General features: G+C 37.1%; 3 protein-coding genes, 1 long non-coding RNA gene and 1 other non-coding gene across 7 annotated transcripts; 2 read left to right on the top strand and 3 right to left on the bottom strand.

Moving 5' to 3' along the window:
- Window positions 1-2,991: 2,991 nt before the first annotated feature.
- On the top strand, window positions 2,992-4,010 carry LOC114355620 (uncharacterized). The gene is made up of 2 exons (XR_003656122.1): window positions 2,992-3,151; window positions 3,878-4,010. It is a non-coding gene; the product is annotated as an uncharacterized LOC114355620 (long non-coding RNA).
- A 9,172-nt stretch (window positions 4,011-13,182) lies between these two features.
- On the bottom strand, window positions 13,183-15,343 carry LOC114355617 (uncharacterized protein K02A2.6-like). Its single transcript, XM_028308560.1, has 2 exons — window positions 15,094-15,343; window positions 13,183-14,717 (listed from the first exon to the last, which is right to left on the bottom strand). Exon 2 carries the CDS (start codon window positions 14,692-14,694, stop codon window positions 13,291-13,293), a length of 1,404 nt encoding a protein of 467 aa, XP_028164361.1. The 5' UTR covers window positions 14,695-14,717; window positions 15,094-15,343; the 3' UTR covers window positions 13,183-13,290.
- Window positions 15,344-37,220: 21,877 nt separating this feature from the next.
- Smyd4-2 (SET and MYND domain containing, class 4, member 2) lies at window positions 37,221-83,385 on the top strand. The gene is made up of 13 exons (XM_028308556.1): window positions 37,221-37,328; window positions 41,441-41,641; window positions 45,130-45,301; window positions 60,825-61,007; window positions 62,812-62,958; window positions 63,640-63,719; window positions 70,583-70,704; window positions 71,943-72,079; window positions 72,851-73,291; window positions 73,714-73,897; window positions 78,117-78,338; window positions 79,188-79,329; window positions 82,805-83,385. The coding sequence occupies exons 2-13, from the start codon at window positions 41,444-41,446 to the stop codon at window positions 83,015-83,017; spliced, it is 2,241 nt and encodes a 746-aa protein (XP_028164357.1). The 5' UTR covers window positions 37,221-37,328; window positions 41,441-41,443; the 3' UTR covers window positions 83,018-83,385.
- A 584-nt stretch (window positions 83,386-83,969) lies between these two features.
- On the bottom strand, window positions 83,970-115,565 carry LOC114355611 (paramyosin). Of its 3 annotated transcripts, XM_028308553.1 has the most exons (22): window positions 115,471-115,565; window positions 109,004-109,192; window positions 105,793-106,032; window positions 105,329-105,341; window positions 103,648-103,772; window positions 101,666-101,849; window positions 98,684-98,799; window positions 98,496-98,581; window positions 97,976-98,120; window positions 97,504-97,566; window positions 97,342-97,413; window positions 96,934-97,056; window positions 95,922-95,957; window positions 94,768-94,818; window positions 94,600-94,680; window positions 93,933-94,214; window positions 93,608-93,718; window positions 93,342-93,494; window positions 91,534-91,682; window positions 90,736-90,897; window positions 85,034-85,121; window positions 83,970-84,937 (listed from the first exon to the last, which is right to left on the bottom strand). In XM_028308553.1, exons 1-22 carry the CDS (start codon window positions 115,474-115,476, stop codon window positions 84,752-84,754), a joined length of 2,661 nt encoding a protein of 886 aa, XP_028164354.1. In that variant the 5' UTR covers window positions 115,477-115,565; the 3' UTR covers window positions 83,970-84,751. The 3 variants fall into 3 exon arrangements, with proteins under 3 accessions (XP_028164354.1, XP_028164355.1, XP_028164356.1); XM_028308554.1 differs by lacking the exons at window positions 103,648-103,772; window positions 115,471-115,565 and adding an exon at window positions 111,378-111,404; XM_028308555.1 differs by lacking the exons at window positions 109,004-109,192; window positions 115,471-115,565 and adding an exon at window positions 106,790-106,815.
- On the bottom strand, window positions 100,559-100,632 carry TRNAI-AAU (transfer RNA isoleucine (anticodon AAU)). The gene has a single exon. It is a non-coding gene; the product is annotated as a tRNA-Ile (tRNA).
- Window positions 115,566-128,733: the final 13,168 nt, after the last annotated feature.

The following is a 128,733-nucleotide window of genomic DNA, read 5'->3' as shown; positions in this document are numbered from 1 at the left end:
CATTTACCAGAAAATATATTATAATTAAAATAAAGGAAATCTGTCTCACCCTCGTTGATGTACCCTCCGACTCTAAAAAAGACTAGATAAGGTAATATCGTAAATTGTGAAGTAAATATTTGTAATCAACGGAATTTAGAACCAAGGAATAAACAATGTAGTTTACAACATATTGGTACCAGTAGAACGTGGGTTTCGAGACCAATTATGCGTTTTAATAAAACCGTCACAGCAATGTTGCTACAGAGTTGAGATTTTTATCCCGTCGCATTATTTATGTGAACGGCTGTTTTATTTATACAAGTGGGCGTAGAAATCCAGTCGATTTCAAGGTCATACTTATTGTAGAGCAATAAATAAGATTGTTTCTTTATAAGAAACAATAAATAAAACGGTTTACAGAGGTGATTAAGAAAATGAAATTATAAAATCTACACATTCAATGCATCAAAATAATATATCAGGTTTTTAACTGCACTGTTATTTTTAATATCAATAATAATAATCATTATTTTTAATATCAATAACTACAAGTCGCACTCAAGTTTGAATTACACGATTTACGTAATAAGATATTATGATACCTAATAGTTGATTGAAACATATTCAGCATCGGTCCCTGATATCAAAAATGTTAAGGTACTTCGGCGTAAATTTTAGTTCCTGGAATATACTTCATTGTACACCACACAAAAACAGACACATAACATAAATAAATATCAAATTGAAAGGGCACCATATAGGAGGTCTTATCCTTAGAAAGAGAGATCTCTTCCAGACAACCCAGAGAAAGGACATTTGTTTCAAATAACATAAATGGGGAAGGCGGTGATCACATTGGTTTTTGAGATTGTCTAAGTCTATAGATTAGAATCCAGCCTGCCAAGCGTGGAGATTATGCTAAAATCCTCCACTAAAGTGGAGGAGGCTTATACTCCAGCAGTGGACTGTAAAAGGCTGTTGATGATGATAATGATAATGATATATTAGAATTAATGTATGTAAACTAACTACTTAATCGTATTGATTAAATATTGTCATAATTCCATATTAACATTATTGATATACATTAAAAAAAAAGATCCGAACATCGGAAGACGTAATCTATTGTCTATTCATAACTATTTATTGTTTTTTGATAAAATTAATTTCGTAAATTCGTTGACCAAATAAAATTATATACAGGCTTAAGAGTTGAGGCCGAACAAGATAAAATACAAGAGATTTTGAAACTTGTTAAACACACTTCACAATATTGGCTGTATAGCTGCTAGTTAAACAATATCTATGTTTTCCTGTATGGGTACGTGTGTTTTTAGGTAGAGCTTCCCCTTGAAAAATATTTACTCATTGTCACTACTGTAAACTCCTGTGTATGGCTGCTATGCGCTTTTAGTCTATGGTCACTACGCACATACCGACAAAATTCCATATCTACAATTCTTTTCAAATTTTAAGGGTTTTATTATGCTAGATACCACTTATGCAAAAAATACTGGTATTCAGTATAACAAATATTTGGGTTGGAAATGCAACAACTAAATGAAATACTAATTAGAATGATTTCACAAGCAGTAATATTTTATTCAACACTGATGTAAAAGTTAAGTGCAAACTGAACAGTTCACCTATAAAATAATAGTTGTTTATGGGACAAGAGGCAAACTAAAATATCAAACAAATCACCTGATGATAGGTGATTACCTGTGATTACCGCCATACGACACCCGCAGCCCCAGGGGCTACATACTTATCGCTGACAAACATATTCAAAATCGACTTTTAATTATTACTATAAATATTTCAATGAATATTCCCCACGCACCTCTCAACCTGTGACGTGCCCTCAGATTCAGTAGAGGGGTGAAGGTGCTTAAAAAGCAGCGGGAGGCGAATACTATTTAATACGCATTATCACTGCTATGTTGTAGGTTGTAACCTTCTTATAATGGGAATTAAAAGATAATGACAGCTTAAAAAGGAACTCACGAATACAAATTAATTGAACATTAAAAAATAATAATGAAACACACGCTTGAAAAGGAATTGAATGTGACGATAGATAAATATTCAATGTTACCATATTTCTGGTTGACCCCGATCGCCGAGCAAATAAACATGCCGTTTGTTTGCATTAAATATACTTTATTAAAATACGTTAATTGAACTTTTCAATTAACAGTTTATTTTATTACAATATCTCTAAATATTAGAACAAATAGAGAATTACGTTATAGAACTTACCTATGCGATTGTTTGTTATTCTGTAAAGCTATTAAATTTCAATTATCCGAGTGTGATAAAAAGTACGTAGGCGTAAATCGTATACGGCACGAATGTAATTGATTAGAAACCATATTGTGCATTCCTCGCATACGGATGTAATTAGGTACGTACGGTATATTACACACTTTTATTTTTGTCGTTACTTTACACGAAAAGGAACAGACACAGAATACGCGAGTATCAATTACTGTGCGCGCCACGCATGACCACTGGCCGGCCATGATGTATGATCTAAATATTATACTTTTTTATTCAAATAACAAAGAATATTTCAAAAAATCTTATCGACTCTCTGACTATTATGACAGCACAAGCTATGATTATTGTGTAAAAAAGAATATAAGGGTCAAAATCAAAGAGGTGAGCATTATGCTTCTGACAAAGTTTTCCTGATTAAAATAACACGATATTACTAAAATATTTATTTCAAAATAAAGGTTCTGTGCATAATTACACGGCACATAGCTTATTTATCTTTCTATACTTATGTTTTATTTGATTTTAAACAAAAAAGGTCGAAATAGTCATTCCGGGAACGCATCCTTATACCATGTTTCATAGTTCAAACAAGTCAAAATGTAAAATAATTAAGACTTAAAATTGTCATATTTTAATATTAATATTGAACATCATCAAATTAAGAATTCAAGTATTTAATACATTAATAGCAGTTTAATTTCTTTATATTTTGACTATTCAAATGGTGTCTGACGTTTATTAAATCTTTCCGTGAACGCGGTCGATGTTGATCGATGTAAATAAAAGAACACACGCTACGTGGCGTTAGCGAGCATCAGCGTGAAGTTCACTAGTCAAAGCAAAAGGCGTGTTTCTTGTTTACGGAAAAAAATAATTGATTTTGTTGGTAAGTACCTTTTAAATTGATATGTGTGAAGCGTACTTTAATTCCCTGTAACTACGGGAACTCTGTTTGATGATTAGTTTTTCGAAAATTTGCATACATTTTGCTAAATTCTTATAAATATTACAGCTCACTTGTTGGCAGGTCTTCGTCAACCGCTGCCTTCGCCGAATTCTCGGCATATACTGGCCTGAGAAAATCTCCAACGTCGAGCTATTGGAACGCTGCCACGAAATTCCGATCGACCAGCAGATCAAGCGCCGCAAGTGGAACTGGATTGGCCACACTCTCCGAAGGGATCCCGATCACATCCCCAAGCAGGCTCTGGATTGGAACCCCCAAGGAAAACGCAAACGTGGTCGCCCCAAGCAAACTTGGCGGCGTACTGTGGCAGACGAGGCGAAGAAGATCGGCAAGACTTGGAACGAGATCAAACGCGTAGCTCAAGACCGAACGCGATGGAGGACTGTTGTGGACGCCCTCTGTCCCATCTAGGGGACATAGGACCATAAGTAAAGTAAGTCAAGTCACTTGTTCATAAGCTCTAAAACCAAAATCTAATATAGCGGCGTCAAGCGCGACATGAAAATATTTATCAAAAAGTCATTCCGGGAACGGTCATTTCGGGAACGTTCTCGTATATGACAGGCGTTCCCGAGATGACAATCTTTGGGCAAAATGATGCTCTAATGCTTTTAAAAGCTTAACCATGCAAAATTTTGCTTTTAGGTATTCATTTAATACGATCAACATGGAAAACTATAAAAGTGAAAAGAAGAGGAAGTCGAAAAACAAATTAAAAGAGGATAGTATAACTTATAAAAATATAATGAAAAGGCTAATGCAAGGAAGCGCAAGTTTTTATATGTATAAAATGACACCTGAACAAAGAGATATGAAGAGACTGAAAGATAATGTTAACATAATTCCTAATATCTGTTTATTTTAAAACAAAGTGTATATTTTGATTTTTAAGCATTAATATGCAAGAAAATCTCAATGATACTGCAATTAGCATTTGCTCCTGATATTTAATGTTTGTTGATTGACAAAATTTATTGTTATTAGATTTTAAGTCTAATTTTTGAGACTCATGTTCCTCATTCCTTGTAAAAATAAAGGTATAATACTGTAACTGTATATTATTGCTATAATGACAAAAAGTGGGTGTTGCGTTCATTTAGGGAACGTTAACGACATTTAAGGTACTTCATTGTCATTTTGGAAACACTCCCATCATTTCGGGAACATCACAAAAACGGCAAATAAATCACTAATAAGTAATGCTACACTTTAATCTTGCATATTTAATATGATATGGCCTTTAAACTTTTATATTATATTTATATTATAAATTATAACGTAGTGCAATACAATAAATTGAAATTTCGGAACGAAATTTACACCAATTGAAAATTTATGGAGAGTATTTTGAAAAATAAATGTTTTCAATCAATAAATATACAGAACTAACAACATTATCCGATCCGAAAACTTATGCTCTGATTGATATTCTTTCAAAAAATATTTTTATTTCAGTGTTCTTGGATCTAGAACTGAGAAGACGAAAGAGTCCTGGAAATGGTGCACGTTAATAGGTATGGCCCGATGGAGACTAAGTCCATTGGATTGTCACGATACTAATACAGCAGAATGTTCATGAAGAACAAAAGTGTTCTTGTGGCAGAAAGTCTGGTGCTGGCAGAACCAGAACTGAGAAGACGAAGTCTTAAAAATGAAACAAATAGTTGTTCGCGCCACACGCCACACTGCTAGTGCGGGGTGCGCGCGCAGTTGAATCCGAATCGTCTCTCACTCCAACCACGCCGAGCTGAACAGACGACAGCTGTTATACGAGGGCTGCACTAAAAGTATCGGGAATGGAATATTTCCACTGTTCCAGTCATATTAAAATCTATTTAATTGCAAAGTCCAGGGTTTTAAAAATCGTATACCATTTATTTATTTAAAAAAAGATTCTCGGTCGTATCACAAGGTCTTGTCAAACTTGTTTAGTCGTTGAGAAAATGGAATTGACTCGAGAAAATTCAAGAGCGATGATTTATTATGACTTTTGAAGTGGTTTAACACAAAAACAGTGTGTTGACCGGATGATTTCTGCATTTGGTAATGAAGCCCCATCCAAAACCACAATTTATCGCTAGTTTCCTGAATTTCAACGTGGACGTGTCAAGCTCAGTGATGATCCCCGTCAAGGTCGTCCAAAAACTGCAGTCACCTAAGAAAACGTTGATGCTGTGCGTAAGCTGATTGAAGAAGATCGACATGTGATATACCGCGAAATTCAGGCAACTTTAGACATTGGCATGAGTCAAATACAAATAATCTTGCATGAACAATTAGGTGTAAAAAAGTTGTTTTCCCGATGGATACCGCATTCGCTCTGTGAAGAGCAAAAAGCAGCTCGCGTTACTTGGTGCGTCAGAACTCTCGGGAGATTACATGCAGGATCCTCAAATGCTGTATACAACATCGTATCAGGTGACGAATCATGGATATACGCGTACGAACCCGAAACAAAAAACCAGTCACGAGTTTGGGTGTTCGAAAATGAATTAAAGCCAACAAAAATTGTTCGTTCACGGAGTGTTGCAAAAAAAATGGTGGCCACGTTTGTCTCCAAAACCGGCCATGTTGCGACTATTCCTCTTGGGGGACAAAGAACGGTTAATGCAGATTAGTATGCTAGCATTTGTTTGCCACAGGTCGTTTCTGAACTCCGTAAAGAGAACTGCAACCGCCGCATCATCCTCCATCACGACAATGCGAGTTCTCACACCGCGCACTGAACAAAGGAGTTTTTAGAGCAAGAAAACATAGAATTATTAGTCCATCCGCCGTACAGCCTCGACCTAAGCCCTAATGATTTCTATACTTTCCCTTAAATAAAGAATAAATTGCGTGGTCAGAGATTTTCATCACCTGAAGAAGCTGTGGAAGCCTACAAAACGGCCATTTTGGAGACCCAAACTTCCGAATGCAATGGTTGCTTCAATGATTGGTTTCGTGTATGGAAAAATGTGTCAAATTTCGCGGAGAATACTTTAAAAAGCAATAAATACATTTTTAAATAGTAATGTTGTTTCACTTCCTTGATTCCCGAAATTTTCAGTGCCGCCCTCGTATTTTTTCCTTTTATTTTATTACATTATTGTAAAAATCAGAAAGAAGGCATATTATTATTAGCCAGCTCCCGAACAATAGTATTGTGCTGCTGTAATCATGGCTATAATTATCTTGCCCGGAGTTTGCGGCTTTGAATGTGTCAAAAATTCAGTTTGCATGAAGTTACGCAAAAGCAAGCACAACTACAAAAACTGCAATGCAAAATCATGAGGGGTCCAGGGTGTCGAGAAAATTCAATAAATTCAGCAAATAACTTCAAGAAGACCGTGGTTCTTCAATAAATTGGGAGACAGTAGTCTCAAAAAGGTCCTTAACTTTGGGGCACGCAAGATTTTCCGCTCACTTGAAATGGTCGACTCAGAAACATGCAAATTTTTTCAAACATGTGGCTGATGAAGACCATCTATCTTACACTGAATTATGCTTAACATTAAGCAGCTTTGTTAGTGGGTGGACCACAGATCACAGAAACTAAAGGGTGATGTGACATGGGAGCGGGTCCGGTGTCACAGCAACGAAAAACGAATAGTCGCACTGAATGCAATGTGTGCATGACATACACTCTTCGTGACGTATTGTTTTTATTTTGATTACTTTGCGTGTGTGGATTTCAAATGCGACACTGGGTTTCGAACTCAGCGCATTAGTTGGCATCTCTCTAGATCTCTATGGGGTGGACTTAATCCGGATTTACGAAGTACAGGACATACATAAAGATCATCAACTTTTTAACGAATGAAGAGGTAGAAAACATATCAAATCCGTTTAGCGACACTTTAATTTGTAAATCGTCTGATGAAATAATCAGATCTGAAGCGATTGTGACGTAAATATGACATTACAAAAATCAATAAAGGTGTGAAGAAATTTATAAAGAACAAATTACACCAACAACTGATTTTAATTAATAAATATTCGAAAGTGAAATTTTCTCAACATCATTATGACAACCGTACATAACTGATTTCTGGTCTCGTTCGATTTATCTCACTAAAGCGTCGTCATGCTCATTAGTGAAATTGCTCGAATGATGCAACAGCTCCAGAATACACAATGCAACAAGTATAATTTTGATTAATGATAGTTCAGATGATGGAACTGATCCATATTTGTCATCTTAGATACTATTATGGCAATTTCGTTGGGGTAGTCAAATGTTTGTAGGAAAGTTTGTTGTTTAATAGTAGCTTCTATGACAATTCGACTGTGGACTACCAGGCTCTCGAACTCACGCTCGGTTTTCGGTGGTCAGTGTCTGTATGTATGTTACAGTTAAATCGATTTTTTTTCCATTTATCTCACATCCCTAGTGTATATCCCTAGATATAACTCATTTCACTAAGCAAAAAATGTTTATCGCACAACCCACTGATGAGTTAACACCATGAAACCTGTCTAAAAACCATCGCTGATTAATCACAAACCCTTCACAGCCCGTATCTAAATAGGTCAAACCGTTTTGGAGATTAATGGGAACATTCGTTTGCACACAATGAAACAAGCTCTCGCCCTAAACGCACACACCTTTCCGCAGAAGGTAAATAGCCCGCATTTGTCTTTCGTCGCGGCACGGCAAGCTTGACCGGATGATTAATAAAGAAAGATGTTACGAAAAGCCCTCTTTTACAGTACTCATACCTACTGTTTAGTATTTTCATACTAAATTATAACGATAGAGGTCGCCACTGAGCGAACCGCCCTGTTTCGGCCCAACTCGACACGCGCCTCAGCGTGCTCCGTTTTTTTTTATCAAAGTATACGTTTTAACAAATCCTGTATAACCAAACCGTTCTCAAAGTAACAATATAATAAGTGGTGTTTATATAAAGTGTATCATTTACGAGATCCTGCACGAGCCTCACATCAAAAACACAACACCTACTTCTCATTTTTCTTTATGAAATATGACGCTCAGAAAATCAATGCTAGCTATCATTTTAGTAAACACAATTATCACAACAAGAAAATATAATAGTCCCATGAAGCTTCAGGTTTGTCTGGCTACCGCCCGATTTAGGTGAAGGTGTAGAGTGGATTTTTTAAGCTAAAAAATCAGAAGGGGATTATCATGGAGAAATGGATGCGCATAATTTTGAGAAATGGCCTAAAACATAAACATGAAGAGAAAAAAGTGTTACTGATAGGCTATAATATACTAATATTATAGTTTTATTTCTGGTTTCAAAATGTTATACCTACATAAAATTCAGCCTGGGTCAGTTGTGGTGATGGACAATGACCTATACCATTCTCGACAGCTAAATTATAATGAAAAAATAAACAAATAAATTATAATGAGAAAAATATAAAATCGGAACTATTAAAATAATTTGACAAAGACCGTTTGTTCCAAATAGAAATATGTCGATACTCTTGCAGAATCCAAAGGAATTACAGTGCTTTGTCATCCCCCATACCACTGCGAGTTAAATCGCATCAAACTCATTTGGTCACAAGTGAAATCGTACGTAGGAAGACGAAACAAAACTTTTAAAATGTCCGAATAAATTAAAAAAGGATAAGAAAAAATTGGCAAAGAACAATGGGCTAAATGTGTTAGACATATAATTAAAGAAAAACATAAAATGAAAGATCTGGACGGCTTTTGGATACTGTAAGTGACACTATATCAGCAGAACCGTTTCTTATTAATGTCACCCGCGACACATCGGACAGTATGAGTGACGACTCATAGTGTCATACTCCGACTCCGAGTAATGTTGCCTCGGTAAGTACCACGACACTGCGACCTTCAGAGATCCGCCGTAGCAGTCTTTTCCGAGAAAGTCGCCATGTTACTTCAATACGTACTGCAGAGCTCATGTAGTGAAGGGTTGGAACTACAGCGTAAATTACTTACCGCTTCAAATTTTGGAAAAGTAATTAGGAGGCGCAATGATTTATGCTGCCATAATAATTGTCAAACATATTATTTACAAAGACTCTGTATCGCACATTAAAAATCCATAAAACATGAGAATGATAACAAACAGAAGGCGGTAAGACAATTAGAGGTCCGAGAAAATGTAAAAATAAACCCATGTGGCATTTATATGTATAGACGAGGAATATCATTACCTTGGAGGTAGACCTGATGGCATGATTGATAATGAGACAATTGTAGAAATGAAATGTCCACTAATTGCTTTTCATAAAAGGACAATAAAGAGGTTGTCAAAAATAAAAAGCTCCCGTTTTATTCATTAGAAAAAGACCAAGACGAATAATGATAAATAAAACTCAGAATTGGTTTTATCAAATCCAAGGTCAAATATACGTTAGCCAGAAAGAAAAATGCCTGTTTGCCATATGGACAGGTGATTGTAATAAGATAAACATAATAACAAAATATACAAACTACAATAAAAGGGAAATAATACTTTCGGCTTAACATGTCCAAGGTGTGAAATAAATAAAATTTGAAGATCATAAGAGCCACAACATCAAAGCTCGTGTAATAAATATGGCAAATTTAAGTAACATCTACGCGAACGACATAAAAGACGAAATATTAAAATAATTTGACAGACTGTTTCAAATAGAAATATGTCGATACCCTTGCAGCATCCAAAGGAATTACAGTGTTTCGTCTTCCCCCAAACCACTGCGAGTTAAATCCCATCAAACTCATTTGGTCACAAGTGAAATCGTACGTAGGAAGACGAAACAAAAATTTTAAAATGTCCGAATTAATTAAAAAAAGATAAGAAAAAATTGGCAAAGAACAATGGGCTAAATGTGTTAGACATATAATTAAAGAAAAACATAAAATGAAAGATCTGGACGGCTTTTGGATACTGTAAGTGACACTATATTAGCAGAACCGTTTCTTATTAATGTCACCGGCGCCACATCGGACAGTATGAGTGACGACTCATAGTCTTATACTCCGACTCCCGAGTAATGTTGCCTCGGTAAGTACCACGACACTGCGACTGTACGATATCTACATAATAATAACGGAAGGCGTTGAGACAATTAGAGGTCCAAGAAAATATAAAAATAAATCCTTATGGCCTTTATTTAGACGAGGAATATCATCACCTGCACCTGATGGCGTTATTGATAATGAGACAATTATTGTATAAATGAAATGTCCACTAATTGCTTTTCATAAAAGGACAATAAAGAGGTTGTCAGAAATAAAAAGCTCCCGTTTTATCCATTAGAAAAAGACCAAGACGAATTTTAATCTATACTTATAATAAATCTATAGAAAGGTCAATTCTGTACCTACATGAAATACATTTTCAAAATAACTATCAGGGGGTTATTAGTGATCGATACTGATGCCAAAAATGCAATCAGTAAAATTTTTGTCTGTCTGTAGACAGACGTATGTTCCTTATAGAAACAAAAACTACTCGACGGATTTTAACGAAACTTGGTACAATTATTATTTAAATATTGCTTCTACTCCTTTTCGATGGGCCATCGTACATTCATCCCATATGATTAAATTACACTCACGTAATACCTTAGCTTTGTCGCTATTTCTTGAAATACTACAGGTTGGACTTTCCATGCGATCTAAATCAATTGGTATTTTAAACATAGTATGAGCAGTTCTTCCTCCTGGTAGCAATGTTGCAGCTATACCTGATGAAGCCACGGCAAGAGCAATTTTACGCTGATTTCGAACATAAGCTAATATTAATTTAGTCAAAAAGGTTTTCCCAGTTCCTTCAGCTGCATCTAAAAACCATATTGTTCCCAAATTATTCTGAACACACTCGCACACGCGATCATAGACTGAACGTTGTTCTGCAGTCATCATTGGGACACCGTTTTCTAATGTTGCTAACAGTTCCTTTCTCAACCAATCTCTGCAGAATATTCCCTATTGGTAACCTCTCCGACTGAGGTTGGTGTTGGCATTTGGCAAACTATATTCACAGACTGATTTACCGCCTACTGCTGTTAAGTCTTCCTGAAGAGCTAATAAGCACTGATTTATGGCAAGATCGCCTATTAGATATATTAGAGATATATTCCGAAGAAAGTCTTCTGCAAATTTTTCTTTATATTTTTCCCATAATTGGACAGGATCTGACAAATGACAAAATGTGAGCAATGTTTATTTGTAATAAATGACGTAACCGTCGTGGATTATCACTAACACAGGATTCTGCTAAAGCGTCATCCCAATGCTGATCATTTTCAAGCAAACGACGCGCTTGGCAAGCTGCATGATAAGTTGGATGAACAACATCGTCTACTTTTCTCAAATCTACAAATGATGTTGGCCCTCGCACTGTATGTAATAATAATCTCAAATATAATTTTCCATTCCAATTTAAAAGAACGCAATTCCCAGTATCGGTGTGTTATGCAATGACAATAAATAAGGCTCAAAGGCAGACTTTTCGTGTTGCTGGAGTAGATCTCGGTGTCAGTTGTTTTTCACATGGTCAGTTAAATGTCGCTCTTTCCCGGGTTAGCAGTTCTAGAAATCTTTATGTTCACGTGCCGGACGGGTCAACTTTCAACGTAGTTTACCCGGAAGCTTTGCGCTGAAGTATTTTCATTCTATATGTACCTTAAGCCTCATGTGAAAGTGATCTAAACACAGCTATTAATAATAATATTCTGTGGTTCCTTATTGCGATATTTTTTAACAGTATTGTGGATTGACATATTATAATATTTCCCTACTTAAAATACGAAAGTTAATCTGTCTGTCACATCAAAACCACTGAACCCTGAGGAAGGACATAATATGCTACTTTTTTACGAAAAACGACGAAAACGCGGACGAAGTCGCGGGCAAAAGCTAGTGATAAATAAAACTCAGAATTGGTTTTATCAAGTCCAAGGTCAACTACACGTTACCCAGAAAGCAAAATGCCTGTTTGCCATATGGACAGGTGATTGTAATAAGATAACAAACTACACATTAATAAATACAAACTACAATAAAAGGGAAATAATACTTTCGGCTCAACATGCCAAAGGTGTAAAATAAATAAAATTTAAAGGTCATAAGAGCCACAACATTAAAGCTCGTGTTATAATGCAAATTTAAGAAACATCTACGCGAAAGACATAAAAGTCGAACTATTAAAATAATTTGACAAAGACTGTTTCAAACAGAAATATGTCGTTACTCTTGCAGCATCCAAAGGAATTACAGTGCTTCGTCTTTCCCCATACCACTGAGAGTTAAATCCCATCGAACTCATTTGGGTTGGGCAAAAGTAAAATCGTACGTAGGAAGACGAAACAAAACTTTTAAAAAGGTCCGATTTAATTAAAAAAACGATTAGGAAAAATTGGCAAAGAACAATGGGCTCACAATTGGTTTATCAAGCCCAGGGTCAACTACTCGTTACCCAGAAGACAAAATGCCTGTTTGCAATATGGACAGGTGATTTTAATAAGATAAAAACTGAAATCATCTTAAAAGATGATGAATTTTGGGAGCATGTCATCGTCATGAAACAAAAATTATTAAGATTTTATACAGAATGTATGCGGCCTGAATTAATAGACCAAAGGATTCCCAGATATATGAAAATCAGAGATCCAGTGTATTATACAGGAAGCAATCGACATCAGATTAATTATTGCTTCTCTTGAAAAAGAAAATGAAGAGAATGAGAGAAGTAAAAATAATAAAAAAACAGAACAAGGTGGAGACNAATAGACCACAGATGTAATGTAATGGCTCTCGATGTTTTCAATTTATTTGCATCAAGAACATCATTAGCAACACAGATATGTGGGTCTAGACAAAGTGCAAAATATAATCGCAAACCAGTCGAAAAGTGGTCGAAAAGCCCCTTTTTTGTATGGAGTTTTGACGGATTCGATTTTCGATTCGATCAAAAAGTGCGTTTTGTCTAGGGGGGATGGATTAGTGTTTTAATATTGAAAACTCTCAGAAATTAACAACACATTTTTATTGTAAAAAAATCAAACATGAACAAACATGAATGACAGATGACATTGACATTCAGTTCCGAAACCATAAATAAAACACCTTCCCCCCGAAATTACAAATCTAATCGGTTAGGTGGTTTTACTACCCTGCCACTTCTAGTACAATAATTATTATCATAGACAACATCTCTTGGTGGAGATACCCGAGCAGGGGATGAAATCATTGGATCAGAATTCAGTGTAGTATTGTCTTCTGTAGCCCTGGAATCATCATTATAATAACTTGTCTTAAATTGCTTAGTGTTTGAAAAAGATTTTTTTAAATGATTTGTAGTTCTACGGATTGGAAAGCTCCCATCTCTTTCCACCCAGTATGACCTAGGCTCTTTACATTTCTTTACAATTTTACCCTTTTTCCAATATTCATCCTTTCCTGTACGATATACCACTTCATCACCAATATTAAATTTAACCTCTTTTTTTCTGACTGACCTATCAAATTTAGATTTATTTATAGACTGCTTCAAGATTAACAATTTGTGTATATTTTTAATAACAACAGGCTCCAATGCTTTTTCAGTAATTGGTACAAGTGTTCTCATGGTTCGACTATTTAATATTTGTGATGGAGATACTACCATTCCAGCCAAAGGTGCATTGTTATATGACATTACATATTCTCTATAGTCCACACTATCCTCTGCAGCTTTCTTTAAGATATTCTTGCTAATGTCTACTGCTTTTTCAGCCATACCATTGCTTCTAGGATAATGAGGACTACTTGTAGTTAAACATATGTCCTTACTTTTAAAATAATCTAAACATTCTTTTGAGTTAAACGGATTATTGTCAGACACAATTTCAACAGGAAAACCAAATCGAGAAAAAATTTCAATGAATCCTGATATTACAGATTTTGCTGACTTGTCAGGCAAAGGAATAAGTTCAAGCCAGTGTGAAAAATAGTCGACAACAACAAGATAAGGTTTCTTAGCAAATTCCAATATATCAGCACCTATTTTACTAAATCTTAATTTAGGTATTTTGTGTGGTAACAATGGTTCATGACAATTTCTAGATCTAAACTTTTCACATGTGTGACATTGCATAACATATTGATATATTTCTTGGGACATTTTTGGCCAATAAAACAGTTTCCTACTCCTGTTCAAGCATTTTCCAATACCAATATGGCCTTCATGTATTAATTTTACTACATCAGATCTGAGATTTTTAGGTACAATGATTTTGTCCTCAAGAAACGCAAACCCTGATTGAAAGTATATGCTATTCCTCAATTTATAGTATGGTTGACAATCAGCAGGAACTTTGTTTTCCTCTGGCCATCCCTCATGATAATATTTACATAGTAATGAAAGTGTTTCATCATTATTAGTTTCTTTTCTAAACAATAATTTTCTTTCAGGCGACATGGGCAAGTGTATGGACACAGAGTGCACAATTTGCAACATTTCTTTATCATGTTCAGTAACACTTAAATTATTTCTAGATAACATATCTGCAAAATGTATAAATTTACCTGGAACATAATAAACATTTAAATTGTAATTTAACAACTTTAATCGCAACCTCTTTAATCTAGGGGATCCAATTTTGGAAATATATTTAGACATAATTGAAACAATTGGTTTGTGATCTGTTTGTACATCTACATTTAGGCCATATATGTATCTATGAAACTTTTTTACAGCAAATGTAATAGCTAATAGCTCTTTCTCCGTTTGACTATAGTTAACTTCTGATTGGTTCATTGATCTTGAGGCACATGCTACTAGTTTTAATACATCTTTATCACTTTGGAATAAGCAGCATCCGAGGCCATCTTTAGAAGCATCACATTGTAAAATTATTTTTTTATTAGGTTCAAATGGACAAAGAGCAGGGGCACTACTTACTTTTAACTTAAGTTCTTCAAAAGCTTTCTTGTGATTAGGTAACCATATGAATTCACAATCCTTTTTCAATAATTTGCATAAAGGTGACATCAGACTGGCCATCTCAGGAACATATCTACGAACATAATTAAATGATCCTAAAATTTGCCGCAACTCATCTTTATTAGTGGGTTCTTTTAAATTTACTAGAGATTCTACCCTATCCCTATCCATAGACATACCATGTTTATTAAAAATTTGTCCAACATATTTGACTTGTTGGGTCTAATTCTCGTCACTACACTGCACAACTTAAAATAATTACGTTTTTTGTCGGTAAAAACGTCCTGGTGACGTCACTTAAGCATTTTTCTTATACTGCGTGCGGTCGTTGCGCGTGCGCACAAAGGAATGAGACCGCTCGGACACCGAGCCCACAGCGTGGTAGGGGTGGGGTTGCCCGCTCTTTTGTTTTTTACTACTACTACGCTGAATATTGTGTGCGGATTGGGTTGTCGTACAGGGGTACTACTACATGGTAAAATAAATCTCGGAGGCGAAAGCAGGATAATTTAAGTCAAACAGAGAAAAATATAATATCATATCAATCTGTGAAAATGATTTTGCTAATAGAGCGAAATTCGAATGATTCGTGAAAAGATGTGAAAAAGATTCCTAGTGTTGTTAAAAAGTTATTATCACTTATGCCATAGGTATTAAACTAACTTACTTGGAGGTAAATACACAATGCTAAAAAATCTACCAATGTACTGAATTTATTCGGAATTGCAAAGCAGTAGATTTACCCATATCACGGAAAATTTTCGCGACATTAAAAAACAGATTCGAACATAAACTAATGGTATTGTCCAGCTGAATACTGATTTATTGTGCTGCTTTTGTATTGGGATCTGTACCTATACCAAAGGCTTATAAATGTACCTACTCGTACTGCGCACTAGATTTCGCGATCCGAACACTCGCTCTGTTCAACTGAACTGCGACTTTGACGCCCGTATTCACAAACATTACTATGAGGTCTCACAGTGCGCGGGGATTCACAGGGTGACACGCGAACCAATCACAGAGCTCTATTCAACGCTGTGCGTTCGATTTGCTGCTGCACTTAATAAGCATCGTTTGTGAATGTTTGGTTAGACGACAGAACTAATGCAACAGCTTTAGCGAACCAAAATGGAGCATGAATTATTTTGCTTACGATAGCTCTCTATCCTTTAAAACTATGTACGAGTTTAATAGTCAAGTATACGAAATAATAATTTTATAAATCAAACTAGCGGCCGCCCGCGACTTCGTACGCGTGGATCCTGTTTTACACCCTTAGGGGTGGAGTTTCGTAAAATCCATTCTTAGCGGATGCCTACGTCATAACATCTACCAGCATGCCTTTCAACCCGATCCATCCAGTGGTTTGGGCTGTGCGTTGATATATCACAATGTCAGTCACTCAGTCACTTTTGAGTTTTATAGATTCTCTAATCTCTATTCTCTAATTAAGAAAAGTCTAGCTAGAACCTACAACAACTTCACTACTTCACCGTTTAACTTTTTGCCAGCCTGTCCCGTACAGCTTGTATATAACGCGTTAGATTGTAAACTAACAGTGGGTTAGGTTAGGTTAGATTGTAATTCAACTACGTCAGATTATAATCTGAAGGAATTCACAATTTTACGGTGACATATTAAATTAGAGCTCGCGCTCCTTCATGCAACAAGTCCCTTTGCTAACCGAGCTTGTGGTTCGCAAACAATAAACTCGGGTCTCGTTGCATAATAAGACGACAGTGCTGCTATCATCGTGTTTTCTTTATTTTTAAAACGGTAGACAGAGCAATTAGGTATGTCTGGCAGTATTCACATCTTTGGCTGACAATGGTGACTGAGTTTCTTGCGCTGCTTCTTCTCAGCACTGGCCCATTTATTGTCCTTAAGCAGTGGTAGGGTTAACGTGACGTGTGAAGAAAGTGCTTTTAAAAGCCTATTTGCAAAAATAAATGAGTTTTTTTTACTAAAAAGATTACCTTCTGAGCAGATGTGGATGGAGGTTTCAGTGAGACGTCTTCTTAGTCTTCAGGTTCATGTGGTAAACTTTATACTATCAAATTATTCTTATGAAATAATAACTGTTGTTATTTATTTGTTCATTATTAAACCGGTTGTCAATATTATGCAATAAGTGTAACACATTATTATTCTGTGATGGTAACTTATTTCACCATACGGTAAATTATGAGTAAGTAAATGCTATAGCACTATGCCATAACTATTATGCTTATTTCCTTTACAAAAATCCATCGTTTGTATCATCACTATCATAGCTAGAGCTGAAGAATGTAAGTAAGTATGATAATCATAACTCTCTGTATTTTTAGCAGCAAAGTAAGTAGCATTATCACTTATTAAAATCATAACGAGACCTGGTACGTAATAAAATAACCTCTCTCTAGAAGCTTTCAGGGAGAGCGAAATTAAATGAACATTTATTTGCACAACACAGGTCGCCGGCGAATTTATTAAACATTATTCTGAAACGTAGTCAAAGACTCATAACAGGATTATAGTATATTTATGAGAATCTTTGAATTTAAAAACAAACACACACTCTACAAAATTAAATCTGAATTAGAGAATGATGAATCACACACACACACACACTTCAAATCTCAATTAGTGAATGATGATTTCGATACGAACTCAACGATTATTGACAAATGAACTGAAAATTGGAACCTAACCACGGCCTTGTGTCATGAGCATGACCTTACTCAACGAATCCTAAAAAGTTGGAAGTGCTTTACTTTTGAAAATATACCTTAAATGAAGACAATAAGACGTAAAGTTTGACTGAACAGAATGAGGGCAGGTACTTTTGATGTTGTTACAGCAGTATACGATATTATAACAGTAACACCAATTCGAACAAAATATCTTTTGATAAAGGTATTTATATACAAATATTGTATGTGTGAGAACACGTCTGTATTGTGTTGTTTCACTCATATACCACTTAGGCTGAGTTGCACTACTTTACTTTAACGGTAACTATAACGATAACCGGTGTGTTTTGTATGGAGTTTGACATATTTTTGACCTTTGTCAAAGTTAAAGTAAGCTGGTGCAACTCAGCCTTAATAAATTATCACGGGCTGAAATAGAGATGAAACTTAGAATAATAATAATAAGAATCCCATACTGTGTCAAGTTAAGGAAAAGTGATGGGATCAAAGAATGGATAAAGTATTGCATTTAATATTGAAATTATCATTATTATTAATCGCATAAATCAGCTGTGATACATTTATTTATTTATTTTTTACTTTAAAGTCGCTTGTTATTATATCATTATCACCCGAATTAAATGCTATAACAACAAGCATTAAAGAATAAAAGAACAATATTCCACCACTACTGGACAAATACTCACGCTGTTTAATTTATTCACAAGACAAATGACTGCATTAAAAAATAAGTCGCTGCTCATTCATAACGCATATTTAACTGTCTTCTCTTACACTGTGGTAAAGTAACGACCGACTTGTGTGATCAGTTAACATAGAGAGATGCACTTCCTTCAGGAACTATTTTCGTATCGACATAAGAGCGCCTTATCTGTTAGTAGATCCATTTAGTTAAAGCTGAATGGATGCCCTTTCCCCCCAGCTCCCCTCTATATTTCTAGTAGTACTTCACGTGAGCGGCTACGATAAGTTTAAAACAAGTGAATAACTCGCGTGCTTTCATGTAGTTAAGGTATAGATTGGTAGGAACATACTAACAGTATATCATGATAAACACCAGGGCATCTTATTCAGCTGTAAATAAGGGGCTATTTTGCAAGAAAAATGTGTAGTCTGATGTGCTGTACACATGAGCTGGCATCGCGATCGTAGGTAAGTGCAAATGTGTTAGGACTACAGTGATCATGATAATGATGATTGCTACTACAATTTATTTGCCTCACTACATCAGCCAATGACGGTTTCGAAAATGGCATGGTATAAATTAGGTATTATCTAGGACAAACACGAATAACATTGAGATCCTGCGTGTGGATGTATTTTTTCCGTAGTAACCCGGGACTATACATATTAGTATACATATTTATGTTTGTCTGAAGTTTTCAGTCCAATGATATACCTGCTCACGTCCATTCTTGACGGCTCTATTCGGCCTAGGCTTAAACATCTAACTTAATTAAACATCTAAATGTCAGACCAGAAAGAATTTTTGGACAAAATTCTAATATTTTAAAAATACTTCTCTTGGCTAATGGCATCGGATGAATGTCGGTAGAGATCGCATTCCAACGCAGACAGCGGGTACACAAATCTTATAAAATCACTCTAGAACGCTGCGTTTTCTAACATGTCTTTACTAATCGGGTTAGTTTTTATGCAGAACATGCAAACGTTTTAAAAATATATTTTGCGTAGAGCTTCGAGTTATAGCACCTAATCTGTCACCGGCTGAATGTATACTCCAATATACCGGTCAAAATGGTGGATCAAACCAAATGGATAGAGCAGTTACAGAGGGCGTAGGCACCGCCATTGCAGAAAGGAAATGTTTTTTTTTACAATAGAGTACCGAATAGTATGATTTTTGCAGTCAAAAGTACGCAAAGTGCAATTAACAGAGATTTATACCAGACAACCTTTCAAAAATATAGCTTGAAAAAACTGCTGAACGAATTTATAAAAATTACCTCACAAGAAATTTGGACTCAGCTTAAGCGAACTTCTAAATTCTTATTATCCGAAAATACTTTTGCACACAATGTTCTAAATTTTTGTTGATTTTTTTTTGACGTAATGGTTGCGTGATATCATTTTACGTTTAACTTTTACTATGCCGTCAGTATACCGACACCGGCCGATAACAGATTAGGTGAACTTGAGCCGTGTATGTCCGCACTCGAATTTATTACCTTCAGTCTTTACCACAAGACAACCTTTCGTACACTAATTCGTCAATATAATATTCAATGAACCGGTTAATCAAATCAATTCATTTGCTGCACATTGGTCTTCATTCAGTACTTACTTACCTACGCGTACATACAAATACGCAATAGTCTCAAAAGCAATCCTTGCAGTGGTGGCTTAATTGATCCTGCAATAATTGCTACCTACATAAGTAGGGACCCACCCGCCTCTGCTTTCATCATTTCAGCCACAGGACGTCCACTGCTGAACATAAGCCTCCCCCAATGACTTCCACATCGCACGGTTGGTAGCGGCCTGCATCCAGCGCCTTCCCGCTACCTTTATCAGGTCGTCGGTCCACCTTGTGGGTGGACGTCCCACGCTGCGTTTTCCGGTACGTGGCCTCCATTCCAGAACCTTGCTGCCCCATCGGCCGTCAGTTCTGCGTACTATGTGCCCTGCCCACTGCCACTTCAGCTTGCTGATCCGTTGGGCTATGTCAGCGACTTTAGTTCGTTTACGGATCTCCTCATTTCTTATTCGATCTCTCTCTGCCCGCCTCTGCTTTGCACGGGTGAAATGTGCGTGTATACAATTCTACAAGTATACGAGCTCGCACTAAGCGTTTCGCTAACTCTTTTATAATGCGAACAGCTAGGGAATGGAACTAGATGCCTTGCTGGTGTCTTTTCTGAATCCAAGCCTCTTCAAGGTGAGAGTATAGAGTGCTCTTACAGGGCAGGTATAAAGGCTGTTTGGCGGAAGGTTAGACAAACTTCGTGGGTGTATAGGTAAGGTCTTTTTAAGAATACAAGTTCGCCCATTTGACACTAAGTGAGCTACTTTTTTTTAATTGATATTTTTGTTTTTAGTTAATTTTTTCCGAAAGTTGACCTAAAAACGGCTTCAATTTTTTTACTCGTGTGATTTCAACCAATTTTTTTTAATTGATATTAATATCTAATATATTTTTAAGGATAGTACATTACTTAGTAGAACTACCTCCCCTAGCAGTTGGATTCACCCATTGTGGGACACCCTGTATACCATCCTAGGCTGCATCTCACTTGATTGCGTTGACCGCAATACCTGCCTTGTTCTGCATAAAACATACCCTCCACTTGAATCACCCTGTCTATTGTTGGAAACCTCATCAAAATACGTTGCGCGTAAAAGATCAACGTACAGACAGACAAAGCTACTCTGTTTTATTATATGTAGAGATGTGAACCATCATTTGCACTGAAACAATAGATCCATTAACTGCAGTATGAATTACCGCTGAACGTTTAATAGAAAAACTCACATTACTACTAGGAAAGTCATTACTTTAAAAATAACCGCGCTTGTAAGCAGCTGTCGTTTAATGATAAATACTCATTATTATTATGTATAAATAGATATTTATGCAAATGTATGACGACAGAAGCGAGCCTCTTAGTCCCGTATTCACAAACCATGCTTGCTTAAGTGAAGCAGCAAATCGAACGCACAGCGTTGAATAGAACTCTGTGATTGGTTCGTATATCACCCTGTGCGACCGACCACGCGCACTGTGAAACCTCATAGTAATGTTTGTGAATACGGGCGTTAGTCTCCATCAAATTACTTTCTGCATTCAGTATGTATCTATTTAATAGTTATAATATTTTGTAACAAGCTAACCTAATAACTTCGTATTTCAAATAGTAGCATGGGAAAATGAAAAATTGATAGGTAACATGTTAGACTACAATTCCTTTACTTAGTTTTATTCATGAAATCTTACGATTTCAGAGTTAATTTTATATTGATAACCTTAATCAAATTCATCTAGCCTCAAGTTTTGACATTTTAATATTGGGTAGCACCATCTTACTTTAAATTTAACAAACGTCAAAAATCTGTCACCAAAACACCGGTTTGATCATAGTTACGGTTAAAGTTAGGTGGTGCAACTCAGCTTTAAAATAAAAATTACATATTATATTATGAAAAATACTTCCGGCTAATTTTAGTTCGTTCTATGTCCACTTAAGAAAAATTTGAATCAATCAGGCACCACCCCATCTTTCCGCACTTCCACCCTTGTTTAATTTGAATACGCTCATCCCTCTTTGCCTGCAAATAATTTTATAATGTTTCTATTATCCTCACGGTTTTCACAAGCTTCTGTACTGTACTTTGATCCAAGAATCCAAGTTTATTTAGTTCATCACATTCGATAACATGTTCAGTACCCCTATTATAAAAAACTTCCTAAAAAAATCTTGTAAAATACTCTATGAATCTCTCGATGGGCGATGCGAATACGCAAACCATATAATACGAACTTTTTCGTAATAGGGGTACATATGCTAATCGTAGCTCATAGCTATAGCTATTGCGTGATAGTTAATTTGTTGATTTTCCTATCCGTGTACCCTTCAAAACTAACTTGATGTTTAACACATTTTTAATAGTTTTACGATACGACGTGGACATGACTTTATACGTAGGTTTATTATCCACTACTAATTTGTTTTCATATAGGTGAACTACACTGAACCGTCCCACCAAACTCATTGACAGGGGGGCGCCACCATCTTTCAGCTCTATAGTTTCCAACATGGCAAAAATCGGAACCAGCGATCCGCTATTGACGGTGGCGCCCCCTGTCAATGACACAGGTGAGACAGTTCAGTGTATTGGGTCTATACGATTTTTGCTACGTTGGAAACTACTAGTGGCGCCCCCTGTCAATGTGAAGTTCATCGAAAGGGATGGATAGACAAGTTGTGAATTAATTTACAGCATTATCTTTATGTCCACTAGATCCGATAAAATGGATAGCTAACAAACAAAATCCAAACCGTAGCACAATAGCCCCTGGCTCTTTTCAGTAAGAGTACCATTTCAATGTAATTGTTCGGTTATTTTTCCAACTCCATCTAGTTGTACGTATCGGGTGACCTCTTCATTCATATGTATGCTCTTGTTCCTATGTGCAGTGTTCAATGCTGATACGGTATTGTTGTCGCTAAATAAAGGGCTATACAGCATGTTGTAACACAGAGGTAATTTAATTTGCAGTTCAATTGTAACTGTCAAGAAAGATTCTAAGCTAGACTGAGTTGCACCAACCGTAACTTTAACAATAACTGGTGCTTTTTGTCTTAATTTGACTGTAACAAACGTCAAAAATCTGTCTAACTCCATATAAAAATCATCGGTTATCGATATAGTTACGGTCAAAGTTTGGTGGTGCAACTCAGCCTTAATGTAACAAGAAAAGAGTAGATAAAGGAAAATTTGTCAAAACATTAGCACGGAGATGCAACAAAATCTAGCTAACTTTACTCAGTCTGCGTACTCGATTGTGACCCACAGCCGCTGCTTAGGTAACCGCCATTTTCCGCCTTTGTTTCAAAGTGAAGGCCCGCGTAATTGCTGAGACAAATCCGTTCGATCCATCGCGCCTGCTTTTAAGATTGTGATACAGTGATGAAATACTAAGTGAACAACACCACTAAACATCATAAAAGATGTTTTTATTTGAGAGGAGACAAGCGAGCATTGTTTCTTTTACAGTAACCACTACAGTGGCGTGATGTCAGTTGTTTCACAAGAATACATCTATGCTAGTTATTAGTTGATTAGAGAAGCTATTAGTTCTGGAAAAAGATTTTTCTAGTATTTTTTCTGTAAATGAAAACAAGGATAAACGGATTGAGCCAAACAACAGCTGCCAATTCGTAGGTTATTGTGTGATATTTTATTTGTATTTGTATGTTTGTAGAACTTGGAATGTAAAATAATTTGAATTATAGTCGACCATTATAATCTTAATTTAATGAATTTCCTGCTGTTATTGTCTAGTGAGGAAACACCAATTTACTATTGGTCAGTAATGAAGAAGAATGTTTCAAAAATATGTGTACCACATCAAACACTGTCGTTCCAGGTTCATTTAATCCAACAAATAATATAAAGTCGAAAATGGACACGGTCGACATGGTAACATTTCAGCAGTTAGGTCAATGACCCAGTGCGTAAAATCATAAACTATGACGAGAATTTAAAAAAATCAGAGATCACTTCGCTACTAAACAGTTTTTAGAGTAATAATAAAATAGCCAATGACTGAGTTGTTAATGAAAACATTGATGCATACTGACGACAAGGTCTCAGACGCGCAATGTCATTGTATTATTCAAGTAAAGAGTAACTAGCGGATTAAAACTAACACTACACGATTAAACACGCTTTACACATTTTTATTATTAAAAATGAGTTACACCCAAAATATTAAGGAAACCACGTTAGCAACGCTTAATTTCATAGAAAACAATGCTCTAAGTAAACAATGATCAATATCATATCTTGTGGGCATAATGCTGTCTGTTCAAATAAATCTTCGTTTACTAAGCACAGGTAGGCACGCCGTTCACCTAATTCACAGTCCCAGCTGACAATTATTAGGTAACACTTCAACAATTTTCAAGTAATGTAAAAATTGATCGTCACAGATTTCACAATGAAACGGACTGTTAGCTGGCACACCGTGTCGAAACCCATACTTTTTGAAGGATGGCTGATAATACGGCGCCCGAGTTGCGGGAGCTCATGATCTCGCTCTGATAAGCATATCCCAAATGATACATTAAGACTGCGAGGACAAATTTACATTAGGATGAGTCGGCCTTGATATCTTTCCACCATGAGTCACGTAATGTTTGAAATCCGAAAAGAGTTTCTTAAGCCCTAACGTAGAAGTCACGAAGAGAGACGTAGCAATGTAAATAGTGTGAGGAGATCCGTATGTCGTGAGTTGAATGATCGTCGCGTGCGCAGGTTTGCGCGGCGTTTCTGTACTTACGGTAGGACGGGGGTTGCCGCGTTCGGGAAGGGTCGGGCGCGCTCGGGTGCGGCCGTGCGCGAACGTCAGAACGGTGCGAGCGAGGCCGCGCTACTGGTGCCGCGGAGACACGAGGTTCGCGGGGTGATAACACTGATAACGCGACGCGTCATAAGCAAGATGGTGCGCGGCTAAAACAGCGCTGAAGGCCTGCTGTCAGAATCACACTGAAAATGCCGTGCTTGAAGCTAGTTTCAGTAGTATTTATAATAGGAATCAGATAATTTAACTTTTACGGAAAAATAACACTTCTTAGTCCTAGCTAAATACATTTATTGGTTTTAAAAAACAAAATAACCAAATTACTTTGAGATAAGTTTTCGCTACGTTTTATTATATTTTATGGTACAGTAACGTACTCGTAACTAGAGTCATATTTAATAATAATAAGCCCCGCAGGGCAGCTTTGTGGCGAGCTGTTGGTGAGTAGCGACACCACGGGGCCAGTTGTTAATCCGAGTGCTCCCGAGAGTCGGTCAAGACCCTCGTCTTCGGCTTGCCGAAGTGGAATCCGAGAGGGTCTGCAGGACTTTCACCTCTGGCTTGCCTTAACCGGCCGGCCAGAGTGGAGTCGCTAGAGCTATATGCTCCAGGGGTGGAAGTGTTAAAGGGCATAACGCCGCGAGTAACTTCGGAGAAAGCGCAGCACACCTCTCTACACCCCTGAGCTGGCAGACGCCAATGTTGCCCCTCAGTCCGGTCTATACGACCCATGACGCCAGGGGGGGCCCATTTAGTCGCTGGCTAGTCACCGCCTGCCATTTTTTCAGTCCGAGACTATGAACCAGGCAGGTGTCCCGTAGTCTCCATCCATAGCCCAGTAACCAGTCCATCCATCCTTCATCCATAACCCTAGTCCATTCTCCAATAACTGCAATAGCTCCTGTGCACAGGCTGGGGATGGTCTCTGGCTACATCCCATGATATAGTCAGAGACTAGATCCAGCATGTGCACCACTTTCACTTTTGTCGATTATTTTGCGCTTAAAACGGCCTCTACGTGTTGGATCTGTATCCCCACGCAAGCCTTATAAAGGACCGGGCCACTTTTGACCCGTGAGCTCCAAAGCGTACAAACATAATAATAATAAATCTTTGGACAATTTCACACAGCGCCAGCTAGCCCCAAAGTAAGCAACTTAATGCTTGTGTTGTGGGTGCTAGCTTATATTTGCCGTGAATTATGTTGAATGCTATTAAATAACTCAATAAAAATGTTTAGTCTCATCATTTTTTTTCATAATCTATGATCTATCAGATAGGTATAGAATACAACACAACAGAAAACAAAACATACCTATTTAGTTTAGATATTTTTTTTCTGAAACAGAATATTAATGATGATGATGATTTAGGCAGATAAATAATAAATTAAGTAGTTAACAATAATTACCAAAAGATAAATAATTTCAAATATTATACTTATTTTAAATGTGCATATAACGCATGAACGTATTTTAAGGATACAACATCTCAGTCATAATCACATCACAATCCACTATAACCAAAAACTTGAATATTATTTATTTATTGCAATAAAATGCATTGTTCACATAGAAAGTTAAAACTTATTGTTATTTGGTCATTCAGCAGCATTTTAGTGCTCTAATGACGATGTCTGTAGTTTAACGTACGTAGCCAACCGTGGTTACTCAACCCACAAATTGTTGCCGTGATGCGACTGTGCACCGAAATGCCTCCTGCACTTCCTTCTTTCTGAAGAATTTGTTTTCTCAAAATTGCTTGGACTGGTCTTGGTCTTATGCCCGTATTCACAAACATTACTATGCGATCTCACAGTGAGCGTGGACGCACAGAGTGACACATGAACCAATCACAGAGCTCTATTCAACGCTGTGCGTTCAATTTGCTATCGTTTGTGAATACGGACGTTAATCTCGCTCGAAAGATGGCAGCTGTGATCTTTGATAGATTGACCTGTGACTACTTATGTCATTTATTTTTACCTTGGGGCTTTATCGATTCAGGAACAATGACGAAGCATTACCACATACTTAAGTAAAAGACAAATAAAAATTAATATAAAACATTTATTTATAGTTCACATACTAATTAACAATAATCAATGTTCATCCTTGACAATATCACCAGTCATTTAGTATACACTTCTATGACTCTAATTTCCTATCGTCCAATGGGGGATTTGACCTACACCCCACGCTAGACAAACGTAAAATTAAACAATTAAAATAATGAACATATTAATATCATATTAACAATAACTTCAACATTCGCATCTTAATAACTATAAAGCCTTGCAAACGTTTTTCGCTATGCAATTAAGATTGTGGAATAGTCGTGAAAATGTCTGCATTTAATTTAAATAATATTAAAATACCTAATCTTAAAAATAATAAATACAATTCGCTGTCGCCATTCGTATCTACTGCATTTAGACTTCAGAGGCACACGCTCCGCGAGTTTTCACAAAACTGAAATATTTTTAAGGAATAAGGAAACACGTAAGTAATTAATGTTTATTTAGTTCGTTCGTTTCAGCCGAATGACGTCCACTGCTGGACAAAGACCTTCTCTAAGGATTTCCACAAAGTCCAGTCCTGCACCGCCCGTATCCAGGCACCTCCCGCAACCTTCACCAGATCGTCGGTCCACCTAGTGGGAGGCCTGCCCGCACTACGTCTTCCGGCTCGTGGTCACCACTCGAGAACTTTTCTGCCCCAACGGCCATCAGCTCTGCGAGCTAAGTACCCCGCCCATTGCCACTTGATTTTAGCGATCATATTACTGTGTAATACTAATTATTGTACTATGGTAGTAGTACCAATGGTATCAGGTATATAATATGCATATTACATAGTGGTAGTAGGTAGGTATGTAATACGCATTCTCATAAAATTTGTGATTATACTTTTTCTCATCTACTTTGCAAAAACTGAAAGCTTTACGCCCGTATTCACAAACATTACTATGAGATCTCACAGTGCGCGTGGACGCACAGGGTGACACACGACAATCACAGAGCTTTATTCAACGCTGTGCGTTCGATTTGTTGCTTCACTTAAGAAAGCATCGTTTGTGAATACGGGCGTTAAACTTTTACAGACGCACTCAGGGGTGATTACGCAGCAATTAATAAAAAAACACGTCATATACCTAAATTTTTTTACATTTATTCTTATTCTTATTGTGAAGAAGCCATGTTTGGAATTGGGAAAGTAGCAAAATGTTTTCAGGACAAAAGCAACAACCCTTATTTTTTATACTTACAAAACTTTCACTTACTACTTTTTAAGGTTTCGTACTTAGTCCTGTACAGTCGACAGCGTGTCAACCTACTACAAAATGATTTCTCCGTTTTTAACCTTACTTTCACATTCTGCTGACTGTACAATCCATAAAAACTATCTATGCTTGTCAGTTTAATACAGCTAAAAGTCTTGTTTTACAAAAAATTACGAATCTGCAACGAACAGATTAAAAATACGGTTACAAATGTGATAATTATGGGGAACACAAAAAAATTAACTAAAGTATTTAAGTCGGTTATTTCCAGGATGGCTTGCATCTGCATTTTTACAGAGTTACAAACACTTGGAATTGTAAACTAGTTTGTGCGACAGTTAAAACCAAAGTTTCGCTTGCTGGGAGTCAGACTTGCACCGGCCGAAAGCTGGTTGCCTAAATGTATTTTGTATTGCATACTTAAAACTACAGAGTCCATTCAGCATACAGAATTTTGTTTAAAAGAACTTTAGTGGGGTAGATAAGTACCTATTCAATTTTGTAATACCTACCTAGATTCACGGTGAAAGTAGTAGAAAAAAAAACGTTATGAAGCAATCAAGGTTACAAATGTTACTTTGTCAAAAGAGGTCTGGTTTTGTCGCGTACTGTATAGTCAAAAATATAAAATTCTAATCTAAAACATCTAATTCTGACGCAGGCTAGTTTTCCAAAACAATATTTTAGTCCTTCAATTATTTATCAAAAAGTATTGGACACGTCAATCAAGTTAAAGTGCGTTGAAGTTTCGCGTGACGTCACAAAGTGCTACACTTGTAAGCACTTCTTGACGTCACGAATGTCTTCTTTTTAGCTTTGGTGCGCTTTATCACTTTTATTATTGTGTCGAGTTTTGATAAGTTAACAGACTTATTATATTGCATATACATACGGGGTGGAAACGATAAGTGATCTCACTCAATTATTTCAAAACTATACAAGATATCCAAACACTGGTTGCTGATCCTTAAAGTCCTACACGAGCTCTATCCAACAGTACCAATAATAGGTTACACAATAAACTGTATCTTTCCGAAAATTCAACGTTTCCAGCTTCCATACATTTAGTAAAGCCACATAATATCAAAATCTATTCAAGGTATTCAAAAACTGGTTACTGGTCCTGAAAGTGCTTCACGAGCTCTATCCAACGGTACCAATAATAAGTTACAAAATAAACTGGATCTATCCGAAAATTCAATGTTTCCAACTTCCATACATTTAGTACTGCCACAGTCATGGCACTCACATGTCTTGATAAAATTATAGCAAGTAAAGGCTAAAACCAATGTTTTCCATGAATAATTTTAATTTTATTAAATAAGAATGCAATTTACGAGTTCATTTTAAGTGGATTCAAATCCGCAACCGTGTTTTATACCAGAATAAATATTACTGGCACTATTTAAACAAACATTATCACCACTGACAAAGCCTTCAATTTACCCGTAAGAAATACAAGTTTTCAAATATAAACTACATTTGGATCCATTAGAAAACAATTCCTATTATCTCCGGATAGCTATTCCATCGTTAATGATGTCGCTTTTAACACTTCAATAGACATTTCCATTGTTTTGTGTCGCTACATTACTACCTTTACTTTATAATGAGGAGCGACTTTTTAGTTTGTATTTTATCTAAATATATCAAAGGTGACTGACTGACTGACTGACATAGTGTTTAGCATGCAGGTAGATGTTATGACGTAGGCTAAGAAAGGATTTTACGAAACCCCTAAGGGGGTAAAACGGGATCCACACGTACGAAGTCGCGGGCGGCCGCTAGTTTTTCATAAAAAAACCGGCCAAGTGCGTGTCGGACTCACGCACAAATATGATTTTTTTTTATTTAAGTTATTTGTATGAAAGATTACGCGGTAATAAGCGGTTTAGGATTTACGAGGTATTAAAAAAACTACTTACTAGATCTCGTTCAAAACAATTTTCGTTGGTCGTTTTTATAGTAATGTACATCACATGTTTTTTTAGATTTTACATTTTCTTATTTTAGAAGTTAGAGGTTTTTTCCACTTTGAAAGCGTCTGTCACGCAAACTATTCGGTTTAGAAAAAAAATATTTTAGAAACCTCGATATAATTTTTAAAGACCTATCCATAGATACCCATGTGTTTGATGAAAAAAAAATTGAGTTTCAGTTCTAAGAATGGGGAGCCCCCAATATTTGTTATTATTGCATCAAAATCTTAATGCGGTTCACAGAATACAATACTACTTACCAAGTTTCAACAGTATAGCTCTTATAGTTTCGGAAAAAATAGCTGTGACATACGGACGGACAGACGGACGGACGGACAGACAGACATGACGAATCTATAAGGGTTCCGTTTTTTGCCATTTGGCTACGGAACCCTAAAAATGAGTGGTTAAAAACGTGACGATGACACAAAGAGTGTAATTTTACCTTTAGATGAAAATTAAACGTAAACAGTGATTAAGATATCAAAGAAATATCGTTAGAATCGGCAAATACTTTCAGGTCTCGCAGGTAAACCTGAACATAAAATTTCCAAAGGGGATTGCATAAAAAAGTATTTTTTTTATTGGAAAAAGCTCTCCCAGAGAATTAATACCTACATTATTCATGTTTATGTACTCTGAAGACCTGCGATCTTACATTGAATATTTAAAAGAAATTAACACCGAAATTAGTATCATATCAATCATAATGAGGGCTATCGTTTTAGCGCTCACCAGTTTGCGCCACTGTAGAGTAAGGTCCTGTCACTTGCTAGTAGCGAAGACAGTGGCACCATCTAGTGAGTGCTAAAGTGGTAGGAGGACTATCGCATATGCACTCATCAAGATGGCGCCACTGTAGAGTAAGGTCCTGTCAATCGCCAGGGGTGCCAACTGTTAAGTATAAAAACGATAGCCCTCATTACCTATTATCCTACTAATCCTGTCTGGATGTTACTCTTTCACGCAAAAGCTACTGAACGGATATTGATGAAACTTTACAATATTATTGTTCATAACTCAGAATAACATTTAGTTTGTCACAGAGCTAGTGGTTCATTAGCTATTGAAAAATCTTCCAACATTATGTTCGAAACAAACTCGAGTAAATCCTCTTATAGAGAGGCTTAAATCGATCTTTACTATCTTCACAAGCAACTCAGATTTAGTTTTAACAACTCATAAGCAGACTTCTCGTGTAAAACAATAACTAAAGTGCGGTTATTATGCAACTTCTAACATTTTGAAAGTTTCAATACCTGCATTCAGCAAGGGGTGAGCTTAGCGTGCGAGCTCGACGTAACATTTTCATCCTATTTGACAGCTGTCATTTCTACGTCGAGCTACTTTACCTGCTGCACGCTCTTGCTCACGGCTCTGTCTGAAGTTTATAATATCTTCCAGAGTATATCAGAACATTCTGGTGTAAGACTTTAGGTAACGCGTTTTGCTTTTAAATATTCCTGAAACTGTAATTGTGCCAGTATACCTACCAGGAGTTATTCTCGGATAAAAGTTTGGTCATGTTCCTCAGGTGAATCAGGCCTAAGTGAGAAAACAGGCTCACGATCCTTACATTAAGAACTAGGCTGAATACTGCACTTCCTACCGCTGCAACTCCATTACAGCTTTGACATTGGCGGTGACCCAACCCAACTAGTGAAGCCCAAGGAACTGGCTAGAGAAAACGACGATAACCAACTAATAATTTACTCTGAAGTGAAGCCTTGACCTACCGATGGCGCTCCAGTATGGAAGTCACGCGGTACTCGAACGTTTCGGCGACTAGGTGCTAATTTGTCCGCGCACACAGCTCAAATATATGAGCAGGAATTATTTACTTAATACACTAATCTACTTTTGTAAATACTTTAAAGATCCAAGCAATTTAAATGACGTTCACTGCTGACACAAAGTGTTGAGGACAGTGAGGGATCAGAGGTAAAGGAGTGAAAAATATAAGAAAATATCCAAGTAAATTATTCGCGTTTAATTTCGAGACGTTGCTTACAAGACAGCTATCAAAAAACAGGTTTATTCTTAAAAAAAATAAAAAAAAAGTATAAAAGGCAAAGAGGTTCGGTTTGCCACATTCTCCCCCCTCGTATGGCAATACGCAATATGAGGAAAATGTGACAAACCGTTATGAGCTAATTACAACAATCTTCTTGACTGGCCTACGCAGAACCCCCCCTTTCGTGACAACGTCAACAACCCTGACAATACCATCCCGTCCGGGGTAAACGTGTGAGACTCGGCCCTTCGGCCATACCCCTCGCGGTAAGGCATTGTCAGCGATGATGACTATGTCACCGACGCTCACCTCACTCGTCGTGTTTGGGGCAGGTGGTCTTGTGTGGAGCAGCGGCAGCGCTTCCCGGACCCAGCGGGACCAAAAGTGATCTGCCAGTCGTGACGCTTTTTTCCACTCATCTCTGCCTATCAAGGCGTAATCGTCGAGCGCAGGGTTAGGGCAATTTGTGGGCGACGAACTGCCAATCAAGAAATGGAAAGGCGTGAGTGCCTCCTGGTCCTCAGCACATACGCTGACATGCGCCAATGGCCGAGAATTAATTATGGCCTCGACCTCCGCAAGCAACGTTTGAAACGTCTCTTCCTTTGGCGCCTTCTGTTGTAGGACTACACGCAGGGCGGTTTTGGTCGAGCGTACCAAACGCTCCCAGCATCCTCCAAAAAACGGTGCAGCAGGAGGGATAAATTTCCATTTTATACCATTGGTTGCTGTAAACTCTTCAACGTTGTTTTCAAAGAACGCTTTAAGCTCTTTACTCGCACCGACGAACGCTGTGCCGTTGTCTGAGATGATCGTCGAAGGTGACCCTCTCCGCGCGATAAAACGTCGTAAGCTCATGATCGCCGAGTCGGAAGAAAGGCTGTGTACAACTTCGAGATGGATCGCTCTCACCGTCAGACATGTATATAAGGCGACGTATCGTTTTTCCCTTCGTCGGCCAATAGTTACTTCGAGAGGGCCGAAGTAGTCAAGGCCAACATGTGTGAAAGGCCTTTGATGGTGTGCGAGACTCCACAGAAAGCGTAAGGCGTCGCGGTCCTGGTTTCTTATTCTGACTTGGGGAAACATCTCTTTAATGTCCGCGGTCATAGCTATGCGACCTTCCCTAAATCTGAATAGGATCCCTAAAAGTGATTGTAAGAGATCAGGCCCCGGAAGTAACAAAGTGTTCAGGCTGACTCCACATGTTTTAGCGGCCGCGTCATGCACTACACGGAGCTTTTTCTTCTGTGGGTGATAAACTCCAAAATGTGGAAGGTACCACCGAGGTGAGGACTCCGAAGTATACACGACACCCCTAGAAGTGTTGCTAGTATGGTACGTGACGGCGGCGCACTCTTCTGCGTAGCCTTTACTAATTATGTCCGCTATGTAATTTTTATACGACTCTGCGAAAGCGTTGTCCTTAGTCATGCGCTTCTCTAGGCCCTTTAAACGAGATTCCGCTTGATAGTAGCTGTCGGGCACGGTAATGCTTTCGTCGCGCCATGGCAAACCTACAGTGAATCGACCCTCTGGTGAACGTTCAGCAGTGGCTTTAAGTATGTCTACCGCGCGTTGTTCGTCTAAGCTATACGTATTGTCGTGCCTTGTTATACCTACAGAGTCAAGTTTATACTGTTCCTTGATAAGTTCTTCTAAAGCGTTATGTTGTGCAAACTCGTTATTAGGGTTGGTGCACAATGTATGGTTAATAAAGGTTGTAGGTTTTGTTCGACTACCTATGGAACCATATAATGTCCAACCTAGAGCTGTTAAGCAAGCAACCGGTTCCGAGCGGTGGCCCTTACGGACCTCGCGAGTGATAGACAAGTACCAATCTTCTGCACCTATAAGAATAGTAGGCATCGCATCAGTATGCGTGATCATGTCGGCAAGCTCTGACAGGTGATGGAATTTTGTGATATCTGACGGCTCTATAGTTTGCGTATGTAACGTCAAAGAATCAATTGCTCGAGCGTTTTTGATTTTAAAAGATTCAGTTGTGTACCTGCCCTTAATATAGAAATCTACATATGATATAGTACTAGTCCTGTTTAAACCACCTACAGCGTTAATTTTAATTGTGTCAGAAGGGCCAGTACTCCCAAAAAATGTTGAGGACAGTGAGGGATCAGAGGTAAAGGAGTGAAAAATATAAGAAAATATCCAAGTAAATTATTCGCGTTTAATTTCGAGACGTTGCTTACAAGACAGCTATCAAAAAACAGGTTTATTCTTAAAAAAAATATAAAAAAAGTATAAAAGGCAAAGAGGTTCGGTTTGCCACACAAAGAACTCTCCCACGGATTCCACAAGGTCCTCACAAGGAGGTCCTGCGTGGCCCGATTCCAGGTCGATCCACCTTGTCTTGCATACTACTAATTTTCTTTCATGTCCCTGATTAATCGTAGGATATAATAAGGCAGCCTAGAAAGTACAGTGCAACTATACACAAACGTCATAATTATTACTGTTAAGAAAATAATACGCCAGCATGCTGCGTCTCGTCTGTTGGTGTACCTAAGTATATAATTTTACATATATCTTACTTATTCAATTATACATATACCTATGTTGGTTTACTCGTAATCCTAGTATTAGGTACACAACCCACTCGGCTATAATTTCCATTTTAAATTATAAGCTGACCAACCAATAAAGTAGGTAAACATTAAAAAACAAAACCATGTGTTTCAAATAATTACGTTATTACTTTGCACGCACAACAATAAATGTCAATCGTGATGGTTGTTTAATTTTCTGTAGTCGGAGCTGCTTACCTAGCTGAAAAAGAAATTCAGCACATTAATTTAAAAGCAAGTGTATGTTAGGGTATTTATATAAATATACTTCTAAATATACCTTTGAATTGTTACAGAGTATAATAACTACACAAAATCTTAATTCAGATACTTTTCTCCGAACCAAGATAAATATAAAGCGCCTGAAAATTTTCCTTGGCAAATATTTTCCGACGGCTTTCGGTAAGTTTGCTGTACTTATTATTAAAGTGAAACCGAAAACATTTCATTTTATCAGTTTAAGAAATGTTATTTCTTATAAGTATTGTTGAAAATTCGTACTTATTTCTTATTTATTTACTTAAAAGATCACCAACAAGATTAGATACACCACAAACTAGATTACGAGTATGTACAGTCGCAGAATGAAAAGGTTCGTCACCTTAGGCCTAATTCACACGAGAGCTTTTTTAACGTCCGTTAAAAAAGCGTTCAAATAGAACATATGCATACCCAAGTACGTGTTCACACGTCGGCGCTTTTAAAACGCGACGCTTTTTTATCGAGCAGTGTTGCATTTTCAACGCAGAGCGTTGGGAATAGNACATATGCATACCCAAGTACGTGTTCACACGTCGGCGCTTTTAAAACGCGACGCTTTTTTATCGAGCAGTGTTGCATTTTCAACGCAGAGCGTTGGGAATAGGCTTGGGTATGCATATTATGTTCTATTTGAACGCTTTTTTAACGGACGTTAAAAAAGCTCTCGTGTGAATTAGGCCTTAGTGTCGGTTTTCGCTTGCACTAGGTACTGTGAGAGTCAAACCTGCCAACATAACAGTGCAAGAAACAGTGCTGCTAACATTAAATAAATATGACGTTTGCTAACGAATAAGGTTTTGCTTGTTTATTTTTTTATCCCATCGTGCAATGCAATGATGACATTGACCAATTGACAATAGTTTTTTTTTATTAAAAAAAAAAAAAATGGCATTTTGAACCAACAAGAAGGTTTTAGTTTATCAATTATAATAATCTTCTTGACAAGATTAATCTTCAAACAACTTTGATCTGAATAATTTTGAACTTTACTGACGAACAGATAAAGATTATTTTCTCTAACTCGAGATTATTCTGTAACATAGTTTCAAAAGGTAATATGTGCTCGCGATTCGTTGAAGGAATCAATTTGAAAACTGACGAACCTTTTCATTCCGTGACTGTACAATAACATTTAGTTACATGCTAAGAGCAAACTTAATTATTGTTAACCCGTAAACAAACAAGGTTTTGCTAAGATAGTTTTCAATCAATACGTTTAACTGTAATTGGATCGTACCTAGTCACATAAAATTACGTTCACATGTCGTTTTCCCCATTGTTTTGTTATCTTCAAACTGTATATTACAGTTCAAAGCAAACCTATTTTAAGCATCTACACTGATTGTAATACTTAGGGCTGATTTTTCAATCGTCGGATAACTTTTAACTGAAGAATAAGTTTAGCACATGACAGTTTCAGTATGGGAAATATGTCAATATGACAAGTTTATTCTTCAGATAAAAGATAACTGACGATTGAAAAATCAGCCCTTAGATGAGGTAAGTGTTTTAGCCTAGTGCACTGGTTTCCACGCTGTCACAGCTAGGCAAATAAATAACAAAACAATAACGTGTCATTTACACGTTATGACAAACATATCAAACCTTTTAATGATGAATGATTGATGAAGCAGGGAACGGCACCGAATCTATACCGTGCTACATCAGTCATCCTGTTATTTGACGTTAGGTCAAACACCATCCGTCTTCTTAATTGTGGCTTTGGAATCTGTTGAACCACCATAACTTTGAAAATATCGATATAGATTCAAACACGAATATATAAGAATTATTAAATTTGAAACTAATATGTATACGAACTGCTTTTCATCACATTATTATTGCGAACTTCTCCCCCACCTGCGTTTCTATAGAAACGAGATAGTCCGCTTATTGTGTGTTGATACTTATTTCTTTAATTGGGTATATGAATCAATATTACAATATGTATTCTTACAGTAAAGTTTTTTTTTGTAATAATGATACATTTGTGCGTTTATGTTAAGTTAATAACAATGTAATTAGGCCTTCACAAAAAACATACAATACATAATTACACCACATGTTTTTTAAAAATCTAGCAATATTTTTTTCTCTTTAATTATTTTCCTGGCGCATAAAAAACAATTGCCAAACGTAGCTCTGCCATGTTGTGTATAGATGGCAGCAGATTCGAATCATGAAATCTTTCTTTACACTATGGCGGCAGTTCGCGCCACAGATTTGGTTTCAGAAATAGAACACTCATTGCAGCGAGCCGCCATGTTAATTTTAGTCAGGGAAGCGCGAGTTGCGGCCAGTATCATCGGCTGGACTTCGTAAACAAGCAAGGTAATTTTATAATTAATTTTAAAGCCTGTTCAATTAAATATTAAAATTACAATATTCTATCTATGTCACTTAAAAAGTAATATAATGCGCGTTTGTTGCCTCAGTAACAGTACCGGTAAGTAACCTTTATTTTTGGGACCGATACATATAGGTAATAAGTTAATAACCTATTTTCCTCTCATAAAGTTAATTGCCTAAAAAATAAAGCTAACAGCTGTCACTAAATGTGTTTTAACAATTACGTGCCTTAGCTTTCTCGTGTTTCCCATTTTCTTGTGTTTAACATAAAAATTTGGTTTAAATCAAATTATAGCTGGTTTTCGTTGAATTTATAAGTCGCTCCGTAAACTTACACGATGTGTAGTGTTCCTCAGAGATCGAAACCATTTTCATAATGTAGGTTGGAGAACTAAACGACTCTCATGGGGAGCGTGGAGTTTACAATCTCCTTTCAATAATCGTCGTATACCTTCCTATGTATCGAAAGGTCTCACTGACTGACTCATTCACTCACTCATCGCGAAAACTCAGAAACTACAAGTGTTAGGAGTCTCAAATTTTGCATGGGGGTTCCTATTAAAATTAGATCATTAAGATGGGATTTTGTAAAATTCAACCGCTAAGGGGGTAAAACGGGATCCACGCGTACGAAGTCGTGAGCGGCCGCTTTAGTATTTTATGTAAAAGTTTTTGAGGATGGATGAATGTTTGTTACTCCATAACGCTGAATCGATCTAGTTTAAGACCTAGGAAAAAGAATAGATGTATCCCAATTATTGGAAATCAACACGGGCGCGAAGAAATTTTGTTACAGAGCGAAATTAACACGGGGAAAGCCGCAAGCAAAAGCTAGTAGACAATATTCCAGCTTTTATTATATCTTTTTCCGTAATTTATCTGTACAATTATGTAATTTTGTGACATAAATTACGTGATAGATAACTGCGCCGTAATGATAGGCTCCTGTTGCGATAATTTTCCAATGAAATTGATGATTATGGATTGATACTTATTACAAATACGTAGGTACTGTTATTTTGATACCTTATCAAAAACATCACATTTTTAGACTTTTTTAGGAAAACCATGCTTTCTATTTTATGCCACAATTCGCATGGATTCAAAGTTCTCAGTAATTTTACTTAAATAGCCCATTAGAATATAATATTTGTGACTAGCCTGCTACTATCCAAGTATCGGATAAGAAATCGCAAGTAGATGCCTAGGTATTTCTTATTCTTGAATCGCAAGTAGATACCTAGATATTTCTTATACTTTAATCGCAAGTAGATACCTAGGTATTTCTTATTCTTGAATCGCAAGTAAAGACCTAGGTATTTCTTATTCTTGAATCGCAAATAGAGACCTAGGTATTTCTTATACTTGAATCGCAAGTAGATACCTAGGTATTTCTTATACTTGAATCGCAAGTAGATACCTAGGTATTTCTTATTCTTGAATCTCAAGTAGAGACCTAGGTATTTCTTATTCTTGAATCGCAAATAGAGACCTAGGTATTTCTTATTCTTGAATCGCAAGTAGATACCTAGGTATAATATTTTACAAAATTGTGCAAAACTTTCGTGGGAATTGACACTCGATACCTTTATAGAACGAAAACTCCGCGTAATGCGACTAGCCTGTACTTAGGATCTAATTGCACCATACTCTATTAGTTAATGTATTGTTAACTTGATATGTTACTTAACGGCTATTAATATTTTGTCGAGTGTCCCACCTCTTACCCGAAAACATTGGGGGATTAGAGAATACGATATAATCTAGTTTAAAAAGTTGCGAATTTAGGTATTAAATAACATGTCCAAAACTAGAAATTTGATTTGCTGGCTTGAAAAAAATATTTCATGACTAATTCATCATTCAATTAACGTTTGTTTTCGAAAATTTCTAGCACATTCTTCCATTGAGACGTAAAAAGATTTGAAAAACCCTTAAATAGGGTGTTATGTTACGATAACAATCGATTAGTTAATGACTAAGGCCCAGTTTTTTGATTCATGGTTAAAATAACTAATTGTTAAATTTTACTACTAATGGTTAAATATTAACAAAATGTAAACAAATAGTTAAAAAATGTACTAAAAGACAAGCTAACCATTGTTCGAGAAACATATTTTTCTGATATTTAACCACTAGTCATTTGACATCTGTCAAATTTGACTATTGGTTATTTACTACGAATCAAAAAACTGGGCCTAAGTGATACAGTATGTTTAAATTAAAACTTTACCTGTGTTTTTGTACTGGATAAATATTTTAACGACTTCCGAGTGTACCGACGACGGCAAATCTAGCGGTATAATATAGAGTTGGGATAAGGTGCTAAATCGCAACAAAAATGTGTAGTCCAATGTGCGGTTTCCTGTACATTGTTTTGAGAAACCAGCCATGAGGCGCAATTTGACATTTACGAGTGCACTGGAAACATTCTGCTCGATAAAATTAGAATCACAATAGGTTAATGCCGTCTAAAAAACAACAACTTGTCGCCGCCGATCTTGTAGTCCATCGATCAACTTGTACTTGAATATTATTACAATACCTATTTCTTTTTGGAGAGTTAGAAATTGAGCTCTCTTTTTATTGCAAAGGACTGATGAAATCGTCACAAGGAATTTGGTGGTATGTGACTTTATTTGACATAATGTTTTTAAGCACTCTAACTTATAGCTCGCGCCAAATATGTCCAATTTTCAACCGACTTCAAAAAAGGAGGAGGTTCTCAATTCGACCCGTATGTTTTTTTTTTTTTTTTTTTTCTATGTTTGTTACGCGATAACTCCGCCAATTATGAACCGATTTAAACAAATCTTTTTTCGGCGTATAGGTAATACCTCATAACATTTAGGGTTGGTTGCACCATCTTCTTTAACTTTGACAAACGTCAAAAATCTGTCAAACTCTATACAAAAAGCACCGGTTATCGTCATAGTAACTATCAAAGTAAATAAGTAGTTTAGAAGTTACGAGGGAACACATGAACATACATACATACATACATAGCCTGTCAAACTCATAACCCTCCTTTTGCTTTGCCGTAGTCGGGTAAATAGTGCAACCCACCCTTAATTTCATGTCAACAATCGCCGTGTAATATAGTACTCGTATTTAATTTTGAATTAGTATTTCATGCTATTTCATGTCATTCCTGTATTCTCGAATAGGTACCGAAGTTTTCAAAAAGGTCTTTTTTACTCATTTTACTTTAAAAAATTAAAAGTAAAAGTTTAACCATGTTATTTGCATTGCGACTTGAATCATTTGAACTTCGTTACTTCTACTCCAGTGTTTTGTCGGGAGATTGAAAAATAACGAAACAATTAACTAGTTCAAATAATAACGGTAATTGGAGTTGTGCCGGGTAACGAGCGCAGGCAGCTGAGTAAATGCCGTCCAACTGAGAAAATTAAGACTCCCCGCAGACCATCGACTTTTAATTGGCCGATAGTTGGGTCATCTTTCAATTTTAAAACCGGTGTAGTGCGCCCACTTTCATACTTGTTTAAACTGATTAACAGCCCGACCCAAATATCAGCCGAATAAAAGTTTGTAGTCTGCGGGAAGCGTTTTTCTGACCTTACTCAGTTTTGTTTTGAAAAGTGTTTTGCTGACCTTTCGCTGCCTCTGGAAGCGAACAAACTAATTGATTTATTTACACGCCTTGATTTCATTTCAATGTTGAATTAGAATATTATTCTGCTGTGCGGTTTCTTACTACGATTATAAGATTGGAAACTTTTTAAATATTGTCTTTATATCGACTTATGCATCTGACGCGTTTGTAAATGGCATTATTAAAAGTAAATCTATATTAATTTTGACGATGTAATACTGTTTTATGACTGACGTATTAACTAAGTAAACATGGCCGATGGGGCAGCCAAGTTCTGGAATGGAGGCCTCGAACCGGCAAGTGCAGCGCTGGACTTCCATCCATAGGGACACACGACATCATAAAGGTAGCAGGAAAGCCTGCAAGCAGACCGCTACCATCCAGCCAATCTAGAAATTGGGGGAACCCTATGTTCAAATGTTACCTCACCCTAAAAATAAATACCCACACAATTTTAATTTTGCTTTCTATTTTCCAGAAAATGTCGCGGGTCTACGAAGATGTCGACCCGGGCTTCGCGGCGACCTGCAGCGACATCACCCTTTACTCCAAAACCAAAGGGTTCTTCAAGAACTTTGCTGATGACATCGTGTCCATCGCCGAGAATGACAACTGGCTGGACAGCTTCGAAAAGGTCGAGGATGGGAAGAAGGTCGCAGCCGTCATGGAGAACAAGGAGGTAACAGCATGTTTTACATTCTTTCTTTATTTATTTTTATGCAGAACAAGACCGCAATTAGCTTTCACATTTAGGCGATTTAGCAGCGCGACAAACGCGCGACAGATGCGCTGCTGAAAATTTTATACTATTTGACAGCGGATGCATGCCTTCACATTATAAAAACGCCGCTGCCGCGCTGCTGTCGCGCTTCTAACGCCCTAATGTGAAAGCGCTCGAGCGCTCTTAGACGCTAAACCTATCATAGTACTTAGGTAAGTACTAAGATAGGTCTAGAGTTTAAGAGCGCTCAACTCAACCAGTGCCTGAGATATGGGAGCTGCACGAGAGGGTGATTCTGTGATGGTCAAACAAAGAACTAAAATCAAATAAAGAACAAAGCAGGAAAAAACACGGAAAGTCTCAAATTATGACAAATATTTCTTAGGCTATCAACATTTTTCTTACTACGAGTATTTCATTGAAGGTATGAAACTTAATAGAAAATCCTTTACAGAGTAATTTCTTAGGGAAGTTTTCTGATCTAAATTCCGAGTAAATTTCATGAAAATGACAGTTAAGTTGTAACATTATCCTGAACATTGAATATTGGATCAACCGATAGGTAGAACTTTGGAATAATTATTAACATTATTCTCGCTTGCAAAGAGCTATTTAATACTATCAGTACCTTATATATTCTAATATTTATTTTAAGTTTATCATAGTGAGTCTAGATGACAAAATTTCAGTTATTGGTCCGTCAGACAAATAAATTGGAAATTTTTTATTTTATTTTATTTCATTTAAATAGTAACAGTGCTACATCGAGTTGAAATGTCGCGCGACGTCACTTTTGAATAGATTTTTTACTCAAAAGTGACGTCACGCAACATTTCAACTCAATATAATACTGTAATGATTCAATGATATTATCTGTCTGACGGACTTAATACGAGTAGAATTTCTATTTCATTGCCCAGTCATCGTCCCATCGACTATAATGGATTGTGAGTGAAATCACTCTACATCTTTTCACTCTTCATTACATTATTAGCTCAAGCAATCCCCCTGTTTGATCCATCTTAAACGTATTCTCTTTAAGTATTCTCTACCATAAAGAAAAGGGCAACTGCACTTTTATTTTTAGTATTTATGGCAGAGCCTTAACATGTTCGCGATCGCGAAAAAAACAACCACACTCTTGACCTGATTGTCGCGCCGATGCTCCCAGGGCGCAGTAATGAACCCTAAGGCTGAGTCACACTGATGTCTGGTGCTAAAAACTGAGTTAAACTCCTTTTTTTGACGCGGAGGAAATGCTTTGTGCACCGTCACCACAGACTGCGGGGTACAGGGTGGCGTGTGGGACACCCGGCGCCCTGAAAAGGGCACTGCTCCGTCCTGAAAAGGACGGGGTATACCCACTAAAACCTCCGCGGCTATCTGTCGTCACCCGAGTGGGGATGTCCCGCGCGAGTATGCGGCCGTAGCCTAAGGTCTAACTAAAACTATAACGATAACCGGTGTATTTTGTATGGAGGTTGACAGATTTTTGACGTTTGTCAAATTTAAAGTAAGATGGTGCAGCCCAGCATAAGACTTCCGCGAAAAATGAGTTAAACCCTAGTCAAGCTATCCCAGGGTACTCAACTGTGGAGCAGGAACTCATGCGCAGGTTTCAATAAGCTCCATAGGAAAGTATATACAGGGTGTCCCGTAATTCAACGTCAAGCCGGAACTGGGTATTGAGGCAAGTTATGATGGTTATCAAAAAAATAGAAAAAAAAATCTTTGTGGCATTTTGTCAAAATAATAGGCATTTAAAAAAAATCAAAAAATTCTACTCCCGGTGACGGTCTTTTTACTCGTGTTGCCACAAATCTTCACTTTTTCCAAATTTTTTTTTGTTATGTAACCCTGAATATTGTTTCTCTAAATTGTTATCAAAATTACAAAACCAGCTCCAGCTTGGATGAAAAAAATACAATAATCCCAAAAAAAATATCAAAATAAAAATTTTGCCTAGTTTAAACTGACTGTACTGAAAAAAAATTGTACTACGCGAGTTTAGTAAGGATTCCAAAATGATATAACACTTGGTAAATTCTTGCTGTAATTGTCGACGATTTTTGTTTATTGGAAATAATCCCGTTTTTAACTTTATCTACCTTGGTTAAAAATATTATTCTAATGTGCCCAAAATTCAAGTTGCCTCAACACCCAGTTCCGGCTTGACGTTGAATTACGGGACACCCTGTATATACTTTCCTATGGAACTTATTTAAACCCTGGGATAGCTAGGGATAGATTCTTTCCTCACAGAATATCACATGGAGTAAGTAAATAATACTCGTAAATACACGTGTCTGTCTACATCATAGTAGAATCTAAAAGTTGGACGCTTCATGATAAATGTATCAAATTCGTAACCGATAGTAATAATTATTAATCTTTCACATTTCTATCATCTCGCGATTTGTACTGCATTGCCACATGTGCCTCGAATAACGCTGGTTTTGAAAATATTCACCTAAAATGGAAACAGCTCTGGAAGTATCAACAAACTTTTATTCTCAACCTACTTTAATTGCGTTCGTGAAGATAATTACCTTTACATTCAAAATTCAGAAGTAATCACAACAGACAGGTATAGTGTAGTGTTAGCCTTAAAGATCCAGAACAACCTAGCTTCAACCGCCCAGGGGAAATTCAACTGAAGCAGTATCCAATTAAGATCCATTATACGATGCTAGAGCTGGTATTATTCCCGCATCCCGGCATAGGTGACAGAATAAGGCAAACAATTATGTTTACGTCTAACACTATCTGGGCCTCGTTAAGCAAACAACTTGATAAATTACATAACAAAAGTACAAATTAAAACTTTTAATTGAAAGGGTGCTTTCATCTTTACCTTTTAAAGTAGTCTAGTGTAACTGATACTCTATAATTTTGTATTATCGATTCCTGAAACTAAGATAAAATATTATGTAATCGTACTGCAATATAAGCTATCCAAGCAATAAACTATCTGTATCATCCGAGCTATAAATGTTTGAAGTACATTATCAGTTTTAGTCACGAAGTACCTAGCTTACAAGAAAAAACGCAATTTTCTCCCAGGCTTTGGTGGGACGATACCGACATCAAAGTGTTTTTAAGCTGTAAGCCAGCGTGGGCTCGTAGTTTCAAGTCTTACTTGAGACGGGCGATTTTATCAAGTAAAAATCTTGTTTGAAAAATATATAGTAATAAATGCCAATGCCTGCGTCTAAAGAGCTTAATTATGACGTGCTTGCATTAAAACATACTACCTTATTATTCATTTATTATTATCAAAAGCTCTAGTTCTTGCTCTATTTAAACTAAGTCTCGGTTTTGGCTTTCTCTGTTTTTTTTTTAATACCAATTCAAATATTATTTTTATTTGTACAGTTTTAGGTAAATATAGGATCTCAATCTTCATGCCAAAGTAAAGTAAGAAGTAATCTCTGTAATTATTACAGATCATGGAAGCCCTCCAAGAAGTGTTTTCCCGAATCGAGCCCATCCATCGCGGTAAAGACGCGCGAGTGTCGTATGAGCGCCGTGTAGCTGGCCAGGCCGCTCTGAAGGAAGGGGACTTGATGAAGGCCCTGTCTCTTGCCAGCCAAGCTGTGCTGCGTGCTCCGATGACAGGTAAAATGGCGATTTTATGGCCAGCCACGCCGCAAAAACGCTAGTGTAGCGCCCTACAGTAGCGTTTTTTGAGCGTCAGCTAGCGTCTCACGTCAGCAAGTAAAATTTTTGGCACGCGGGTGACATACGACCGCTGCGTGGCTGGCCAGGCCGGCCGCTCTGAAGGAAGGGGACTTGATGAAGGGGCTGTCTCTTGCCAGCCAGGCTGTGCTGCGTGCAGCGATGACAGGTAAAATCGCCCTACACTACTTAGCGTTTTTTGAGCGTCAGCTAGCGTCTCACGTCAGCAAATAAAATTTTTGGCGCGCGGGTATCATACGAGCGCTACGTGGCTGGCTAGACCGCTCTGAAGAAATGATGGTCTTGTCTCTTGCTAGCCAGGTTGATCTACGTACACAGATGACATGTACTAGTAAATTTTTCATTCTTTTTTAACTTATAGACAAATAACTAAGACTCGAAATAATTTCTTAATCATCGCGGCAAAGGCGCCCGACGCTCGAAAAGCGTTATTATGTATCATATGGCAAATAGCGCAATTCTTGATGAGTAAACAAGCTAATTATAATCCTACTAGCTTTCCGCCCGCGGCTTCGCCCGCGTGGAATTTTGTCTGTCACAGAAAAACTTTATCGCGCGCGTCCCTGTTTCAAAAACCGGGATAAAAACTATCCTATGTTCTTTCCCGGGACTCAAACTATCTCTATGCCAAATTTCATCAAAATCGGTTGCGAGGTTTAAGCGGGAAAGCGTAACAGACAGACAGACAGACAGACAGACAGACAGACAGAGTTACTTTCGCATTTATAATATTAGTTGGGATAGTCCACTACGGTGCCTTTTCATAGACACATATTCGCCATTTTACGCTTGATGTAGGTACATAACGCTTGGAGCTTACATCACAGAATACATAATAGTAGCAACAGAAATTGCACTCCCTTGATCAGGATCAGATGCCGACATTTTAACGGTAATAATAATAATGCAAAATTTCCAACGAACCTGGTGCATTCGAAATCGCACCTTACTACTACGCTCACAAGAGCGCAATTTTTTTGTGATCAGAATTGATCTACCTCGCAGCTCAAGCGTCAGGGTTGTTTAAGCAAAGTAAAATAAATAAAAACTTAATTTTAAGAAGCAATTATTGTATTTACGATTAGTAAACGTTAATCTAGTGGCGTTTGTATTTCGTACCATCTCCAAAGTACCTATTAATAAACTTCAGTGTTGCGATAATTCGAAATTGGACAAACAGTTTTAAAAGGTGTAGTGTCGGAAAATAGACACGGTGAAGTAAAGTTAATGTTTTATTAGCTAAAATAATGTTTTTGCTATAGCTTTTTGCCATAAGTATTTCAAATTTATTTAAAAAATGCTGATATTTTTAATTATTTAAATTACTACAGTTAATTGTTATTTCTAAATATTACGATTTTCCATTATAAAGACGAATAACAGTGCTGTTGGAACAATAAACCTTGATTGCGACGATGATCGACCGAGCGAGTATAGGTACGCGTGTGTACCTACACAGGCGCGTGGCGGCCATGACTGATTTGCAACTTGAAGTTGTCGCGCGCTGTAGGTAATTATCTCGGCCGGCATAGGCGAGTGACGGAGGCCTGCTTACATTCAAAACTATAAAACTACTCCGACAGCAAGCCTGAATGCAGCGATACGAACTCGACGTTGACGTTTCCATCAGGGAAATATTTCTGTCAAATTCGTGTTTGAACAGACACAATTTCAGCGCGAAAAACGTGTCGGATACGAACATCCAGTCCCGATTAAAACTAAGCTGCTGCCCTTTGTTTTGAATCAACAAAAGGACAGCCGCTTTTCAATTTTCTTTGTTACATTCTTTTTTTTATTCAGTGTACTCTTAAAATCACTACTATATTAATGTGAATAGCGCCACACATAACAGAATAAAATATAAAGAATAATTCTAAATGATACTCATACACAGTTTCATAAGACTAGCTTAAGAACTACCCACATTCTAAAACCATTTTATAGAAAACGCTTGCCTCTTCTGAAGCCCTGAAAGGCTCTTATAATAAGCTTCTGATGAAGACTTTTGATATAATAACGGAGTATTTTCTTTAAGCCGTCCATTAGACAAAGTAACAATTATATTATAAGCTTTTAATTATCAGTATTAGGCCCACGTCCACGTCTATATTTGTATCAGATCAATATCGTGCGGCTCAAGTCATCACAGTGTATTGCTTTGATGCGTCAATACTCGAATATTCGGCTGCAATATACCGAGCCTATAGGCGTCAGCATACCACACAACATTTTTGTTGCACAATCGCCCCTATCACAACTACATAGGATACATAGGATATCTGAACGTGTAGTGGTGTGTACCTACCAATTAAGTTCAACCACAGGTACAACACACTCTGTGTACAGATTTCTGAATACATCTCCTCGCATTGGGGCGCTCAATCAACCGTGCGTGTGAGTATACCGAAATTCCTTACGTTTACGTCAACTACTAACCCTGGCGCAGTTTGCAGCGCTCATGCAATTGAATAAAAATTGCACCATGTAGACAAAAATCTGATCATCATCATCGTCATAAGCCTTGGCGCAGACAACCAACTTTTAGTTGGCCGATCGTTGGGCCCGATTTTAATCTGAAATCTGATAAAGAATCGGACGATATCAAATCGATGCAATGTGCGCACTTTCATACATTGTCATGTCCATACTGATTAACAGCCCGACCCAACTATCGGCCAACTAAAAGTCGGTGGTCTGCGCCTAGGCTAAAAGTTATCCTACAATGCTTACAGTACGCGAACTTCAAACCACACCGGCACGAATAACTTGAGACCTTATACAGAACTATTTCAAGGTATCACATTTCACTCGTAAATCCTTGCATGAGTGATAGACACAACCATGAATGGTGGCGAATGGCGAAGGTGTCGGACTGACCGATTCAAGATCCGAAGAACGCTGGTTTAAGCCCCGCCAGCGCACCTAACTGTTCTTTGAAGCGCACCGTACCTACATGAGAAATAAATAAATATCCTTGGACATTTACACTGTCCCAAACTAAGCAAAGCTTGTACTATGGGTACTAGACAACGGATATAAACACACTTAAATACGTTTTTTTTTAAATACATACTTATTATACATAGAAAACACCCAGTCCAGTACAAACAAATATGTTCATGCAAATATGTTTGTACTGTGCGGAAATCGAACCCGCTACCTCCGGAATAGTAGTCCGTTTCGAACCACTACACCAAACGGCTGAAAAACTACTACACCATATCGTTTTTATGAGCAGACCCCCACAGAACGTATCGCCTTTACCTATATGCCCCCAATTATTCCGTTATGATAGCTGTCTGTTCGCTGTCAGTAACGAGTTATGGCCTCCAACTAAGGCTAAGAACTCATGGCGCGATTTTGAACTCATGGCGCGGCGGTTGCGGGCTCGCAGCTTCTGTAGAATGCAGATACTTATGTAAAAAAAGGCTATGCGGGTCCCGCGGCACCGCGGGTGACTAATAGAATCGCGCGGACCGCGGTAACCGCAGCCTCGACGGTTTTCTCGGTGGCGGGCGACCATTTTGTACCAGTGAATTAGCGCCGTGAGTTCTTACAATAACCGCGCAAATAACCGCTCCCGTGAGTTTTGAAATAAAACCGCAATTCCACAACCGCCGCGGGTGCGGGTGAAAATCGCGCCGTGAGTTCTTAGCCTAACCGAGCCGAAGCCACTGCCGCTGGGAAAGACGGTTCGGAGTGATTTTCAATTCCTGGAATTGATAAATGAGTTTGCAGCTAGAGCTGAACAACGAAACGAATGTTACTGAATGGGGTCGGGGTGTTTAAGAGCAAAATCATACTACAGAATGCTCATTTATTGAATAGAAAATATTTGTAGAAATTGTTTGTAGGTATTTCGTATGTGCCCGCCTTACAAATAAATAAAAAATGCATAAATTTACAAATAAATAAAAAAATGCAAACACACTGTATAATTAAATAAAAAATATTATGTTGGTTTTTATATAAGGTGTTATTTTTTATACTGATCATACTTTACCAACGCATCTAATAAAATCATACAAATACAACCCAAGTGTTTTTAAAAAAAAATTCAGGCTAGTTTTTGTTTTTACTTTTCCTAACAAAAAAAAGATATTATTTTTACAACCATCCTGTCTTCACTCACTGCCTCTCTCTCTTTCTTAACTCATTTCATTCATACGAGTACGAACAATGGCCGCGCGCGTTCATTCAACGTTCACACACATAAAGGTTAGATTACACTAAGCCTACGTTACCAAAAATTATCACTCGTGAGTATGTACGATGTTACGTCATGTTAATAGGTACTACGCGCTGGGAGAAACAAAATCTAGCCACATAAGTAGGTAAATAAGTGTATTTTCATTAGTGTAATAGCGGGGGACTTTTCCAACGAACCGAGGCGAATCATCCGCGTTAAACTAGAAATTTAAAAAAGGATAGAAATTGGAATTCAATATCTACGGTTTCGTAATGCCTACGCAATTTATTTAGAGACGTAATAAAAAATTGATAGGTACATACCTATTACTACTTCGCTTCGCTTCAGTGGAAATGCACCCTAATATTGAATATGAATAGGTGTTGTAAATAAAACTCACTGATCAATTTTCCTGGTTTTAATTCCTAAATTATGATTTGCCATCACACTTTAGATTCATTGATTTTACTTATTCACACATTTACCTATTTTGAATGTTGTTATTTAAAGTTCCTAGGTTATTATTACACTAATCACAATACATTTTGAACGTCAAGCCTTTGTTGAATGTTCACGTAAACACTGTCTTGCACTGTCTAATCTAGCCACGATCGAATTGAGGTAATGCTTTCGGGCTGCACACTTGCTTGCTGTTCACTAGACACCACGTCGGATGTTGTATTCACAATTCGCGCACTAACTTTTTTACGGAAAAAGTCCCTTTCGCGTAAACAAGCACTCATCTGTCCAAATCACACTGTAGGTATGTACCTAGGTAGACTTCCGCAATAACCATCGATAGAACTCGGTCGCGGTCGTGGCCCTCTGGCAACAACTCCTTGATAAGGCATTCCGTATTTTTACGCAAAAGCCGCCGTCTGCGGCGCTCGCATCTGGGTACCGCCAGCACTGTGCCGGTGATTGAAATTGAAATCCAGAACTTCGTCCTCGAAGCGCACGGGATCTCGTCAAGTCAGAATACGGCTGCGCTCCCTGAAGCGCTGCGCGGCTCCAAACAAGCAAGGTGTGAAGGTTTTCGACTCGTCAATGTTTCTCGTTGGCCAGTTAGTGTGCCCGAAACATAATTTCACCTGCGTTTTGTTATTGATCAAGCGCGGCATTGTAATAACTCGCACATACACTGCAATACGTTTGGGCGCATTGGACGGACTGGGACGATTATTTATGTTGTTGCGCTCCCGCATGCCGATCGGCGGCTCGGCGCGGGCTGTGGGCGCGGAGCGACTGGCAGCGATATCAATATGGCCGACTCACGCGGCGCGGCACGTGGCAGCGGTCGTTGCCCTCGGCCGGCTACTTTACGATAGTGCGTAAACGAATACTCACCGCGCTCAAAGGATGATTTATTTTTTATTTTTTTCGAAACATTCTTTGTCGTTTTACTCGAAAACTAGCCTGATTTTTTTTTTAAAAACACTTGGGTTGTATTTGTATGATTTTATTAGATGCGTTGGTAATGTATGATCAGTATAAAAAATAACACCTTATATATACTAAAAAATCAACTTTATGTATCCTGCAGATAGTTACAATACTTTGTGACATTAACACGTATTAAAGTAATTTCAATATTTTTTTAAAGATTAATTGTAATTTGTTATTGCACAAATTACTAATACTCCCGTTAGCCCCTCGTACTAAGCTAAATATGCTTGTGTCACGAGTGAGCTCACCACAATTTAATTATAATTAAAACGATCATATTTTTTTGGAATTTAAACATCGGCCGACGAAAAATCGATGGTCAACACTGACTGTATATTCGATTTTTTACAGGAACATTTTAAATAACCTTGGCCACCAAAGCGCGACCATTTTTGGCATATTTCTCTCAGTAACAAGTTTTCATTTCGTATAGGATAATTCAAAGTAATGTTTGAAAGCTGTATTGCATTTCTGGGTAACCAATCTTTCAGAATACCTACTAATGATCCAATTTTATGACTTCACTATTTCACTAAACTTAATCTAGTATTATACGTATATCACTAAACTTGGGCCGTTTTATAACTATATTCCTAGTGAGATAGTAATGAATCGCTTTCGTATAACTATGTTACGGTATAAAATTATATCCCTAGGGATATAACTATATTACGGCTTTATCTATCTTACTGCGACAGATACATATGATTATATGGTGATATTTTATCATGTTTCTATTCAATAAATGAGCGATATTTTTTATGTTTCTCCTTAAAATTAAATAAAAAGTAAAGGAGGGCTCTTCCATTTTAAATCATTAGAAAAAAGGATTACCTATCGCTAAAATGATACAAGGTAGTCAGCCGAAACACAGAATTTCATATGTGCAGCATTAAAAATATTAACAATAAAGTTGTTATAAACTAGGTACATACTTAGTCGTTACACAGAATAATAACGTGCAAAAACTTTCTAAGCCAATTTTACTGCTCCAGTTTCGAGACATGACGGAAACGGGGAACCAACTAACGAAGGTACAACAATACATCTGGAGGAAAATCATAACGTCGCAAAGTTATGGCTGCACAAATAAACGTTGCTCGAAGAAATGCAGGTGCGATGTAGCAGGCACTCTGCGACGGGGCATCGTAAGTTTCTCGAGCACTTGTAGGTTTTCATACGGGAACGAGATACGCCAAATATGACGCGTTCGGGCTTGTGAAAGCGTAAGGGCGCGTAAACACTAAAACCCGCTTTCCACAGTGGAATGATCTAGTAGAGCGGTCATCGCGTACATAAAATAGGATTGCTTTTCCACAGAGAAAGAGTTCGGGAGTATTGACTCTTAGTTGGTGGAAATAGATGTACGCATTTTTGCATTTTGCTCTCTTTGCTCCCGGTGGAAAACCCTGAGGGAAAATAGCTGGCTTGAAAAAGAACAGACGAGTAGAGAAATAAAAATATTGCAAGTATGCAAGAAAATGTCTTAAGTCATTAAAGTAAATTATTATCTACTAGCGGCCGCCCGCGACTTCGTACGCGTGGATCCCGTTTTACCCCCTTCATCTATCTTACGCGGTTTAGATTTTTTCATACAAATGTTTTTTCCCGCTAACTCCCGTTCCCGTTGGAATTTCGCAATATCCTGTTGTAACTAAGCTTTAAGTTTACTAAGGTACCTGCATGCCAAATTTTAAGCGTCTAACTTACGCGGTTTAGATTTTTTCATACAAATGTTTTTTCCCGCTAACTCCCGTTTCCCGTGAGAATTTTGCAATATCCTGTTGTAACTAAGCTTTAAGTTTACTAAGGTACCTGCATGCCAAATTTCAAGCGTCTATCTTACGTGGCTTAGATTTTTTCATACAAATGTTTTTTCTCGCTAATTCCCGTTCCCGTAGGAATTTTGCAATATCCTGTTATAACTAAGCTTTAAGTTTACTAAGGTACCTGCTTGCCAAATTTCAAGCGTCTAACTTAAGTGGTTTAGATTTTTCATACAAAAGGATTTTCCCGCTAATGCCCGTTCCCGTGGGAATTCCTAAGTATCCTATAACCTGCCCAGGAGTATGAAGAATAATTGTACCAAGTTTCGTTAAAATCCGTCGAGTAGTTTTTGTTTCTATAAGGAACATACAGACAGACAGACAGACAGACAGACAGACAGACAAAAATTTTACTGATTGCATTTTTGGCATCAGTATCGATCACTAATCACCCCCTGATAGTTATTTTGAAAATATATTTCATGTACAGAATTGACCTCTCTACAGATTTATTATAAGTATAGATTAAAGTAAAATTTTGCATCAGTAAAATTTTCTTTTTGACTTTGCGTTTGAATGCAGCCTTACAGTATGTGCCTCAGCAATAGTGGAAAATCACGTTACATTCCTCGCTCGGATTGGTTATCACAGCGACAGTGCATTTGCGAATGCCCCGGTAAATAATTTTCACCTTCCATTTTCATGCAGACGATACGTTAAAATGTTGAATGCCAAACTTTTACTGTACCGTAACGATGGTGATACGAGTGAAGTAAAATGTATTGTGTGTGCCAAAAATAAGCTTTAGAAAGACTCAATTTCAAATAGAGATAAATAACGATGTGGCATAACGTGAAACGTAGGTAGGTACTTATTACTCAATGAATACCTACATAATCATAATAAATTGTGATTCAGTGATGCTGCAGCTGACATAAAAATGTTATACTTAGAGCGTGCAAAAAGTCAAAAGAATCGCATTAGGTACCTTTTGATCAAACTGTATGGCAACTTTGTGCTTTTGGCCAAAATTAAAACAAATGAGATCACATAAATTAAAACAAATGAAAAAGGCCTGGTTCACCATTTTCAGAATTATCAGAAAGTAGAAAGGACATTATTTTAATAGTCCTTGATATGAACTTACCTGTCAGATGAACTAAAACACAAACTAAAACTTTTGGCCTTTTAGGCTTCCGTAGTCCTGACAAGGAACCCTTATAGTTTCGATACGTCTGTCTGTGTGTCTGTCTGTCTGTCCGAGGTTTTGCTTGGCAACTATTGGCACTAGAGAGCTGTAATTTTGTGGAGGTATGCATATAATTAAAACGGAAAATAAAATTTTGAAAAAAAATTTTTTAGGGTAGCTCCCCTACATGTAAATTGGGAATGATTTTTTTTCATCTTCTACCCCATCGTGTCTAGTATCGTTGGATCGTAGGTCTTTTAAAATAGATTAGAGGTTTCAAAGACAGTTTAGATGAAGTAATTGCTTGCTTCTGAAATATATTGTGGTAACGACGGACTACTACGGAACCCTACACTGCGCGTGGCATGACACGCACTAGACCATTTTTTCGTTTAAGATAAAGATTTAACAATTTGCGTCATGTCTGATAGCTAATTAAATTTTATCGGAAACCAATGAATCATCAGACTCTAAAAGCTTGCAAAATGCTAATTTATCTATTCTACTTCAACAAGATCAAGAACTTTCTAATCCCGATATTTCTAAAAACGAGATCTAAATTAGAGAGGCTCAGGGAGAACCTGTTCGAACTAATCTTTCCAGATAGACACTAATCTTTAGGAAGACGGGCAGTCGGCGGGTATGATAAAAATGAATATTTAAAAATGTACGGAGGAAAACAGAGTAAATACAAATGAGTAGATCATCTTCATAGAAACGCACCGAGCGCGGTTTGTATGTGAGCGCGCCAATATACGTATACGGCGCGCCCGCACACACTGACAAAATTCGGCGCAACCACGACTGGCTCCCCGCTAATCCCCGCTAAATTTTGTCAGTGTGTGCGTGCGCGCCGCATACGTGTTGGCGCGCTCACATACAAACCACGCCCGTGCGTTTCTATGAAGATGACCTACTCATTTGTATTTACTCTGGTGGAAAGTAAATCCCGTAATAATGTTGGAACTAGTCGTCTGCGACTCTGCGAGGCGTGGGAGCTGAGAGCGCGGCCATGTAAGCCAATTATAAGTAACATTTTGTAAATGTGATACTTATTTTGTTGGTCTATTTAGGTATAGATATGCCAAACTAAAAATAGGTATATTCGCAAATTCCCTTCTTAACAATTATATTTACTGTAATATCATAAGGACGTCGTGATCAGTTCTATTGTGAATTATTAAATGATGTGTAATACTCGTATATTAATTACGTTCAATGCGAACATAATAATTGTATACATATACAAAAGCTTACAAAGCAAATTGTATAATAAAAAAATGTATAGCAAATAATGTTCACACATTTCGAGTGAATCGACGACGGTGTTAATTTGTATAATCGAAATTAATATGAAATTAAACGTTAAAATGATTATAAATATTCGGTAGTAAAACAAAAAGGTAGTTAAAATTCCGGTGGATCCGGACAGAGCAGAAAACGTGGAACTTCAATTATTATTTATTACGCTCGCTTTAAAATTTTCAGGTAGTATGAATAAAATGAAAGGCCATTGAACACATCGTGCATTCGTGAACGGAACAACTTCGTACCGAAACATAATTGTAACTGAATTCCGTTGTGGAGCTCATATTTTATTGAGTGTATATCATAGTTGCGACAAACAAAGGTGCTACAAACGTAGTGGCGACAGTACGTTATGCCGACAATCGATGGCGCGACTGCACATCAGCTCGACGAACGTTAGCGCGACAGAACGATGGGGCGACAAACGAAAGCACGACAGTACTTTGGAGCGACAAACCCTAGCGCGACATTACTTAGGCTCGACAAACGATTGCACGACAAAACCTCCGATCGACAAACTACACTGTGACACAACTTTTTACCTACTCAACGACCTAAAGCATGACCAACATAGTAACAAGTTATTTTAAAAATATGTATGTGGATTGTGGATATATTAGGTTTATTTTTAATCTTACATTTTCAACTTAATGTGCCATAAGTATGTATGTATCACTTAACTTTAAACTATCATGTTTACTTTAATTATACACAAAAATAGAATAAAATAAATTATAAAACATACGGGTCGAATTGAGAACCTCCTCCTTTTTTTGAAGTCGGTTGAAAATAGAAATAATAAACGTTAACAAAAATGTACTCTCTGTATTTTTAATATTTTTTTAAATCACATTAATGTTATACGAAAAAATATTTGATAATGCATAATTAGGTTTTTTTTTACTTTCATGTTTACTTTCACATTTTTATACAATTAAATTTTTGTTATCGTATGAACGTATACTTTAAAGTAAACATGTAATTAAAAAATAAACCTAAAGAATAAATTATTATTAATACATCCACATACATATTTTTTAAAATAACTTGTTACTATGTTTGTCATGCTTTATGTCGTTGTGTAGGTAAAAAGTTGTGTCACAGTGTAGTTTGTCGATCGGAAGTTCTGTCGTGCAATCGTTTGTCGAGCCTAAGTAATGTCGCGCTAGGGTTTGTCGCTCCAAAGTCCTGTCGTGCTTTCGTTTGTCGCCCCATCGTTCTGTCGCGCTAACGTTCGTCGAGCTAACATGCAGTCGCACCATTGATTGTCGGCATAACGTACTGTCGCCACTACATTTGTAGCACCTTTGTTTGTCGCAACTATGATATACACTCTAGAGTATTATGAATTTCATTAAAATTTCAATTGCTCCTTAATTATTTCATTTCGTGCATGCTTCGTTTATTTAAAGGTCAATTATGGTAACTATTTTATAAATATGAACTTGGTAATTATTATTATTAAATAACTTAAAACGAAGCGTGAAAGTTTTAATAAAATCTATCTAGGTATCTTTGTACAGTCGTCAGCACATCAGACCATTCACTTTTAATGCAAAGTAATCCCTATTACAACGACTTATAATTCCACAGTGTTTACCGTGAGATGCTGTCGTCTGCACCTTTCAATTAACCCTTTGCCCGCGATTTCACCCACGAAGGGTGTTACGTCGTAGACGTGCCAATTATTATATTTGAAACTTACTTTTTCTAGCGTAAAAATTTATCTTAAAAAATACGGCGTATTGCTTGGTATAACGTGGACTCGTAGTCTGGGGCCACAAGCGTGTTAATATATTATTATTTTGTTTATGTTTTCTTTATTTTTACTCGAAGTCCCTATGGTCTTCGGTTTTAACCGGCTTAATTATTATTTATTATTAGTCTAATGCTAATATTTTAACGATAGTCCAAACGCATTTATACTCGTAATTCTATATGAGACTATTTAATTAAATTAAGCACCAAAATCTTTTTTATTTTGTAAATATTAATGCTATGATTTATTTTTAATTTCAAAAGGAATAGATAGGATTGTCTATTCCTTTTGCAATAGTAAGATCTTAGGTCTCTAGGGTGGAGGATTACGGAAAATTCCGTAACGATCAAGTTGTAAATTTTATAATCACAATATTAATAATAAATATTATAAAATGTATAATTTTAAACAGAGTTGCGACCGTAAAATGTATCTGGGAGTAGTAAAAAACTAGTCGAACGAAAATTGCTTTTTAAAAATATTTTTATATTTTAAAATCATTTGTTAACATCATAAGATAGCCATGTTGCTGTGCACAGAACACTATTAAAACTAAAAGCCTTTTTGCCGTCGGAAAAAGGAGGATAATGTTTTTGTAAACTGGGTTAGGTAAAAAGATTAGTCTGAAATTCCAGCATGGCTAAGCCCGGAGCGAGCGCATCCTAATTGAGTGGCGACGACACGATGCAATTTATCGGTTAACTAAAGGTGCATTAACACTGCAGTTTTTCAGGGAGACCGTTCTGCCCTCGATATTTAAAAGGGCGCATCTAATACCAAATGAAATACCATCTAATTAAATGGGTATTCCGAAGGGACCCCGATCACATCCCTAAGCAGCCTCTGGATTGGAACCCCCAAGGAAAACGCAAACGTGGTCGCCCCAAGCAAACTTGGCGGCGCACTGTAGCAGCAAAGGCGAAGAAAATCGGCAAGACCTGGAGCAAGATCAAGCGCGAAGCTCAAGACCGAACGCGATGGAGGACTGTTGTGGACGCCCTCTGCCCCATCTAGGGGACATGACATAGGACCTTAAGTCAAGTAAATGGGTAATTCTTGGCTGTCCTTGACTTTAACTCATATCCGACAAAAATGTTAAATGCGCCTTGTCAACTATCGCGGGCAGCGGTGTAAAATCAAAAATGTATGAGGTACTTTTTCGAATACCTAAATAGTTAATTGAATAACGCTATCTTCGTGATGATTACCAAACCAACCCATATTACCTACAAAAGTGTGGCTTAGATTGGAGGTGGTGATAATTAATTATACTTTGCATTGATAGTGTTTTGATGATAAGAAACTGTCGACATGCTGGCGAAATGGATTTAGTGTCTTGAGCACCTAAAAATTGTTTTGTGATAGCCTTTTATCAGCTTCGTCAGCGACATTTTTTTTTTGGTTTCCTAAATTGAAACATCAATCATTTACTACTCGTACCATCGTATTTTAAGCGCGCTAACGTATTAAAATAAAATCTATTCATTGGTTCATACCTACATAACATTCATACTGTCAAAACAATAGTTTTTGATACTACTGGTCCTAAAAAGACCGTAATTTATGATGGGTGCAATAAATGAGTGAATATTGAGTAACATATTGATACATTTTCAAACAATATTTTAAGGCTGAGTTGCACTACCTAAATTTAACGGTAACTATGACGATAACCGGTGCATTTTGTATGGAGTTTGACAGATTTTTGACGTTAGTCAAAGTTAAAGTAAGATGGTGCAACCCAGCCTAAGAATCACACTGAGGAATCGTTCATACGGAAATCCTGAACTGTCATGTGAAGACACATAGCTCTGTGTGTTTGAAATTCGAATTACAAATTCGAACGGATCGGTTTTTTGCGGGTCACTGCAACTACTAAATGGGATCCTGCAAAAACAGTTCCTGCAAAAAACGGGATGTCTCCGTGGGAGCAAGCCCTTATTAGACTTTCGTTGTTCATAGTAGGTAAGTAGAAATAGGAAATAGCAAGCTACGATAGTCTACTATTATAACAGTATCAATTGAAATGCTGCAAATGAACAACGTTCCTTGTCGAACTACATAGAACAATACACGTGTCCAGACTATTTATGTTCCCAACCACTAACACCACACTAACAGCATCTATCACTAGATAATACTCGTCGAACACTCCGACACAAAGCTTAATCAAAGTACACAATATCAGAGTAAATACAAATGAGTAGGTCATCTTCATAGGAACGCACGGGCGCGGTTTGTATGTGAGCGCGCCAACACGTATGCGGCGCGCACGCACACACTGACAAAATTTTGCGGTGATTAGCGGTGAGGTGCGCCGAATTTTGTCAGTGTGTGCGTGCCCGGCGCATACGTATATTGGCGCGCTCACATACAAACCGCGCTCGGTGCGTTTCTATGAAGATGACCTACTCATTTGTATTTACTCTGACAATATGCTGGACCGCTGGAGGCTAGTTCAGTCGCTTAAATAACACGGTTCTAGAGATGTTACGGAGGTTCGCCGATTCCGAAAGTTCGAAACTCCGATTAATTCATACAAGGTGATTTATGTATGAGTATCCAAATTTTTAGGAGCGACTCAGAATCAGTAACTTAATTGATTCACGGAAAGATTTTTTTTTGTGTATTTAATTATTATTACCCGCTGCGCTCGGTTCCAAAATTGGCTCACGTAGATAATTTGCTTCGTTCATAGAAAAATACGTATACACAGTTAACTGCAAAGCTTAAATAGACATAATGGTGAGCGAAAATACGCAGTAACCCTTAAATTATAAGATAAAAGCATCTGCGAATTAGACTTTCAATTTTTTTTTGCGTAAAATAACCACCACCGATTAAAAATAATGAATATAAAGTTGTATTGTTAAATTGTTATTAAAATAATTTGGATACTGATTACAAAGTCACCCTGTATAGGAAGGCTATGCATGACAGTGCGCGGCGGCCAGCGATCAGCGTATAGAGACTCAGACACACTTACCCAGGTCTAAACCTACCTGAATTTTTTTGAATTAATAAAAATATAACTGATGAAATAATGTGTGTAATTTTATGTTCTTAGACCCAAGTTTAACACATTTCTTCTGCCTCCGCCTCCTATTCGCTTTCGATTCAGCTTCTAAATTCGGTTACGATAGAACCACTATCGTAACATCCCTAGTTGCAATTTTATTAGTAAACTCGGTAGAGGTCTAAACAAATAGCGGCAAACGTAAAAACAAACATCAGACTACACCATGTATAGATGGCACATCAAGCTTGTATCTTGTACAGTTGCAATAAGTGCTATTTTACATCAGAATTGTATCTGATGCTGTCGACTGTACGAGTACATACATTTACAATGGCTGACTATTTGTGAACGTTCGCTATTTTTGTAAACATGCGCTTTTTACTAAATGATTTTTATGCAATTTTTGTTTTGAATAAGAGTAGGTAGAGGGTTATTTGTTTAACTTCGAAATTGATTTTTATTAATGCTCGTATATCCTGTAGCGTTTATGCCCGAGGCTCCGATATTCATTTCTATTTTTCAAAGTCTACTTCCGCTGGTTTAATAAAAGTTGCATGAACTGTTTTTGCGATTTTTAACAATTTTTCCTGAGATTCTCAATGTTAATTTGTTGGCAAAGTTTCAGCGTATTATTTAGATACATATGAATTTTAATGTATGTAGCTTTCGTAATTTCGGAACTTGGAAAATCTGGAAATCCTGTGACTGAAATGATGATGATGACGAACCAAAACCTCATTTTTAATGAACCTGCTTTATTCTCCAGGCACCGAAGAAGTCATTGATGGAGGAGTATCATTGGCGCTAGCACTTTGGCTGCGATCCGAGGTATTACTTCAGGCAGACCGGCCACGAGCAGCGTTGGAGGACCTAAAGCTGGCTCTGAAGGAACGACTGCCTGCTAAGATGCGCGCTCAATATTATTGGCGCATGGGGCATTGCTATCGAGGTGATTAGATATTTTTAAAGAATATTAGTAGTTTGTGTAATACTTACTGTCCCGTTAACTTCTCGTACTAAGCTAAATATGCTTGTGTCTTAGTGGGCTCACCACATTAATAGTCGAGTGGCGGCGGGATTCGAACCCGCATTCCTCTGATATCGAGTCGGCTAGTTCGACCTCTTCACCGTTCGGCTATCCTGGCTTTAATAGTAGGGTGTTTCTTGTAAGGAGTCGTGATAGGTGAGAACGAGACCTATCGATTTCACTACAATTTTTCGTAGTTTAGAAGTTATCGTTAATTTTGTGATTTTTTCAACTTTTATGACCTAGTAAAAAAAGGAATCTGAGAAAAGTCAACCCAAAAAAAAAGATTAAAAAAAAAGGTCATAAAATTTGAAAAAATCACAAAATTAACGATAACTTCTAAACTACGAAAAATCGTAGAACATACATAGCCACGATAGCCGAACGGTGAATGGGTCGGAGTGGCCGACTCGAGATCCGAGGAACGCGGGTTCGAATCCCACCACCGCTCGACTATTGTGGTGAGCCCACTCGTAACACAAGATTATTTAGCTTACCACGAGGGGCCAACAGGACTAGGTAATAGTAATTTGTGCAATACAAATTGCTAATAATCTTTTTAAAAAAAAACATAGGGGTGAAATCGATAGGTCTAGTCCTCACCTATCATCTGCCTTCAGCTTGACACCTTACAAGAAACACCCTGTATAAATTTGGAGAGCATATTTACCTACTCGTATTATAGGGCACACTAATGTGACCTTCATTTGTTATCAAATGGAAATTAGCACAGTACTTTTGTGTTGTGTTTAGCTTCTTAATAATAATATTAATCCAGAGCCAATTTCTAAGATACGACTATTGTATTTAATATCCATCCGGATCCCAGGAAATCCTAGTTTCTAATATCTCAAGTTTCAAGTAGATTTAGTTGCTCCAATGGTGCTTTAAATTGATCTAGATCTCAGATCCTGCCTGAGGCTATTGCTCTATTAGTTTGCGGAATATCTATAGGTACTTACCTATAGAGTTGACTAGAGCGGTTTATGAGATGGTAGTATTGGAATTCTGCGGTACGTTTTGGACTAATTTAAACATCGTAACCACCAACTGTGAACTTCAAGCAGATACTTGCTAAATAACACTACTACAATTTGTATTGCTGTATTGACCGTATCGTGTTAAATGTTAGCTGTAGATGCTTGAAAAATTTGTCATAGTTTAGCTTATACTTTTCAGGAATACACTTCGCTGTACCTTCACTTTTGTTTTTATACAATTTCACCCCATTCACGTAGATATGATGAAGGCGTCTGTCCATAACAGGCCTGTATTTCAGGTTTCATTTTTTGTAAATGTATCTTTGTGGCAAACGCACGTCTCGTACGAGCACTAACCCCGTAATAAGCTATAAAACCGTAGTATAAAATGCGCGAGCAACCTACCGTGGTTTAAGGAAATATGGTGATATCGCTATAAGCTTATAGCGAGCATGTAAGGCTACGAAAAAACACTAGCATCTAAAAATGAACACTAGTGAGTAGGCAAACATCAGCCTGCAAAATTAATTTAGTTTTTATTTATTTTATAGCAAAGCAAATATAGGGTTTCTATAAAGGTGTTTAAACTTAAGAGGAAGGCTCACACATCGTAAAAACCACTTTTAGTTATTGTAAAAGATTTTCTATTGATTCATTATTTTAGATTATTAGATTAATGATTAATTGAAACAGTAGGCACCTAAATGTAGTTGAGACAGTGCATTCAACATAGAATATTTCAACAGGTGCAGGAGAACCGAGCAGAGCTAAAGTGTCCTATGAGCTGGCAGGAAGACTTCTAGCAAATGACGAGACAGCCAAAGCACAATTGGCTAAGGACATAGGAGCACTGGACTACACGGCTCAGCCACGTCACCCGCCAGATAAGCCAAGTAAATATAACTATCCGTTATCCGTTGTCTAGTACCCATAGTACAAGCTTCGCTTAGTTTGGGACTAGAAGAGTAGTGAAAAATGTCCAAGGATATTTATATATTTATTATTTGACTTGCACCTAATGATAAGTGACTATTTACTTCTAAGGCAGTGGTTCCCTACCTTTAACAGACCCCTGATCTATGCTCACTTCAATTCGATTCCTGCGAATAGCAAAGATGCTATTCGCAGGAATCATGACATAAAAGAAAAGATATGTAATCTATCTGAAAATAAAATTCAAACAACCCGACGATTGGTAGTCATGAAACTAGCCAAAATAATTTCGGCGAGAAATATTTTGCTTCGCATAGGGTTGCCAATTACTTAGTAACGGCCGAACCACGTGCGAGCGAATTTCCCAAAAACTGTGTAATAATTATTTCTGGGGAAAAAAACTTGCCTTTGGCACCTGGCAAGCGATATAAAGCTTTTCACAGACATTCTCGTAGATAGCTTTTTACAAACAATTTTCCTTTTGAAACTTTTTCTTATGATATCCTGTAAGCGTGCGGCTCGTATCCTCAAATCGTATAAGATAAACCCAATGTCATATTTTCTTCCTATCGCGAAACCTAGAGTATGTCACACACCCCTATTTACTAGACATCCCGCATAAAATGCCATTTTGTTTACAGAAATCTCCGTAGCCGGCGGAGCGAAGCAAAATATGCCTGCCCTGTCTAAACTCCTGAAGATAACAGAAGAACAAAATAAGGTAAAACTATACCACAAAATAAAAAACTAACAGGAGGGTCACACAGCTCATTTATGAATACTTTCAATTACATTTTTCAAGTTAACGCCTTTGGTCGAATTCAACACAAAAATATTGCGAATAGATTTTGAATAACCCGCCTTCTGGCGTAGTTGTGAGTTTTTGCCAAAATCGCTACCTATCCTGAAGGTAAAATTAACTTATACGTCACTTTCACCAATTCGGATTATTCTATAATCAATTACATAGAACGTTTAATTTTGTATGAGATATGTGGAAACATGGGTCAACGGGTGAGCGGACCGTGGTATCATTTAAATGACACTGCACATCCGCACACCACTCTACGTAGCTATGTGGATATACACGTTCTTGTACGCTGGATTGAGTTAGCTGAATTATGTATCAGAGTTCATCATTACCTTTTAAGCTTAACTTGATACATGTAGCCCTCCACTTTTCAGGTTTTTTCTCGGTTATTTTGAATGAAAATTAGAATATTTCGGACGGTCTCTTGCGGCCGGGCGCAAGGTAGTCTTGTAGATTTATTAAGGGCAATCTTACCGTTCATATCTTTACTATATCCGCCCCGAGGATAGTACGGTTGTGATCTCAACTGCCCTTTGTGTATGAAATATGATCGTAGTTAGTTGGAAATGTTTGTTGTACTTATTCCATTTGTCCTTTTAGAGCCTTCTAAACAACATAAACTCTGTTCTCTGAGGGCGGTACTATTTTTGTACTGAGCTCTTTCAGTTGAATTAACTAATTAAGTTGTTTCAGTTAGTGTTTTGCTAATGTTTTGACTAGTTCTGTTTGCTTGTTGTTTTATCTTAGTGATGCTAAACGTAGTTTAATAATGACCGGACTTAGGATTATAAGCACGACGAAATAATCTGAAGTTAATGATGTTTACATAAATTATTATGTACTAGATTACAGTAGTAAAGGTCGCGGGAAGAGCCTGGATGCGGGCAGCGCAGGACCGTGCATTATGGAAAACCTTGGGGGAGGCCTTTGTCCAGCAGTGGACGTCATTTTGACTGAAACGAACGAACGTACTAGATTAACAGTTGCCTTTACTTGGGGCTAGATTAGAAATTCCTCATAACAGATACTATAACTACAGTGCCTGCAACTTCATATGCATAGATTTTTTTTCAGCCGTAAGCTCTGTATTTGTATATTTATATGGGACAGACTGGGTCTAGACGAAGTGTCAAGCTGTGACAGCTTCTGCGAATAAAAATTAAAACCTGCAATCCCCAGATTCCTAGTTATTGTCCGAAATAAGCCCTGATATTTTCCTAAATAGACAACGTATTAAGCATCTTCACACCTCAGGGAATTTTACTATGCACGACTTACATTCAAAAACACTGTTGCGAGCCCGTCAAATATTTCCCCAGTATATTTTATCTAGTGCCCGACAGTACACTGTAAACACTCACGTAACGTTTTAATATCAATCACGGTACCTGCTTGCTGTGGCGTGAAGACCAACAGAGCTAAATGCTAATACGCCCAAAATGCGACAGGGGCGGGCGGCAGACAGACACCAAACAAACTGTGACCAAAGGGTTTCCTGCGTTAAACCTAAACGCTCGCCTAAAATGGATAATCGAATACGAAACGTATAGTACGAGCATTTAAATTAATTTTGTGGTTACCGTCAGAAGTATATTTCTACTCGTATAAATATGTCAGGCAAGCAGGCATTAAAAATAATAACTATTTTTTTAAATCTCTGCAGATTACAGACTTTTTAATTATCCGATAGTTTGGTCGGATTTTTATAATGATCGGTTTAGGTAATGTGCATACTTTAATACTTGTTGATACTGAATTTACAGCCAAATACAACCATCGACAAAAAATCTGTTAGTCTCTCTTGCGGAAGAAACATTATAGGAAATTGATTTCCCAATCGCAATTTGTTATGTTGTCTTTAAGCACAATCAAAGTTATTACAGTTTACAAAAAGAAATATGGTATTGAGTAGCAGTACAAATACGTGCTTGGCCTGGCGTAAATTCCCCATGGGAGGCCTGGAGCGGCTCATTGACGTATACCCACAATGCACTATTGTAACCTATTGCAATACCACAGCCATAGTAAAAACAAATACACAGAAAGACAGCTAAAGCTAGAGAAATTGAGATTGCTCCGGCTTTGGCGCAATCGTACTCGTAAAATTAGAGAGGATCGTAATACTGGGGATTAAATTTTAATTATATCATTATGATGATGATGAGTCATCCGTCATCGATGACAGTTATGTAGGTATATAGAGCCGAAAGAATCTAATATTTTCATTTCGTGTCCAAACATTTATCGTGAGTGCAAGTAGGTACACACGGCCACAGTGTTAACTATCCATTTCCGTTTTTGCTCTCGCTCTCATCACATGGTGATTCTTTGTGATAGAACGAAATGACATAACCGACAATTGGCAGTTAACACTGTTGCCGATATAGTACGTAGATATAAAATATTCTTTGTATTTCCCTTTTTTGAATAAATAAATTACTGAAAGTTACTGTACTATGTCGCATGCGCCTACCTCGTAGCACTGCGATTGCGAGGCTTTCACGGTGTAGTCAGTTTCAGTTTTTTATTATTATTTCGAGCCGCTGCGATGCTGATAAATAAAAACGGAAAGAAAAGTACGACAGTCAGTACCTCTAGTAGGAAAAATTAAACAGCGCCCCCTATATTATAGCCGCCCTAGGGGGCGCTGTTTAATTTTTCATACAAAATTTTTCGATGACACTTTGAATACGCAACGAAACGAACTCGAAAGTTTTTCCTACTAGAGGTACAGTTTGAAACACGTTAAAAATTATGCCTATCATTAATTTGTGTAGTGCTGGAGCATGGTTTTATGTTATGTCCTTTATTCCGTTGACTACGAAAACAATATTATACCATTATGGGAAGTTTATAGGAAATACCTACTTACTCTTACAAAGACGGCAAAGGGACAAATGTTGAAAAATTATCAACAGGTATTTTAATGTTAATTAACAGGCATTTCCAAGTGAGGCAAACGTTTAAAACTTTGGCATACAAACTACAGTTTCTGATGTTCAGTGTTTACCAAAGCAGAAATGTGTGCTCGCCCGTGAAATTCTCCCATGAGAGACAAATACCTACTAAGATGTTATCGTTTGTTTGGTTGTGTATCATAATAACGATTTGGGACCACCGAATCTATCCCTGTGGGTTCCGAGCTCGGTACAGAAACGGTTATAAAATAGATACACTTATTTTATAGTAGATCTTTTTATTTATTTTCGCTTAACCGTGTAACTTTGTAAGTTTTGCTTTACATTATTGATATTTGTCTTACTGTCCAAATAGTTAAATTTGATAATTAAATCCCAATATTGTATAAAACTAAGTAACACTTTTATGACGTATATTATATCTCAAACATTTTTAATTTAACAAATCATGTTGCTTTTTTCTAGCTCTTAAAGATTTTAGAACGACGATACCCGTAATGTCGTAAACATAGACGAACATTTTATTAAAGTGACATCTTTTATTTGCTAGGGCCGCTACGCGTGGCTACAGGCGCTCCCCTCAAGACCAGGGACTACTTCTGGGCGACAGCCCTTAACATAGTAGCCTAGCCGCAGCGCAGACCACCGATTTTTAGTTGGCCGATAGTTGGGCCCGATTTTAATTTAAATGAAGAATTGGCCGATCCAATGTGCGTACTCCCATAGATGCCCATTGCCCGTACTGATTAACTGCCCGACTAAACTATCGGCCGACATAAAATATCGGTGGTCTGCGCCTAGGCTAACATTTTATTAAAAGACTAGCTGACCCGGCGAACTTTGTTCCGCCTTAATGGCAATAAATAAGCAGACTTTTTTTTATTTCGAACGGGATAAAAAGTATCCTATGTCCTTCTCCTGGCTCTAAACTACCTCCCTGACAATTTTCAGCTTAATCGGTTTAGCCGTTCTTGAGTTATAAGCGAAGTAACTAACACGACTTTCTTTTCACCACTCAGCAGCAGACATAGAATCAATTTTCATTTTACAGAAAAGAGCTGTTCGGGCAATATACGGTCTTAAACCACGTGACTCACTTAGAGAAGTTTTTAAAGAAATCAATATATTGACTGTGGCTTCGCAATACATATTTGATAACATTATGTATGTCCGTAAACATATACATTTATTTACTAAGAAAAGTGACGTCCACTCATTTAACACGAGACATAAGAATAAACTTGCTGTTCCATCATTTAGGTTGCATAAGATAGGTAATTCATTCTTGGGGAAATGTATTACCATATTTAACAAAATACCACACAACCTTGTCGAATTGCCAATAAACAAATTTAAGATACATATAAAAAATACCCTTATGTCCAAAGGGTACTACAAGGTTCGAGACTATATTGATGACAAGGATGCGTGGTCAGTTCAGTCTGCACATATTTGATGTACTTAAATTTGACTATTCTTACCGTTAGATAATTCCTGGCAATAAGTGGTGACTGAGTTTGTTCCGGCGTTTCTTCTCAGCACTTGCCATATGTTTGTCTCGAAGCGCTGGTAGGGCCCAAAAGATAAGGAGACATGTAAAGTGCCCCATAAGGGCTACCTTTTTCTTAGAGAAGTTTTTAAAGAAATCAATATATTGACTGTGGCTTCGCAATACATATTTGATAACATTATGTATGTCCGTAAACATATACATTTATTTACTAAGAAAAGTGACGTCCACTCATTTAACACGAGACATAAGAATAAACTTGCTGTTCCATCATTTAGGTTGCATAAGATAGGTAATTCATTCTTGGGGAAATGTATTACCATATTTAACAAAATACCACACAACCTTGTCGAATTGCCAATAAACAAATTTAAGATACATATAAAAAATACCCTTATGTCCAAAGGGTACTACAAGGTTCGAGACTATATTGATGACAAGGATGCGTGGTCAGTTCAGTCTGCACATATTTGATGTACTTAAATTTGACTATTCTTACCGTTAGATAATTCCTGGCAATAAGTGGTGACTGAGTTTGTTCCGGCGTTTCTTCTCAGCACTTGCCATATGTTTGTCTCGAAGCGCTGGTAGGGCCCAAAAGATAAGGAGACATGTAAAGTGCCCCATAAGGGCTACCTTTTTCTTTTTTTATTATTTTCTATTGACGTTCATAAGTGCCACTTGTGGTCTAAACTGAATAAATATTTTTGATTTTGATTTTGATTTTGATTTTTATATATATAGATTTGCCACACTAAATGCGTTCTGCAGTCAGGTCAAAATGAACGCAGCCCGCGTCATGTATGAACATCATCGTTAGCCGACTCAGGACAATCAGTCAGCGATCCGGGAAAAGACAATTTGTCAGCGGTGTGAAACTTGCGTTCGTTCTTTGCTCGGTAAGCCTCGGTGCCGGTTGTGCTTACCGCATAAGTTTACGTTATATAGCCTGACCAGGAACATAAAAACCCTGGCATAGAGGCGCGTCAATTGCATTTGATAGTGCAACACTGAGTACAGTCGTACCTGTGTTAAATTAATAAGCCAACTTTATGTATCAGGATTCAGGATTACGGGCTAATTTGATATTTTCATAAATTAACGAAAAAATATTACTATATACCTTGATTTTTTAGAATCCAGCAGAGATGTAAACAAACACTTTCATACACAATTACACCATAATCACTTACGTGTTCATAATATCATACACACTATTTAACAAGCCCATGAAACCAACTTTATTTTCACGTTTATACAAGTTTGAAATCAATCTTTGAAACAAATTATTTTAGCAAAATACGTGGACGATGAAAATTTGTGACATTGTCAAATTGACTTGACGTTTAAAATCATGAATGTGTTATCTCCATATTGTCTATGACTTGTCTCTGACACATCAGTGCCGTAACCTGTGAGTCATAGACAATAATCTGTAAATTTAATCGATATTATTTTAAGTATTCACTTATTCCGATTACTGATTAATTTTAAATAAAAAATATACGATACTTTGCTTAGTTTTCCAGCGATAACTTCGACAATATTGGAGATAACGTAAATTTATTTTTCTACTTTTAGTGTTTACTTTTTCGGAGTCAGTTTAATTTTTAGTCGGTTTTATTTAAACGAAATTATTTTACTTTTTTATGCAATTATGCTTACGTATTGTTCCATTGTTTATTTTTAAGAAAATAAAAAACTTCTTTCAATGAGGGTTTTCGCGATTGAAAAATCCGCCAGATGGCAATACGTAGACGCGAGGTCCAAATGCTGCATGATTGGTTATTTTTGACATGACATTGACAGATATGTCAAAATCCACCAATCACGCAGCAAGCAACAGGTGAACCACTTTTCTTTCACGACTATAAAAAGATTTTAGCAATTTAATTCACAAAATCAATTGCGCACATTTAAAATAAAGTTTGTTTACACTTTGACAGCAATAGACTGACATGCAAGGTGACATGTCAATGAAGTTTTCAGTTACTGTTGCCATTAAAAGAAATTAGTACCATTAGTTTTCCGCAACATGGCGAGGGTTTTTATGTTCCTGGTCAGGCTATAAATGTGCTCGATAGCGAGTACCTAGGTACGTCAAAAAAATCTATGAAGATTTTAGTTCTTGAAAGTAGCCGCTAGATGCGCTGTACAATCTGTCATACATTTAACATTATTTTTTACGTACTCGCTAGCGAGGACACCTAACGTAAACTCATGGTAAGCACACAGATCCCAAAATGACAAAATATATAAAGACCGACAATGTTGTTCGTAAACTTTGACCTGACCGCAGAACACAGCCAGTGTGGCAAATCCTTAAACTGTCATCTCTTTGCCAGGGCCGCTACGCAGTGGCCAGCGCCCCCATCAAGACCGGGGACGTACTCCTGGTTGACAGCCCTTACGCCGCGTGCCTGCACCCCGACAACTACGGGACACATTGCTTGCACTGCTTTAAAAGGTTCGTAGAAATGTCGGCAACAGGTCTAGCTAATAGCATCTAATAGGCAAGCATAAGTTTCCAGCAAACACGTTTTAGTCGCAAATTGAATTGCACATACACTTTCTGGAAGTACCTACTCCGGGCTAATGCAGGTACATACTCGAGCTGAGAAATCTATATTTCTTAGTAAGCGGTTCAGTTGAGTAGTTTGTTACGGTTTTTTTATGGTTATGAGTTTTTCTTAAAGAAAAATAATATAAAAGTCATTTTATAATAAAATTACACAAGTTGCAGTTTTTTAAATCGGCTCCCAAAATACACCTTACTATGTTCACAAAAGGCGCGAAGCTGGTTTCAGTGAGCGTTTTCCATTCACGCAAAAGCGCTCGAAAAACCTGTTGATGTAACAAACCAAACAAACTAACAAATGCTGCATTTAGATACACGTTCACGCGCACTTTGACGTGGTCAGCGCTGCTCTAAACCACGAGAGCTATATTTAAAACTCCGCGTTTAAACTTAAACAAACAGCAACAAACCGCAGTTACGTGATCGTGTTAACGTTTGATTGTTGGAAAATGGACACCAATGAGCTGTGAAAACGCGAGACACATTTTTTTGTATGGAATGGGGTCATCAGGTCGAGTCGCGTACTCAATTGGTCGAAAATTTCAAAGCTTGCTAAATCTAATTTTACAACCAATAAAATTGGTTATTGAATTCAACTAGTCATTCGAATATTTTTCCACATGACTGCTAGATGCCCTGTTTACGCCCATCGCTTAACACCATGCGTATGCATGGACGCGTAACAATAGCACCTGTTGATATAGACGTTAATAGGTCAGCAGTCAGTAGATGTCTGCGAAGATGGCCAGGCCGACTAACGAGGAATGATGTCAATGATCAATAACATTCAGGATTAGGTTTTGCAGATAGCGCGAAAACAACATTGAATTATAGTGTACATTATTTGTGTCGCACTAACTATAATGTTAGCACGATCTCCATAATACAAAAAATGTTCTGAAGACAAGAGCGTATACTAAGCAGTTTTCTTCATCACAAAACATCTCCAAATATTGTACCAAAATCACAGTAACTAATGTAAAATCATAAAACACTTTTTTAGCAAAGCAAAAACAGGACTTTATTTTACATAAACTTACCTCCACACTTCTTTTTACAGGCTTTATATTGACTTCACTAGTTATTCTTACATTTTTTTTAATCAATACTGATATTTGAATTTCCAGGTTAGAAGACTGCGAGGACGAAGCCCCAGTGTGGTGCCCCAAATGTTCTGCAGTCGTGTTCTGCAGTACCAACTGTAGAGACACTGCCGTGTCCACGTACCACTCTTATGAGTGCCAGTTTCTTGATCTTTTTATAGGTAAAGTTTTCCCATTATAATATTTTTATCTGATTTTCTACACACTACTATTTATGATATGAAAATAATAAAACTGTAACCGTGTCTTCACAATATTATTTTTATTAGTAACAAACATTTTTCTTTCCTATTTCGACATTCGATAAGGAAATTTAAGAATGGAAAGGTAGCAGGAAGGCGCTGGACGCAGGCCTCTACCAACCAGGCAACATGGAAAGCATGGGGGAGGCCTATGTACGTACAGCAGTGGACGTCCTATAGCTGAGATGATGATGATAAGAAAATGTATTTTGTAAAATCACCTGAACAATGAAGTTTAGTAATGAAATAAGGGTGCATTTAATGACAAAATAATTATCAAAGGTACAGCTGTTTGCTTTTTTTAAATTCGCTCTTAGCTGAGAAACGAACTGGGATGAAATAAAACATCTGAATAAACCATTGGACCGTATTTCTTCGCGCAAAGGATAAGTTCAGCTATTTAACGTGGAAATGCAGTCTGCAGTACTCACCTCTATGACGCTCAGACGCGCTTTTGTTTTTGAGTACGTAACATTTTTTGTCTTTATCTAAAGTTCACCGTTCGAAAATGTTGAAGTTAATTTTGCTTTGTTATCAGAAAACAGGACCTGTAAAAAGCCTATTTTTTAAATTATTGATTAACCCAAGTGTAGCTTAAGCCGCGGCTATATTTATAAAAAATACACTATCTTCGTTAGGTCAGTAGTCTCCACTGCAGAATACACAATCAGTTGTTAATTTTGCTTTCAGGATCTGGAATGTCAATGCTCAGCCAGATAGCTCTAAGAATTGTCACCCAAGCTGGACTCGATGCGACCCTGTCGATACACTCCAAATATTTGACCAACGAAGTGAAAACCGTAGACAGCACAGTCCTAAACGATATCGAAGGCGTAGCGAAAAAGTCTAAAATGAAAAGCAGAAAAGAAAGACTAAATAGAAGCAAGAAAGGCCTAAAAATATTCACAGAAAAGACAAAAGAAGAAGAAACAGAAACGAAGGTCGACGAAAAGATAAACTATGAAGAAAAATTAGAGTTAAAAGCCGCACAATTTTATTCTTTATGTGCACACTCGGAACAAAGGAGGGGAGGGGATTATCTTAAAAGAATTGTCATGGCGATGTTTCTCGGGGAATGTTTGAAGAAAGCAGGTTTCTTTAAAAAATGCGAACCAGAAAATCTTGCGAAAGGTAATTAGGCGAGTAATTAATTGTTTGGGCTAAAAAATAAATGTTAATTATAATGCAAGGAATAGAAAATATGTGTCCTAAAATGAGCTTCGTTTTCTTTTAAATAAAATTGAGCATAGCTTCTTCTACACGGGCTCTTTCAAATTAGACGTTAGCCAGACGTAACGACTGTTTGCAGGACCGAACCCGAAAAACAGAAAAAAATGGCACAGAAAATCCCAAAAAACAGAATAAAAAAATGCGTTGGAATAAAAATTCTAATTACAGCAGCTGTTGTGCAATCTTGCAAACGCACGGGTGTGATCTTCTAAACGTCTAACTAATTTGAAAGAGCCCTAAAACTTTTTTGTTCACAACCTTTTAGTAGATTTGTAATGGAGTTTAAAAGAATTTTGTCTCACGTTCCTACATTAAACTTCCAGCTGAGACGTCTATTTGCGAGATGATAGTCCGCAACATGCAAATCCTTCAGTTCAACGCGCACGAGATCTACGAAACAATTAGAGGCGAGCATTCATTCAGCGGGTCCAAGCCCGTGTACAACGCTGTAGGGATTTACCCGACTGGAGCTCTATTCAATCACGAGTGCTATCCCGCTGTTGCCAGGTACGTTTCAGAAATGTTAAATCAGTTTTGTATAGAATTTGCATATCCCGATTGGCATACTTGTGGCTGTGTAACCGTAAACCTCTGCGCGGAATCTGAGCGAATTTCTAGGAATTTACTATGATAGCGGTAGTGTGAAGTGTCATCGGAGTGTTAACACGTGAGATTTGGAAATTCCAAACTAACAGTTGTCGTTTACCGTCACCTGACCCAGTGTAAAACTAAATAAGGGGTATTACGTCACATTCCTTGTTTCTAAGAAAGTCAAATAATATACTACGAAACAGTGGCGGATCCAGTGCTTTTGTGTGCTACATGAGTTTAACATGGTGTTGATTTTTAGATTACTTGTTATTACACCATCAAGCATATGGAAAATAATCATAATACGAATATATATATATTTATATTTAATTTTTTTAATTCGAGAAATAAATATTATATATATATATTTTTTTATTATTTCTCGAAAAAGTAGTTAGCATAAATGACGCGTTCGTCAAAAGTTTGTTGTAAATGGCAGATCAAACTTTGTTTTTCGTATTATGATTATTTTCCATATGCTTGATGGTGTAATAACAAGTAATCTAAAAATCAACACCATGTTAAACTCATGTAGCACACAAAAGCACTGGATCCGCCACTGTTTCGTAGTATATTATTTGACTTTCTTAGAAACAAGGAATGTGACGTAATACCCCTTATTTAGTTAGTTTCTCACCTCAAGTGTCTAATAGTACTGAAGACAATGATATCTGAATTCTAAATTTAAGACATTAAAAAATATGCACAATGCACATAAGTATTATTCTTCTACAATGTCCCGGTGCCCTTAAAAGCCTGAAATCATACTTTGCAGTCAATCCTAAGGTAGATACGTAGTATTATACACCCCCACGTTCCTTTCGACCTCTGAGGTATAAACATAATATGCAAGTAACGAGTACAGACAGCTCCCGTCGGCTAACAAAAGCGCCTATTAGAACTTCGACAACAATAACACGTATTAGTTACTTCGTCTAGACACGATGCCTCCAAGTCGCTCCCCAGATAAACAATATCCTTTCATCCAAATAACCTTTGATATCAATATTCTATTATGCCTTATGTCCAATAATAGCCAAGGTGCCATCGCCAAAAAGGTACGTATTCCGAGTGGGTATTGTTGGAAAGAGAAGTTGAGTGACGTTCTTAGCCATAGGTAATGGGATATTATCATATCAGATAATGGAAAATCCTCAAAGAAAACCATTAAAGTACACGCCTCGTGTCTCGTGAGGTATTTATAATCCTTATTGTTGGTCGAAAGGTAAAGTAGCGTCAACATAATATCACATTTCATTCGGGCATTATAGTTCAGAAATAACTTTAAAGCAGATTTTAATATAATGCTACCTTCGTATTCTATATGTCAACGTGAAATTGTGAACTCTGTCAGTTTATAATATAACGCGTTAGATTGTAAACTAACAGTGGGTTAGGTTAGATTGTAATTTAACTACGTCAGATTATAATCTGACGGAATTCACAATTTTACAGTGACATTTATACATTAAAGTGTCAGGGTAACCTTTAAATATTTTTAGGCCCGATTCGACCAAACTTTTATCCGAGACTACTCCTGTAGGCCTAAGATGAGCGCCGTGATAACTTTTATCGACGTCAATTTGTATGGGCAAAATCGATAAAATGGCGTGATAACCGTCTATGTATCACGGCGCGCATCTTAGGCCTACTGGTATAACTAGCACATTGACGGTTTCAGTATGGGAAATACATATGTCAAAATGTCGTGACTCTTGTTTGGTCGAATCCACACCCTTAGCGCTCCTGCACACGACGCCGCCGCCGCGCCGCTGCCGCGCCGTTGCCGCGCCCCTACACTGTTCATACGCACCGCTGCCGCGCTGCTGGCAAAATTATGCTTTGATGGCGCGGTGGTGGCGCGGCGGCGGCACGCCACGGCGGCAGGCTTTACTCGGCGCGTATGAACAGTTTAGGGGCGCGGCGACGGCATGGCGGCGGCGCGGTGGCGGCGTCGTGTGCAGGAGCGCTAAGGGTGTGGATTCGACCAAACAAGAGTAAATATTAATCTCAGAATAAATCGTCAATAACTCGACATTTTGACATTTTATACAACGTGTCCCAAAATTCAAGGATAAGCCGGCGCCGCAGGATGGACATAGTCATGACTACTTTAGGAAAAATAAGAAAAAAAATCTATCTCAATTATTTTTTAAGTTACACAATAAATTATGAAATTCGTCGCAAATTGACACCCCTTATGATATTTTACATTACCACGCCTACAATTTTTCAAATGTTTCTGTTTTTTTGTTTGTATCGGCAACTTAAGTAGTGCTGCTGTCCACCCCAATTCTTAAAACCCCCAGAATCCTTGCAGTTTTTACACAAAAGTTAATCAAAATATGATATTTCCTTAAAATTTTGAACGATTTTTACTTTCATTCCACTTTGACTCGTCGTTTTGTAAAAAAACAGTATGAACACTACTGCGGCAAGTTTATTATAAAGTTGACGCAACTATCCAAGATTCCAAAATGGTATAATACTCTAAGAAAATTAGTCGCAAAAAAGATATGCGTACCATTTTTACAAGCACTTCGCTTGTTAGTTAGTATGGGATAAATCTTGCAATTAAATTTAAAACCAGTTCTCCTCAACCAATTGAGCTGAAATTTGGTACCTACTTATGTAAGTACGAAGACATTGCACTATTATGGTATCATTGAGCTGGATGGAGTGTGGAGGTGGCCATAGGAACTTCTAAACGAAACGGCGGAATCGCATCTAGTTTGGGTTCGTTGGATATCTTTTCGAGCACTTTAGTGCTAGATGATGTCCAGGGTCCTGATGATGAAGTCAAGAGGTGGCCAGGAGCTGGCCAAAGGAACTCCTAATCGAAATGGCGGAAGATTATCGAGTTTGGGTTCGTTGGATTTGACTTCCCGAGCACTTGGACCATGAGATTGAAAAACAACTAAAAAGTGTAAAATAAAGTTATAATAAAAAAAAACTTTTTTAAAAACAAGCATTAATGCGAAATTTTACGAAAGAATTTAACGATAAAAATAATTATAGGCAAGGTTCAAATGATTTTGAAAGTTTGTAGCGCAAACAGAAAAAAAGAGGAATAAATTCCATGCGCGATTATAACTTTATTTTAAACTTTTTAGTTGTTTCTCAATCTCATGGCCCAAGTGCCCGAGAAGGCAAGTCCAACGAACCCAAACTCGATAAGCTTCCACTATTTCGTTTAGGAGTTCCTATGGCCGCTCCTGGCCACCTCTTGACTTCATCATCAGGATCCTGGACATCATCTAGCACCAAAGTGCTTGAAAAGACAAATCTAACGAACCTAAACTAGATGCAATTCCGCCGTTTCATTTAGAAGTATCTATGGCCACCTCCAGACTCCATCCAGCTCAATGATACCATAATATTGCAATGTCATCGTACTTACATAAGTATACCAAATTTCAGCTCAATTGGTTGAGGAGAACTGGTTTAAAAATTAGTTGCAAGATTTATCCCATACTACTAACAAGCGAAGTGCTTGTAAAAATGGTACGCATATCTTTTTTGCGACTAATTTTCTTAGAGTATTATACCATTTTGGAATCTTGGATAGTTGCGTCAACTTTATAATAAACTTGCCGCAGTAGTGTTCATACTGTTTTTTTACAAAACGACGCGTCAAAGTGGAGTGAAAGTAAAAATCGTTCAAAATTTTAAAGAAATATCATATTTTGATTAACTTTTGTGTAAAAACTGCAAGGATTCTGGGGGTTTTAAGAATTGGAGTGGACAGCAGCACTACTTAAGTTGCCGATACAAATAAAAAAACAGAAGCATTTGAAAAATTGTGGGCGTGGTAATGTAAAATATCATAAGGGGTGTCAATTTTCGACGAATTTCATAATTTATTGTGTAACTTAAAAATTAATTGAGATAGATTTTTTTTCTTATTTTTCCTAAAGTAGTCATGACTATGTCCATCCTGCGGCGCCGGCTTATCCTTGAATTTTGGGACACGTTGTATGTATTTCCCATACTGAAACTGTCAATGTGCTAGTTATACCAAAATTTGAAGATTCAATTTATTTAGTCCACACAAGTAGGTAATAAATGTTTTTATTATTTCATTGCGTATTGCCGTGTAGAAAGTATTTTCAACCAATTTCGATTATTTTTTTAGATTTTTCGACGGTGCAAAGATCGTTCTGCAAGCGATCCGACCTCTAGCTACAGGCGAAATGGCCTCCGAAAACTACGGCCACCACTTCATGATGAGGAGTTTGAAGGAGAGACAGAGGGCTCTGGCCTGTCGCTACTGGTTCCGATGCGAGTGCGTCGCGTGCAAGGAGGACTGGCCCACTTTGAAGCAGATGAACAGTTCGGAAACGCCGATCTACTTAAGGTATGGACTCTTAGTTTCTCAGTTTGCAAACAACCCGACCTCTAGCTACAGGCGAGATGGTCTCCGAAAACTGCGGTCACCATTTCATGATGAGGAGTTTGAAGGAGAGACAGAGAGCACTGGCCTGCCGTTGCGAGTGCGTCGCTTGCAAGGAGGATTGGCCCACTTTGAAGCAGATGAACAGTTCGGAAACGCCGATCTACTTAAGGTATGGACTCTTAGTTTCTCAGTTTGCACGCAACCCGACCTGTAGCTACAGGCGAGATGGCCTCCGAAAACTACGGCCTCCACTTTCATGATGAGGAGTTTTAAGGAGAGACAGAGCGCACTGGCCTGCCGTTGCGAGTGCGTCGCTTGCAAGGAGGATTGGCCCACTTTGAAGCAGATGAACAGTTCGGAAACGCCGGTCTACTTGAGGCATACCTCAAGGGTTACCTCGGGTCGCTGGCAAACCAATATACTAGGGAACTTATGCTGGATTTTAATATTCAATCCTAATCCAAATCCGTTCGTAACTGTCAAATTTCAATATGTTTTGGTCAAAATATCTGCAGGTTTCGATGTTTTTACATTTTCGTATTGTTAGACTTTAATTTCGTATTGTTAGGATTTAAGCAATTTAAAGTGGTAAACGCATCGAATATTGTGGATATTTAATCTAAAACTGATTTGGACAAGAATTGAATATGGGAAACGGGCGATAGGCCCTAGTTTATTGGTTTGCCAGCAACCCGACCTCTAGTCATACGAGATGGCTTCCGTCCTCTTCATGTTTATTTTTGAAAATGAAAGAGTAACTTTAATTTGTTTTACTTCAAAACCTTGTTTTAATCGCTGTTTATCTTTCAGGTGCTTGAATGCCGACTGCTCAGCGAAGTTCAGAGCAAGTCCTCAAATGCCTAACAGGTGTAGCAAATGTTCAACTAATATTGAGAGGGAATTGGTCGAAATCAACTTGGAGAACATAAGCAAATGCATAAACCAGTATCAGGTAAATACGAATATTTTATTACTTCTGCATTAGATTTTTCTTGAGTTCCCTCGGATGCTAAAGTGTGGCAAGTTGTATGTAGTCGTTTTAAAAAAACATAGTGGAAGGATGGAAGTGAGGTGATGTGTTTTGACCTAAACCATCAGTTTTTGGTGAAACAATAGCAATGGGAGAAGCGCCGCACGCGCCGCAGTCATCGCATTTATCACTCGCCGCACGCATCAAACGCTTTCAGAAAAATGCGGCGCGGATAGGTGCGCCATATTCTATAAACTACACTGGTCATCACAAAAATCGACCCTCCCGCGACAAGCACTTTCAAACGTATGCATCCCCACTTCCCACCAATATTGGCACCATTTAAAAGCCTAGTTCTAAACTTCATTTCATTAAAGGAAAGTTTTTTACCCCAAAAATGTGTCTGTAGAAGAATCCAGAGTCACTTCTTCAAAAAATATGTAGTTATGCTTGAGCCAACTTTTATGGCTATAAAACTGTTAAGTTGGGATTAATCGCTATCCATCTGTTAAAGAGGACACGTGAGATCATTATTTAGTTTTATAACCATAAAAATTCTTTATAGGGTAAACCACCCAATTATTGGCACTTTAAGCAGCTACTTCACAAAACCGGTAAAATTTGCATGTAAAAATATGTTTTATCAAAGAAAAAAACATTTATATTGGTCTTTTAATCTTTGCAGAATATTATAAAGTACTTATCATTAATAAATTAAATCATTTATTCAATATAGTGTACCTTTTAAAAAAATACCTCAAAATACCAGTTGTTGGCATAGCCAAACCTTTTATTGGCAGTGATAATTACCTATTATTGGCACTGTTCTCGCAAGACTGAAAAATAGCTGCTAGGTCTTATGTAGAGGTTTTAAAGAGATTCATGATAGAAATAAACAAAATAAAATCCTTTGTTATAAGAAAAGTAACATTTATTTGTATAGGAACATACCATATCAGTTCAAACGCTTATATTTAAATATGGTTTTAAACTTTCCATAAACACTTATATCAAATCTTCTTCGGAAATACTTTTTTGCTACTGATTTTTATTTTATCCAGTCAACAAAAAGCTGTTTTTCCTCGTCAGTTAAAATTGTGAATAGACCGGGCTTAGAGCGATGATCAGGATGTTTCAATCTGAATTGTATAGTAGACCGTGGTACCACTTTCAAAGCCTTTCAAATGCTTATTCCACTAATCCCGGGGATTAGTGAACTTTTTATTCATTAATCCCCGCTAACGCCAATGGAGCTTATAATGGGGATTAATGAACTTTTTAAATTATTTAATTTTTCTTTATTCAGAACACTACGTTAAAAAATAAAATACTAATGTAAGAATCATGTACCTTCTATTTATTATTGGAGAAGAACTCACTTATTGATTATTTTTATAATCAAATTAAATTAAATTTAAGCCTGATTACAAAGCTATTAATTTACACCATTTTTATCTTGTTACATCTTGGCCCAAATTTGTATGTACCTAATCGTTTCCGTCTTCTTTTAAATGATGAATGGGGAATAGCGATTCAATATCCATAGTGCTTTTGGTTAATCAGGTAAGTGTTAATTTTTTTAAGGATTGTAATCAGTCTTAAATTTAATTTAATTTGATAATAAAAATAATAAGTGAGTTCTTATCCAGTAATAAATAGAAGGTACCTGATTCTTACCTGAGTATTTTATTTTTAACGTAATGGGGATTAATTAACTTTTTAGTTCTTATTAATCCCCATCATAAACTCCATTGGCGTTAACGGGGATTAATGAACAAAAAGTTCACTTATCCCCGTTGACGGGGATTGTCAACGGGGATTAGTGGAATAAGACTTTGAAAGGCTTTGAAAGTGGCTGAAAAGATAATATTTTTTATTGGCACCTTTTTAACCAATGTTTGACACCCGTGCCAATAAATGGATTTGATATAATTGGCAGTGGGCCAACATTTGGCTTGGTGTATCCAAAACGTTAAAAAATATTTTAAATGCAATTTAAACTCAATTTTGATTCAAACAAGGTATAATTTTTAATAAACTCAAATTATTTGAAATACCCTTTTATTGGCATGTGTGCCAATAAAATGGATAAACAGATTTTACGCATACCAAATGTTGGCACACCACAAATATTAAAAGTTGGCGGTTAAATTATAAAATAATGTTTTATAAAGGCAGTTAATATATTCAATAATAAGACAAAATGATTATGTATAGGGAAAACAAAATAGATTTGCATTTTTTTGAAAGATTATCATAGCTCTTACCTTAGTAAAAAACGAATATTTCGATTGTTTTTTTCGCACAGGTCCCGGTTTGTCAAACAAATGGTTGATGCGCCGCGATGTTTGAAAAAATAAATAACTTGTGTAGCCAGTTGAGTAATAAATGATATTACTGTACAATTTCTACTAAAAAATATAAGGTTTGGCTACAAAAAACCTTAATTTTCTTAAAAAACTGAAGCATGCCAATAAATTGGTAGGGTGCCAATGATTGGGTGGTTTACCCTACGTCTTTTTTAAGTCACATTTATTGTATAGGTATGTTAATTAGGATTAAATGTGTGTTTTTCTTTGAGGATATTTATTGAGCTTTCAAATAACACCAATTTTGTTGGGGCACCATGATTGTGTCAGTAGAAACGAGTTTTCCTGTAAAACGTAGGTGGGCCGATTTTTGTGATGACCAGTATATTTCATACAAAACTAGCGGCCGCCCGCCACTTCGTACGCGTGGATCCTGTTTTACCCCCTTTTCCCGAATTTTCTTTGCTATAAACCTCACGGAGCCCGAGACCTTTCCAACGAATGCAAAACCGTGGAAATCGGTTCGGAGTGCATTACCGCAGCAAAATTTTTATAAATGTTGTGCTTTAGAGAGTCGAGAGTATAGCAAATAATTAGTCCATCGTGAGCAGNAACTTGAGAACCGGAACACGAACAAATTTTGCTATTCGTGGACAAATTACTACGCAACAAAAGCTATCTATCCATGTATTTGGTTCCGGGAGAGAACGACTTTAGAAAAAAAAATTTTGCTGGGGTAATGTTTCAAACATTACCCCAGCAAAATCTGTTTTTTCCTAATAACTTTAAAACTATAATTTGAACGAATTTTGCTATTAGTGGACAAATTTCTGCTCACGATGGACTAATTATCTGCTATACTCTCGACTCTCTAAAGCACAACATTTATAAAAATTTTGCTGCGGTAATGCACTCATCGGTTCGTGCGTTCTGGAGTTATAGCGTCAGGGTGGAAAACCCGACTTATTTTTATATAGTAGATTAATTAAATGCGATAAGTGGCGCGTGCGGCGCGAACAGGTTGTGTGCACCGTGGTTGGTGTAAAATAGAAGTGTATTCTAACTTATTCTTGTACAAACTAAGAAACCCTCCAAGCAAATTACTTCCTGTCGAAACGCCTAACGTGATTTTTATCTCGCATTTTTAGGAAGGGGCGAAGCTAATGGATGCTGAACGTATTGAAGACGCCATTACAACGCTGTGCGAAGCCGTCGACCAGTACCACGAAATTGCTCACCCGCCCCATCGCGACACGCATATCGCTCAAGAAGCTCTCAGATCTTGCTTCGCGAGCTATGGAAACGTTCACGTGGTACGGGACAATAATTCTATCGAGGAAAAAGACAAGACTGCGAAATGACTTCGTGTCTGCGTTTTTGTATTTATGCGGTTTCAATGTATGTGTAAATTGTGTTTGCAAAATTGCGTGAGAATTTTAATAGACACTCTTTTGGCACCCTGACTCTGAATTTGGGAATAAAATTACATGGTGATGATTGCGGAATGAGATAAACACACTCCTTGATATTTTTTGTCACACAGCTTGTCGATTTATCCTAAAGTTTTTAATTTAAATTAAAAAAAAATATACGTTGCATACATTGAATTTTGCTGTATGTAGTTTTAGCGTTCTTTTGTTATTATGTCAGTCAATGTTATGTTGTTATGACTTTGTTAAAATAATGTGATGTGGTTGAAATAAAAAACAGTTTTCAATGCTATTTTAAGCGATTATATTGTGTTTATAATTTTGTTAAGAACGGGCAATATTAAATACCTTACACACATAGTCAAAGAGATAAAATAGACTAGAAAATAGCAGTGGTACAACAACAGGCGATGCCACTCCGGTGGTATGATACGCTAGAATAAGTGGATAAAGTGCATCGACAAAAATCTTTGAGTATCGATAGAGCGAACCTAAATTAACTACAATACACGCTTCAAACAAGTCGCTACATAGTCCACTAAAGCAAACAATAGTACAATATCTACTCTAGACTATTCTGGCATAAAATTGCTTCCAATCGCACCAAGCACAAATCGCTTTGCATTGTGAAATATGGACAATCTCCATCGCTCTGTATCAACCAACAAAAAAATATAATTTGAAAAAATAAATATGAAATAAAAAATAAAAAGGATTCATACAGATCGATCACTCGTCCATTCTGGAGCTCTATAGGTCGGTAATAAAAAATTGATGTTAAAATAAGGTTTGAGTTAGCAATTTGAAATTGATAAGATTGAAAGCATCGAGGGCGCACCTCCAACACCCAGCAGGCAACGACCGCTGATTATTTTCTAACTTCTCAACCACTCTCATAGCCTTTTCAATAGTGCCAATTGCTTTAAGAAAAATCCCAGAAAGCGAAGAGTTCTGATAATTCACCACCAGGTTTTCATTGAGTGCGGATGTGGAAATAATGAACACCTATTGGTTAACAAAAAGCAATCACAAGTCTTCGTTTACACTTTTAAAACTGTGAAAAATTCATAAACTAAAATCGCGCTCCGCCCAAGATATTACGGTACTCGCAATCATTATGAAGATGCAGAACTATCGTTAAACTCAAATAGTATCGATGCTTTGGTGCCTGATAGACTGTTTAACGAGCAAAACTTTAATAAAGTATCGATTATTATTAACTGTCTAGTGGATACCGTGAATACGAATCCAGTTCAAGATCTAATACTGCAAAAGGCGATGAATAATGTTACAGCTGTTTATACAATCGTTATCTAGTCAATCACTGTGGTTAATGCTTATTCTCAGGCTAGGTTAACAAAATTATTGGAGAAATTTATCGTACAATATCCACACACGCTTGACTACCGATTGCAACTATCGAGGGCCGTTTCCGATATTTAAATCGTAGTTAATTTCGATATCCTCGATCGGTAGTAACAAAAAAAGTAATGAAATCACCATTCATACATACTACTCGCAAAGCGGCCAAGCCATTGGAAGTAGCCCTCACAACAGATATACCACCGCTTTAGTTGACCGTCAGTAAAAATAAGTCGCAACAAAGGATAAAACGGTTACATAGTTATATCGTGGTTCTTCGTGGCGTTCTCTGGTCGAGGTCGTTTAGGGGTTTTCGAAGAAGGTCTTGCACGCGCATTCCTGTTGGTCTCCATCACCTTCACCGTCGCCGTTGCTGGACGCGGTCCTGCGAAGAGTCTGGACCTGGGTCTGCAGCCCCAGGATACGCAGCTGAGCCTGCTCGAAGTTCTCGTTCAGACGCTGAATCTGGCACTGCATGCGGCATTGCAGCTGCAAAAAGAGGTGTGGTGAGATATTCTGTGTGGGATACTGCGTACCTATACAAATAGAACAAACTGGCTTCTCTACACTCGATTGAATACTTACTTCTTCACGATCCTTCTCAGCAGTCCTCACTTGAGCCCTGGACGCGGCCAGCTGCCTCTCCAACTCGGCAATAGAAGTCTGCATACACCTGTAGAAGAAAACCCAGGTCAATAAAGTTCCGTATAGTTCTCAGATATATTGTTACAATTTTACATAAGCATCAGCACATTGCTAGCCATTCTAGAGTGCAAAAACTGCCCCCTTACCCATATATGCCCAAAACTATTTAAATCTCAGATTTTTATGTAATTTCGCATATTTACAGTTTCTTTTATAGGCATCGCAAGAAAGTGCCTCTGGGCATATATGGGTTAAAGAAAGAAGCAAAAAAACTTTTTTTTTGTGGCACAAAGGCATATTCCCAGATACCTACATATAATTCATAAAGACTACCTACACAATTTTATTTTACAATCTGAAGAAGCCAGTACTTCAAAACATGTAGGCAGTAGTATGATCGCAGGTAGTTACAGAACACTGAACCCAACAATATAATCGGGCAATATGCAAGCGATTATACGAGCACGTGTACTCGGCATTCGACAACTAATTGACGCTCAGGTACTAGTCTACTAACAATCAGCGACGGTAACGATGCGCACACGGATGCTACAGCATCGACCGGCTTTTGTCGGACGGCTCAACAATGCGCCGAGTAAGCCGCGAGATGAGTTAGTTACATTCAGTGCCGGAGCGAGCGCGGGCGAACCAAGGAGCTAGTATTTGTACCTACCACTAATAATACGTTTCATCAAAATCCGTTCAGTAGTTTTTGCGTGAGAGTAACAAACATGTTCACATCCATAAATTTCGCATTAGCTGGAATTAGCAGGATAGAATGTCTCCTTTGGTAAGACGTAGTGTTAAGGGCAAATGCATAGACAATAGATATTCACTTAAAAGTATCACTCAGACCCGTCACAGAAATGAAAATTCATCATTTCAATTTCTGCCCGGCCGAGAATCGAACCTGGGACCGAGAAACGGCCGACCGTCAGTTAGATAGATAGATAGAAAGTATTTATTTGTCTCAAAACAGGTTACATTCACAGTTGTGTGAATAAAAATAATCAGTGTCACTTTGCCCTAACGTACCCCTGATAAGAAAAGTTAATAATGTTTTAAATAAAAAAATAAAGCGCCTTCGCGCTCGCCCGCAATGTAAATGGAAGCTTCAGACCAATTTATAGGTAGGGTTCGATTTTAATCATTCGCCACGAAGCGATTGCGAGCCACACTAATATCGACTGCCAAATGACTAGTCCATTATACAACCAGAAATACAGAGAATACCTAATGTAAAATCAAGCACAGCATTTAAAGCCGGATCCAGACGAGTGTAACGCGTAATGTAATCAACCGTGTAATGTAATGGAAATAGTATGGATAGCACTTTAAGGCGGGTCCAGACATGTATCATTTGTGGACGGGTAATAACCCGTCCACATATGCGGTCATGATGACGCGTCGACGATACGGATACGGTGATCGGATCGGGCAAATGATACATGTCTGGACCCGCCTTTACATGTAATGCTCATAATGCCGTCCACACGTAGAATCCGTGTTACATTACACATAATCTTACATTACCCATTACCCGTCTGGACCCGGCTTAAGTTTTCATACATTTAGACACACGGTGCGCATAGCTAGCTATTCTCACTTATCAAACTTTACCTTCTATGGTACTCCCAATGCAAAAAGTTTTTTCTTTGCAAACCATCGAAATGAGAACTAAATAAAATTGAAAAAAATCATTAATCAGTTATAATTTCTTTAAAAGTTTCCAAATTGATTACAGGTAGAGCCTATTACTCAATACAATTTTGAATATTTGTTACTACACTCGGTATCAAATAAATCGCACCTCCCGCGACAAGCACTTACTAAACGTATGCATCCCCACTTCCCACCGACATTGGCACCATTTGAAAGCCTAGTTCTAACGATCATTAATTTCAAAGGAAAGGTTTTTACCCCAAAAATGTGTCTTTAGTAGGATCCAGAGTCACTTCTTCAAAAAATAAGCCTAGTTACGCTTGAGCCAACTTTTATGGCTACAAAACTGTTAAATTGGGATTAATCGCTATCCACCTGTCAGAAAGGACACGTAAGATCATTATTTGGTTTTATAACCACAAAAATTCGTCTACTTGGTCCCAGAGTGAGCCCCAAATGAGGCCTTTTTTCAAGTCACATTTAAGGTACCTACCTGTTAATTGTTTATAAAAAAAATTAAATGTGTTTTTCTTTAAGAGCGTTGTAGCAAAAAGTTGACGTTCGAATTTTAGGTTTTTATTGCTTGACGTCGCGTAGTGAGTGTGCAAANCTTACTTTAACATTGACATCAAAATTTTGGATGTCAAAAATCTGTCTAACATAAAACATCGGTTATTGTCAGTTAGGGTCAAAGTTAGGTGGTGCATTTCAGCCTTAGTGTATTTTAATTAAATTTAATACAAATAAGGATGACGAAAATAATCGATAAGTGATCTCACTCGAATATTTCTTATAGTAGGTACTAGGTATACAAGATGTCGAACAAATGGTTACTTACTGAAAAAGTGCTTCATGAGACCTAGCAGACGGCATCAATAATATGTTTAAGAACGAACTGAATCTATTCAAAAAACCTATATTTCCAGCTTTCATACATTTAATACAGTTGCAAACAAACACGAAATCAATGGTTTCTGAGAATTCTGAGTGCCTTAATGCCGTCCCCTTTATCTGTTTATTTAGTACTAGCTGACCCGGCGAACTTCGTACCGCCTTAGCGTAGAGATTTTCTTAATATTTTTTTCCGTAAGAACCATCCTTGGACTTCCACAAACATTTAAAAAAAAGAATGATCGAAATCGGTTCAGCCGTTCACACGTGATGCCGTGACAACGCGAAACGGGTTTCATTTTTATATATATAGATTTGTTAATTAGTATATCTTGATGATATTGTAGCAAGTTAAACCTAAAATCATGTTTTCCGTAAATAATTTAAATAAGAATGCAATTTACGAGTTTGTTGTTTGATTATTATATATTACTCAATTAAAAATTTAAATTTAAAAAATTAACACTTCTAATATGGTAGGTATGGCTGGCGGCATACATTTAGTATGAAATTCGGAAACATTGAATTTTCGCATAGATCCAGTTTATTCTTTGACCTATTTATTGTTATTGTTTTAAAGAGCTCATGAAGCACTTACAGGAACAGTAAACAGTTTCTCGATATCTTGTATAATTAAAAATCAAGTGAAATCACTTATCGTTTCCACCCTGTACCTATACTTTTAAAAATAAACTCATTTTATACGTTCATTTGTATAAGTATCTACAATACAAATACCTAACCAACTTAGTTGACGTTTTATAAAACTATTTGTCTAAGTGTCATCGAGCGACCGCTGGTGGATTTGCCATTTACCTGACCTACCCCTTTATTACTAAACGTTTAATATCAGATGAATAGTTACGCACCAATTTCTTTCATTCAGTCGTCAGTAATTGAACTTTCGGAAAAACATGACGAAGCGTTGTGTGACCATACAGACGCTATTCAACTTTTATTAGTAAGGAAGAGTATATTTTATGTTGGTAGAAACACAATAGCATAGACTAATGTTTTGACACCCTGTTAAAATTTTTATTAGTCATTTATTTTTTCCTGACCAAACAGATACCATAATAATATCTTTTATCTATTCTACCCATATTCTGTAAGTAAAATAATAAAAAGTTTGAAAAGAAAGAAATTACAAGTCCGATTTACCTAAACAAATAAATTAAAAATACTTGCGGATCAAAAGTACTCAATCATACTACAATTTACGAAAAAATCACGCGTGACGCATATACGTCAGTGGGCAGTCAACTGACATAGACCCGGCGTCTACGAGTGCCAAAGCACGACTGATTTATGCCATTTGATGCACCCGATTTTATAGTATTTTCAAATTAATTTTTCATTTGAAGATTGAAGATAGATATTTTTTCTTTTTCACACAATAATAGTACTATGTTTCTTCTTAAGTATAAAGTAGTTTATGTTGCCAAATGACTTTTAGATTATGAGATGTGACCTGTTTTCTTGCAGTAATTTTCTCGAATTTTGACTATCTTAGACATGATAAAAATGCATTTTAATGAATTAAACATCAAAATTTTCTCAATACACTTTCTTCTTCAGGGTATGCTTATTCTAATGAATACATTCTATCTTCTTACTTAGAAATAAATTTGTTGTAATATTAGTTCAAAGTTGTGCCTTCGCGAGTTATCTGGAAATCGGGCTTTCAAAATTCGCTGTTTTCGTAGGCAAAAATCCAATTTGAACGAGATTTTGTCAATAGACATTCCGTAAAAACGTATGATAATTACGATGATATAATTCAAAAGAAGCTATAACAATAAATTATATGACTAAAATCATTTCGAAATCTGCCAAATTCTCGATTTCTGCATGAAAAATGTGACAACGCTCTTAAGTTTATTTATTGGGCTTTCAAATAACACCAATATTGTTGGGCACCATGATTGTGTCAGAAGAAAATCTTTAAAGTTCGCGTCGCGGAAGGTGCGATTTATTTGATGTTGAGTGTAGTAACAGGTAAGTTACTAAAATGTAAATCAATTTTCAATTTATTAATTCTATCAGTTCCTTTAAAAATAAACAGAAAATTATCGACCTACTCAAACCAAGCCAATAATATATTTTCCTCGGATACTTTTTTAATTTAATTCATGATATTGACTTTAGCCCATTTAACACTTTAACCCATTTGCATATTTTAGCTTCTCCCCAAAATGTGTACAATCACTTCATCGATGTTCAGTATGATGTTTCAAAATCGTGTGGGCTTGAGTTAAGAAAAAAGGTTATGGTGTCGTATTACCATCATCATCGTCAGTATAATTAGTCTCCACTGCAAGAGGAGAACTCTCTTAATTTACCGGAGGAAAATGGAAGACTGTCTATGTCTACACTCCCGTCGCTGACCAGACGGGCTGGAGTGGCCTGATCTTGGGAAAATTTTCCTCGCCTCTTACGACATCCACGGAAAGGCAAGTCTTAAAGACTAAGAGCTAATGAACGCCAGACCTACGTCATTCTTTAAAAGCTGAAAGTTTGTCAGCGTATGCTCCCAATATAGGATAGAATGTTGGTGAATCATGAAGTTTGGGTCTGTCTGGCAAGGAGTTGGAACTGTCAAAACTATCTGGCTGACGTGGAAACAACTTATAATCATTGTCCAAATATTATACATAAAAATCAGATTTTATGGTTTAACGTAAGTAGAATTACAGTCTATTTAATGTACAGAAAAAGCCATCGTAAAAGTTAGGCTACGTTATACCATAAAAGCTGATTTTTATATAAAATATTAGGGCAATAATTACAAATAGTTTTCTCATCAGCCAGACAGTTTTGACAGTTCCAACTCCTTGCCAGACAGTTTTTTAGGATAGCTGCCAAAGCCACGAAGACCCAAACTTCATGATATATTGGGAGCATACGCTGACAAATTTTCAGCTTTAATAAAATGACGTAGGTCTGGCGTTCACCAGCTCTTAGTGTAGTATCCTAGCCTGCTAGAACCATGTATTTATATTTAAATTTTTGAACAGAGAACGTTGTGGATATCCTTCCAGCAGGGAACGTCATTTGGCTGAAACGAACGAATAGAGTACGTCACTTACTTGCGAATGGTGTCGGTACGCTCGTTGGACCGCTGCAAGGCACGCGCGGCCTCATCCCTAGCGCGGTCCAGCTCGCCTCCAAGCTGAGCGCACTCATGCATCTTCTCCTGCAGACGCTTCTCGTTGGCCAGCACAGACTCCTCCATCCTTATGACGTTGATCCTGGAAAAAAATAACTGTAGTATCTTGACAAGAACTAAGAATTATCCCAATTGCAGAGACAGAGAGGGCAGTTGACACACCAGTCAACTTTTAACCGACGCTATGATCTGTCATTTAATATTATTTTATGTGGTTTTAGTTATTATGCCTGCAATTTCCTAACCAAACTGAGAACATTCTAAACTGATTTGTTATTTTCCTAACCGGGCATTAATTCCGGAACCTCCGAGTCGATAGAGACCGATTTACTAACTACTGGATCAAGGAAAATGATAATGCCAACACAATAACAAGACGAAATTAATACAGTATTGATGAAATATCTACAAATTACTTGCCTGAAATTCAACAGCAAGTTTCTCAGAAGGTTCTAGTGTGCTAACAGGTTGGGTGCTGAGCAAAGATTAATCAAATAACGAAAATATTACGCGCTTTTATAATCCCCGGGAGACCACGGGGGCGTATGAGCGTGGTGACAACGTTTGAAGACATTTTAGGACTTATTAAAAATTTACTATGCAATTCTATTAGGCGTAATTCTTTCTACAGAATATTACATGAAAGTTAAAGCAATATTTGTTACTTTAAAAGTATAATTCTAAATATTATTAAATCTGAAATTATTTATAAACTTACTTCAGTCTCTCAATTTCGCTCTTGAGCGCCATGTTGTTTTCAGTGAGTTGAGCGATTCTCTGTTGCAACAGCGCCATCTGTTTTTCATCTGCGCCCTTCTCCGGTGGCTTTTCTGGACCTTTCAAGCTATTGTGTAGCAGTACGTGCACCTAAGGGAAAAAGCGATAAACATTTTAGTTTAAAAATACAAAAATATTACCATTTTTAGGGTTCCGTACCTCAAAAGGAAAAAACGGAACCCTTATAGGATCACTTTGTTGTCCGTCTGTCCGTCCGTCTGTCAAGACCCTTTTTCTCAGGAACGCGTGGAGGTATGAAGCTGAAATTTATATCAATTACTCAGGTCTACTGTCCCTTGAAGCTGTGAAAAAATCAAACTTCTAAGCCAACGCAATCAAAAGATACAGCCGTTTATGCCGCAAATTTTCGACACTTGCAAGGGAATCAAAACCTACAGGGTGCTTCCCGTGAACTCAGAATCTTGAAATTTGGTACGAAGCAACGTCTTATAGCATAGATAAAGGAAAAATTACGAAAACCATAAATTTTTAGTTACATCACATAATATATATTTTTTTAATAATTTTAAACTTACTACCCATTTCCTCATAAACGCGTAGAGGTATTAAATTGAAATTCATACCAAATACTCAGGTCTATAATACCTTTAAGCTGTAACAAAATCAAACTTCTATGTCAACGCAATCAAAAGAAACAGCAATTTAAGCTGCATATTTTGAAACTCGCAAGTACTCGCAAGGGAATCAAAACCTAAAGGGTACTTCCAGTCGACCTAGAATCTTGAAATTTGGCATGAAGCAACGTTTTATAGCACACATAAAGGAAAAATTCCGAAAACCTTAAATTTTTAGTTACATTACAAAATATATATTTTTTAATAAATATAAACTTATTACTTTTTTCCTCATGAACGCGTAGAGCTATCAAGTTGAAATTCATATCAAATACTACAAAATAAAGGATTACTTAAACGATAAAGAGATCTTTGTCTTAAGTTTATGCTCCTCCATCTTTCCCCATTGTAATGTTATGAATTTCCTTTTTCAATAAAAATACCATAGTTATGACTCGATTGTCGTAATGAACGAACTTTGTAAACCTTGCAGGTTTGTACGGAACCCTCGGTGCGCGAGTCCGACTCGCACTTGGCCGGTTTTTTTTATATGTAAAATGTTTAGAAAATCCTGTTTATTTAAATTTTGTGGTGTTCTGAGTAATTAATTCTATGTGGCGCCGTTATTCTACCTCCATTGTGTTCGCCAATCAGGTGTTCACCTGTCAACTGCTTTAGTGCGAAGCCATGAGCATATTTAGTCACATGAAAAACATTCTGCGCGTGTATAGCTTAGACTTCAGTTCTTAGAAAGCTCCGATAAATAATTCCATGTAGCTACGAACATCAAATACCAACATTCTGTCGCCAACCTAAAGATTACACGTGATTTGCTTTCACGGACCTTCATCGGCCTGTGACATTATGATACCGACACTTAGCGCTTTGCTTATCGTAAATTATTTTGTCATAAACTTTTCAAGCAGGGTGCTGCCTTCAGCAAGCCTGGGGTAGGAGCCTCATACAGTTTTCCTACCATCCCTAAAGGTTCGGCCAAGCAACGCATGCAGCCCGCGTGCATGATGACGATGCCGATCAGACGTAAACGCAGTGATCGCCATCACAATCGCCCACACAGGCTGCACGCGTTTGTTACAGAGGCATATTCAGAGTCTCGTAACGTTAGGAACGAAAGTAAAAGAATCAATGTCCGTCTCATCAAGATTGTTCCTACCTTTTCCCTGGCACAGTTCAGCTCCCTGGCCAGCTGTTCAGCGTTGTGCTCAGCGATCGCCTGCGCTTGTTGCGCATCCTTCAACCTCATCTGTGTTGCTTTCAGCAGGTCCGGGATGGGAGCTAACTCTTGAAGCTTCTCTTGGAACTTTATCTGCAGAGAGGAACGTTTCTTGTATACAATAAAGTTTGATGAAACGCCATTACACAAAGTCTGGTACCTACTGTCTTATGTTTATAATAGCGCGTCAGTAAAAAGATGCTAACCTTAACCCGTTGTATCTCAAGATTGATTTGTTCGCTTATTCTCGTATTGTCCATGTCCATCATGTCCATTTGGCGTCGCTGCTCCTCAACGAGTTGCTGAGCTTGTAAGTACTAGAACAGAATAGAAATACTTATAACTATTCCTCCCGGAAACAATATTAAATTGTCTACCAAGTTGTGTAGAATGTCAGCTGTGTAATATAAGTTTTTAAATACTGTCTCATATTTGCTCCATAATAATATAAGCAATATCAGATGTTATTAATATGGCGTGTATGAGAGATATCGCTTGTGATTTATGGATAGTATTGGACAGAATACTTACTTTGACCCTGTAGTCCTGCAACTGATCGTTTTGCTCCTTCATCAGCATCCTTAGCTCGTCGATCTCCTCCCTCGCTTCTCTGTAGCACTGCTTCAAGGCTCTCACGTTGACCTCCTGCTCGAAGGCTTGCTCCTTCGTCCCCATCAACATGTTGGTGTGAGTCGCCAGCCCTTCGAACTTCATCTCGAGCTCGCGAAGTTTGTTCTGGACCTCTCGATGTTGACATCTTTCTTTCTCTAGTTCTTCCTTCTTCTTTAGCAGTTCGGCTCGAAGCATCGCACACTGTTGAAATATTAGTGAAAAATCGTATCCCAGTCAATAACTCTTTACCTCCTCAATGTGTATAATCAACGAAAATGTAGAATATACCTATATAGATTTAAAATATGAAATCTGCTCAATTAATTTTAAATCTATTGGTAACATGAATTTACAGAGGAAAATATTTCAACATTTATTTTTAAAACCACGAACCGTAACATTTTTTCGTATTTTTAACAAAAATTACTTTATATTTATAATACTCAGATTATCATAGCACTAAGATTTTGGTAAATTTGAGAAAATAGTGGAGCAGGTAAACCATTATACAGTATTTCATTATTCAGAAAGTCTCTAGTGAAAAGAAACTTACACTGAAAGGAATATCTTAATTTGTAATTCTTACCTCAGTGACTTTAGTCTTGAAGTTTTCTTCCGTTTGTCTTAGTTGTATTGTAAGCCTTTGAACTTCTCTCTCAGCTGGAGTCTGAAGATTTGAATTAAACGACATTATTGTATTTCATTGCTGTTCACAAAGGTATAGTAAACGGAGATATAAAATTATTATTATTACCGGCGGGGCATTTGGATTGCATGGTGCAGGACAGGGGGGGCAAACGCCGCACTGGAAAAAAAACAACCTTGTAAAAACTTTACGCTCTCAAATGAAACGGAGCTCCGAGATCGCGGAAATATTGTAAACAGAAACCCCAATATTTCTCTTGGGTGTACAACGCAAAAGCAAACAACCCGCTTTTTCAACTCTCCATAGGATCTAGACTCAAAGGGATATGTTCATCAAACGACTAAGGGCGTTTCGTATTACTGTCAAAAATAACATCGCAATATCCAATTTTGTCTGGTTTTGATTGCGTCTACTTTATCTGCGTCTTTTTTTGTCTGTATTTAACTCGAATGCTCTGGTATGAGGAACATTTTACCCTTTTCTCTATCAATTCGAAATATTGTTCATTGATTCAAATACCTTAAATGGGTGTGTTTTCCATTCGATTTTGATAATGTTTGAATGTTACAGTAAACATCTATTCAGTCTATGATCTTAAAGGCCAAAGGTGTGGAGTGACAGCTCATTGTGGTACTCCGCCGTGATAACAAAGAATAATGGAACACTGTGGGAGGAATATCAGGTTTCTTGGTTCCTTCGGGCCCACAATGGTCGTCGCGTGACAACACTGCCTCGTATAACAAACTGTAATTATCGAGAATTATCCCGAACCTTTCCCCGAGTTTCTTGTTAAAAGGAACTCCATTCCGCATCCGAAGTAATGTTTGATTTAATTTACCATTAATTACTTTCGTTCTTGAAATAAAACGTATCCCCTTTCGGGCAAAAATAAACGAAAAATGTAATGCGATTCCAGTGAAACCACTCGAAAACTTCATTAAGAATAACGATCCATACATGTGCATTCATTATGTATGAATGTAAAATACATTTCAAAAGGACTGATAATTTAAAATGTGTTGCTGATATGGCATTTAATTGCTGAAACGTGTATATTTTTCACATGAACTATCTTTTGAATGAGTTTTTCCTTTTGAAATTACTTTTCGCCCTGTTTTTGGACACACAGGACACAACATCAACTAACTTTAAAATGTTCACATTCCATAACAATGACAGTAGTTCAAAGATGTAAAATAAAAAGCTAGAACATTTTAGCTACTAAGAAAAGGCAAATTCTTTTTTATAAGAAGGGTACTCACAGCTCGGGACATAGGCGGTACGGGAGGTCCTCCAGCCTAAAACAAAATATTGAGTATCTAATTAACCGACTTAAATCAATATTTACATTACATCCGTTTTAAAGTCTAGGTTTTCACAACTCAGTGTGCTTTTATAGGTGCTATTAGAAACTTCAACCATGCCGAAGGACATGGTAGATTCATAAAGCAAGTAAGAATTATGTGGCGAATTTTGTAAAGCATAAATAGAACTTATGAGTCATTTAATTTAATTTAGCCGGAGTTTCCACGTCATATTAATATCGCAATCTTCCTCTTAGAGGCAGTTTTCCGCAGCTATGGCATCTTCTTACTTTTAAATGTTATTTGAAATCTACATAAAAGCGGGTATTCGCAGCATTATCCCGGTGAGTTCTTAGCCTTAGTATGCAGCGCTGTCTAGCTGCGGTAATATGACAGCAACCGCTGTCGCCGCGCTGAGATCAATGCACGGCGGAAATTGAAATGCTAAAGTAGACCCTGTGTAGTGACGGGAACGGGCAGGATCAGGAATGAAAAGATATGGTTGGTGGATAAAAATCAATAAAGAATCAAGTCCAATAGGAAATCCACATGCCAACTACGAGACGAGAAACGCAACGGAAACGATAGCTTAAATAAAAATTTGAATTAAAATGTCCTTAGGATAGTAAGTATGTAGAACAATTATAGGGGAATAGAGGGTGGTTGGTTTGGTACGGATATGTATTGGGATGATCGCCTTAACGTGAGAATGAGTATGTATTGTAGGTTCATCAATATGGGTAAAGGTTTAAATTATAATTAAATTATATAAATTAAAATTAAAATTAAATTATAAAATTAAAATTATTTTTTTTATCGAGAGAGGCCCGACAAGCTGTTAAATGAAATTGACAAGTCGCGGCGTTTAGTCGCCGCGTCTGTCGCCGCGATTTGTCGCCCAGTGTGCGCTATCGCTTGGGTTAAAATTTGAGCTATTTTTAGAGTCTTTTAATGAATAATTTAAAGTTACCGGCTGTTCGAAGCAAGTGTTAGCGCCGCCGCCCCCGCGACAGGCGCCGCCCGCGCCCTTCACGGTGTCCATCTCGACTCGGATGTGCCGAACTTCCACTTCCAATTCCCCGAGATGCTTCTCCTGCGACATATAATACGACAGTTGTAACCTTAAAGTGCCTTCACATTTAGGCAACTTTAGCAACGCGACTGTCGCGCGGCTCGTAATTTCATACTCTGCCTGCAGTCATGCGACTGCCGCGCTGCTGCCGCACAACTTGCAACGTGAAGGCGCTCTTAGATCGAATTGATCCACATTTTTTGATCCTCTTACTTAGAATCAATCCAACATTAAATATGCTTCTATTTATTTTAAGCTACTAATACAGAAATTCAAATCATAATAAAAATATTATGCATGACTTACAAGTTCGACGGTTGAGGTTTTATATTTCTCCAATTTAACGATAAGTTCTTCAGCTTCCAAGTTTTTCTCCAGCTAAAACAAATATAGTACCAAACCCTTTATAATATCTAATAAGCTAGATAAACAGTAAAACCACAAAAAAAACAATAATTATTTTCCAACCTGAGCACAAACTTCGCTTTCTTTTTGGCTGATTGTCTCTTGATTCATCGCAGTCGCATCGCCCTAAAAATATAAATAAGTTATCAATCAATCTTCTATACAGCATTAATTGAGGGCCAAAAGTTAAAGTACAAGCAAGTTATAATACTCTATATCAGTAATAAAAGGCTTTTGTCAACCACAAAAACGACAGCAAGCAAAATGAAAATGCATTTCTCATTCAGAGAATACCTTAGTCGCCACAAGCGCACCCTACGCTCATATTGTGAAATTAATTAATAACTGACAATACCAATTAACTTTCACATAAAAAAATAACGAATCAACGAAGTGGTTTTTACCGTGATCACAATTAATTGACACAGATTCTGTACCGCATTGTAAACTTAAGGGATTTTATGCAATTGAACTTAATAAATCCGGTTACTTTCGGTGAATTTAACTACTCGCATGACCAACCAGTTTACGGTACCTCAGGGCTATTTCTGCTCAACTTTTCATGTAGCACCGCGTTTTCTTTACTCATCATCTTCAGTTCACCCTGGAGTCTCTTAATTTGAGCTCTACAAGTCTCCAAGTTCTGGTCTTTGGTCATCAATTCCTTGTACAAAATATACCTAAAAAGAAACACAAAACATGCACTAACCTTGGTTTATCCATCATTTTTCTTCCTGTTCCTTACAAAAACATATTTTTTATTGTATTTCTTTTCTACGGACGCACAAAGTGCGTGGCGAGTTTGGGTTTTGTTCCGAATGTGATTGACATATTATTGAAAATGTCTTCGATGTTTGAAATCAGCGGCTGTCAACGACTGCCAGTAATGCGCTCAAAATTAAATCAAACCTCTTTTCGGAAATAAAATTCAGAGAGCGGGGAAAATAAGGGCTAATTTATTATTTTACTTATAGCGTTTTTGACTTTAAAAAATTAGTTTACCTACAATCAAAATGAATGAAGTACGCAGGTATTTAAGAAAAGGAGTAGTTAACCTCTTGACCTCCAAGTCAGCGTTATCTGCCACCAACTTCTCCTGCATATCGTAGCTTTCACTCAGCCTCCTCGTCAGGTCAATTTCCTTAAAGAAAACACGTTTTCCGTTACAAGTGTATATTTTTCAATTTTTATGCTGACAATTTTGAATTTGTTATTTGCGTTTGGTACAGGATATGGGACGTACGGATTTGCTTCGGACGGGAGGGTCGCAGACCACGACTCCAGGAGGCTCGGAGGAGCGTCCTCCGGCTAGGAGCACGGTGGGGTGGTTCATTTTCATCTCGTGGTAGAGAGGTGGTTCTGTAAGAGAAAGAGTTAAATTATTCTCATGAAACGGATGCTCGCCGATCATCTCGAGCAGGTTGAAAATAAAGGGTGGTTCATTTTCATCTCGTGGTAGTGTTGTGGGAATCTAAAAGAAGAAACAGAAAGCTCATGGAGTGCTCGCTACTTGATTACATTAAGCCGTTGTGCAAGTGGTAGAGCACCACTTTTTGTGTTTACGAAAGAAGTAATTTGTAAGGAAAAATTCATTCAAAAGCTTTTATCTTTGACAAGCTCCTCGTATCCCGCGTTGATTTCGATCTATCAAAGAGAAAGTCTTTGCAGCACACACTTTCACCGGATAAATATACGTTCCAAACCTTTTAAATGAGAATAACGGGTTCCCTATACAAACTTCCATCCCCTATTAAACAGCCCATAATATTATTTATTTTTGCTATATCAAAATAGCTTTTAAAGCGCTCATAATTACCTCTACTTATTCCAAAATTCATTCAGGCGTGAAAACATTATAGATGGATGAGGTAACTGGCACGAATATTGGAAATTGGAATGGATGCACCTGACTTCCAAGCATACTAGCTTTGAATGCTTTGCTTGAATTTCCGTTCGCATCTCGCAAACGGAGTGTAAAGGACGGGTCTCTCAGGAAATACGGCTAAAGCAAGATCTCAATGCTTCCCTTTGTATACAATTCCAAGTTGAATCGGTCAGGAATTAGCTAAACTCCTAACTTAACAAGTTAAAGTAAACCAACTTAAGGAAATACGACAGCTATAACACTATATGAAGCCGTAACAATTCTCATGAAACTCGTACGAGCCCCTAGTGTTATAAAATATTAACGAACTTTCAAACACGCAATTTAACACTGTAAATGCAAAATCAAAATATCTATTTACCCACTACTGCCATAATATTTACCAATGTAATGTATTTTGCGGTTTTCATCCAGCTTGTGACAACGTTCGTTATTGATAAACAAATATTTTCAGTAGATTATTCAGGTGACATAAAATGGAATATGAAAATGTTTTAATATTATTATAAGACAACGCAGTGACATTATCAAATATTTACGAGTTATTATAATTTAAGTAATCTCCAATTCAGGGTTCGAAAATATCCGATATTTATGATAATACTAGCTTTCCGCCCGCGGCTTCGCCCGCGTGGAATTTTGTCTGTCACAGAAAAACTTTATCGCGCGCGTCCCTGTTTCAAAAACCGGGATAAAAACTATCCTATGTTCTTTCCCGGGACTCAAACTATCTCTATGCCAAATTTCATCAAAATCGGTTGCGAGGTTTAAGCGGGAAAGCGTAACAGACAGACAGACAGACAGACAGACAGACAGACAGACAGAGTTACTTTCGCATTTATAATATTAGTTGGGATACAGGGTGTTAGGTAAATGGGTATATGAGCCGACACTGCATATAAATGGTATGGTGAAGACAGAAATTTGAGATCATCATTTTAATTTTTTAAATGTTCATACAATATAAAATTTATAAAATCAGATTTGTATGAAGAAGATTGAAATAATTAAAATTATGATATCAATTTTCTGACTTCACCATACCATTTACATGCATATGTTAACATGGGCTAGTGTCGGCTCATATACCCATTTACCTAACACCGACAGATACATAATAAGAATGCGTAGGTATGTAGTGGACCATACAAAAATATAGGAATCTGAAACTTATTTAAATTTTAATCATATTTTTTTATGTTTATAGGTTTCCCTGCTGCCATAAAAAAAGATTGGCCCATGAGGGGATCGAACCCGCGACCTTCGCGTTATTAGCACGACGCTCTAACCAACTGAGCTAATGGGCCGATGAAAGTCTTGGCGAAATTTTGCAATTTTAAGCATTCGTAGTTTTAAGATATGAAAAATAAGTGTTTCATTAAAATTTTTGTAGGTATAGATAAAGAAAGTTGCCTCTGAGAGAGGGTGATGTGCAGGTACGCTAATTGGTATCCGTCCTCCATGGAAATTATTTTTAATTATATTTGAAGTAACGAAACAACTTTTCATACAGAAAAATTATTGTATGATTGAATTAAGCGGATGACGCGATTTAATTAATCGATTCTAAATTGTTTTTTTTTTAATACGCATCCCAATGTTTTATGCACAAAACAGCTGACGATCGGGTAACTTTTTTATAGGACCGATGGATCCAACAGTGATCTTATGTTTATTATAATGTAGAAAAAAAAACGCTTAGGCTGGTTTTACAGTGTAATTGATCGTCGGCTCTAACAGATCAACACGTTCATGAGACACGTTGATGACTAGACCTAAAACAATCTTTACTTTAACAGCATTTTTGTGTTTCGACAGTGAGGTAATAAGACAGCCATTTCACCTTCGTTAAACATCCGTTTTTTGACGGACTGCGGCCCGATTTTTTCTTCGGATTTTGGTTTATAATGAACGTGTGTACTGTACATACATCGGACATAGGTCCGGCGAGAAAACTGACAGCAAACAAAGGAAATCCGTTTTTTGATGGTCCGTTGTCCGGTGAAAAAACGGATGTCTACAAACGGCCTTCTTCCATTCTTCAGGCCAATAGCTTCCTCGTTATAAATTAAAACAAAACCTCTTCTTACCATACATGCTCCCTGGTTTAGGGTGGTTCTAAGTCCACCTAGCTAGCTAACACCATCTTACCTAAATCTGTCGCTATAACAACAATCTTAACATCATTGTTGTGTTCCGGCAGTTGAAGGTAGGACAGCCAGCTGTTCCTCAGTGGTTGAGAATTCTGGGTGTAGCTGGCTTCACCTTCAGCCTGATTAGGAATTCTCGACTGTTGCACGCCAAGAGCTTCCTCGTAGTAAAAAGGAAAAACTGCCTTACCATACATGCTCCCTGGTATGTACTCCTGCCGGCGCTCCTCTCTTGGCTTCTTGAAGGCAGCCACCTCGCTCCCGACCATCTTCTGCACGTTCCTCGTGAGGCGGTCGAACCTGTCCATCTCTCTGAGGAGCAGCTCGTTGCGTTCCCCGAGCTCTTTCACGTCTGCTTCGGTAAGGGTGGTTTTCTGGAAAAATGTTCACAAAGTTAAATATAGAAAATCATTGGGGTAGGCCTATGTGCAGCAGAGATAGATGTGTTAAGAAATACACTCGCGAGCAAAACTATGGAATCACTTACATGAAGTTGTTTCCACGCGAACTTGTGTACTAACGAATTTGTTAGTAACAAAAAAAGTGGCACCATTTTAAAGATTAAACTTTTATCTTTAAATTGATACCAAATTCATTTAAATCACACCAGTATTTAAAAAGATATCCCGGCTGATGTGAAGAAGTAACGAAAAAGACATGTATGAACTGTTTGATACGTCGTGAGTTGCGGCCTATTTACCCCCTATAAAAGCACGCGTTTTCGGATTTTTGCTTTCACACGTTGATTCATACACATCTCCGCTTCTTTTGACACTTTACCTGGGATTCTACACTTTCAGAAGCAGCACAAATCGTTGCACTATTGCAAGAAGGGCTCAGCCAGCGGGCTGTCGCACGTCAGCGCCACATAAGCCAGTCCTGGGTTTCGAAAGTTTTAAGACGCTTTCGGGAGACTGGTGGCTTTATCCCGAGACCAAGTTCTGAACAGCGCCGGCGCATATCGCAGAGGGAAGACCGTTTTTTCATGTCAACCTCTCTATGAAATCGTCATTTGACTGGAATCGACATCCAGTAAGAGCTCAGAAATGTTCGTAGGATAGCTGTTAGCGAGTAGACAGTTTGTCTAAGACATAAGCAATAGAATTTAACTCCAAAAAGGCCTGCCACAGGCTCGAAACTGACGGCAGGTCACCGATAAGCACCCTTTCAATTTGCTCGTACACATCTCGATTGGAAGGCGAGTAATGGAGGCGAGTTCTGTTCTCCGATGAATGCAAACTGTGTTTGCAGGGCAGCAGTCGAAGAGGTCGGGTTTATAGGCGGCCTGAGGAGCGATTTGTGCAGTGCTGGTTCGCTGAAACAGTGGCTTATGGGGGTGGCTTGCTCGACTTAACATCGAGATGTGTACGAGCAAATTGAAAGCGTGCTTATCGGTGACCTGCCGTCAGTTTCGAGCCTGTGGCAGGCCTTTTTGGAGTCAAATTCTATTGCTTATATCTTAGACGAACTGTCCACTCGCTAACAGCTATCTTACGAACATTTCTGAGCTCTTGATGGACATCGATTCCAGTCAAATGACGATTTCATAGAGAGGTTGACATGAAAAAACGGTCTTCCCTCTGCGATGTGCGCCGGCGCTGTTCAGAACTTGGTCTCGGGATAAAGCCACCAGTCTCCCGAAAGCGTCTTAAAACTTTCGAAACCCAGGACTGGCTTATGTGGCGCTGACGTGCGACAGCCCGCTGGCTGAGCCCTTCTTGCAATAGTGCAACGATTTGTGCTGCTTCTGAAGGTGTAAAATCCCAGGTAAAGTGTCAAAAGAAGCGGAGATGTGTATGAATCAACGTGTGAAAGCAAAAATCCGAAAACGCGTGCTTTTATAGGGGGTAAATAGGCCGCAACTCGCGACGTATCAAACAGTTCATACATGTCTTTTTCGTTACTTCTTCACATCAGCCGGGATATCTTTTTAAATACTGGTGTGATTTAAATGAATTTGGTATCAATTTAAAGATAAAAGTTTAATCTTTAAAATGGTGCCACTTTTTTTGTTCCTAACAAATTCGTTAGTACACAAGATCGCGTGGAAACAACTTCATGTAAGTGATTCCATACTTTTGCTCGCGAGTGTATTTTAAAAACTCTTCTGATGGATCTTATTTAAGCTTGGAAGCTTAGTCTATCATGGGAACGTGACAAAATGAAAAGTACCTTTTGTATCTCCAGCAACCTCGCCCGAGAGTCCCGGATAATACGAGCACTCTTCCTGGTGTCGTTGTGGATATCCCGGATTTGCCTCGTCAACGGGTCGTCTATATCCAGGCCGAGAGGAGAACCTAGGGTGAAAATTAAATAAAGTAACCAGTGCAATTTTATTGACTTTATAAACCATGTTTTTAACCCCTGACGAAACGACTGAAAAATCTGAATAAAGGGTCTGACTTACATAAGCGGTACCCTGACGCGACATTATGGGTTTAAAATATTATTTGTTAGTTTTTAGAGTTTATTTTTTGTGTCGGGGCTCTTTTAATTTTTAATTTGTTATGTAATTCATGCTTCTTGAAGTAATAAATCCTTATTTTTTTTATGTTACAGTAGGTATTCTATTATTCTCTTCTTTTTTCTTGAGTGAATAATAAAAATACACCTACGAGTATCTACCTAAACGCAATGGTGTGGCGAGGAGATTGTTGTATCGTAAATTATGACAATAATGTTAATTTAATTTGATAATGACAAGTTCATAACACATACATAATACCTCTATGGATTATTATAATTCGGAATGGCTGGCGCTATTTTAATCTAATATCAATAGCTAAGTTCAGCTTTTATTAAGCAAATTGCTACACTCTCTGCCGGCGGCATATCTACCTATTTATAATATTACTTCAAGTTACTCAGTTAAACAAAACTCAAGTTAATCCTTTGAGAGTTAAGCTAACAAAATGAGGTAGCTCCTGTATGCAACTTTAAACTAAGATTACAAAACTAAGTATGCCAATGTTTTTCATTTTCTACCAAACAGAAACGATTTTTCTACTTACATAAAACAATACGGGAAATCTAGTAGTTATAGGATACAAGGAAAATGCAAGACTCTAGGTAGAGACCAAAACATAATTACATCTACTGGCCAAACTTGTGCGAGCGCCACCGCACAATGGGTGCTCACCAAAACCCATCTACGTTGTACCGCACAGATTAATTAAAATTTGTCAAAAGGGACCATTTGACTGGTATTAATATGAAAGTCCTGTCCGTGCACCAACGTCAGCTTCCATAGAATAATTTCGTTGTAATTAACATCAACTCAAGCTACTGCGAAGTGAAACAATATAGTCGGGCTAGTCAAAGGCGAAGGAATTATTAATACATGTGGGCGCTCTTTGAACAAACGATACCAACAATGTACAGGTAAAGCCTTAGGCACACCGGTGGGCATAGTGCGTCATGAGTGACGTCACTCGAGTCGAGAAGTTTGTCTTATGAAGTGCAAGGTTTTTAAAAGCTAAACATCAAGAACAAAATATTAATTGCAATTCCGTGGAAAATTCAATCGAATCAAACTCAAATGGGATAAAAAATCTGTGTGAGACGAATTGAAGTTTCGAATCTACAGTGTAGATTCTTCACTAATATTATAAAGATGAAAGATTGATTGTCTATTTGTTTGTTTGAAATGAATAGGCTTCGAAAATACTGGACCGATTTGAGAAATACCCGAATGTCCATGCCCCCGGTGTATCAAAGGGTTTACAAAATATTATCTCAAACAAAGGACAATTTAATTCAAAACAAAGAAAACGTCCACAAGATGAAACTACAAAGTCCAAACTACTACTACGTTTGGATGCAACGTGTAATCGGAAACCACAAATTTACTTACATGACCGGGATTTCTGGAATGGGAGAAAATAAATATTTTATTTTATTACATATTTTTCTGAGAAAAGCTCTAGAAAAGATAGCAATTTGTGGGTACGGGGAATAAGACATAATTTTGATTTACAATTTCTTTTCCCAGAGGTTTCCTGCTGAAGAATGACGTCGCGAATAAGGTGCAAACATTACAAGACTAGAATAAAAATCGTCGCAATACGACCGTTACTCGTACAGATAGTAAAAGAATTTACAAATGAATATTATTATCTTTGCATTCATTTAGATTTGTTCATTAAGCCATTTCATCAAAATAACAGCATAGGAACAATGTCCCGTCTATTTTTAAAGTATTAAAAAATACCGTCTATCCTACAGGATATTTTCTGTCTATCGTCTAGATTGATCGGCTTGAATATTTTAATAAATGAAGTTAGTGACAAAACATTTCTATATATCAAATCAGCTTACTTTGGGCCCATAAGTGCGGCCACAACATTTGCCGGCTTCCTGCTTTCTGCTGGCATGGCCTCTCTCTTGGTCATGGTGCTGACCAGCCATCTTGGCGCATCTCCTCAGCCCCTCCTTGACGGGGCTCGCCGATTGTCGGTTCATGTCTTCGGAACTGCCACTGATGGAAGGCCTGTCGTCCCCTGTGGATCTTTTGTCTACAAACAACTGTTTGAGCTCGGGTCCATTTTGTTGCACAGGCTAAAAGAAAAAAGGGTAAATAAGATAAGATAATCATTCATTGTGTTTTCTGTGTAAGTAGGTACATTGGGAAACACTCAGCAGGAACTGTTCTGCTACTATACCTACATTATAGTTAAAGAATTAAGTCCATGACTGTATAGTTGACTTTTATTTGCCTACGGCTTTTAAGAATATGTTTTTGGTATACCTTAAGATCATACGAGGTAAGTTCAGAAAATAACGCGAAATTTCGTTTATTAAGAAAAGTATTAATTATTTGTCTACATTTATTATGGTCCCTAATAAGAAAATAGTCCCTATTAGATTATAATGATAAGAGTGCTTAACCCCGCAATCTACAAAAAGGTTCATTAAAGTAATCGGATTATAATATTTATCTTGAGTCAGATACTAAAAACAACTCCATCGTCATTAGCAAAATTACAAAGAAAAAAAAAGATACTTAATACCCTCACCTGATGAAATATTCCATCAAAATCCGCCTAACAGGGATTAGCGAATAAATACATCGTTAAAATATGAGAAGGCGTTATGAAGAACTTTGCAAAACAAACTCTATTTCGCATCTTTAAAGGCGCGTTCACACGAGCGATTTCACGAGGGGGGCCAAATCGCAACATGCACGCAGCGACTGTGCACTGCTGTGTGCACTGCTGTGCACTGCCCACTTGCGCAGCGTCTTACTTCTCAGCAATTTCGTGGAGTACCTACACACAGGGTGCACGTAGTGGAATGTAGGTAGGTGCGAAAATACCTCAAGGATGTCATAGCACACACTGCGATGCCGACGACGCTTGCTCCGCCGATAAATCGCTCATGAGCAGGCGCCCTAAGTGAGACCCCTGTTTAAAAATAAAGGCGGAACTCAACAAAGTAACGTCTACAGAAGATGTACATTTACTAATAGGTTGATACATTTCTTTTACACGAAATTCCTTGAAATCGGAATGTTGCCTGAATTATTAATTTAGAACAAGTAAGAATAAAAAGAATTCTAATAACAAAGTGAAATTGCGTAAAATGTGCTTAACTGTTTTCTAAGAATTATTTTGGCTTTGAACATACGGGTAACCTTTAGAGTAGGCGCACACCGTTGATTTTTCGTCCGCCGATAGTTTAGTCGGGCAGTTAGTATGGGCATGTATGGGAGTGGGCACACTACACCGATTCGATTTGGCCGATTCTTCATACAAATTAAAATCGGGCACAACTATCGGCCAACTAAAAATCAACGGTGTGCGCCTACTCTTAAGCTTTTATTTCTGTGCTATAGATTGTGGCTTATCTAGAGGTTAAGCGGCTGAAGTAGCGATAGCCAAACTAATTTCACCAAGGCAGTTAAATGCAATGGTTCCGACCTACTTTATGTTGACATAGGGTAAAATTGGAAACACGGAGCCGCATGGGCAATATACGAGTAGTGTGTCTATAATTGTTATTAATATTGCCTATTAAGAGAAGAGATATTTCATGCTGACAAAAAGTTGTCTACTTCATACAAAATTCCTTTGATCTTTAGCGGTCCCGCGCACTAGGCAGTCAGACAGCCGCAGCCTGGGTGTGGCAGCAGCCAATCCGGTATATGAACACGCTTGGCTGCCTAGTGCGCGGGCTTCCATTAGGGTTTCTGCTCGAGCTTTCTCGAACTCGAGAAAACTCGAGAAATTTGGCTTCATTCGAAACGAGAAAAAAATTACCGGAGCTCGAGAATTCTCGAGTTTCGATTTTGAAGCTTTAATATTCTTGAAAGCCTATTTTCTTAGACAAAAGTAAGTGTTTAATTATTAAATAGGTTAACGGTGCGTTTAGACTGGCCTAGTCTTTCCTTTTTTTAACTAATTTGATTTGCAAGTAATGATCTTAACCGAAACTAATAATGATCACCTACGAGTATGCTATATTTTAATAAGTTTGTATAACTGACTGATTTAAAGACTGATTTTTTTTATTAATATCTGTTAGTTTAGGTACCTACTCGTAAATACGTTTATTATTCAAGTTTAAATGTTTTTTTTGTTTGTAAATGCAGGTTTATTATCGTAATTTTTCAATTAATTTGGACTTGTGTTCTTTGGAAAACAAGTGATTCAATAGGCTAGTTGCCTAAAAAAATTTTTTTAGTCCGTAATGTTTAATATCAAAAAATATTGGACACATATAATGTTATTTGTCAATCTAACAAATAATTACATAGTTATGGTGCGTTGAAGTTGCGCACGACGTCACAACGTGCGGCATTTTTAAGCATGCGGTGACGTCACGGGCCTCTTCTTATGAACTTTGGGGCGCTATATCTCTTTAAATTTTCATTAGTTTGAAAAAGTGAAAAATACGTGTAAAGTATTTTTTGATAAGTTAACTGACGGACTAATTAAAACTTTCCTTTTTGACCCAGGCAACATCCCCATTGGAGCTCCAGATATTTATGGTTATTAATCCTTAAACTACACGCGACTTTTTGACTTTTGTTCCTTTAGTTAATTACTAAGTTATAATTATCCTACTAATATTATAAATGCGAAAGTTTGTGTGGATGTCTGGATGTTTGTTACTCTTTCACGCAAAAACTACTGAACGGATTTTGTTGAAACTTTACAGTATCATTGATTATAACCCAGACACATTATAACATTAATAAAAACCCGTGTTTTTTATTAAATTTTAACCGATTTCAAAAACCCGTGTTTTTTATTAAATTTTAACCGATTTCAATAGTTTTGATTAAAAGACTTGAGACCCGAGAAAACTCGAGACTTTGGCCTCGAGAATTCCCGAAACTCGAGAAAAAAAATAAGTCAAGAAATCAGAAACCCTAGCTTCCATACACTGTTATAATTATATTGGCTCCCGCAGCCAGGTTGTCTAGTGCGCGGGAGACCTTAGGCGGCCAAGAATGAACGTTCTTATAGTGCTATAGCTAAATCACATTTTTTTCTTAAGACTCTAATTAAATTATATGAATACTCACAAGATGCGTCTCTGAAATGGAATGGCCGTCTCTTGGCGACTTGCCTATCAGTTCGTTGGCTCGGCCCCTCTTCAGGACTTGCTTGTCAGAAGGTATATCTGGAGAGCTGATGGTCTGGTCCACTGAAGAGATGCTCCTCGGAGATTGCTCGACTCGAGTACCCACGCGTGTTTTGGGTAGTTTCACTGACTAGAAAAGAAATAAACCATACAGTGTGTTTTGAATAGGGCTAGCGATAATACTATAAGGCGATGTTATTATGTCAATTTTATCGACAAAAATGCCCCCATATGTGGGCCTACCCCCTTCTCTTGGAATGGGGGGGGGCTTAATTTTTTTTTATGTAACTCTACACAAAAATATTATTTATTTCTTATGTGCTCGTCAAAACAAATTTTTTGACAAAATCTAAAATTCATTTACTTTTTTTTAAGTTTTTTTTTTGTCATTATTTTTCATTTTTATTTAATGATACCTACATATTATTGGCTTACAAATGCATTTATTTATTTATCTGTTAGATGGGCACATAAGAAATACAAACAATTTTTGTGTAGAGTCACATCCTTCTTCCTCGGTCACTGATGAGGATCGCGACCACAGATAGTGTTCCTCCACAGACTGCGGTCATAAGCCCATGGGCCCACATAAAATATTATGGGGGCATTTTTGTCGATAAAATTGACATCACATTAACATTGCTTAAAATTATTGATAGCCCTATCCCAAACACACTGTATAGATGACCCACGCTGAACTGTCCCACCAAACTCAATGACAGGGGGGCGCTACCATCGTTCAACTATATGGTTTCCAACATGGCAAAAATCTGAACCAGCGATCCGGTATTGACGGTGGCGCCCCACTGTCAATGTCATCGACAGGACAGTCCAGTATTTTGGAACTATATCTAGCGTTTAACTCAGTCAGTTCCAGAGGTATGAGAGCGGCACAGGAGGGGTGGCATCTACATATTATGACAAAGCATACAAAACTGAAGTCTTGCTGACGTTTGACATCAACAAAAACACCCTCTCTTGCCGCTCCCATTCCTCAGGCACTGGCAGAGTTATTCGTTAGTCCTATAGATTATTACTGAACACATTTTTTGAAGTTGAGAATCTTCGGCGCTATCATTACAGTCCGTACAAAAAAAAATTTAAATCATCGATTGTAAAACATTTTAATATGACGCAGATTAGTTTAAAATTTTAAATACTCCTTTATTATAATAATATTTAAAGTTTAATCTGTATATTTTTCTCCATATCAAGAACAAATCCTTTGAGAAGTTGTTAGTTAACATAATTAATCCTTTCAATTTTAACCAATACTCTTGGTAGCCCAGCAAGCACTTCGCTGTTTGTGAAAAAACCACGTTAGCATAAGCCCGCCTACTCCCCTCTATATGCTCTATCAAGCAGAAACGGAAGGCTCTAGGCATTTCCTAGAGTGCATTCCGAGCATGAGCTTTACTTTATAAGCTCCCTGAACCAACAGAGCCTGCAACATATTACATAGCTCACTGTTGTAGTAAGTAGGTACATAAATAAATAAATATCCTTGGACATTTTTACACTACGCCTCTAGTACCAAACTAAGCAAAGCTTGTACTATATGTAGATAGGTACAAGACAACGGATATAAACATCCTAGGTACTTCCTACTAATATTATAAATGCGAAAGTTAGGATGTCTGGATGGATGTTTGTTACTCTTTCACGCAAAAACTACTGAACGGATTTTGATGAAACTTTACAGTATTATTCTTTATAACCCAGAATAACATATAGGCTATAATTTATGACGATCTGTGACAAACTAAATTTCACGCAGGTGAAGTCGCGGGCAAAAGCTACTACCTACTTAATTTTTTTTTGTAAATACATACAAACAAATACGTTCATGCACACAAATGTTTGTACTGAGCGGGAATCGAACCCGCGACCTCTCGGCATAGTAGTCCATTTCGAAGCACTACACCAAACGGCCGACGAAGACATAATTATGTATTAGTGTGTTGTAGATACATAGTAATGCGTCAAAGTCAAAATATTTATAAAATTTCGTGATTTCAGGCAAGGTGGCCTCCATCAATTTAACTGGACACCGTGATACCCTTAGTTAGCTTAAAAATGTGCTCATATTCGCAAAATTAATTAACAGCTTTGTCTACTTTTTCAGACATGTAGTTAATCAAAGAACATGAGTGGTGATAAAAAATATGCTCTCAATCACAAACAGTTGACAGATAAATGTGGTGCGTAATTGAAAGTTAGAATACACATAATACACATTGAAGAACGGCCATCATCTTTGATAAATTAATCATAATATTACTAACATAATAACAATTTAATGTTTAGCTACTTACATTTTTTGGTTACAGTTTGACAGCTTGTAAGCCTACGAGAATTATATTATTGTTTAGATTGGATAGTGTTGCTATACCTAACTACGAGTACAAACTTGAAAAGGCGCCACATGCTTGTTGGGATATGGTATGGCCCTAGCTCAAACGGTAAGAAAACGAAAAATGTCTATTTTGTTGTAGCTGCTAATAAATATAATAAGTTTCACATTAAAATCACTAATTAGTTCATATAAATTAAATATTCTAATTATAAGGACCTGATTTCTTAATAAAAAACACGGATAGCACACAATCACTAATAATTAATATTTACGGCTTAGACTTTCGTCCGCAATTTCAAAAACATGTCTGCGCGCAGGCAGGAAGTGATGAAAATAGGGAAAAGGTCGATTTAAGCCGGCATAAGCGGATTAACTGGCAGCAGCTATTTGGCCGCTGATGCAAATGGTTTTTAAACCAGCCCTCCGACATACTGAAGGCTAAAAAGTAGTCGCATTACTTTTTTCACGCGAATATTAGTTTATTCGCACTGTTTAAGAGTGTTTATTTATTAAGGCTAGGATTTACCGCCTCGATGCCGTGCATTCGTTTACCTCAGCCCCCGCACACCTCGCACTGACACTCGCGCTGACACTCGCGCGACGCGATGACGCCACAGTGTAAAAACAAGCCGTAAGTTGGATTAAACCGTAACCTTCAAATAGTGAATAAATAAATAATAAAATTAAATATCCTTCGACATAATATTTTAACACTGCGCCTCTAGTCTCAAACTAAGCAAAGCTTGTACTATGGGATATGAACATACTTAAATAACATAACATAAATAAATACATTCATATTATGGTTAGAAAACACCCAGCCCGAAACAAACATTATTATAATGTTCATGCACACAAATGTTTGTCAATCAATAATGTCAAATAAAGATGATAATATTAAGTCAAACAAATACATTTTACCGACAAAATAGTAAGTATAGCCTGACCAGGAACATAAAAACCCTGGCATAGAGGCGCTTCAATTGCATTTGATAGTGCAACACTGAGTACAGTCGTACATGTGTTAAATTAATAGGCTAATTTTTTGGATTTTTGTCGGTATGAAAAATTAATTTGTTCGAAAATTGCTGAATTTTGAGCGAAAGTGGCGGCGAATTTTTGCTAAAACAAAACTGTAATAATGTTCCAGTCTCCAAATTTACCGGAAATGGCTGTGTATGACTAGTTTCTATTTCCGTGAATAAAAATAACTTTAAAGGGTCATCGTTTTACAGACATAAGTGACATTAAACACGCGTCGCCGATCGATGTAAAGGCTATCTCAAAGATCGACTTTGAGAAGTATTTTGAGAATTGGAAGAAGCGCTAACACACGTGTATAATGTATAATATCGACTATTTTAAAAGTTTAAATACTAATGTAGATCAATAAATAAATACTTTTCTGAAAAAACGAAAATTCCCGTTATTTTTTAACAGACTATGTACATACATAGGGTTGCCAGGTCCAAAAACACAAAAGCCGGACTTTGTGCTTCATTTAGCCGGACATTTTACTTTAAAATTAGTGTCATAGCTCACGAAGTACTATCATCATCGGTTGCCCAGCGCTTGATATTATTCCGTAGCTCGGCTTTCTTTCGCATAAAAAGCCTAACAAAAGCCAGACAGGCTGGACAAGACAATATTTGGCCAGACAAGACCGTAAAAAGCCAAACATGTCCGGCTAAAACTGGTAAACCCGATACATATATGTATAAATGATCTCATATTAATCACATTTACCAAATCATAATTATTTCATAATAACCGGTAATTATTCATAATTTTTATCACATTTACCGTAACATATAAATCAGGAGGACAAGTCATAATATAAATATTGTTCTTTATTTGACGCTTTCTTTGGAATAGTTAGGTGGCATTTAAAAGAAGGCGAATTAGTATATTAGAACTTTAGAAGCCTCTTAATATTCCCGTGGCTTAGTTTTAAAATCAAAGGTTAGATACCGTGGAAAAATAATAATAATAAACTAATTTATTTCTGTATAAAAACAGCCTAAAATATTATTATATCTGCGGCTTGACTCATAATTTCCCATAAATAAATTAATTTTAACTCATTGGTTTTATCTGATATTTGGAAAATGTACTATGTATCATGCATGATTGAAAATTCTTAGCTTTCTCCAGTAATACTGATATTATTATACTGTGACTCGCCACCCGCCAGACAGAGGCGATTTTGTCAAAAATATTGACAAATCGCGAACTGTCACAGGAATAAAACTGACACGCGTCCGTCCTCCGTAAGCGCCACCGCGCGACTGATTGAGATTGTCCAAGCCGTCATGGCCGATTTTTCCACATTTTTTCAACATAGTAACTAAATAAGACGCAATAACAAAATTTTGAAAAGTTGTCGACCTAGAAAATACAAAGTCCTATCTACTAGTATATAGTTTAAGTGTAAAATGTTAAAAATGAATATATGAGAGTAAAACAAAAAAGCCGTCGACGTACTTCTTTGGGATTTTTTTTTATCGGACAAACTATGCAATATCGTGTTTTGGAAAAGTTGTCGCCCTAGTTAAAGACATTAACTTACTCCTACAATTTTTTGTTTGCTAAAATATCTTTTCATTTAGAAACTATCTGCAAACAAAATCGGTCAAATATCGACAATTTGGGAAATCATGGCCTTAAGTTCAAAACGCCACCAACAGATGGCGCTGTACGTTATTAACACGCGCAAGCGAAGAATTTTTTGGCCCATACATAATATTATATGGGTGACTACAAAGTGCACGTTGCTTAAATTTTGAGGTTGAGAGCCATCTGCGCTCACCTATTGTCCGTTGAAGCTGAAAAAGCCGCTCACGGCTATCAGCATAGTCCGTCTCAATAAAATACAGAGTGCATTTTTGAACAACATCAATACGTCTTGTCTTAGTACAATACTATTGTGGTTTTATTTGAGTTAACCCTTTACTACATTTCAGAACATCGCAAGTTCAGTATGTTAACACACACAAAATATTTTGTGGTATTCATATGTTTTGTTTGTCACCTATTAATTTTAGGTGGTTACTGAGTGTGGCTAGCTATTTCTGGGATACTGCTACTGCTCACTGCTTTGTCCACGTGGAAATCTGTCGTCGTGGATACGGGACTATTCCCACCTCTCGTTCCCACCGCTGCAACTCCTGTGTAGCCAGGATCTACAGTTTGACCGCCAATAAAAACCCAACCAGTGAAGGTTAAGTTCGGCCCGGGGAAAGTTAAGCCCGCAACGATATCTTCGTTGATGTGTAGGTTTCTTTACTCGAGGACCGTGACGATAGATACGTGTATTTTTGTTTGACTCATTCAATGAAAGTAAATACGTTTTCATTTCTTATCAAACATGTTCACCTTCAATGACCTTCCAGAAAGTACACAATAATATATTTTAAGAATAAATGACATTCAGTAAGACCATTTTATTGAGTTTAATTCATCCACTCAGCAATTTACCATACACTTTAAAACGTGTCACACATTATCTAGAATTAAACAGTAGGTAGCCCTTAGTAGCCTTTTATAATTTCTCTTGAATCACTCTACCTATTAAAAACCCGCATCAAAATCCGTTGCGTAGTTTTAAAGATCTAAGCGTACATAGGGACAGACAGCGAAAAGCGACTTTGTTTTACACTGTGTAGTGATAATCTAAGCGTGAATTACTGGCTACCTAAGTAAACTCCGACAAACTTTACTTCGACATTACGTTACTCCGACATTTCTGAATATCGACATGACTTTACTTCGACACTACACTACTCCGACAAAGGATATTCGCCTTTGTCTAAGCAGTGTAGTGTCGAAGTAAAGTCATGTCGATATTCAGTAGTGTCGGAGTAACGTAATGTCGAAGTAACGTTTGTCGGAGTTCAGTTTTTGAGCCCGTAATTAGCTTCAGATAATCGTTGTACTAAATGGATTCTGTTACCAATAGAGATAACGAAAATGTGTCTCTTAATTCGTAATTAAAACAAACAAATAGACTAAGTAAATAAAAGCAATTATTTCAATCAAAGGAATACTCTTACCTTCATCACAAATCTCTACATAAAAACACCAGAATCGAAAATACACGTTCACCAAATAAATAAAGCAAAAACTGACTAAATCATACCCGAAAACGAAAAATGTCATTCACTCATATGTCATAGTGTCATAAAATGTCAGTGATCATGGTTTTAAAACCTCTTTTGATTGTTGCTTATTTTTTTTGGGACCATGGGGTCCAAGAGCTCGTTCCTTTTTTAAGAAACTGGCAAACAGGCTTATAGATAACCCACGCTGAACTGTCCCACCAAACTCAATGACAGGGGGGCGCTACCATCGTTCAACTATATGGTTTCCAACATGGCAAAAATCGGAACCAGCGATCCGGTATTGACGGTGGCGCCCCACTGTCAATGTCATGCATAGGACAGTTCAGTATTTTGGAACTATAGGTACCGAGGTGACTGGTGACACTGGTGATCAAAAGGCTGGCAGTTATTTCGGTCAAAGAGTAAGCCTGGCCATACAACATGGCAATGCTGCCAGCCTTTTGGGCACCATTCCCGACTGCGGCGCTGGGGGTGATTTATTTTTTATTTTGTAAATCATCATCATCATCTCAGCTATAGGACGTCCACTGCTGAACATAGGCCTCCCCCAATGCTTTCCATTTTGCCCGGTTGGTAACCGCCTGCGTCCAGCGCCTTCCTGATACCTTTAATGATGTCGTCGGTTCACTCCACCTTGTGGATGGACGTTTAAAGGGGTGCACGGGCCATCTTTGTACTTAAGTATAAAAAACCTGCGACCGCTGAGACTGACTGCTCGATACGACCAATAAATAATCTTGACTGGAGGATGGGGGCGCGGAATTTTTTGTATGGTCGAAAGGGGGCGCGTCACTAATAAGTTTGGGAACCAATGCCGTAGACTATAGACTAAATCGGCCGATAGTTTGGTCGGCTTCCAATTTATATGAGGAATGGGTCGATACCATATCAGTGTAATGTGCGCACTTCCATATTACTGTTCATTGTGATCAACAGCCCGACCAAAGTTTCTCTGATCATTTTATTTTTACAAAATAGGTAGGTAGTTCTCTTTCAGAAAGAAAATATCTGAAGGTCCATAAATGGCAAGATCTAGTTTTACTGAAATGAAAGATTGATGTCAACTACCAGCGAGCGCCTTGAAGCCAAAGGAAGGGCAGCTCGGAGCAATTTCATAATAAAATTCCTTTGAGGATGGCCGCACCGGAAGTCTGTAATCAGTTTATAGAGATTGTCCCTTAGAAGGTGCACTATGCACGTTCAGCTAAAACATTCTAATATTAGATGCATTTCCCTTATAATGTTTGTGAGATTTAGTTACGACCTAACTTACGTATATCTAATTATCTAAATTGTTTTGTTTTTAACTTTTAACAAACACACAATTTCGGGACTGCAGGTGCTACCACCAATACCAATCTGGAAACATTAGGAGAGGCCTATGTTCAGCAGTAGACGTCCTGTGGATGAAATGATGATGATGACGATGATTGTTTTAAGTAATTCACTTGTTCTTTTGCCACCATTACATAGATAGATACATCTTGCCTGTGTAAAAGAAAATTGCCTATACACTGAATTTGCCGCCATCAATTTGGAAAATCATTTCAGACCATTTCAGGGTTTGATTCTACCTGTCTCGAGACAGTGAAATGAAGTGATTCTATTGATTCTATTAAGAATCATCAACAATCATGTTACATCATTTAATTTTGTTCTTCCAGGAAGATTCTGTCTCGTTCGTTCGTTTCAGCCGAAAGACGTCCACTGCTGGACAAAGGCCTTCCCCAAGGATTTCCACATTCTATCCCAACGTGGTATAATCTCGTAGTTACAGTCCTATACTACGGTAAGGTTTCATTTTATTACCGGACTATTCAACAGTGAAACCCTTTGGTGTTGCGAATCTGAAATAATCCTTCAGAAGGAGTAGCTTTCAGAACCCGTCCAGATGAAAAGTGATATTCTTTGGAAAAAAAATATTTTACATTTTTGTCAGTAATTTATTTATAGGTAATATTGAAACATCAATCTCATAAATATACTATAATTATTATAAATATGGAAACTGCTATACAAACTAATATTTTTCAATTCCTTATATTGTGAATCCTATGCAGCATCAAATCTTGCTGGAACTACCTTTGATTGACAATAGATGTAGTTATCAATACCGTGATCATAATAAAAAAACAGGATTTAATAATTTACGAAAGCCGTTATTATTGCCATCAAATGTAAGATGTACCTACCAAAGCAAAAGTTGTTTTCAAATATACCTTAGGTACGAGTACTTAACGTTGATGATCGTCATGTAAACACGATCGTTGTGTAAGTATATAGTGTCATTTGCTGCGCTATAAACTTATCAAGAGCACAAATGCAGTAAAACGTTATTGACATCGTATTGTTAGGTACATTAAGTCCAAAATGGCTCATATAAATCCGCTTCAGTTAGATAGAAGAAAACAGATAATGCGTTAACACAATTAGGACAGTTTAAAGGCTTCCACGTGTGAGGAAGGCAGTTCTTCAGCATTGTAGGTTGGGAGAAGGTGGAGTGACATCATGGCTCACGGTGAGTTTAGTTTTACATTTACCTACTCACTATTATCATTATATTTATATTCGAAACGTTCACTTTGCATATTAATGGACACATTGTTATCTCCACTAACAAGGAATAGGCCCAAAATTATGTATTTGTTAATCTTACTACATTAATTAGGTACGAAGGCCAACTCCGGAAACTAGGTCTTCGTATCTCAAATATATTTTCTCAATGTTCATACTACATATTATTATGCAATGCGAATGCAAACCAAAATAATAATTGTTATAAAGCTCGTGTAAACCAGTATCGGTATCCATTCTTCAATGTATATTTTGCACTATTACGTAAGACGCAACATTTACCATAGTTAGTCAACTATTCAGATTACACGAATACTATATTGAATACTAAATATATAGCAAAAGTCTTAGATGCGCCGCCATTCAAATATTTTCGCTTCGGCGTAAATATGTAGCTATTTTGAGAGACGAAACTAAAATTAGTCATGGCTTACTGTACATAGTTATACATATGAGTTTTTGGCTGTGGTGATTGTATCACAAACGTATCGTGAAACTGCAGCTCTACGAAACTGGAACTAAACGACGAGTTCGTTTCAGTTTCAGCACTCAATTATTGTTCGTAGAAGTTTAAAGAAACTTTTGCGCCCCCAAAATGTAAAATATTTACCTTAACAACGTGTGGTAGTAGTAAGTATAATATAATGAACAAGGACAAGAAAAATCAGTTTTCATTGCGAACATTTTCTTGGAATTATGATAAAATTATCAGAGCACTATGATTATTACAAGCTAGAAAAATAAACTTATCATTTTTATTCCTGCAATGTGTGCATTGAGATAATAAGAACAAATACTGCATAGACGTCTTATTACTATGATCTTAATTATCTTAAAGGTTTGTTGATGTTCTATATCAGTACGTTATCAGTGATAATTTTAATTACTTAATTGCACAACTGGGCCAAGGGCCAGTACATTTATCGTTACTATAGAGTAGAGGAATTGATTTATTTACACCATTTACGTAAGCGTTACATAAAATACTTATCCAAAAAATCATTAATACAATAAAGTACGGGCTCTTAAGACCCAATTAACATAACTTGTTAGAAAATAAAATTGAACAAACTCGTTCTATTGTTCTCATCGTTCAATATTTTCCTTTAATGATCTGAAGACGTAAGATTACGTTTAACGTGCGGTCCTTCCAACATGCTGTTTGGTGGTTTACTAAGTATATGGATATGTACTAACTTCTGCTCGTGGCTTCGCCCGCATGGCTCGGTCACAGAAACACTGCGAGCGAAAACCTCGCTTCCTACTATTTCTACACCAAAGTGTGCCTGAATGGGTAACAGACAGACACGGAGTTAGTTCGCATTTATAATATTAATTCCACAAAAGTAGCCGGTATGCTATTCTAGACTAAAATCTATCTCAAACTTCGCGATTTACCACCAGATCCAGTACGAGTATGTAAGCGGTTCGTCTGTACAGCAGTTCGCTTTGATAAACTTACTCATTAATTAGTTTTGGATTTCAAATACAAAGTAATATAGTTCACAAATATTTCTTTAGCTGCATCTCTATTCATTCAACTTATGAATCCTCACTTGGCATTTACGTGTCCTCCGTAGAATTTCAGCGAGAGCCCCTAGTAGCCTGCATAAAACTTACATCTGAACTTAATTAGCTACGAGCAGTCCAGAAAAGTTCCCCTTTGGAACTTCGTATGTCCTACGTCTTGCCAGTTTTCTGGGCTACATCAACTTAGTATTCAAAATAATTTTATCAAAATGTTATAAGAGCACTTTTACATTTAGGCGACTTTAACAGCGCGGCAAACGCGCGATAGTCGCGCTGCTGATAATGGATATCCTTCCGTTTGGCCAAATTACTTTTCGCCAAATTTCACTTCGCAAACAACTTATCGCCAAAGTTTCATTTCCCAAATGAACTTTTAGCAACTGTACTTTTCGCAACTAATTCATTTGCTCAAATTATCATTTGGCCAAATTTTACTTGGCAAATGTTTATATAGCAAATGTTTTATGTTGCTAAATATTATATCCCAAATAATTTGTTTGGTCAAATTGACATTTCACATACTTACCCACCGTTACCCACAAATCAAAGCATAAGGCACATGATCATGGTTTTCACAATAATTTTATGTAAACATTGCATAAAATAGTATGGTTGCAAAAAGTAGGTATTGCAGAAAATAGTAGGTTAGGTTAGAACAGTGACCCTTAATGCGCGAAGGCGAGCGAAGCGTGCCGCGGCAGCGGCCGCCGAGCGCTAGAATCACCTCTATTGTTATTGAATCATTTGGAAATTTCGATACAAAGAATGAAATAAGGAAATTAATGTAGAACAAATTTTATATTACATAATTATTATGATATATATAATATAATTTTATATTACTGGCAAACCATACTTTGCCAAACAATAATTTGCTAAACAATAATATGCCAAAAAAAACATTTGCGAATTAAAAGTTTGCAATAAGTTGCTTTGCCAAATGAGAATTTGCCAAATGAAAATTTGCATGTATGAAAACGGTCTAAATCTTCCAACAGTAGGCAATTTCAAAGAAGAACAAAATATTTTTTAAATTACGACAAACAGAATGAAAAATGTAGGAACTAATGCGCTCTAATTCGTAAAAATATCCACCATTTTGTATTAGAGCCGGAACATGAAGTTACAACAAGTTAATTATTTATCTGTCTAACCAGTTCTTCATAAACATTACTTTGTAAAGTAACTTTACATAAATATTGTTTACTTACAACTTTAAAAACAAAAACTGGTCATATATTATTTTGTTTTCAGTTAACGTGATGTAAAAATAATGTATTATCATAACGTGACATTGATACTCGGAAGTGACTTTGACCTGTTACATGTACTTAAATCATTGAACTGGTTCTATTAGTGAGATAATTCAGTCATCATTATGACCAACCGTGTTTTTAACTTCTAAAAGTGCCAAGGATTAATAATAATAAAAAATATTAACTGAAACACTGAAAACTAGCGTCGTGGCCTTCTTCACCGTGGGTCACGCATTATGCTGAGGGAAATTTCAATGGATATCAATTAAAGAGAAAAAGAAAGAAATAAACATTGATTCATCACACAGAAATAAGAAGTCAAATCAAATCAAATCAAATCAAAAATATTTTATTCAGTTTAGACCACAAGTGGCACTTATGAACGTCAATAGAAAATAATAAAAAAAAGAAAAAGGTAGCCCTTATGGGGCACTTTACATGTCTCCTTATCTTTTGGGCCCTACCAGCGCTTCGAGACAAACATATGGCAAGTGCTGAGAAGAAACGCCGGAACAAACTCAGTCACCACTTATTGCCAGGAATTATCTAACGGTAAGAATAGTCAAATTTAAGTAAGTACATCAAATATGTGCAGACTGAACTGACCACGCATCCTTGTCATCAATATAGTCTCGAACCTTGTAGTACCCTTTGGACATAAGGGTATTTTTTATATGTATCTTAAATTTGTTTATTGGCAATTCGACAAGGTTGTGTGGTATTTTGTTAAATATGGTAATACATTTCCCCAAGAATGAATTACCTATCTTATGCAACCTAAATGATGGAACAGCAAGTTTATTCTTATGTCTCGTGTTAAATGAGTGGACGTCACTTTTCTTAGTAAATAAATGTATATGTTTACGGACATACATAATGTTATCAAATATGTATTGCGAAGCCACAGTCAATATATTGATTTCTTTAAAAACTTCTCTAAGCGAGTCACGTGGTTTAAGACCGTATATTGCCCGAACAGCTCTTTTCTGTAAAATGAAAATTGATTCTATGTCTGCTGCTGAGCCCCACAGTAAAAGACCATAAGACATAATACTATGAAAATAACTAAAATATACAAGCCTTGCTTAATACTTTGGAAAGAGCATTATTCACGTCGTCAAATATTTCCTGACGCCTGTCAGTTTTAAAAATTAAAGAAGTGTCATCAGCAAATAATACTATCTCACAAAGGTCCTTTGAATAAAAAGGTAGATCATTTATATAAATCAGAAAGAGCAATGGTCCCAGTATTGAGCCTTGGGGCACTCCCATTTTTAGGGGGGCGCCCGAAGAGTTAGTTCCGTGAATATTTACTTTTTGTAATCTGTCTGAGAGGTAAGAGTGTAATAGGCTTAAGGCCTTGCCTGATACGCCATAATGTTCTAGCTTAAATAACAGAGTTTGATGATCAACACAGTCAAACGCCTTCGATAAGTCACAAAATACACCAATAGCATCTTTTTTCTCCTGCCAAGCATCGAAAATGTGTTTGATAAGAGCAACCCCTGCATCGGTCGTACTTTTCCCTTTTGTGAACCCATATTGTTTTTCATGAAACAGTTTATTTAAGTTAAAATGAGACAGTAGTTGATTAAAAATAATTTTTTCAAATATTTTACTGAGCGCAGGTAGTATCGATATAGGTCTAAAGTTGGATGGGTCACTTTTGTCTCCTGCTTTAAATAATGGTATGATTTTACTATGTTTCATCAGGGTAGGGAACTGACCTTCCTTGAAGGGTTCCTTGTCAGGACTATGGAACCCTAAAAAGGTACCTGCCTACGTGGACGCGCGCGCTCGTCAGGACGCTGGCGTGCGTTGTAGTATGATTATAATTCTATGATCGAAGTATTATTTAAAAATGGACATAAAGAGAAAGAAATATTGTGCGGCGTTCGGGTGTTTAAATTCGAAAAGTAATCTACCGGATTGATCATTTTTTTTCGCTTCCCAAAGATGCTGAAAGGTATGTTGGCCATGTAGTAGGTAATCAATAATTATTAGGATAGTATAGGAACCTAACCTACTATGACTACTGCTCAGAATGCGTTCGTTCGTTTCAGCCAAATGACGTCCACTGCTGGACAAAGGCCTCTCCCAAGGTTTTCCATAATGAATGCATACTTACCTACATACGTACCTCATTACAAATAAGTAGATTAATAATTTTTTCACTTGACAGCAACCCTAACAGCGTAAGAAGAGTTCAGAGGCACGCGATAGAAAGAGACAAAACTTGTAGGTGAATAAAATTGTAGGTACGTAGTGCTGTGCGAGCTGAATTCCACTGTATCGCATCGTAGCAAGACTCGCATTTATTTAAATCGTCTTGCGGAGTAATCCTTCTGTACCTGTACTATTACTTATTCTGTGACATTACTTAACAAAAAATCCATAATAGCATAATTTGTGGGTCCAACTACGAGTACCTACTCGTATATTCAAATTAGTTGACGAGTGGTAGTACTTTCCCTAAAAATATACAATGACTAGTTATTAACTTAGGCTATTAACGACAAACATAGTAGACATCGAACTACATTATCTTTGGATGACCGGTTGTCTTTGACATAGTTTACACCTAAAAGAAAGACAATTGTCATGTCAGATTTTAATAGTATAATGAGGTAAGAATCGCCATCGATTTCTAATGTCTACAGTTTGCTCACGGGTTCATAATAATTGCTGTGTATAAATAAATATCCTATCCGGTACTAAATAACAGATTGCACTAAATAATACTTTATTTTTGTAAATACATATACTCGTACATATAGATGGAAAACACCCAGACCAATACAAACAAAATATTTTATGTTCATGCTAAAAATCATAAAAACTCATCAAACTCATTTCTTTTTGCAAATAGGCTTTTAAAAAGCACTTTTACACGTCTTATTATTAACCCTACCACTGCTTCAGGACAATGACATGCTCACAAATGTTTATACCGTGCGGGAATCGACCCGCGATCTTGGCACAGTAGTGCGTTGTGAACCACTACACCAAACGGCCGACCTTTGCATTGACTACAACGGCCTGTTTTCAAATTATTTTTATGTCCCTAAAATGATGTTTGTTAACGAATTGTCTCTTATCTTACCTTGACTAAATTACTGTAGTAAAATATTTAAATAGCTAGTTAGCGCTTGCGAATGGTCTAATTATCGCAGTAGACAAAAGGGCCCGTCCTTGGCGTCTAAACTACTTGACTTCCTACTTATTTTAAATACGAAAATAAATTAATTTATTTAATTACTTAACTAAAACTATTCTAAATAGGTGGATGGATGGTTCACCTGCACATGCAAAAACTGCGGAACGGATGTTAATGATAAATAATTAATAATTTAGCAAAACATCGGAAAAAACACGGATACTTATTTTGATGCAAACAAAATTCAGCCATAAAGATATTTTAACAAGCTTGAACGCGAGAAAGTCGGAAAGACGTAACATATTTCCAAACAAGTTTTTGAACATTATTATGTTTTTTCTCTGTCATCAAGCTTATGAATTTAATATTTTACACCACCAATCAATTAACTTACTTTTTAAAGCAGTCCGAACTCGATTTCCCTCATTTTGTGTGGAAATAGAAACTTATGACGTCAGACTTATTCACCAACTGGTTCGACTCTATGTTTATTGATTAATTTGAAAAAACTAAACTGTTAAATTTTAAATAACTTGAAAAGCCGGCAAGGGAGGGTCTGGGCTTTGATTCCCACCTCAGGCAATATCTATGAAATATTAAAATTTTTTGACACTATATAATTTTATTGGGCTTCCTTCATAACTATAAATTATGCTAAATGGTGTCCAATTATGAAACTACATTTTCACAATTTTTCAAAGTTGATCTTTGACTAGATAATCAATCACATGCATTACTCGTATACCTAAAGATATTCAGTATCGCGTGCTTTGGTAATTTCTTCACAATTTTACTGCCAAGTGTTTACTAATTTCACTGCATCAACTTCCCATAGTAAATGCGCATAACGTTCATGTTATCACTTTTTATTTAGGTGGATAAGTAAAGTAAATATTATTTACACGTTTATCTTTATCACTGGAGGAAAATCGTTCCTAAAAGTCGAAGAATTGAGTACGCAAGTACCACGAAAGAATATGGTACTTGCGTACTCAATTCTTATCTTCTCATTAACTCTGCTCTTCAACAAGTTACCAAAAAAATATTTTATCAGCAATAAAAACAAACAATAAATTCTAATGGTAATCTATGAACATCCAGTAGAAGATAAACGAAGTTACAAATAACCCAAAACTAGTTATCATTTGGTTGAAAAGGTTGACAAAAATCTTGAACCAGTTCCGAAATCGAATCGCGTTTTATTAAGGTATTCAAAAGATCCGTGAAAGTTTAGCACAATTAACCAATTACGCATCTTTTTGGTCACTTTCCTTGTGTCACTTACACTGGTTACAGTTAACGGGATATTGTGCGATCCAACCTAAAGGTATTAATCCGATATAAAACCTCTGGCGTTATTATACATTATGTGTAGTGTTGGACGGATGTGCTAGCGCAGAACTCTATTACTTAATTAAAGGCCATAGTGTGCGGTTCAACATGGCAACGTTTATGAGGTGTTTGGTGTTACATGTGCTAATTTTCGGTGAGTCCTTTTGCAGTTTTGTTTAATTAAATCTAGTGTTAAAAATGTAATTAATTTAATGCAAAACAGAGGAGTTTTTAATTTTTAGATTAGTTAGTGCTTCGAAAATTGAGTTTAAAAAAAAACAATTTATAATTTAATATTGCATAGCGAGAAAAAAATGTAATAAATAAAAAATAATGAAAATACATAATTATACAGTGCCGGATTAATTTGACATGCTTTTTTTATTGTTTCTGTATCCGACGTGTTGGTTACCTACACACTCTATGAAAAATTTAAGTAGATCATTATTATAAGGAATTTATTTTAATCTTTGAATATTCGCATAATTTAAAAAGAAAATAATTTTGATATAAAAAATAATATAATGATCTGTTGAATTTTTTTATTTGACATTTTGAATTTATTTTACTAATAATGTTAAAAAAGCGGATTTTTTTTTTAATTAGAAGAAACCAAGGCCCTTATCCAAATGAAGTGGTGTTTAGTGCTAGGGTCATTTAAATATCAAAAATCACATTTCAGGGATTGGTCAGTCAAAAATATACCCAATTTCACTTACCTACTTTACAAATCACTTTTTATGATTTTAATACATAATCGACCTCATACCAGGCATTCTTGTAGATCAAGAAACAATACGTGACCAATACAGCAATTACGAGTACCTACTCCTGAAATAGTGTTCCCACTTGTATTTCCCACTTATATTTCCCACTTAATAAGGGCATGATAGCAGCTTTCAGCTATTTGATGGTGATTATCAAGTTTCTTTTCTCAATTCTAAGGCAGTCTATACACCTGAACCGACCCGTCGATATGAGTCGTCGACTTTTGATATGTTGTCAGAAGTCATAGAGAGATTCTTTTGAATTCGCCGACACAAAGCTGTCGGCGGAATTGGTGTGTAGAGTCCTTTTACTCTACAAAAAATATTTCTACACACTTCTCTCTCTAAGTCTCTACTATATCTAAAGGTGACTCCTTATTGTATACTAGCGGAACCCGCGACTTCGTACGCGTGGATGCCGTTTTACCCTCTTAGGGGTGGAGTTTCGTAAAATCCTTTCTTATCGGATGCCTATGTCATAACATCTACCTGCATCCCAAATTTCAGCCCGATCCATCCAGTGGTTTGGGCTGTGCGTTGATAAATCACTATGTCAGTCAGTCACCTTTATATACACATATATACGTATATTTGGATATATAACTCAGAGGTGACTGACTGACAGTTAAAGACAGTTATAGCCCAACTAAAATGTTATTATTGAAGTAAAACAATTTACAATATAAATATTCCGTAAAAAATATAATTGATTATTTCGCCGACATTAAAAAGACATTAAAATTCTTTTGTTTGGCAACACACATTTTATGAACAAATTATTATTATTGTAATAAGTAACAATATTATTACAATGTAATAAAAAAGTAACAATTATTACAATGGACCATTAAAAAACAAAGACCATTTATTAAACAAATGACAGGTGTTTAATTTTTTTTTCTTTATTTATGTTAATCTTTATCCAATTCCTACTAAGCATTTTAATAAATAAAATCAAAATTGAACACTTCAACAAGTACGAAGATTAAAGTGAACTTCAATCGGCAAAAATCTATCACACTCCATACAAAAATCGCCATTTATCGTTAAAATCACGTTAAAGTTAGGTGGTGCACCCCAGCCTTAATAACTTTCTGTACATTTGGCACTCAGCAATAATGTGGCGTTCTATTGGTGAAAGAACTTTTAAAATCGGTTTAGTAGATCCCGAGATTACCCCTTACAATTTAACTAATAAAGGACAAACACACAAACTTTACCTCTTTATAATATTAGTATAGACTAGAAAAAATCGAACTGCCCAAGTGAGAATTGAATCGGTAAGCGAAAGGTCGTGGGTTCGATTCCCTTATGCAGTTCGACTTATTCAAGTTGCTGATAGTCAAATAGGTACTGTTTAGATTAAACACAGAAGATATTATCTCAAACCACACCGCTTAGTTTTCTTTCAAATTGTCTACACTACACGAGTGTCACGATTATCACGAGTGTCACAAATAAGAATACACTATTTCGTTAATAACAAATACGTTTACTACTCTACTGACGTTAATGTACATACTAACGCCCGTATTTACAAACATTACTATGAGGGCTCGTGGACGCACAGGGTGACATACGAACCAATCACAGAGCTCTATTCAACGCTGTGCATTCGATTTGCTGCTTCACTTAAGCAAGCATCGTTTGTGAATCCCACGGACGGGTTATTCCGTATTCGACCCACGACAACTCAACCCACCGGGCGTATGTAGTTCCTTCTTATCACGTATACACGTATCATCTTTTTAAAACCTAAACAATACACAAGTGGACTAACCAATACAACTGGCCTAAATTGAAGCTGATAACTAATTACACAAATTGCATGATAATACGTAATCAACTCATGCAGTTGAATGCGTTTTTATTAGGCTTCTTACAGACGGTTGCATTAAGGTTGCCAACTTTAAATATAGCAATTCGAATAACCTTTTTGAATACCTAAGTGTTGTTCAATAATAAAAATTAATAGTCTAAAAAACGTGTTTTTAATTTTTATACTACTAATTTATTTGTTGTCATTATGTCGCTAAAAATATAAATAATACAATAAACTGTGCTTATGAGGGGCATACTCACTTACTTCATTGTGCCTTTATCCACCTCAGACGTCCGCCAACACTCGTGAAGAATATTTAAATCAATAAAACAAAACAAAAACCCCCTTTATAAAAAGTTACACCTGGGATGAACACTGGATTTAAATGGAATTTCCATACTAAATGTCAACTTAAACCAGAGTTAAACTACGATGTAACTTTAATAAGAGGGAAAGAGTATAAGGCTGGGTTGTACCACCCAACTTTGACCGTAACTTTGACGATAACCGGTGCTTTTTGTATGGATTTTGACAGATTTTTGAAGTTTGTCAAAGTTAAAGTAAGATGGTGCAACCCAGCCTTAGTAATTCAAGCGGCATCTACCAACTTCATTTGGTAGGACTAGTCGAAAAAAACTAAGTATATACAATACCTTTATGAAGCTAAACTTTTTTTAAAGTCGTTGTAACCAGCCAAGTTTCAAATGTGAATGACTAAAGAGGTTGTTACGTTTTCAATCCAATTGCCTCCAATGA

Source organism: Ostrinia furnacalis, unplaced genomic scaffold (assembly GCF_004193835.3).
Source record: "Ostrinia furnacalis isolate ACB-3 unplaced genomic scaffold, ASM419383v2 OfSCF2432, whole genome shotgun sequence".
NCBI lineage: Eukaryota > Metazoa > Arthropoda > Insecta > Lepidoptera > Crambidae > Ostrinia > Ostrinia furnacalis.
This window is presented reverse-complemented; position numbering and strand designations above follow the sequence as displayed.

Coding starts and splice junctions, on each gene's coding strand:
- LOC114355617 (XM_028308560.1), bottom strand. CDS start 14,694: ATGTTATCTAGAAATAATTTAAGTGTTACTGAACATGATAAAGAAATG.
- Smyd4-2 (XM_028308556.1), top strand. CDS start 41,444: ATGTCGCGGGTCTACGAAGATGTCGACCCGGGCTTCGCGGCGACCTGC. Junction 41,642..45,129: donor CCGTCATGGAGAACAAGGAG/GTAACAGCATGT, acceptor TAATTATTACAG/ATCATGGAAGCCCTCCAAGA. Junction 62,959..63,639: donor TCACCCGCCAGATAAGCCAA/GTAAATATAACT, acceptor TTTTGTTTACAG/AAATCTCCGTAGCCGGCGGA.
- LOC114355611 (XM_028308553.1), bottom strand. Junction 106,033..109,003: donor CCATTTCAGAGACGCATCTT/GTGAGTATTCAT, acceptor TTTTTCTTTTAG/CCTGTGCAACAAAATGGACC. Junction 91,683..93,341: donor TGAACTGTGCCAGGGAAAAG/GTAGGAACAATC, acceptor TTTTTCCCTTAG/GTGCACGTACTGCTACACAA.